General features: G+C 38.6%; 8 protein-coding genes and 1 pseudogene across 14 annotated transcripts; 3 read left to right on the forward strand and 6 right to left on the reverse strand.

Annotated features, from left to right (window-relative positions):
* Nucleotides 1-4,632: 4,632 nt before the first annotated feature.
* On the reverse strand, nt 4,633-7,602 carry LOC103427509 (transcription factor MYBS3-like). Its single transcript, XM_008365564.4, has 3 exons — nt 6,978-7,602; nt 5,678-5,886; nt 4,633-5,329 (listed from the first exon to the last, which is right to left on the reverse strand). The coding sequence occupies exons 1-3, from the start codon at nt 7,570-7,572 to the stop codon at nt 4,829-4,831; spliced, it is 1,305 nt and encodes a 434-aa protein (XP_008363786.2). The 5' UTR covers nt 7,573-7,602; the 3' UTR covers nt 4,633-4,828.
* Nucleotides 7,603-9,929: 2,327 nt separating this feature from the next.
* On the reverse strand, nt 9,930-14,126 carry LOC103427510 (azadirone synthase LFS-like). 2 transcript variants are annotated; one of them, XM_008365565.4, is made up of 11 exons: nt 13,944-14,126; nt 13,604-13,796; nt 13,027-13,104; nt 12,850-12,901; nt 12,397-12,518; nt 12,145-12,245; nt 11,980-12,038; nt 11,547-11,603; nt 11,386-11,431; nt 11,165-11,244; nt 9,930-10,264 (listed from the first exon to the last, which is right to left on the reverse strand). In XM_008365565.4, the coding sequence occupies exons 1-11, from the start codon at nt 14,022-14,024 to the stop codon at nt 10,201-10,203; spliced, it is 933 nt and encodes a 310-aa protein (XP_008363787.2). In that variant the 5' UTR covers nt 14,025-14,126; the 3' UTR covers nt 9,930-10,200. The 2 variants fall into 2 exon arrangements, with proteins under 2 accessions (XP_008363787.2, XP_017185643.2); XM_017330154.3 differs by having other exon boundaries at nt 11,317-11,431.
* Nucleotides 14,127-16,554: 2,428 nt separating this feature from the next.
* LOC103432993 (azadirone synthase LFS-like) lies at nt 16,555-106,426 on the reverse strand. 3 transcript variants are annotated; one of them, XM_029100992.2, is made up of 12 exons: nt 106,417-106,426; nt 19,876-19,979; nt 19,543-19,735; nt 18,986-19,063; nt 18,806-18,857; nt 18,386-18,507; nt 18,132-18,232; nt 17,967-18,025; nt 17,528-17,584; nt 17,366-17,411; nt 17,201-17,280; nt 16,555-16,911 (listed from the first exon to the last, which is right to left on the reverse strand). In XM_029100992.2, exons 2-12 carry the CDS (start codon nt 19,954-19,956, stop codon nt 16,848-16,850), a joined length of 933 nt encoding a protein of 310 aa, XP_028956825.1. In that variant the 5' UTR covers nt 19,957-19,979; nt 106,417-106,426; the 3' UTR covers nt 16,555-16,847. The 3 variants fall into 3 exon arrangements, with proteins under 3 accessions (XP_028956825.1, XP_028956826.1, XP_028956827.1); XM_029100993.2 differs by lacking the exons at nt 18,986-19,063; nt 106,417-106,426 and having other exon boundaries at nt 19,876-20,064; XM_029100994.2 differs by lacking the exons at nt 17,366-17,411; nt 106,417-106,426 and having other exon boundaries at nt 19,876-20,062.
* Nucleotides 35,064-39,110, reverse strand: LOC103433044 (kihadalactone A synthase LFS-like; annotated as a pseudogene). Its single transcript, XR_011579742.1, has 11 exons — nt 39,081-39,110; nt 38,737-38,869; nt 37,591-37,668; nt 37,414-37,465; nt 36,937-37,062; nt 36,683-36,783; nt 36,515-36,576; nt 36,074-36,130; nt 35,918-35,963; nt 35,697-35,776; nt 35,064-35,419 (listed from the first exon to the last, which is right to left on the reverse strand). The product of XR_011579742.1 is annotated as a kihadalactone A synthase LFS-like (transcript).
* On the reverse strand, nt 39,614-46,632 carry LOC103432994 (E3 ubiquitin-protein ligase HOS1). 2 transcript variants are annotated; one of them, XM_008371212.4, is made up of 10 exons: nt 46,346-46,632; nt 45,332-45,722; nt 44,839-44,973; nt 44,551-44,726; nt 43,673-44,077; nt 43,397-43,555; nt 42,331-42,831; nt 41,606-41,743; nt 40,508-41,232; nt 39,614-40,372 (listed from the first exon to the last, which is right to left on the reverse strand). In XM_008371212.4, the coding sequence occupies exons 1-10, from the start codon at nt 46,457-46,459 to the stop codon at nt 40,198-40,200; spliced, it is 2,919 nt and encodes a 972-aa protein (XP_008369434.3). In that variant the 5' UTR covers nt 46,460-46,632; the 3' UTR covers nt 39,614-40,197. The 2 variants fall into 2 exon arrangements, with proteins under 2 accessions (XP_008369434.3, XP_070676559.1); XM_070820458.1 differs by having other exon boundaries at nt 42,331-42,827; nt 43,393-43,555; nt 46,346-46,624.
* On the forward strand, nt 68,286-69,836 carry LOC103419236 (uncharacterized). Of its 2 annotated transcripts, none has more exons than XM_008357353.4 (3): nt 68,286-69,152; nt 69,277-69,343; nt 69,433-69,836. In XM_008357353.4, coding segments are annotated over exons 1-3 (687 nt in total). In that variant the 5' UTR covers nt 68,286-68,534; the 3' UTR covers nt 69,435-69,836. The 2 variants fall into 2 exon arrangements, with proteins under 2 accessions (XP_008355575.1, XP_008355574.1); XM_008357352.4 differs by having other exon boundaries at nt 68,289-69,152; nt 69,277-69,348.
* LOC103427511 (homeobox-leucine zipper protein HAT4) lies at nt 100,595-102,722 on the forward strand. The gene is made up of 4 exons (XM_008365566.4): nt 100,595-101,026; nt 101,386-101,702; nt 101,834-101,913; nt 102,012-102,722. The coding sequence occupies exons 1-4, from the start codon at nt 100,822-100,824 to the stop codon at nt 102,340-102,342; spliced, it is 933 nt and encodes a 310-aa protein (XP_008363788.1). The 5' UTR covers nt 100,595-100,821; the 3' UTR covers nt 102,343-102,722.
* Nucleotides 105,503-107,239, reverse strand: LOC103433045 (suppressor protein SRP40). The gene has a single exon (XM_017331838.2). It carries the CDS (start codon nt 107,237-107,239, stop codon nt 105,503-105,505), a length of 1,737 nt encoding a protein of 578 aa, XP_017187327.2.
* Nucleotides 107,240-113,913: 6,674 nt separating this feature from the next.
* Nucleotides 113,914-116,857, forward strand: LOC103432995 (pentatricopeptide repeat-containing protein At5g47360-like). Its single transcript, XM_008371213.4, has 2 exons — nt 113,914-115,836; nt 116,571-116,857. Exon 1 carries the CDS (start codon nt 114,244-114,246, stop codon nt 115,675-115,677), a length of 1,434 nt encoding a protein of 477 aa, XP_008369435.2. The 5' UTR covers nt 113,914-114,243; the 3' UTR covers nt 115,678-115,836; nt 116,571-116,857.
* The last annotated feature ends 27,322 nt before the right edge of the window (nt 116,858-144,179 follow it).

The following is a 144,179-nucleotide window of genomic DNA, read 5'->3' on the forward strand; positions in this document are numbered from 1 at the left end:
TTTGGGCCAATAAGAGCTCCAAAGCCCAAAGGGCTGGTGCTCACCGAGAACGGGCTAAGCCCAAGTGGGCTAGGATTCGGATCAGACACCTCAGCGCAAGCTGGGTGAATTTGCCGGAGAAGAAGACCGGCGCCAATGCTTTTGACTATCGTGTCATGGTGCAAAAATCACGACAAAGAACCGTGGGTTCGACAACGACCTATAAAAGTAAACAAAGAGTAGAAACTCTCAATGTTTTTAGAAACCCTAGGAAAATTAACTCGAAATTTCAAAGAAAAACCGATGAGATTTAAACGAATCTCGGTAAAAAAAAAACTCATCGTGGGATGATATACAGGTCACCATGGTGATGATTCAATGGCAAGGGTGGACTACATGCCATCTTGCGAAGGAGAAGACGCCATGGGAAACATTAGGTTTTTTGGGTTTCAGGCCAGGAGCTTATGGCTCCGGCTTTGTTGTCTTATGACTCGGGTCATGGGTTCGAAGAACCCAGATTGCGTTTTCAATTTTTTTTTCAATTAATTCAAGCCATATATGATATATAATTTAATGCATGAGCAGTTATTTGATGCAATTCATGGCAATATCAAATTCACATAATTCAACAATTATGAATATAATGCATACACAATTTATGTAGAATCTAAAATTCAAAAAACGTAAAGTTGGGTCGTGCATTATGGTGAATGTTCATGTTATCAGGGTTGTAAAAATATCGAGATAAAAGTGTTGTTTTGGAAGAACCTGATTGCGTGATGATATGGATGAACTTGTTTGATGCAGAAAGCTTCCACGTCATATTCCTAAACGCAGCGGTAGGAGCGTGCTGGTAACGTGTTGTGGCCTATATTTAACTAACAGGGAAAGGGGGCCTGCGGCACAGAGAAAGAATAAAGAGAGAAGTGTTTGTAGAATTGTGTAGAGGAATGTGTGTGTTATTCCCCCTACGTAGTGCCTTTATTTATAGTAATAAGGGAGAGAATAAATCTTTTATCCCTAAGGAAGGAATAAAAGTCCATACAGGAAAGAATAACTAGAATCAAATCTAATCTAGGATTTACACAATCACCTTTAAACTGGAAAGTTTACAACAACTACATGGTTTTCAGTTAAATTCAAAATTTTGAAGCCCTAATCATTAGTTTTTCTTAATTTATATTCAATCTTTAAACTTACATCATGATTTAGATTTGCTCTTTAAACACATATTTAGAATTTAATGTGGGACCTATATGTGCTGCATATCATCAGACTAACATAATTTTTAACAAAAGTTAACCATGGAGACCCAATGTTACACATTTAGTTAAATTTGAGGACCTCAATCAATAAATTTTTAGTTGCAAGTGGCCCTTTACCATAGTAGTATAATAGCATTGAGTCATTGCATGACGACGTGGGTTCAAACTCCGTCAGTGACTAATCTAACATTTAATCTAACAAAATTTATCGTTTGACCCAAAAAAAATTAACAAATTTCTAGTTCAGTGATGAATCATAAATTAAGATGAAGGTTTAGTGTAACCCCGTCAGAAAATTTAAATTGGAAAATAGGGTGCCGCCTCCTTTTCTTAGAAACAAAATCAATTTCCGATCACAAACCAACACAAGCTTAAGAGCAAGTTCACCCATGGGCTTTTACCATGGCTAGATCCCAAATCCAACCTAATAGTCACCTTCATCCATTTCCTCAAGCCATGGTTGATGGAGCCTTGGGAGCAGCCATGTCGAGTCTTAGCCTAAGTCTGATCCATGGCAGTTATTATTCATAATGGATGAAGAGTTGCATAACCACAACAACTTATTCTGAATTAATCTCATCCGTTGAATAATTAGTGAATAGTAACTGTCATGACAGTTAGTATTCACAATTGGTGGAGAGTGGTAAGAGAAGCCGAAATAGTTTACTATTACTTAATAGTAACTACCACAAATCCACTCTTAGGCCCAAATCCTCCACATTGGTGAAAATGCTCAAAAAACAGTGGACTTTATTTTGAATATTATACTCGAATAATAAATAAGAAAATAATTCAAATTAAATGGACAAGCCAAACTTATTAGGAAGTTTCTGAAAATAAAAGTTTCAAATAAAAGGAAGGGGCTAATCTACGACACAAGTGTTGATATGCACAGTGGCTGTCGTGGTGTGGGTGCGGTAGGGATGGGCAATAGTTATGGCAGGTGGGTAACCGCGATTAATTTATCCATAACCGTTTATGCTCATACCCGCATAACCGTTTACCCGTTGGGTAATTGCCTAAACGGTTATACCCATACCCATAACCGTTTATAAACGGTTAACCATATTCATAACTGCATACTCATTTAACCGTAACCGTTTAATACCCGTTTACCCATTTATCCTTTTTAACCAGTTTATCTTCTTTTTTTTACCGTTACCCTTTTTTCACTCGTCCTCATGTTTTTTAACAACTTGAAAATTAAAAAAATTGTCATAATTTTTTTTTTGACAATTAAACACCGTTACAAGTACATTCATCATACATTTCCATATTTTAATTTTTTAAGTCCTTATACCATTCCAATAATTGAAATAATAGTTTACATATGATATTTTTAATTGTTACCAATGAAGGTAAATATAATATTTGCTAAGTATTATTGGGTTACAAAAATTGTTTAGAAGACATTTCTGTCAAAATATTTCTTTCAATTTCACGATTACCTGCACGGAATTTAAATTAATTTGGCCAATTCCTTGATGATGAGAATCATCATTCCTGTAGTAGTGTTATTGAGAGAATGACCGATGAATTCCTTGCTAATTTATTAGGTGCTAAGTATTATTGGATCAAGAACATGGTTTGTGTTAGTTTTACATATATAAAATAAATGGGTAAACGGTTAGCCGTTTATAACAGCGGTTAATACCCATAACCGCCCATTTAAATTTCACGGGTAAACGGTTATACCCATAACCGTTTATTTATCTAAATGGTTAGCCATAACCATAACCGTTTAATTTAAATAGGTGGGGTTACCCATAACCAATGAGTATTTGCCCATCCCTAAGTGCGGTGGTGAGAGACAGTTATGAGAATACGGTGGGTTCATTTGCGATGGAAGCTTCCAAGTCTAATTTCTGTTTTGGCAGCGGAGTTGTACCCAATGAAAGTGGGCCTCGAGTATGCCGTGGATGCTGGTCGTCGGGTGAGTCGCTATAATCTAAATTATCGAGATGTATCTTTTTAAGGCGATGTCAATTCTTTATGATTAATGAGTTGTTTGTCTGATTATTGTATTGTAATTATCTTCTTTTTTTGTAGCATGGGTGGCTGTTTTTCCTCCCTCAGGATTTTTCCTACGTGGTTTACCCGAGACGCGGTTTTGTTAGAGCCACGTTCTTTTCCATGCTCTCTGCACTAGTTCTTTTGGTCTGTTATGAATGAAATTTTTTATTACCTTAAAAAAAAAAATTGTGACACAAGTGTTAGAAGTATGCTCTTAAAGCCATCAATTCGATGTCATAGCTTTTGGAATACTTATTTTGTCAAAACTCTTATTTAGTTTAATGGAAAAGAAATGTTTGCTCTGAATCACTATTTGAAGTACGGTGTGTTTAATCAACAATAGAATACACGGAATAGAATAAACCTAAGAGAGAAGTGATCTAAGTGAGTTAGATTAGCGAGACATTATTCTTATGTTCATTCTTAAAATGTTCCTAGCCATAGAATTATCAACTGGGCATTAACAATCAGCTAAGGTAGTATGTGTCATGTCAACTCAACCAAGAATATGACTAGTCTCAAGTCATTATTGTTAGATACTAAGATAAACACATAAGTGCTCAAAAGGTTGTTGAGTACACTGAATAACGATCAAGGAGAGTTCTCACATACATTTCGTGTAAGAACTCACAAGTTGCAATAATGCAAAGTAATCATTTGACTTGAGACAACACATTTTTTTTGTAAGTACATCTTTGATCATTTGACAATGTAACAAAGTACATGCCTCATCTTGCGCATGTTCCTAGCACTGTTGGGGTCAATGATTTACTCATAGAGACATGTAAGTGTGTAACAAGAGATCTCTATCCTTCCATGGTGAAAGGAAATTACTCTAAGATATGGTTCTAGACTCTTTTGGCCCAAACATATAAATATGACTTAGGAAGAATGTTCCTAATCATGTTCACTAGAATCGTATTGTGTTGTAGTTATAACTTAATAGAAGATATGAAATAAATTTCAACAAAACAATGCGGTCATGAGTATTGAATAGAGGGACCTAATTGTGTTGTAGTTGTAACTGAATATGTTCTCTAATCACTTCTACATAGCTTGAATGACCATGACATACTGTTAAGTGTCACTCATGGTTTGTGCAATATCTTCATCATAGGAAGAATTGAAAGTAAGTTTTAAATTATGATCGACTAGCAAGAGTTACAATTGCTCATTGCCTCACTCATTGGAATCTAATGACCCGTACACCATGTAAGGATGAGATTGAAGAAATGTAAACGAGATGGATATATACAATTAAATAGTTTAATTGGTATGGTTGATATGGTTGCTATTAATTGTGAAACACTATTCTATACGCAAGGGTTAACTTTCGAATGTCTACATAATCAACATTAAGAGGACAAAAACAAAATGTTCCAAAGATTTAATTAATTTTGACAAAAGATAATACAGCCCTAAAACCTAAGACCAAATTATAAATTAAAATTACAAAAAAGATATTATTAAGGTAAATCACAGACAGAGATGGAACTCAAATCCAAACCAGACTGCACATTTCCAGTCTTGTATAAACATTAACCTGTAAAACCCCAAGGCACGGCGGCCCTCTAAACTGCATGGATAGGGCTACTACCTGAATTCATGCTTGAATTGCCGGAACCTGGATTTGCATGGAAAGCAGACTGCCTAGACGACCCTTCAACCATTTTTAGCGTAAGCGAGGACGGACCAGAATGACCTAGAGGCTCCCCTAAACTCAGTTTTGACATGCCTACTAGCTCATCAACATTTATCGGGCTCTTTGAATGTACTGCCGTTGGCTTCAGAACCTCGTGTTTATCCGTCATAGTGGGCTCGGTAGTGTATCCAGACCACAAGGGATAAGGAATCGGGAAAGGTGAGAAATAAGCAGGATATACCATTGGGTAATATGACACTGAGGTATCGGGATTTGGAGCGGCCGGTTCTCCATCTGAGTTGGTGGAATCCATTGATTCGCATTCTTCATCCAAAGGTGGAGGAGCAGGCAATGGATTATTGCTTTGAGTTTCAGCTTCTGGATAGTTACCAGGTAAGAGGTCCAGTGGTTCCATTTGGGTTTCAACTGACTGCAGAAAATTTTTCGAGATAGCAAATGTAAATATCGTATCAACAAAAAAATGAGAGAATTATGCATTGCGATGCAGATTAATTAAAGTATGGACCTTCTAACCAGACAAATACTGCACTCAAATATCAAGAGACTCAAGACAGAAGTATAGGTTCTTTATACACGCAATGGACATGACCTTTTAAGTTTAAAGAATCAAAATAAACAGTCAACACAAATTGGTGAGCACACCATACAGTGTTAACCATAGGACGGAAGAAGCTCAAAATAGTAAATAGTTCATGTTGCGTGCTTGAATGTGAAACACATACACTTACTGGTTATGCAAGACGGAAAAAATACTTACATCGTCTGCTACAATATCAAAGAGGCTGGAACGTCTTTTTCTCCTTGACACATTAGTCTGCCTAATAAAATATTTCTGAGCATGGCTAGCCACTTGAGTAGGTGTTCTTGATATGACGTAATTGCGAGCTATTCCACGCCAATCACCTTTACCAAGCTTCTGCAGTCCAAGCAAAAACATCCTATGTTCCTCTTCAGTCCATGGAGTGCCTACAAGAGAAAAAAGGAAAAACCAAATCAGTCAAGACAAAAAGGAAAACTTCGTTCAACTCCTTACATAAGATCCTTAGGTTTTCTTGAAAACATATAACGTTGATAATGACGTAAATTTAAGAACAACTAACGAAGAATTCTTGTGTAATAAACAGACCATCTTCATACGAAAAAGAACAGATAAATAGTATATAAATAACTGTATGTTTAGTCAAATGCTGGTTCAGACCACATGATCGAACATTCTGGAAAATATATTGCACTAAATCTGAAAGTTTCCAACGCCTCTATTGCATATCAAGTGACCTCTCATACTGAATGAGATGATTAATTAGGCATACTATTAAATGAAGTCCAAAATACCCGCGAAATATCCGCGAGAGGAGGGTCACGTATCTAAAGCCCTTAAGCTTAATGACTATACATTTGGCTATGGTAGCACCCTCGTAGTTGGGAGAACTTCTTAAAAAGATGCCTTTGGTTTCTGTTGCTGTTGCTGTTCGTGTTGCAAACTTGCACAATACTTAACTATTAACTGCCATAGTTCCTTCACCTACCAAAACTAGAATAGCTTCACCGGCGTTTCGCCCCCTCTAGAGAACCAAAATTCAGAGAGCTAATTATGCAGATGACATTTTACCGCCTTGGCGGAAAGCATTAATATCTATGCAACCTGCTGCAGGTTCGACCCCGATCCCCCTCCCACCTAACATTTAACAATTCAACCCCTACTATAATTAGCAAAAAAATTAATCCATTTTTGCTAATTGCAAAGCACCCTACTTTAAGTTAAACAGTAATAATAAAACAGTAAACTCCAAAACTATAATTACAGTGATGCCAAAAATAATCAAACATAATATACAGAATCCAAATCAAATATTTCCCCGAAAAGCATACCGTTTATGTTTAAACTAATTCAATTCCAACTCTAAACCCCATATAATTAACCAAAACATATATCAAATGAGAATCCAAGCATAAAACCACAAACCCAAATGATTTGAATCCAAAACTAAGCAAAATGAAAAAAGAAATTAATTCAAAGATTAAGATCAGAAAATAAAAGTGAAAAGTAAAAAATGAACCTTTTTTGCGTTCGCGGCTCGAAGACGATCCGGGCACGAAGTCCTCAGAGGCATAGCCATCGGCAGTGGCATGGTCGTTGGTGGTGTCGCCGGGAGAATCCGGATTGTTGGGGAGGAGACCCGAACCCGACCCGGCATAGTGAGTCAGATTGCCCATGCTAGCGCTCTTTCTGATGGAGCCGTCGGTCAATCGTACACCGAAGAGCTTGACCCCTCGGTTCGGACACGTCCGCGAGTTGTGGCCATTGTGGCTGCAATGCGAGCACCTCCGAGTCATCGGTAATGCAGAAAATGGAATCGGATGGGGAGAGTTGGGTTGGTCGGATCGGAGGATCCGGATCACTTGATCCGAAAACAGAGAGGTGGGTTGGGGTCTGCGCGAGGATTGGGAGTTGGGTTTTGCGTCGATTTGCTGTTTCGTTTTGTGAATTCGTTTGTTTGTTCTTCTTCTCTTTCGGACCCTCGAGTTTCGCAGAGCAGAGGAGAGAGAGAGGGAGAAGCAGAGAGAGAGAGAGATGGAGAACAAGTAGATTGATTTTTTTTTTTTTTTTTTTGAAACGAGAACAAGTAGATTGATGAGTAAAACACTATCCATATGTATCGTGGCGTGGATAAAGAGGAGACTATATGCTGTGTCGCAGGATGGTTTTGGGAAAAAACATTTCGAAATATCAATGGTTAGAGATCTAACTGATTTTTTAGAACTTCAAATCTTATATAAAATTCGTACCACTGCGTTTTAAAATAATTTCAAGTTTAATTTTTAGTTTATTATTATAATTTATGATATGATGAAATCTTATAATTTTTTTATCATATCATAAACATACAATACTTACATAGAATTAATATAAATTGATGATCAGATGTTATTTATGTCATGATAAATTTCGATTAATACAATATTTTACAAGAAATTGTCCACTCTCACATCTAGAATTAATATAATCACTATTAACGAGTAGATGTTACGTTTGTTATGATAAATTTCGATGTGTTAATACAAGACTACAAGAAATTGTCTACTCACGCATCTACGAGACTTTGAAACGCGAAGTTCACACGTATGTTTTACCACTTTACATTTAAAGTAGGACAAATTAATTGGGAGACTATTTAGGAAAGAAGAACTCCATTGAGAATCCACCAATTCCATACGTCAAATCTTGTTTTTTTTCTTATCTAATCCTTTTTGTCATTGTTGGCAATTTCGATGGCCCACCCAACTTGAGATAAGTTTTTTTCAGACTAGTTTGACTTTTGACACATCAAAATGAAAGGTTCCAATGTTATCAAATCCTTTTAGTTGATTTGATTTTTTTCCCTTTTTTTTTTTAAATAAATGATAATATTTATACTCAAAAAATTAAGTAGAATATTAAATATCATAATGAACTAACCATAATAATGTTATTCAAATTCACTTTTAGTGAGAATCAAATCTAAAATTTCTCACTTATAAATAAAGAACAATACCAAAGATAAAAATCACATATATTTTATTTTATATGTGCTAATAAGAAGCGAAAAGTCAAAAAATAAAATAAATTTTCATGGTTTAATAAATTCAAGAAAACCAATAACAACATTGCACTGGGTTATGTATCAATTCTTTCGTTAGATCCAACTACTTTAAGTATTTTCTTAAGAGTCTCTTCTAACATCTTTCTAGGTCTTTTTCTACCCATTCGGCCTTGAACCTCAGTCCTGTAATCGCATATTCTAACCGAAAAGTCGATAGGCATTCATTTCACATATCCAAACCACCATAACTGATTTTCTCTCATCTTTACTTCAATTTCGACTACTCCTACTTTACCTCGGATATCTTTATTCCTAATATTATCATTTCTTGTGTGCATACACATTCAACGAAGCATTCACATCTCCGCTACATCCATTTTATATACATGTTGATACTTCACCGTCTAACATTCGGTGTCATAAAGCATTGTCGGCCTATAAAAAAATTTCATGAACTTCAGTGATATATAGTACAAATTTGCCATCTTATTAGAGTAAGATACTCTTATTTTTAACCGGATTGAAATCCTAGTAATTTTTTTATTGATGCCTGCAATAATTGGACCCTATCCTCTTATGTACTTTTTTATTTTTCTACTTTATCGATGAATATCGTACCTTTTTTTTTAACTAAAACAAAACATAAAATGAATGAATTAACGTCTTATCCTAACCGTCCTATGAAGCTGGAATCAAGTGTATGCAGATGAAAAAGGACCAAGATCCAAACGCCACGTGGAACGCGAGGGAGTCGGTGTTTGGTGGCATATTCTTCTCTTGCGTGTATCGTACATTAAAATAAAACCTTATCCAAAAACCCATCGTTCACAATTATCTTTGCCCACTTTTAATTTTATATAAAATAAATGGGATCCCCATTGAATCTAAACTTTTAATCAACGGCTCTGATCGATCCCGCCGAAATGGACCATCCGACACCAGATTAATTCCGGCGACCTAGCAGCATGTCATGCTCATTTGCTTTCCAACCAACAAACACCAAAAATAGGTAGACAATTCACAAATTTTCATACTCCCCAACCATGTTCATTACCTCCAAGCTCCAACCCAATATCAGTTGAAATTTTTACTCCTAAATTTAATAATAATATCAATTCTGTACCAATCACTATTGGACACTACATCATATGAATCAGACAAATTGACAATTCATTAACGGTTTTGATTATGACATTTGTCCAGTACAATATTGTGACATAATCATATAAGAAAGACCAAGTATCAGTACTCCTGCTTCTATTAATGAAAAAAATTTTAAGTTCAAATCCCCGTACAACTTCTAAAATGAAAATGAAAATTTTCACGTTTAGCAGAACCCAACTCCTCTTTTACAGGAGATGATGGTTTTAAATTTCATCAACCAGATGGTTGAATTACTCGAAATCACTTAACATGTTGTGACCGAAATTTAGTCTCCAAATTCCTTCGATGTATTCTTCTCAATCCATGAAAAAAAGTATACAGAACTTCAACATGTTAATAATAAAAGCACTTATGCCACAAGCGCTTATGAGCTGAAGTGCTTTTTAGAGATACAATCCCAATACAAACAATAGCAATTTGTTTCCAGTGGAATTATAAAACCAGGATTGGTAATAGACCTATTTGATTATAAGAGCCGTTTATCATCACAAAATAAAATCATCATCACGTACTGCAACTGCAAAAGACAGACCTTTTAAGTTGCATATGTAAGCCGAAAACGCTCTTCCAGGTAGTCCCCACTGCGGACGGGAGGAAATCTGCAAGCGGAATTGGTAAATATCATCTACAGGGTAACTTGATCAAAGCGGAATATGAGAAGGAAAAAACATGAAATTTTGAGGAAAGCTTTACTCATGCTCTAAACAAAATTTCACTCAAACATCCAAATAATACTCGTATTCGATGTTTTATGATTCCGCTCTCTAGAACATTGTTCACTTCACAGGAACATTTGCCTGAATAAGGATGGAGGACATGCCACGAGAAGATATCAGTGAGCCTTCCAACCTTTTCTACGAGGTGTTTTTATGGTATCATGGAACCAACTCGCCCCAACACCTTTCAACCTATCCCACATTTAGTTTTTACACAGTATCATGAAATGAACTTGGTCGATATCCTCACATTTCATTGCAATAGATATTTAGCATACGAAAATAAGGCATGAATTATACTTAACGGTCATACTGAAAAGGTAAAATATTGGTCTAATATATGAGCTTGTGGATACCCTCCCCATGCAAGTCGATCTTGTAAGCGCAAGTGTTTCCCGTGGGACATAACATTGGGAAAGCAGGTTTCACTAAGAAACTGGACTAGATTCCACGGGAGGAGTAAACAACACATTGCGTTAGAAAGCATTAGTAACATGAACTCATCAAAAAGGGAAATGACTACCATCGAGCAACCAAACTAATGTGTATAGAGTGGACCAACAAGGACGTTAGACCACCAATGTTTCTTATGTATAACATACAAAATCTTGCAGTATATGAGCTGTTGGACACCCTTCCCTTTCAAAAAGATTTTCAGTTTTGTAAGGGCAAGTTCTACATCATGACATTTAGCAAAACCAACACTATAACAGAGATAAGCTAAAGCATTGTGTTAGAAATAAAATATGAGACACGAGAGGACAGTCAAATGGGGGTTTATACCTTGGCGGTGATGCTTCACTGCAACAACTTTTCAGACATTCCACCACACAATCGTCATTGGGATCCATGAAGAAAGCCACCTGAAAATATTGAGATGTTGTTATTCAGCACTCTCAATTTGTCTTTTTCAATAGATCGTGAAGTAATAATACCATTGCATTGTGAAGTACAGTCAGTATTATGAAAAGCAAATAAAAATGGACCAATAGGCAAATGATTACAGAGTAGCGTTCTTGTCCTGTTGGCATCACTCTATGCAGTGTTGACCTACAAACAAATGACAGAAGAGCAAATGTCTGCAGTTTCAGAGTCCTAGATTTTAAAACATGTATAACCACTGTAAGAAGAAAACAGACCTTAAAGTTAATAAATTAGAAATTACCTGAACAAACAATTAGTCCACCTCTCCATCATGTCCCCAATGTTAACAATGAATGCCCTAGAGATTCAAATTTGAACACCATCAGACGGACAAAGTTACCATTCGGTTATACACAAATGCACTCTAGTAAACATGTAAGATGCTGGTAGGAAAACCAAAACAAAATACTGTTTCTTATTAATGGTCTAAAAGTAATAAAGCTATAATGATCTCTGAACTTTTAACCGCATGATCTAAATGCTCCCTATCTAACAAAGTGAATGGAACTCCATGTCCATAATTTTTTTTTAGGAAGCATATCCATATTTAAACATCATATGGCATTACATTGTTAAATGGGGTATTCCGCATAAATGATTGAAGAACATAAGGGCACACAAATTATTTAGCAATCATACCATCGTTTCATGAAAATTCAAGATCTTGAACTTACCCATCTATGTGAAGAACATCTTCCCAGATTCGAGGTTGCTTAGATTTGTCCCTACAAACCTGTTGAGTGTTAACAATAAGTCACAGAAAAGAATATCATAATTGAGCTTGAAAGGGAACCACTAGGTGTTTGGTGCTGACAAAATCCAATAAACAAAAAGCATGCCTGAAGTCCAGGAACTCCATTGGATGCAAGGAGTGTGATCATGCCATAATCTGAATGAGCAGAAGCACCATATATTTCTTCATCAGTTGATCCCAGCTCACCTGAAATCATGCATACTGAAATCATGAAAGCGAGAGAAAAAAAAAACAATAAAATACAGAAGACCAAACATACAAAAAATATTATTCAAAATATTACAAAAACAAGAAAAGAAATGGAGTGCTATGTTTTAGCTGAAGAGTGCTACTACACCTGGATAGTGCAAAAGTCGAAGAAAACCCTTTGGTTTATCCATTGCCCCCACTTTCTCGAAAAAGTCCTCATCCAGGTTTAAAGCCAGGGCAATAACAGAGATTAATCTTTTTCCAGCAGACCTGAGACAGCTTATCCAACACCAGAAGTTCATATATGGGTGGTGCTATCCACACCCCCATTTTTACTTCTCACACACCCCTCTCAATTTCCGGCCGTCGGATCGAATGAATTGAAGAAGATCAATGGAGAAAAATTAACAAGGGTATGTGTGAGGTGAAAGAGGGTGTGTGAATAGCACTACCCTTCATATACACACACACACACACACATATACGTTTATAATGAAAAGCTCCTGAACAACTATCAATTATCATTCCTGAACAACAGTTCTTACTTTACTAAGTGCAGAATGCTGGGAAGTAAATTGTTACAAAGGAGAATATAACTTACATTACTTTTCTATAGTACGATTCCACTGCAGGCCTCCAAGATGGAAGGATATCTGTATATTTCCTCAACGAAAAATTAAGAAATTATCACATAATCAAATGAAATACAGTACTCAACATCAAAAACTTCATTTTCAGGCAGGTTACATACTTAAACATTCGAAAATAGCTCCCATACCTTCTGGAGGCCATTGGTTCAAATTACTTTGAGTTGGGTCATCTAAAGGGCCAACATAAAAACTCTCTTTTGAGTCACCTATTTCACAAACGTCCCAAAATAGATAAAATCAACATCCTTTCTCCCTTTTCCATTCAGCATAACTTGAAAACTAAAGTAACGCAACCAAGCACAACAGTTTAATAGATAGTACCTGAAACATTTTTCGAATATCACAAATATATTAACACTATTCAAACTGTTAACAAGAACATTAGCGCAACAAATTGTAACTTCAACCAACATGTTATGTACATTATAATGAATTCATCAATGAACTACATAATTATATTAAAACAAATTTAAAAAAAAAAAAAACCTAGTAAATAAAAATGAAATATCAAACATATTACTTATCCTGATAATTTCAAAACAATTTCAGTAACCAGGCATGATATGATCATTGTATACTAACCCATTTTTTAGTTTAACCTCCATTTGGTTTCTTGTATTTACACTTTAATCACCAAATTTTCAGTTTTTAACTTTGTAAGCAAAGAGATTAAAGAAAAGATGAAATGGTAGGATGATTAGCAACCTTTGGAGCTGGAAGCGAAGTCGAGATTCTCCGAAAATAGTGCGGTGTAGCCTCTGTTATGCTTGCGAGAAAATTTCAACTTATCTTCCAAAGGAAGCGAAAAGAAGTTGCTGCTCCGATCGAACAGCTCTGCAAACAGCTCTTCCTCGACGCCATGATTCACCAGGTAGAAGAAACCACACTCTATGCATGCCTGTGTAAATACAAGTATGCAATAATTATAGGGATATATACATACACACACACAAATATAATTCAAGCTAAATTCAATAAAAGAAAAACTAATTTTCAGAGAAATTTGAGGTTTTGGTGTAATATTGGAAGAAGGGAGAGCGAGAACCTGACGGATTGAATTGGCGGAGGAGATGGAATCTGATGAGGACAAGTCAATGATCGGCAGGTTCACCGCCGCCGTCGTCATCTGCTTCCTTACACTTTTAGTCCTCCTGCTTTTCAAATCTCACGACAAAGAAAATAGCCCCTCGCTCAGTCAGCACTCGACCCTCGCGGGCATTATATATTTTGAAAGAGAAAAATGAGTGAGTATTTGGCTTTTTATTTTGTCTAATGATATTTTAATATAGGTTTTATTATTTTTGAAAATAATATACAATGTTATTTAATTTTTTTTTGGGTTTTATTATTTTTTAAAATAATATACAATATTTTTATGTCAAATCAGAAAACGAGTACATAGAGTGTAATAGTGAGTACTAAGTATTACTCATTCTAAATTACTCTAATTACACTAAGGAAATTCAAATCGGATGCATGATCTATCTGCCACATCTTGTTGGCAGAATAATTGTTCCTTCATACAACTCTGGTACTACATATGGTGACAAACCACTTTTCGCTTACGAATTAACAATATGCAAAAACAAAATCAGAGACCCAAAAATATGTGTGTGTAACTGGTGAGTTCGAAATTGAGTTGAACGTTTCAAATCTTTGCATGCTCTCTATTAAACCAACCACTTCATTTCTTTGTTAAATTCTCATATTTCAATCTTATTGTCATTTTCTCTATTTTGTCGTAAAGAGTAATGTTAGGAAACCGTCTATTTAAATCATATTTTGTAAATTATATGAATACTCAACTATTGATTAAAATGTTTATTTCCGAGTGCTCAAATAATTTACAAATGTGATCTAAATAGTTGGTCCACCTAGCATTACTTTTCCGAGTACAAAATACTCAATCACTGACTGTCATAACCCAGTTCCGTCTTCGTCGTAGCACGATATTGTCCGTTTTGGGCCCGGCCACTTCCTCACGGTTTTGTTTCTAGGAACTCACACGAGAAATGCTGTAGCCCAAACTCGCTTAACTTCGGAGTTCTGATAGAATCCAAAGTTAGTGAGTTCTCAAAAGGTCTTGTGCTATAGGAGGAGCATGTACATATAAGGCACATCACCCCTTCTATATTGGTCGATGTGGTATGTTACACTGATGCCTTGGTATTAGCGTCTATTAAATTAGAGAGATACATCGAGGACAAACTAAAAATTATTTTCTGTCAAGTGAGCATTTATCATTCCGATAAAAGGAACGTATTTAATGTTAAACTTGAGCTCCAAAATGTTGAAACTACAAAGACCTTTCTTTTCTTTTTCTTGAGATGAAGTATGATATTTATTGAATAGTGAAATACATACAAAATCGAGGGTAGAGTGCTTATAGAGGGCCTCAATAAAAACCTTGCGGCAGCTTTCAACCCGATCGAAGGGAAAAAGAGTGTTCCGCACCAAAATTAACGACTAGTACTATCTTTCGTGTTCCGCACCAAAATTAACGACTAGTACTATCTTTCAATAATAAATCTGAAATTACAGCAAGAGGTGCTTCGAACCAAGAAACTGGGTGATTGATAGTTAGACTAAACCCTGCAAGGCGATGGACCGCTTTGTTCATATCTCTTCGACCAAACGAAACCTTCCATTGCTTGAAGCTTTGAAGAACATGCCGTGTATCCGCAAACAGATGGCCATAATGACCATGATGCGCTGCACCTGCATTATGGATTGCAGATATCACCATAAGAGCATCCCCCTCCACCTGCACCTGTTCCGTTCCCCAGTACCGTAAAAATAGAGCTGATGCTCGTGCAGCAGCAGCCTCTACATGCAATATAGACACTGGCTATGTATTTTTTTAGTAATTTTAAAATCGTCATAATATTTTTTCTTCTTATTACGGGGTCAAAATTGGTTACTCACATGTAAACCTGTTATTAACTGACGACCCGATTAGTCATCTCAAAGATGTTACTTAATATTACTTAATATTATAAACATTGATTTGCTCGACAAATCTGGGTGACTGAACGATTTTGAAATTGAAAATGTTTTAAACGTTGATTTGTTCAACACATCTAGGTGACCAAACAATTTTCAAATCGAATGAATATTCTAAAGATGATCTTTAAAATAATGATAAAGATAATGAACAATTCTGATGATAATGTTCATACGGTGAAACATTGTGACATCGCCATATAAAAAGGAACAAGTATTAGTACTCCTATTTCTACTATTGAAGAATGTTGCAAGTTCAAATCCCTGCCAAATTACTAGACAGAAAATTAATATTCATCTTTAAGCAAAAAATAATATTGCTGCTTAGTATTACGGTTTAGTAGTATCCCTCTTCACTTATAAGTGATAGATCTTAAGTTCGATTCTCGCAAAAAAAGAATTTGAACCACATTATTGATAGCCCAGTGTGAGGCTTAATTCATTCCCCTACCCCTTGGTATGGATAATATCATTTATTAAAAATATATATATATATATATATATATATATATATTATTAAATCTGATTGTGTTTCCATTGACCAGTTGATCTAGCATAACCCATCTCCTCTTTGTTAGAGGAGATGATGGTTTTAAATTTCATCTGCCACATGGTTGAATTACTCGATATCACTAAACATGGTGCAACCAAAATTCAGTCTCCAAATTCCTTCGATATTATTCTTCTCAATCCATGAAAAAAAGTACACAGAATTTCAACATGTTTATAATAAAAGCGCTTCTGCCACAAGCGCTTATGAGTTGAAGTGCTTTTTAGAGAGACAATCCCAAATGGGCCCCTTGGTCACCAACTCAATACCAACAATAGCAATTTGTTTCCAGTGGAATTATGAAACCAGGATTTGTGAACTATTTGATTATAAAAGCAGTTTATCACCACACCATAAAAGCATCATCATGTACTGCAACTGCAAAAGACAGACCTTTTAAGTTGCATACGTAAGCCGAAAACGCTCTTCCAGGTAGTCCCCGCTGCGGACGGGAGGAAATCTGCAAGCAGAATTGGTAAATATTATCTACAGGGTAAATTGATCGAGCTACCAAACCAGTGTTTATAGAGTGGACCAACAAGGACGTTGGACACGAAAGCATGGTGATTTTCAGGCCACCAATGTTCTCATGTATAACATACAAAAAGATTTTCGGTTTTGTAAGCACAAGTTCTACGTCATGACATTTAGCAAAGCCTAACTATGACAGAGGTAAGCTAAAGCACTGTGTTAGGGTAACTGGAAATCAAATATGACACCCAAGAGGATAGTCATATTGCGGTTTATACCTTGCCGGTGATTCTTCACTGCAACAACTTTTCAGACATTCCACCACACAATCTTCATTGGGATCCATGAAGAAAGCCACCTGCAAATATTGAGACGTTTTTATTGTGAAGTACAGTCAGTATTATGAAAACCAAATAAAAATGGAACAATTGGTAAATGATTACGGAGTAGCGTTCTTGTCCTGCTGGCATCACTCTATGCAGTGTTGACCTACAAATAAATGACAGATGGGAAAATGTCTGCAGTCCTCAGAGTCCTAAATTTTAAAACATGTATAACCACTGTAAGAAGAAAATAACCTCAAAGTTAATAAAATGAAAAATTACCTGAACAAACAATTAGTCCACCTCTCCATCATGTCCCCAATGTTGACAATGAATGCCCTAGAGATTCAAATTTTTTTAATACCATCAGAAGGACAAAGTTACCGTTCGGTTATTCACAAACGCACTCTAGTAAACATGTAAGATGCCCGTAGGAAAACCAAAACAAAACACTGTTTCTAATGAATGGTATAAAAGTAACACAGCTATAGCGAGCTCTGAACTTTTAACCTCATGACCTAAATGTTCTCTATCTAACAAAGTGAATGGAACTCCATATCCATATTTTTCTTTTTTGAGGAAGCATTTCCATATTTAAACATCATATTGCATTACATTGTTGTATAGGGTCTTCCACATAAATGATTGAAGAATACAAGGGCACAAAATTATTTTAACAATCATATCATTGTTTCATGAAAATTCAAGATCTTGAATTTACCCATCTATGTGAAGAACATCTTCCCAGATTCGAGGTTGCTTAGATTTGTCCCTACAAACCTGTCAATTGTTAACAAGAAGTCACAGAAAAGAATATCATAATTGAGCTTGAAAGGGAACCACTAGGTGTTCGGTGCTAACAAAATCTAACAAACAAAAAGCATGCCTGAAGTCCAGGAACTCCATTGGATGCAAGGAGAGTGACCATGCCATAATCTGAATGAGCAGAAGCACCATATATTTCTTCGTCAGTTGATCCCAGCTCACCTGAAATCATGCATACCAAAACCATGAAAGCGAAGGAAAAAAAAAAAACAATAAAATACAGAAGATCAAACATATAAGAAATATTATTCAATAAATTACGAACACAAGAAAAGAAAAGGAGTGCTATATTTTAGCTGAAGAGTGCTACTACACCTGGATAGTGCAAAAGTCGAAGAAGACCCCTTGGTTTATTCAGTGCCCCCACTTTCTCGAAAAAGTCCTCATCCAGGTTTAAAGCCAGGGCAATCAGAGAGATTAATCTTTTTCCAGCAGACCTGAGACAGCATATCCAACACCAGAAATTCGTAGATGGGTGGTGCTATCCACACACCCCTCTCAATTTCCGGCCATTGGATCGAATGAATTGAAGAAGATCAATGGACAAAAATTGACAAGGGTGTATGGGAGGTAAAAAAGGGTGTGTGAATAGCACTACCCTTCATATGTATACATATACGTTTATAATGAAAAGCTCCTAAAAAACTATCAATTATCATTCCTGAACAACAGTTCTTACTTTACTAAATGCAGAATGCTGGGAAGTAAATTGTTACAACGGAGAATAGAACTTACAGGACTTTTCTATAGTACAATTCCATTGCAGGCCTCCAAGATGGCAGGATATCTGTACATTTTCTCCTCAACGAAAAATTAAGAAATTATGACGTAATCAAATGTAATACGGTACTCAACATCAAAAATTTCATTGTCAGGCAAGCTACCACACTTAACATTTGAAAATAGCTCCCATACCTTCTGGAGGCCATTGGTTCAAATTAATCAGAGTTGGGTCATCTAAAGAGCCAACATAAAAACTCTCTTTCGAGTCACCTATTTCACAGCCGACCCAAAAGAGATAAAATCAACATCCTTTCCCCTTTTCCATTCAGCACAACTTGAAAACTAAAGTAAGGCAACCAAGCACAACAGTTTAATAGATAGTACCTGAAACATTTTTCGAATATCACTATTCAGAATGTTAACAAGAACATTAACGCAACAAATTGTAACTTCGACCAACATGTTATGTACATTATAATGAATTCATCAATGAACTACATATTTTATTTATTAAGAAAAAAAAAACAAGTAAATAACAATGGAATATCCAACTTATTACTTATCCTGATCATTTCAAAACAATTGCAGAAACCAGGCATGGTATGATCATTGTACACTAAGCCATTTTTTAGTTTAACCTCCCTCCATTTGGTTTCTTATATTTACACTTAAATCACCAAATTTTAAGTTTTTAACTTTGTAAGCAAAAAGATTTAAAGAAAAGATGAAATGGTAGGATGATTAGCAACCTTTGGAGCTGGAAGCGAAGTCGAGATTCTCCATAAATAGTGGGGTGTAGCCTCTGTGGTGCTTGCGAGTCAATTTCAACTTATCTTCCAGAGGAAGCGAAAAGAAGTTGCGGCTCCGATCGAACACCTCTGCAAACAGCTCTTCCTCGACGCCATGATTCACCAGGTAGAAGAAACCATATTCTATGCATGCCTGTGCAAATACAAATAAGCAATAACTACAGGGATATATGCACACACAAGTATAATTCAAGCTAAATTAGATGAATGAAAAACAAATTTTCAATGAAATTTGGTGTACTATTGGAAGAAGGAGGACACAGAGAAGAGAACCTGACGGATTGAATTGGCAGAGGAGATGGAATCTGATGAGGACAAGTCAATGATCGGCAGGTTCACCGCCTCCGTCGTCATCTGCTTCCCTTACTTTTAGTCCTCCTGCTTTTCAAAACTCAGTCGACACTCGACCCTTACGGCCATTATATTTTTGAAAGAGAAAAATCAACTTTTAAATCATATTCTAAATGGATAATACTTGGGTGGTTAATAAGTACTCGCTTTTTTATTAAGAAGTGTTATTGACATTCTAAAAATTTCATTCTACATTCTTCACAATTATATTTTTTTCCAAAAAATAGACACGTTTTTTAATATTGTTTTGGGCTTTTGGTGTCATTTTTTTATTGAGACAAATCAGAGAATGAGTATTACACATTTTAAATTACTCTAATTGCTAGGGAAATTCAAATCGGATGCAAGATCTATCCGTCTCATATTGTTGGCTGAATCATTTCTCTCCTCATAAAACTCTTGTACCATATACCATGACAAATGCACTTTTTACTTATGGATTAAACAGTACGCAAAAGCAAAATCAGTTACCCAAAAAATATGTCTGTGTGACCAGAGAGTTCGAATTTGAGTTCAAGGTTTCAAATCTTTGCTAGCTCTCTATTAAATCAACCCTTTGAGTTCTTTTTTTTTTTTTGTTAAATTCTCATATTTCATTCTTATTGTCATTTTTTCATAAACAGTAATGCTAAGGAGACCGTCTATTTAAACTTGTTGATGCACAAAATCAGCGAGGACTTTGGTACAACAGAAAGTGTCAGGTTTGTGACCTTCGCTTGGTTGCTTCGATCACTAGTGAAGATAAGTACGTAAATGAATAGGTACAGGGAAGCAAACACAAAATGTACGTGGTTCACCCAGATCGGCTACGTCCACAGAGTAGAGGAGTTCTAATTAATTGTGAAGGGTTTACACAAATACATAGGTTCAAACTCTCATTTTGTGAGTTATAGTGAATAGTTTAGTACAAAATGACATTAGAGATTATTGTGGGAGAATAATCCCTATTTATAGAAGAGAGTTTCTAGTTTTGTTCTAACATTGACACGTGTCGTGTTGTGATTGGCTTCTGATGTTGACACGTGTCGCGCTGTGATTGGCTTCTGATGTCGACACGTGTCGCATTGTGATTGGCCTTCTGGTTGAAAGGAAGCTCTTCTGGGTCCTTGACGGTATAACGTTGACCGGTGCTCAGTAGTTTCGGGATTGGTCAAGTATGGTACAAACAGTGCTCCCCTAAGTTCCCGAGTGAGGGAAACTCCTCGGTTGGGGACTTGCAAGATCCAAGCCATTGAGTAATCACGAAACTTCTAAGTACCGAAGTGTGGTATCATTTTCACGTGCCTTATCTGTCTCATATGTAGATGTGGCATCTTCTCTGGAAGTACTTTTCCTCCATCCATGGGTGGTATCTTTAACCGATGAAGATGCACAAGGTAATGTATCAATTTCACTTGAAGCTTACTTGTAGTTTTGGGCTTGGTCAAGTGCGATACAAACCCTATAGTAGGAGTCCCCCAAGTCGCCGAGCTAGGAGATCTTCCGAAAGAGATGACAGACAAGGTAAGCAGTCAAACTTCCAAGCAAGCAACCCAGGATCGGAGGTTCGACTTCGGCTTCCGGTTGATTGTTCTCATTCTCCTTGTCTCTCATTCAGCTGCTAGGATAAGGAGAAGCAAATGGAGAAGAGATGATATGAGATACTTTTGCTTTTGAATAAGTAACTTTCCACAGGCTTATTCTTGAACTGTGCTGGAGGGTTTTCTGGTTCCCTTCAGAGTATAAGGCCGACTCAAGAATTTGAGGGTCAAAACAAGTCCATCAAATCTAGAGTACGTTCGACCTTGATGATATGGGATACTTTTGCTGTTGACGGAATAGTGAATGTGGTATGGAAAGGTGTCATGCTGTAGTGATCTGTTTCAGCTCACCGTTGAACCTTTTGCTTCAATCTTTTGCATGGCAGAAGTGGTGTGCAACCTTTGCATTTAAATGGTCCTTTAGAACATTCCTTCATAGTGACTCATCCACGCTTGGCAGCTTCAGTGTAAAGAGCCAATATCTGATCAACTGTCATGAGGTATTTGCCGGTGGAATTCATGACCTTGATAGCAGTTGAGGATGAGTTCTTGAGAGCAATGCTAAGTAAGCAACCAGGCAAAGGTTTCAGGCAGTCAGTTCTAGATTGGAGGTTTGATTTCAGGTTCCGACTGACTACTCTCTTTCTCCTCGTCTTGCAGGTGTGGACAAGGACAAAGACAAGGACATGGAGAAAGCATGATATGGGATACTCTTGCTTTCGACCCTGATGTTATGAGATACTCTTGTTCTTGGCGTGGCTTATTTGCTGAGGTATTATCGGGGGGAAATAAAGCTGAGTATTTCGAGAGGTTATGTTGAGGGTGCCTTCTCGAATGCGAGAAAGGGTTGAGCATTTTTGCAGGTTTGCCTGTTCGTGGAGGAGGGAGGTCGACGTATATAGGGATTTCCCAATAGCAAGTAGTAATGTTATTCCTTTACCCTTATTGGTTACAGCAATGTAGTGGGAGCTGTCAGCTTCACGTGTTTTAACTTTGTCAGAGCATTTTGAAAAAGTGGTATGTGGTATCTGGAAAGCTGATGTTGCGTGTAAAGATTACAGACAAGCTTTATCTAAGGAAATCTGGCTCTCGAAGTTCTGAGAGTTGTGCCTCTTCGGTTTTCGAACAAGCAATCCCGTCGGGGATCTGGCTTTCGAGATTCGGAAAGCGATGCCGCTTCGGTTTTTGAGAAAGTAATTATGTTGGGAGTCATTTCTCGAATGTGAGTAAAGGTTGGACGTTCTTGCCAGCCTATCTTGCCACGGAACACGGAGGTCGACACACATAGGAACTTTCCAGTTGTCAAGCAGTGGTGCTGTTCCTTTATCCTTGTGGGTAATAGTAGGGTAGCTGGAACTTCGAAATTCTTGTGCCTAAACTTTGTCAGAGATCTTTGGCAAAGTTATATGTGGTACCCGAGGAGTTGATGGTGCGTGTGGAGAGTGATGATTGAACAGTAAGATTCACGTGTTTTCTACTTCACTAGAAATCTTCGATAGATTGCCCGTAATTTCCGCAAAGCTGAGTGTGCATGTGATAGGTGCTGACGAGGCTGAAAAAGCAGGTGCTTCTTCGATTTCTGAGATCGGCCCTCGTGGTCTCTGAGCAGCCCAGCTTTTGAGAAAGCAAGCGCTTCTTCGATTTCTGAGATCGGCCCTCGTGGTCTCTGAGCAGCTCAGCTTTTGAGAAAGCAAACGCCTCTTCGATTTCTGAAGCTTCGTCGAATGCAGATTTTTATAGAGGCTGGCATTAAGTTCCACAGCATACTTGAATATCCACCAATAGAAGCTCCCTTCTTGCACTTCTAAGATCTTAATTTGTCTTACCTCTTCCCTCTTCAACACCTTTGAAAATGTCTGGCCCCTCCGACCGTCGTTTTGACTTGAACCTTGGAGAAGAGACAGTCATGCCTTCTCTAGACAACATATGGCGCCCATCCTTCATATCCCCTACTGGTCCTCTTACCGTTGGGGATTCTGTGATGAAGAATGATATGACCGCTGCGGTGGTGGCCAGGAACCTTCTCACTCCCAAAGATAACAGACTACTTTCCAAACGGTCTGATGAGTTGGCTGTTAAGGATTCTCTGGCTCTTAGTATTCAGTGTGCAGGTTCTGTGTCTAATATGGCCCAACGCCTATTTACTAGAACCCGCCAAGTTGAATCATTGGCTGCTGAAGTGATAAGTCTCAAACAGGAGATTAGAGGGCTCAAGCATGAGAATAAACAGTTGCACCGGCTCGCACATGACTATGCTACAAACATGAAGAGGAAGCTTGATCAGATGAAGGAATCTGATGGTCAGGTTTTACTTGATCATCAGCAGTTTGTGGGTTTGTTCCAAAGGCATTTATTGCCGTCGTCTTCTGAGGCTGTACCGCGTAATGAAGCTCCAAATGATCAACCTCCAATGCCTCCTCATTCTGGGGTTCTGTCCAGTACTGAGGCTCCGGATAACCACCCTCCGGTGCTTTCTCTTTCTGGGGCTCTACCGACTGCTAAGACTTCCCCTAAGCGACCTTTGTGAAGGCTCCCTCTTATTTGTTTATTTTGACTCATGTATATGTACATATTTGTAGCTCATCGGAAATATTAATAAATAAGCTTTGCTTCATTTCAACGTATTATGTTAAATACACCAAAGCCTTCTTCAGAAAGTTCTCTGAATTTTTTCTTTTGTTGAAACTTGTATTGTTGAAGCTTTGTGAGTGAAGCATGTAGTTTGAGGTAGTGTTCCCTTAATTTCCCGAGTGAGGAAAACTTCTCGGTTGGAGGCTTGAAAAATCCAAGTCATTGAGTGGTTGTGAGACTTCCGAGTATCAAGGTACAGTAGCGTATGGTGGGATAGCATATGGTGGGAGTCCCCCAAGTCTTCAGACGAGGAGAGTTGCCGAATGAGGTGTCTTGCTTGTTACTAATTTGTCAAAGTAACGAAGCATTGTTTTGATGTCACACCTTCATATATGCCTCATCTAAAAATATTTTCAACTTTTGTGTGTTTGATGCTGCATGCTACTGACTAGACAAGATCAAGTGCAATTAGTAGCTTTTCTCTCTTTTTGATGAGCACCCTGTGTCCTACCCAGCTCCCTTTTCTATGTTATTCTTCTTTTTCGTCTTTTCTTTGGTGTATGGGAGCTTGCCCTTATTGCTGTTTACTTTTTTTTTTGGTGGAATTGCTTTTTGTTTCCACTAATCAGACTCATATAACACCATTCTCTATAGCTCAGATCGCAAAGTCGTCTTCATGAAAGTTGTTCCTTATCTTGTGAACTACAACATATCCAAATTTGAGATCCATCGGAGTAGTACAACTCCAGATATTCAGGTATGATTAGTAACTGTTCATCAATTTTCTGTTAACCCGTCAGACTTGTTGTGAGCTTCGAAACTCCATTTTATCTTGTTCAGCTCAACATACTTTCTTCATAGAAGTTGTTCCTCACCTTGTGAACTACAACATATCCAAATTTGAGATCCGTCGGAGTAGTACAACTCCAGATATTCAGGTATGATGAGTGACTGTTCATCATTTTTCTGTTAACCCGTCAGACTTATTGTGAGCTTCGAAACTTCATTTTCTCTTGTTCAGATCAACATACTTTCTTCATCAAAGTTTCTCCTCATCATCTCTTCCATAACATATCAAAAATTCAAAACAAACTAACGGTTGAATATTTCCAGATCTTCGAAACACCGCAGCAGCTTTGAAGCTTGCAGAAATCTGACCGTCATGTTTGGAGCTTCAACACTCTAACTTCCGTCACTCAAATAGAAACATTTCCTTCGTGAAAGTTGTTCATCTGCTCAAGAACTATAAGATGTCCAAAATTCAGCTCCACTGAGGAAGAGCAAGAGTTGCAGAAATTTGATAGATGGAAAGATGCGGAAAAGGGAGAGGGAGAAAAAGGCTGCTTGGGTTGGATTTTGTATAATTGTATGTCTGTTTATGATAGGGATATTGCGGATGTAAAATAAAAAATGTTTGTGTTTACTCATGTGTTGTTGTACAAGTTCAAGAGAATCTTGGTTTTGTGAACAAAATTTGTTTATTTGCCACAAGGTTTTGTGTTTGGAAAATAATTTAATAGGTAAGGTTTATTGACTATAGATTGTTGTTTGGGTATATAGCGTGACTAGTTGAAGCTATTTTTAGGACACAAAACTTGAATTAGCTTCGCACTATCTTGATGAAGAGTGTGTGAAGCTTTTATATGTTTTGGTGTTGAAATTTTGTATTGTAGGTGAAGCTTTGGGGTTGAAGCTTGATAGGTGAAGCTTTGGTGTTGAAGCTTTATAGGTGAAGCTTTGGTGTTGAAGCTTTATAGGTGAAGCTTTGGGGTTGAAGCTTTATAAGTGAAGCTTTTGTTGGCACCATAAATTAATTTTGCTTCACACTATCTTGATGAAGATAGTGCGAAGCTTTTGAGATTGATATTTGTCCTCAATTGATGAAGCTTTTGTTGAATTTCCCAATTTCCCAATTTCCAATTTCCTCTTTTTTTTTTTTTTTTTTTTTTTTGGGAAAACTAGAAATTTGAAAATGTGGGAGAGACAACTTATACAAATTTTGCTTCCACACTGTTGAGCGAGAGATTGTGATGCAAGCCACATTTTGTAGTAGTCGAAGGTTTGGATGAACCATATAAATTGAATTTGCTTCGAACAGTCTTGATCAAGAGCGTGTGAAGCTTTCTATGAGTTGTAGTGTTTGCATTGTTACAGAGGAGAAATGTCTGAAGCAGATGCAAGAGGGCTGAAGAGCTTGATCTTCGTATACCATGCACTGAAGCCATTGTTGGCTTGCAATAAGACTTTGTTGGTGACTATAGCTCTTGTTAGGCATAAGTGCTCCCCTAGTTAAGTTGTAAAGCTTGAGGGTTTTTTATTATTTGTGAATGCTAGGAGTTCACATGTACAAGTTGTACCACTTGTCTTTTGGTTAGTGGAATGAATGGTGGGTTGCTTTCATCACTTGGTTGGTGGTACGAATGTGAATTCCTTAATCACCTTTCATCACATTTCATCACCTGGTTGGTGACATGAAGGAGAGTACGCGTTGTACATTTCATCACCTGGTTGGTGGCATGAAGATGAGTTCTTTCTTCACCTGATTGGTGATAAAGGTGGCAAGTTTCCAAATAATATTAGAGTACGGGTTGTACATTTCATCACCTAGTTGGTGGCACGAATGTGAGTTCCTGCATCACCTACTTGGTGAGAATAAGGGCAAGGTGTCGAGGCACATTGTGGCAAATGTCGAATGACACAAAGTGTGTTGAACCCTTTCGAAGCACAGTTGGCTTATGTATGGATGTGTTGGAATGTATGATGTTTATGTATGAATGTGTTGGAATGTATGATGTTTATGTATGAATGTATTGGAATGTATGATGTTTATGTATGAATGTGTTGGAATGTATGATGTTTATGTATGAATGTGTTGGAATGTATGATGTAGATCCTTTGTATAGTCTTGTTGACACATACTTAGATTTTGTTTTGTATTGGAAACATTTACGTTGAAGCTTCAACACTTGAGTGTTTCATTGCTCAGAATGTAAAAGAGTTTAGGGCCGAGTTGGCTAAATCACCTCTTTATTGAATTCATACCAAATGGTCTTTGTTACATAGGATGCCGAACGACTGTAGCTTAACACTTGTACAATGTGAGTCTATTTGTAATAGTACTTCAAGTGGTCAGCATTCCATGGATGGCCAAGGGTCTTGCCGTCGGAGCTTCTGAGCTTGTAGGAGCCAGGGCGGCTGATGCCGACGACCTCGAACGGTCCATCCCAGTTAAGACTGAGTGTTCCTTCACTCGGGACTCTATCACAGAGAAATCTTTTCTTCAGTACCCAGTCTCCCACTTTGAAGGATCGAGGTTTGACCCTTGAGTCGTAGTAGTTGGAGATGCGCTGCTTGTAGGCGACATTCCTCAGGTGAGCCTGATTTCTGTGTTCCTCGACTAGATCCAGGTTAAGGGTGAGTTGTTTGTCATTTTCACTCTGCATGTAGTTCTGGATTCGGTATGTTGCTTGCTCAAGCTCAACCGGGACAACTGCTTCTGTACCAAAAGCAAGTGAGAATGGAGTTTCTCCTGTGGAAGTCCGATATGAAGTGCGGTATGACCAAAGAACTTGGGGTACGAATTCTGGCCAACAACCTTTAGCTTTGTCCAAGCTAGTTTTCAGAGTGCGCTTGATTATTTTGTTAACGGCCTCAACTTGTCCATTAGACTGGGGATGGGCTGGAGAGGCAAAACATAAGTTGATGTTGAACTTAGAGCATAACATCCTGAAGTTCTTGTTGTCAAACTGCCGCCCATTGTCCGTGACTATCGCATTGGGAATGCCGAATCTGCAGAGGATGTTCTTCCATACGAAGTCTTCTATTTTTGCCTTAGTAATGGTTGCCAAGGGTTCTACTTCAGCCCACTTTGTGAAGTAGTCAACTGCAACGATTGCATAGCGGACCTTGCCCTTCCCTGCAGGCATTGGGCCGATCAAATCAAGTCCCCATTGGGCGAAGGGCCAAGGGCTGATCATAGGAGTGAGCGGTTCGAGAGGGGAGTGAGGGATAGTTGCGTAGCGTTGACACTTATCACATGAGCGAGATATTCTGATGGCATCTTGGTGGAGTGTTGGCCAATAGTATCCTTGGCGAAAAGTCTTGTGTGCTAGGGATCGAGACCCAGCATGATCTCCGCAGACTCCTTCATGTATTTCCCGAATGACAATTTCCGCCTCCGCAGGTGTAAGGCATCTTAGGTAGGGCAGGGTAAAACCGCGCTTGTAGAGTTGGTCATTAATGATCAGGTAGCGAGCAGACTTGTATCGAATCTGCTTAGCTTGGACTTTGTCATTTGGGAGGGTGCCATGGGCAAGGAATTTATAAATTGGGGTGATCCAACTATCTCCTTGTTGTAAATTGCACACTTCCGCGACCATGGTGCTTGGTGCTGCCAACAATTCGACATGAATTTTTCTCCCAATCTTGTCTTTCACTGCCGAGGCGAGGTGGGCCAAAGCGTCTGCATGACTGTTTGCCGCTTGAGGAACTTGGGTGATCTGGTAGTGGAAGTGCTTGAGCAAAAGTCGTGTTTGCGCAAGATATGCTGCCATGGAGCTATCATTAGCATCAAAGTTCTTCGTGACTTGGTTGACCACTAATTGGGAGTCACTGAAGATATCAATTTGTTTAACTCCAAGATGCTTGGCCAAACGTAAGCCTGCTAGAAGGGCTTCGTATTCGGCCTCGTTGTTCGATGCCTTGAATTTGAAACGAATAGCGTATTCTATCGCCACTTTGTCAGGGGTAGTGAGGACTAATCCTGCTCCGCAGCCCTGTTGGTTGGATGAGCCATCAACATACAGACTCCATGCTGGGGTTGTTGATTCTATCTTCTGAGCTTCCGATGGTAATGAAGCTATTGCTTCAGGTGTAGAAGCAATGTCAACAGGATATGTGAAGTCGGCGATGAAATTTGCTACTGCTTGACCCTTTTCGGCTAGTTTTGGTTGGTAGGAGATGTCAAACTCACCCAATGCTATCGCCCATTTGATCATTCACCCAGACGTGTCAAGACTCTAGAGTATCTGTCGAAGAGGGTGATTGGTAAACACGATGATGGCGTGTGCTTGGAAATAAGGGCGAAGTTTTCGAGCAGACATGACCAATGCTAGAGCTAATTTCTCAATGTTGGAGTATCGTGTCTCCGCATCTTGTAGGGCCTTGCTAGCGTAGTAGACGGGCCGTTTGACACCATTGTCCTTTCGGATAAGAACAGAACTGACTGCTGAAGCCGATACCGATAGATAGATAATGAGAGTATCACCAACTTCTGGTTTGGAGAGCAGAGGGGCTTTACTCATGTACTCTTTGAGGTTCCTGAATGCCTTGTCACATTCCTCCGTCCATGTAATGTACTTCTTATTTCCCTTGAGTGCTTTGAAGAAAGGAGCACATCTGTCTGTGGCCTTAGAGATGAATCTGGTTAAGGCTGCCACATTGCCAGTAAGGCTTTGGATGTCTTTTGAAGTTACTGGCTCTTTCATGTCGAGGATTGCTTTGATCTTTTCAGGGTTAGCTTCAATGCCTCGTTGGCTAATCATGAAGCCTAAGAATTTGCCAGATCCCACGCCGAATGCACATTTGTTGGGGTTCAACCTCATTCGATACCTCTTTAGAATGGTGAAAGTTTCAGATAGGTTGGTGATGTGTTGGTCAGCATGTTTGCTCTTGACTAGCATATCATCAACGTAAACTTCCATGCTCTTCCCAATCTGTTCGGCGAACATTAAATTGACCAGTCTCTGATAAGTTGCTCCTGCATTCTTTAGGCCGAAAGGCATGACTTTGTAGCAATATAGTCCCCTGTCAGTAGTGAAGGCTGTGTGTTCTTGGTCTGAGGGGTTCATGAGGATTTGGTTGTATCCTGAATAAGCGTCCATGAAGGTCAAGAGCTCACACCCTGCCGTAGAGTCTATAAGTCTATCAATGAGAGGAATGGGGAAACTATCCTTCGGGCATCCTTTGTTTAGGTCGGTGTAGTCGACACACATTCTCCACAAGACCTTTTGAAGCAGGAGACTTTCCTTGGTCGGATTTTTCTTAACAAGGACAACATTTGCTACCCATGTTGGGTAATTGACTTCACGGACGAAGCCTATGTCCTTGAGTTTTTCAACTTCTGCTTTCATCGCCTCGTATCGTTCAACATCATAAGATCTTCGCTTCTGTTTTACTGGTTTAGTCTTGGGATCAATACTTAAGTGGTGACAGATGATATCGGGAGAGATGCCCAGCATATCTTTATATGACCAAGCGAAGACCTCGGCGTTCTTTTGCAAAAAGGAGATCAGCGACAACCGAAGGGGTGGTGACAAAGTGGTGCCAATCTTCACCATGCTATCTGGATGGTCTTTGGAGATAGAGACATTCTCTAACTCTTCAGCGGGTTGTGCTTGCTGGGTGAATGAGTCATCTCGAGGGTCGTCGGGTTGACTGTTGCCATCATGAAGATCCGAGTTGGCTTCATCTGGACTGGTCTTTACTACCTGGTTATGTATAGAGAGGGTCTCCTTGGGGACATGCAGGTGTTGTTGCTTAACTGAAGTGTTGTAACATGATCGAGCACTAAGTTGATCTCCCATGATGTATCCATTGTCGAAAGGGGTTGGAAACTTCATCAACAACATATGTGTGGATACCATGGCCTTGAGATCATTGATGCATGTGCGCCCAAAGATGACATTGTATGCCGTCGGGCAATTGACCACTAGGAAGTTAGTGGTAATAGTAGTTGTGTAGGGGCCTGTACCAATGGTGAAGGGTAAGTGTATACTCCCTAAAGGTTGCACGATATCGCCAGAGAAGCTTATCAGAGGAGAAATCGAGCGATCGAGCAAGTGTTCAGCTACATTAAGTGCCTTGAAAGCTTCAGCAAACATGATATTGACTGAAACACCTGTGTCTATCAGGATTCGTTTCACATCAAAATTTGCTATGTGAGCCTCCACGATCAGCGGATCGTTATGAGGGTAGATGATACCTCTTTCTTCCTCAGGGTAGAAACATATTGGATCCCAGTTAGGTTTTTGATACTTGCCTCCCCTGATGTCTTCCACGTGAAACACTTGATGGCCATGTCTCAAAGTTCGTTCACTGTTTTTCATGGCTCTATTGGAAGATTCAGACATGGGTGTGCCGCCGTTTATGGAGTATATCACATTCACCTGGCGTTGGTTACGGTTATCCCTTGGAGGGTGAAGGAGGAACTGATCAATTTTTCCTTCACGTGCTAAAGCTTCGATATGATCACGGAGGATGATGCACTTCTCGCCGTCATGGCCATTATACTCGTGGTAGCAACAAAACACACATGTGTTCTTCGTGGACTTGTAATCTGGCTACCTTGGCTTTGGCTTTGGTATCAGGTAAGCTATACTGGGGTAGATGGCCGCGCATGTAGCGTTCAAATGTGTGTATGTCTCATACCTCGGGGTAGGGCTTGTCTTGACACGCGATTGGCCCACTGCGTTGACTGCCTGGGGATGGGTGTTATTGTGACGATATACTGAGTTATCGCGATAGTGCCCCTTATTCTTTTTATTAAAATGAGATTGGTGAGGATGGAAATCTTTCCTTTTGCCCTGGGATTGATATGTCTGCTGACTTGGCGAAGCATTAAATGAGGCCGGGGGGTGTGCTGCTACCGTTTGGAAGGTTGAGGTCTTTTCATTCGGTTGGATCTGGCCTCCACTCCCTACTTGCTGATAAGGGGTGACTGTAGGGGGTTTCCCTTGATATGTCCTTGCCTCGGCAGAGGCATGGTTGTAAGCTTGTGCCATCACCTCAGAGTAAGTCTTCCAAGTGTTGGCATTGATCATGTACTTGAAGAAACAGTCACGTAAGCCTGCCGTGAAGTAGGAAAGTTTGATCAAGATAGCATGATTTTTCCTTGGACTCGTCACACTGACTCCTAGAGTGAGTATGTCGGAACATTTCCGAGTCCCCTGTACCTTCATGTTCTTCTGGGACTTGTTGCCCATTCCCTAGATTAACTGCTGGCCTGGGTCGTGGGAGAGGACCGAGTCTTTCAGAAACTCTTGGGTCATTGATCTTCGAGCTTATGTGGATGGGATTCTCTCGACGTTACTTTAGGAAGTCTCGACAATCGCGATAGACGGCTTTTGATCCTTCCACTCCTTCTGTGAGGAGGTGTTTTCCTCTACTCCTTCTGCTTCGGGTTGAAGCAGCTGGGTTGAGAGAAGTCTCATGTTGATTATCACATTGATGTGTAGCTCGATCCCTATCAGGGATGTCCGTGTTGGATATCGGTGACCCTCCGTGTTGGGGGGCATTCAGATGATTGTTGACCTCAGCAAGGGCGACGAGCTTGTGTGCTTGAGCATGCCTAGCCTCGTGAATTATCTCGAAAAGTTTTTCATACTGCTCCTGGAGGACCTCGTTCCTCATCACTATCTTGTTGTTCTGAGCTTCTAACTCATCGACTTTAGCTTGAAGAGTAACTTTATTTCCTTCCTACTTTCGTTGCTTCATACTAGATCCAATGGGGGTGTCATTCTGTGTGCTATGGCTTCTTTCACTCCCCATGTTGGAAAGAGATGTTTGGCCAAAAGAAAGTGTACGAGCGGTGGAAACCAGCTTAACAAAGCTGAAGAGAGTGGAAGTAAGTGTCTTTCCCACATACGGCGCCAAATGTTGATGCACAAAATCAGCGAGGACTTTGGTACAACAGAAAGTGTCAGGTTTGTGACCTTCGCTTGGTTGCTTCGATCACTAGTGAAGATAAGTACGTAAATGAATAGGTACAGGGAAGCAAACACAAGATGTACGTGGTTCACCCATATCGGCTACGTCCACAGAGTAGAGGAGTTCTCATTAATTGTGAAGGGTTTACACAAATACATAGGTTCAAGCTCTCATTTTGTGAGTTCTAGTGAATAGTTTAGTACAAAATGACATTAGAGATTATTGTGGGAGAATGATCCCTATTTATAGAAGAGAGTTTCTAGTTTTGTTCTAACATTGACACGTGTCGTGTTGTGATTGGCTTCTGATGTTGACACGTGTCGCGCTGTGATTGGCTTCTAATGTCGACACGTGTCGCATTGTGATTGGCCTTCTGGTTGAAGGGAAGCTCTTCTGGGTCCTTGACGGTATAACGTTGACCGGTGCTTAGTAGTTTCGGGATTGGTCAAGTATGGTACAAACAAAACTATATTAAATGATCATCTGCTGATGCATTGGTATTAACATCTATTAAACTAGAGATAATACACATCAAGGACAAACTACACATTATCTCTTCTGTCGAGTGAGCATTATCATTCTGATAAAACAAACGTATTTAATGTTAAACTAGAGCTCCAAAATGTTGAAACTACAAAGCCTTTTTTGCCTCAACCTCTCAGCATTCAAGGTACGTCGACAAGGATTCAAAAATTCTCCCCACCCGTGCACAATTTTTTGAACTTATATAGAATAATAATACAATAATACATATTTAACATACAATATAGACACTATGGCTATTGTAATTTATAGTAAGTTTTTTTTAGTAGTTTAACTTTAAAATCGTGAATTTTTTTTCCTTACAGGTTTAAAACGGATTACGCGTGTGTAAACTTGTTAAGGATCCGTTATCGACGAATTTTTAAGGGCGACCTGATTAGTTATCGTGTTGACCCGAAACCTATTGTTTTTGTGTCGTATAACAAACTGCTAGGTCTATTTATTACCTCCAACTGAATATCAATTGAATTTTTAGTATTAAATATAAGAAGTTTAATCATAAGCAATGGTGAAGTCACTTAGTACTACGGTCTAGTGATATTCTTTTTCACTTGTAAGTGAAAGATTTTAGATTCGATTATCGTTAAAGGCGAGTTTGAACTACATTATTATTAGCCCATTGTAAGGCTTAGCCCACTCCCCGACCCTCTTAGTGTAAATAACATAAAAAAATCCATACAAATCAACATTAAACAATGCATCATATGAATCAAATAAATTGATGATTCATTGCAAAGATGTTACTTAATATTGTAAACGTTGATTTGCTCGACACATCTGGGTGACCAAATGATTTTTAAATTGAAAATATTTTAAATGTTGATTTGTTCAACACATCTAGATGACTAAACAATTTTCAAATCGAATGCATTTTCTAAAGATGGTCTTTAAAATAATGATAAAGATAATGAGCAATTATGATGATAATGTTCATATGGTGAAACATTGTGACATCGCCATATAAGAAGGAACAAGTATTAGTACTCCTGTTGTAGAAGGTTGCAAGTTCAAATCCCTGTTAAACCACTAAACAGAAAATTAATATTCATGTTTAAGTAAAATATATTGCCACTTAGTACTACGGTCTAGTGATATTTCTCTTCACTTGTAAGTGAGAGGTCTTCGATTCGATTTTTGCCAAAAGAAAAATTGAACCACATTATTGCTAGCTCATTATAAGGTTTAGCTCATTCCCGTATACCTTAATATAGATAATATCGTTCGTTCTTTCAAAAAAAAAGTAAAATATATTATTAAATCTGATTGTGTTTTCAATGACCATTTGATCTAGCAGAACCCATCTCCTCTTTGTTAGAGGAGATGATGGTTTTAAGGCCCCGTTTGGGATTGAGGTGATTTTAAAAAAAGCCACTGTGAAAAAAAGCTGAGGGTCATTTTTGTGTTTGGTAAACTGAAAAAAAAGGGCTTATTTTGGAAGCTGCTGTGAGAATAAGCTGAAAATCAAAGGAAAAGCTGAAGCTGCTATTTGCTGCTTTGAAAAAAAACCAGTTTTTTCAAAGCACACAGAGCTACAGTGCTCCTTTAATGAAAAGACACACTATCATCCTGCTTTTTTTTCCAAAAGCACTTTCACAAAAAAGTTTACCAAACACTCTACTGGCTTTATTTCACAGCCGCTTATTCTCACAGCACAGCCGCTTATTCTCACAGCAGCTTTTTTTCAAAGCACAGCAATACCAAACCAGCCCTAAATTTCATCTGCCACATGGTTGAATTACTCGAAATCACTTAACATGTTGCAACCAAAACTCAGTCTCCAAATTCCTTCACTATATTCATCTCAATCCACGAAAAAGTATGCAGAACTTCAACATGTTTATAATAAAAGCAGTTCTGCCACAAGCACTTATGAGCTAATGTGTTCTCTAGAGAATCAATCCCAAACGGCGCCTTAGTCACCAGCTCAATACAAACAATAGCAATTTGTTTCCAGTGGAATTATGAGACCAGGATTTATAATAGAGATATTTGATTACAAAAGCCGTTTATCACCAAACAATAAAATCATAACCATGTACTGCAACTGCAAAAGACAGACCTTTTGAGTTGCATGTGTAAGCCGAAAACGCTCTTCCAGGTAGTCCCCGCTGCGGACGGGAGGAAATCTGCAAGCAGAATTGGTCAATATTATCTACAGGATAACTTGATCGAGCTACCAAACCAGTGTTTATAGAGTGGACCAACAAGGACTTTGGGCACGAAAGCATGGTGCTGACCACCAATGTTTCTTATATATAACATACAAAATATTGTAGTATATGAGCTGTTGGGCACCCTTCCCTTCCAAGAAGATTTTCGGTTTTGTAGGCATAAGTTCTACGTCATGACATTTAGCAAAACTGAACCTCTAACAGAGGAAAGCTAAAGCATTGGGGTTTATACCTTGGCGGTGATTCTTCACTGCAACAACTTTTCAGACATTCCACCACACAATCTTCACTGGGACTCATGAAGAGAGCCACCTGAAAATATTGAGACGTGTTTATACAGCACTCTCAGTTTGTCTTTTTCAATAGATCGGGAAGTAGTAATACCATTTCATTGTGAAGTACAGTCAGTATTATGAAAAGCAAATAAAAATGGACCAAGAGGTAAATGATTACGGAGTAGCGTTCTTGTCCTGCTGGCATCACTCTATGCAGTGTTGACCTACAAATAAATGATAGAAGAGAAAATGTCTGCAGTCCTCAGAGTCCTAGATTTCAAAACATGTATAATAAGAAGAAAATATACCTTAAAGTTAATAAATTAAAAATTACCTGACCAAATAATTAGTCCACCTCTCCATCATGTCCCCAATGTTAACAATGAATGCCCTGGAGATTCAAATTTAGAACACCATCAGACGGACAAAGTTACAATTCGGCTACTCACAGATGCACTCTAGTAGACATGAAAGATGCTGGTAGGAAAACCAAAACACAATACTGTTTCTTATGAATGGTCTAACAAAGCTATAACGGGCTTTGAACTTTTAACCACATGATCCAAATGTTCCCTATCTAACAAAGTGAATGTAACTCCATATCCATATCCATATATTTTTTTTTTTTTTTTTGAGGAAGCATATCCATATTTAAACATCATATTGCATTACATTATTGTATGGGGTATTCCGCATAAATGATTGAAGAATATAAGGGCACAAAATTATTTTAGCAATCATATCATCGTTTTCATGAAAATTCAAGATCTTGAACTTACCATCTATGTGAAGAACATCTTCCTAGATTCGAGGTAGCTTAGATTTGTCCCTACAAACCTGCCAAGTGTTCACAAGAAGTCACAGAAAAGAATATCATAATTGAGCTTGAAAGGGGACCACTAGGTGTTCGATGCTGAGAAAATCCAACAAACAGAAAGCATGCCTGAAGTCCAGGAACTCCATTGGATGCAAGGAGTGTGACCAGGCCATAATCTGAATGAGCAGAAGCACCATAAATTTCTTCATCCGTTGATCCCAGATCACCTGAAATCATGCATACAGAAACCATGAAAGTGAAAGAAAGAAAAAAAACAATGAAATACAGAAGACTTAACATACAAGAAATATTTTTCAAAAAATTACAAAAACAAGAAAAGAAATGGAGTGATATATTTTAGCTGAAGAGTGCTACTACACCTGGATAGCACAAAAGTAGAAGAAAAAAACCCTTGGTTTATTCATTGCCCCCACTTTCTCGACAAAGTCCTCATCCAGGTTTAAAGCCAGGGCGCAATCGGAGAGATTAATCTTTTTCCAGCAGACCTGAGACAGCATATCCAACATCAGAAATTCATATATGGGTGGTGCTATCCACCCACCCATTTTTACATCTCACACACCCCTCTCAATTTCTGGCCGTTGGATCGAATGAATTGAAGAAGATCAATGGAGAAAAAATAAGAAGGGTGTGTGGGAGATAAAAGAGGGCATGTGAATAGCACTACCCTTCATGTATATATGTATATGTATGTATGTATATATATATACATACATATACGTTTATGATGAAAAGCTCCTAAAAAACTATCAATTATCATTCCTGAACAACAGTTCTTACTTTACTTAGTGCAGAATGCTGGGAAGTAAATTGTTTCAAAGGAGAATAGAACTTACATTACTTTTCTATAGTACGATTCCACTGCAGGCCTCCAAGATGGAAGGATATCTGTATATTTCCTCAACGAAAAATTAAGAAATTATCACGTAATCAAATGTAATACAGTTCTCAACATCAAAAACTTCATTGTGAGGCAGGCTACCACACTTCAAATTTGAAAATAGCTCCCATACCTTCTGAAGCCCATTGGTTCAAATTACTCAGAGTTGGGTCATCTAATGGGCCGACATAAAAACTCTCTTTCGAGTCACCTATTTCACAAAGAGTAAATTGAAGCTATAGTCCGTTAACTTTAACTCAATTGGAGCAATGGTCGCTGAACTAAAAATTCATTACCATTGGTCCCTCAACTCATCAAAACGTGCAGCTATGATCCCTCAACTAAAAATCCATTACCATTGGTCCCTCAACTTTAATTCAACTGGAGCAATGGTCGCTTAACTTTAACCCAATTGTAGCAATGGTCCTTCCAACATAACTCGTTTTGACAAAAATTTTGACGTAGTTGACAAAAAGGACCATAATTACACACTTTGATAAGTTGAGGGACCTTAATTATATAAATGGTTATTCCAACATAACTTATTTTGACAAAATTTTGATGAAATTTTGACGAAATTGATGAAAATGACTATAGCTACACATTTTGATTAGTTGAGGGATCAATAGTAATGGATTTTTAGTTAAGGGATCATTGCTCCAATTTGATTAAACTTGAGGGACCATTGCTACATTTTACTCTTTCACAAACGGCCCAAAAGAGATAAAATCAACATCCTTTCCTTTTCCATTCAGCACAACTTGAAAACTAAAGTAAGGCAACCCAGCATAACAGTTTAACAGATAGTACCTGAAACATTTTTCGAATATCACAATTGAATTAACACTAATCAAAATGTTAACAAGAACATTAGCGCAACAAATTGTAACTTCGACCAATATGTTATGCACATTATAATGAATTCATCAATGACTACATAAATTTATTTAAAAATAAAAAAAAAACGCAGTAAAATAAAAATGGAATATCCAACTTATAACCTATCCTGATCATTTCAAAACAATTTCAGTAACCAGACATGGTATGATCATTGTATGGTATACCAACCCATTTTTTAGTCTAACGTCCCTCCATTTGGTTTTTATAATTACACTTTAATCACCGAATTTTCAGTTTTTAACTTTGTAAGCAAAAAAATTTAAAGAAACCTCTGCAAACAGCTCTTACTCGACGCCCAGATTCACCAGAGTTATAGGGACGTACAGAGAGAGAGAGAGAGAGAGAGAGAGAGAGAGAGAGAGAGAGCGAGAGAGAGTACCTGGCGGATTGAATTGGCGGAGGAGATGGAATCCGATCAGGACAAGTCTATGATCTGCAGCTTCACCGCCGCCGTCGTCATCTGCTTCCTTACTTTTTAGTCCTGCTTTTAAAAACTCAGTCGACACTCGACCCTAACCATATTTTAACACATGTTTTAAATCATGTTCTAAATTGATAATACTTGGGTGGTCACTGATCACTCGTCTTTTTATTTTGTCCGAATCATATTTTAACACATGTTTTATTGTTTTGAAAAACAATAGATATATTATTTAATTTTTTTTAGATTTTTGGTGTCATTTTTTTTATTTGGACAAATCAGAAAACGAATATATAAAATACATTAGTGAGTAGTATTATACATTCTACCATTACTCTAATTACGTTGTCCGAATCATATTTTAACACATGTTTTATTGTTTTGAAAAACAATAGATATATTATTTAATTTTTTTTAGATTTTTGGTGTCATTTTTTTTATTTGGACAAATCAGAAAACGAATATATAAAATACATTAGTGAGTAGTATTATACATTCTACCATTACTCTAATTACGCTAACATAATTCAAATTGAATGCGAGGATCTATCCATCACATGTTGACGGAATAATCTCTCTCCTCATACAACTCCAATACCACATGTATGTGGTGATAGACACACTTTTACCTACGAATTAAAAAGTACACAAAAGCAACGCTAGTGATTCCAGAAATACGTCTATATGACTAGTGAGTTCGAATTTGAGTTCAAGGTTTCAAATCTTTGCTAGCTATCTATTAAACCAACCCGTTGAGTTCATTTCTTTGTTAAATTCTCATATTTCATTCTTATTGTCATTTTTTCATAAACAATAATGCTAAGAAGACCGTCTATTTAAACCATACCGAATGCTCATTTGCTGATGCATTGGTATTATTAGCATCTATTAAACTAGAGATAATACACATCAAGGACAAACTAAACATTATTTCTTCTGTCGAGTGAGCATTTATCATTCACATAAAACAAACGTATTTAATGTTAAACTAGAGCTCCAAAATGTTGCAACTACAAAGCCCTTTTTGCCTCAACCTCTCAGCAATCAAACTACTTCAACAAGGATTCAAAAATCTCCCCACTCCTGCACAATTCGTAGCCGCTAAAAAACCACAACTTCATCTCTGATAAACTTAGATGCACACAATTGCAGGAAGGAAGAGGAAATGGCCCGTCAAATTAGACAATCCGATTAAATGCAACTTAGCCGCACGGCACAGCTATAAAACAGTTTTGTCTACACTATAATTACTTGCCCTCCGAAGGGAACCCCTTCAACTCATCCGGCATGTACAAGAAAGCCGCTCTCGTTTCTCTATATCCCTTCGAGGTTACCTCCTACCCAGACCATACTGAGGAAGGACCATGGCTGGACAAGAGTTCATTTTAAGTTAAGAGAAAAAGTGCATGTGGAATATCGTCATCGCTTGGAAAATCTAGTTCTTCGTAATGCCCTCGCAGTAGAAGCATGACGAGTGATCCCAATAGCTTTCTGTGGACTCTGCTCCTCTTCCTCGTCACTAGCTTCGTCAGACCTCCATCTCGGTCCATTGTTTAAGTTTTCGTCCTCAATCACATGACTCTTTTCTCCATAGCTGAAGATTAGAAAAATCATTTGTATTAAATGGAGATTAACAAAACCTCCTCCAACAGTGGTTAACCACACAGGCAACAAAGCAAGAAAAGCAACTTTAGTGGGGCAAGAGGTGATAAAATTGTTGAATTCTCACCTCAAAGAAATGTCCATTGGGTCATCCTTGGAAGCCATATTCCAAGTCCTATTGTCCCTATCTCGTTGGAACCCCTTACTGTTCACACTCCGATGCAGGTCTGTTGCGGAATCTTTAAACAGGCCATGGTTGCTGCTGGGTGTAGTTACTGGATTAGAATCAGCGCTGTAAAAGTTCGAAGGACTTGTATTTTGGAATGGGTTGAACCGCTTGTTCCGTTCCGTTTCGGGTGACATTTTAGCATATTGATTGTCTTGGAGACGGCTATTTGAAAGTATTCTTGATGAACTCTTTTTCCTGTCCTTAACGGATGAGGGGGGAGTCGCCCAATGAATTCCAGGAGTTGATGCATCTTCAAAGTTGAAAGCCTTGTTTATGCTATCATCAGGCTTCCATTGTGTTTCAGAATTGCTAAGTAACTTCTCATGAAGAACTGAACCATTGTTACCAAGTTCAGAGCGATAACTGTCAACCAACCCAACTCTTTTTTTCGGTGTTTCAGATATTGACGGTTTCCAGGAAGGATTCACACAATCCGACCATAAACCAAGAGAAGAATCAATGGATGAAGGAATCAGCATACTAATTGATTGTGACTTTTGCACTTCAGGAAGTGATGCTGCTGCCGTTTCAACTTCACTAGAGGTGGTAACAGCTACCTCAGGAAACTTTCCCGACTTTATTTCTTGTCGTTGGACTTCTGGTAGCAACTCCATGCATTTATCCTGTCCATCAAAAGCAAAGCATTACAAAAGAAAAACAAGGTGAGCACCATGCACCCACAAATAGAACTCCACCATGCTTCAAGCAATGGAAACACGTTTTCCCTAGAAAGACAATCAGTATCAACCCAAATGCAGAAATGTTTAACCACAAAAAGACTAGTAGGCTTCTGATTGTCATATAGATTGCTAACATTGGCTCGAATAAACTACTTTGTTTAGCTCGATCATACATTGCATTACAAGATACCGCTAAGTATCAAAATAAGAATATAAGCAAAGGAATTCACAAAACTGACGACCATATACTCCACCAATTAGGGTATACTCAGAGACCAAAATGTCCTCATACAGTCTTAACACTTAAACCACTTACAATTAATCCAGCTCTCCATCTGCTCATTGATCTCATTCGAGATAAAACTTCTTCACTGACAGAATTCTTTGAAATGAACTCCTCCTCCAGGTTTTTAAGTATTTGATCAACTTGGTAAGCTTCAGAGTACCGGTACCGCTTAGAAGGGGGGGAAATGGGCAACTTATGTCAGCACATCTGATCACAAAGCTTGCTTTTTCAACAGAATTAAGTACTGAAATATAGCTTGGATAAATAAGTAAATAAAATAATCTACAAACTAATAATATAAGAAGGGTGCTGATTTTCACATGCCCTTTTTAGTCTCTCACACACCCCTCTTTATTTCAGGCAATCGGGTTAAATAAATCATACAAAAACAATGAACATGATCAATCAGGGGTGTGTTAGAGAAGAAAAGGGAGTGTGTTTATCATTTCCCTATAAGAAAACCAGATGAATACTTTTGAAAATAGTAAGTGAGACTCCTGCTAAAATGCCACATAGCTAATAAAAAAGGCCTGTGATCCCTTCATTTGCAGGTCATCTTCAACTCTCACATCATCACAGGCCCCAGAGGAAATAAGCTACTAATCTCAAGCTTCGGATGCATTATGAGCTACAGAACTACCAACAAATTCACGATGACTTCCCTCAAGATGCACATGAACATAGCAATAGCAAGATGCTTACCACAACTACTCCAATTTGAACCGAAGTCAACAATAAACATAGACAATAATTACCTGAATGTAGAATACGACAAGAAGGCTTCCAATAGTTGAGGAAGGATCATCAATAGTATAATCTAACAGGCACTTGTGGAGATGTTTCTCTTCATCAGAGTTCCAAGGCAACTCTATCACTCGGTCTACCATGTTCCGTCGTATACAGAGGACACAAATTTCAGTGATCAATATCTCCACCCAGTCTTCCCAACTCCCATACTTGCTTTTTGAATCATCAGTTGCATCCCCCAATTCTCCAAGCTTCAACATCTTCTCCTTGACTTTGGTACACAGCATTCTTTGATGTATAAATGCTTCGGTGAAAAGTCCACACTCTACCCTCACCCGAACTGCAGTAACAGCCTCACCAAGTGAAATTGACGACTTTGATGTACCATCACGCCCGGACCACCGTATAACCAAAAGAGCTGTATCAGAATTACCCCTTTCTAATAGTACTTGTGCAATCTTAGGATGAGTTGCTGGACCAGAGATCTCTGGAAGAAGGTGACAAGCTTCCTGAGAAATTTATTATGAAGAATAATTATTTAAAATGATATTTTGAGACTAAATAATCAAATACCAATATAACAAAATGCAAAACTAAATATTTCATAGTTTTTCCCCAGTCAAGATGCAAATAGTTTCACATATAATCTACTACTATTTCAAAGTTTTCATATATTCTTGGATCATAAACATCATACCATGAACCAATTCATCTAATTATCCTAACGACAAAATTAAAAAGTGGTTTACTTGGAACTTGAACAAGCAGTGCAACAACAGCTATAGTCAAATAAATCCGTTTTTTATTTTATTTTTAAACAAGTCGATTCATTTGACACAAAGCTTATTGAGATTCTCAAGTTGAAACCTGGCCTTCTAGAGTAGCAAGGACCGGAGAGAACCCTTTTTTTAGAAGCCAGTCTTACCATAGACATGTGAACCATGCCTAAAATATAAAAATAAATAGCATTAAGAACCTTGATACAATTGGTTAAACAAGAAACTAATGGCACTAAATAAAAGAAAAATAGGCATCAAAAGCATCAACCATCTGAAAAAATTGAAATGAACTTGCCTGCAGAGCTTTATCTGTGTGATCATCCAAAAGATAAAAGATTAAGGATTCCAGTAGTAATTGCCTGGGTATGCCAAAAGTAGCTCCAAAATCATCTAGAAGGTGCCTCCATTGCTCATCAGGCATTGTCCAATGCCGATCAAATAGGTAATATAGAAACTGTTATCAATAAAGGAAATACAGGTATCCCTGGAGGTAGGGGAGGCAGAATTTATGCCCAGTTCAGGATATGCAGAATTAAGAAATATCCAAAATTTAAAGAAAAACAAAGGATACAATAGCTTGCTTCGCAACCACCAAATCTGAACTACCACATAGAAAAAGTATATCAACAGCAGCTCGAACATTTTCAAATGGATAGCATCCTGCAACCCCTTCTATCTTAGACCTGAGAACTGATGAAACTCCATCCTTCTGCAAAGATCCTAGTTTTAATCCCTCCACCAATTTCTCTGTATTTCCCTGCCCAACCTCCAGATTTACCAGGGCATCTTCAATAAATAGGGTACCTTCCTGTCCACTGGACTCTTCAGAGTTATTTACTGAATCAGGCCAAGAACGCTTAATTGCAGCATATTTCCTTTCGCGGACAAGAGAATGCCATGATGAGAAATCAGTATAACGAGGCCTCACTTTCTCAAGGAACTCATGTCTTACACACCATATCATAACCTCCATATGCTAAAATCAAAAACCAAATTTCAAAGACCAATTAGAAATTATTTGCAGACACATGAAAAAATTTATTGGAAACCCATTCTCTTTGAAAATCCTTAATTGAGAACAGTTCAGAAGAAACATGTAAAACTTGACCAAACTGATAAGGTAGTAGTGTCATATTACTGGTAGTGATTTTGCTGCAAGAAAGTTTTAGGCACGAGTGAAAAGATGCACAAAGGAAACAGTTAAAGTTCCATGAAAAGTCCAAAAGAATGTCACTTCTTGTGTTTCCAAAGCTTCAGAATTTCAGGCCTTTAAAATAGTAGGTAAATAAATTATTAGTTCTTTGAGAGTTTAAGTATAGAATACAAACTATTAGTTCTTTAGAGAACTAAAGCATGTATAATATGTTATCAGTCACAGAAAATATTCACAAATAAAAATCAGGCAACACTTTTATGATAAACCAAAAATTAAACCATCATAGCAACAACCTGCTTTGTCTTTAATATGCTCTCTTGAAGCTGGTGAAAGTCATGAAGCTGAGCTGAAAAAGACCCTTTAAAAGATGAATCCAAAACTTCAATCACACTGGATATGCCAGCCAACTGTACTGAGAACTTAAGAAGTAAACTCAACATAGACTTCATCGGTTCTGCTTCAAGATTATCTTAGGATGGTAGATTAGGAAATAAAATTATTCAAATAATGCAAAGTACAAATGAACAGAAAATAACTACGGGATTTATATTTGAAAATATCTGAGAAAGAAAAAAGGATACAAATGCCTTGAAGTTCTGTGATGATGTTCTGGAATGTTCGCTTGCACCAATCCTTCACAACCACTTCATCCAACAAAAAAGCAATAACGGGATCACTGGATACTGCACTTTCATCCAAACAAACATCTGTAACATCTGTTTATTCTATGTCAAAGAAAACATGAAATGATCAACATAAATATGAACAATTAACAGAAGTTGCAGTTAAGTTTCAAGAAAGACAAAAGGTCCTATAACGCATGAGTGGCACTATCAAGAGGACATTAATCCTAGTTATCTGTTTAGCAGTTGATTCAAATTACTCCCTAGAATAATATGAGTTTTTACCCTGAGGAACAAGAATTTTTATCTTTTTTTACGTACTCCCCTTTCCATATAATTGGAAGATATTAAAAGTTATGGTCATTTTCAAAAACTGAACTCTCTATCACGTGAACAAATAATACAAAACAAAAACGAAAAGGTAAAGAATCGAAAGATCATTAAAGGATACAGTGGCATATCAAAGAAACTAAGTTATTCTCCAGGGCAATATCAAATAAAGAATAAAGGCGTTGGACATCAGCAGATATTTGCTCCTCCCCATCTTCTTTCTCTTGAAAACTCTTATCACATCTTTTGGGTATAAGATGAGCTTCTAGACACTGATCATAAAGGCGTCGGCATAATTTTGCGCCATTCTTTGGTATTTGAATTCTACAAATGGGACACACATCACAGCGCTGGCTACACTCTGCACATAATGAAGCATGTCCACATGAGATGAGCACATCCTTTACTTGTCGTCCACAACTCCTCAAGTCTCGTGTTGCCCGACAGCACTCAACTTTAGATTCATTGCATAAGTCAATCAGATCAATCGATGCCAACTGTTCCAATGCTTCCTGAAATTAAAATTATAAAGCAAAATACAAATGACTTCTGATCTTCTTTAACTACAAAGTACTACATATAACTCCAGATATTAGAGATTGTTCGATAAGGTGAATATTAAGAACAACCAAACCTAGTACACCAAATATTTGTCTGAAATTGAAGTAAATAAGTGCTTTAAACATAACACCTTTACTTCACCTCCCAATTTTGTGCTAAGTTGCTAGCCTAAAACCGAACATTTCCGGTACACCGCGCCTCAATCCACTTCTCCACACACTCTCTTTTAACATTTCTAAAACCCTATATACTAACTTTGAATGCACAAGTTCATATGATGCAGCTACATGCATCAGGGTGTACCTTTCAAAACAATTTTCCCATTGCACTCAGTAGTAAAACAACATAAACAATAATTACCAAAATCTGCCTACCCAAACTCCCAGTACAATTCACAAATAAAATTCTCCAAAACCCACCAAAACCTCACCGTAATAGCCCTAAACAACTACCTCTACGGATTTTGAACAAAAACGCAGACAACGGGAACCAAACCGTGGCTATTGAGACAGCTAGGGTTTTAGGCAGTATCTATTTTAAAGGAAACGGAAAACGAAAATAAATAGAGATGAACCTGAACAGCTCGACTATTGTAGTTAGGTTGCGGAGCATGAGAACCAGATCTTGTCGCTGGGCCGCCATTGACGGAGCTCGAAGGTCCAGTTGGTCCATTTAATCTCCTATCCATTTCTCCGAGAGTGCGAGAGGTGATTCCCTACGAAACGCTGCAGAGATGAATTGCTGAAGTGAGGTTGAAGCGGGTGGGTTTTAGGGAAGCTTCAGAGGTAGAGGAGAGAGAGTGAGAGAGAAGGGGAGAGAGCGAGGGTTGTTTGGGAAAAGGATAAAAAAAAAATTGGGAACAAGAGAAAAATTGACCCAAAGTAGGCCCACATATTCACGAGATTCGGCCGCATAAGACTATCCCAGAGCAACTCCACCTTTGGAGCTCTTCTGGCAATCCATTATTGAATCCACCCTATTGAACAGTAACTGCCTTTAATAAATAGTAACTACCATTAATAAACCGTAATTACCTTTTGCATCTCCACCCTTAGAGCCCTCCCCCTATCAATAGGTAATAAAATAGTAGTTTTTTTTGTTTGTTTAAATAATATAAAATAAAAAAAATAGGGAAATGAGGCTGTAGGGCCTCGGGCTGACACAAAAAACAATAAAAAAATGCCTTGGCCCTCGGGCTGCAGGCCTGTCAACTCTCCACCCCCTTATGCTCAGGCTCCCACCCTCACTCGGGCCCTCCATGGCTGGAGAAGAATCAACCGGCCCTCGGGCCCCTTCCTGCAGCCCGTCCCCCGAGCAAAGTAGAAGGCTGGAGTTGCTCTAAAGGAGATGTCAAATTTACTTAAACTTAAACTTAGCTTTCACTTTTATAAAGAAAATTGTATTTACATACAAAAATGTACACATCAATCCTTTTCGTTATCAATTTTGTATAGTAAAAAAATCAAATAAAATTACTTCATACTGATTTATTATGACTAATAATACTATCTATGATAAATTGTAAAATTCTAAATTTTAATCTATTTGTAATAGGATAAAGACATAGGAAAATGATTAACATACATCTTATTTAGTTTCTTACACACACTTGTTTAATTATGATCAAATTAAAAAATTAACAGTATGGTGCAAATTGACTAATTATGAGAGTTGAGGGGGGGAATTGGCCAAATTAAAGTTGAGGGGGGAAATTGACTAATTATGAGAGTTGAGGGGGGAAATTGGCCAAAATTAAAGTTGAGGGGGGAAATTGGCCAATAGTCACAAGTTCAGGGGGGAAATTGATGAATACCTCATATAAATAATTCATGATAAAAAAAATCATATTAATTGCATTGAAACCCAGCAAAAATTTTACATTATAATTCATGATAAAAATTCTTAATAATTCATTGTGGCAAATAACCCAACAAAATAGTTCACTGTATGAAGTTTTGAGAGCACAGCATGTTAAATTGAAAGGAATATCGTTGATTAAATTGAAAGAGGCATTATACAAACAGAAAGAGGCATGCGTTGATTAAATTGAAAGGAATCGTGTATTTAAAAAAAAAATTAAAGACGCAACATACAAACAGATTGCACTGTTCAATAACATTTATTATAATAAATGACTAAACTATTAAAAATTAATAAAAGACATTTAATAATTAATTAAAAAATATTTGAAACTACTGTCAAATTTGATAGCAACCCCCTTTGTTGCCATTTCATGTCATGTCACATAGGATTTGACATTTTAGTTAGAAACAATTAGTAGCTGTCTTTTTTTACTGTTATAGCTTATGTGGAGATGCTCCAAGCATAACATATATGCTTTAGTCAATTGACTATGTTCAAGTTTATATACTTTTCCTTTCTTTTCAAAACCAAGGTCATGTGTGCAAGAGGTTTATATCTCAAATGCTTAAACATTTGTGTTTGATTACTCGGTACTCATATGATTTAAAAGCATTTTTACGAAGCGTTTGTTTACCCTCACTAAAGTTCAATGGATTGGACATGACTAAGGGTTAACCAATCCTGTGTTTGTTCCTTGTAGGGATTAAAGTTCCTAAACCCTAATGAGACTAGCTCTCAGCCCCTCACTCGCCTCGACTAAAGCAAAGGTTAGTTGGTCCTAGCAAAACCCCTAAACAACCATGAGATTGCTAATCCCGTCTCCAAACCTATGTACGACGTCTACATGCTGCAAGTCTGTAAGCATGCTTCTAGGCAACTCCGTTTGCCAACCCCATGCCCATATCTGAAACCCAGGGCCACCCACAGCCTAAACCTCAACACCAAAATTCAATAAAAAAAATGCAAATCGATAACAACAACAATCCCAATAGAAAATTTTGTCCTATTCCCAAAAGTTCCCATAAAGTTTTTCCCTTTTTCCCATAAAATTGTAGAGAGAGAACGGGAAAGAATAGCTTTGGTTGAAGAGAGATGGAGGAACGAAGAGAGAGGAGAGAGAGTAGCTTTGGGGACAATTTTGCAAGAAAAATGGTTTTGAAGGATGTTGGTTTGCAAGAAAAAGATGGGAAGAGATAATGGGAGCCGGAAACAAAGAGGAAGAAAATGAAAGAATTCTCCAAAGTGAGGTTGAATGTTCTAGGTATTTTAGAGAAAAAAAAAAGAAGAAGAAAAAGCTTGAATTATTAATAAAATATTATTAGATGTGTATTAAATAATATAATATTATAGTTGTTAATTATTATTTTTTTAATCCAATACTGCACCAAATGCTTTACTAAGTTAGTCTACCTTAGTCTATTCTAAGATAGTCTAACTTGAAGCTAGTCTAGTCCGATGCAACAAACGCACCCTTAAAGTCCATTTAATAGGCTGGAGAGATTGGGCTTTAAGGATAAAAGTGGATTGGCAGGGATTGGCTAGGCTAGGCTTTGAATCCAATCCATTGTTTGGTGTTCGGGATGATAGATATCATCATTTCACCACCCCTACTCCCTTGCCCATCAGTGATTGCTCGTTGCCTCTTTCAACTAAATTTTTTTCTTGTTCGCGTCATTTAGCTAGTCCCCTCCATAATTCTATCATCTATTTCTATTCTAATTTCTTCATCCTTTCACAATTCTATTTGTTGAAACTCCACCATTTTGGCATACTCCTCATATTTTTTTTGTTCTTCCTTAACTTTGCCTCTTGTAAGTTTTGCATTACAGTTGTCTCCATTGCATAAGTCAATTATTTTCAGGAATTCATCTTCGCTCTTCTCTTAGCTTCTTTGGCCATTTCTTTCCTTTGGCCTTGTAGATGACCTTGGTATTGATTGGTTTGGCGAAGGTTTATCTTTGTATCGATTCAAAACAATGTGCCATAAACGAGGGGCCGATTGAATTGACAAAAGGTCATATTTGTCTTTGTTTGGTGGATCTTTGAACTTCTTAGAATGCTTGAGACTAAAGAATCTCACCTCATCCTTGAGATTAGTGCCACTTTCATGATACCTAGCTGCTTTTATCAAAAACCCGTGCCGCATGTTGAGAACATATCTACACTAGTAGGTGGAATATGTCAGTTTGATGTGATTTTGTTATTTGACCTTTTTCAATTTTACCATCATTTATCTTTCTTCCTTTGATGCACAACTTATGGAGAAAAATTTGACAACTTATATATGTGTCATCTTTCAATTGGCTTACAAGGAGTTGTTATGCTCATGTTTGTTTCTTTTTTTGCTTAATTTTAAGCCGGTCTCACATTGTTTAAGGCTTGGGTTAGGGCCACTTTGCCTCATAATTCAATTGATTAGGCTAAATTGTTGGGCTAGAAGGGTTTTTCTTTTTCTCATATTTTGAGGCTCACACTTCACATTTAGCTTGAATAAATAAAAAATAAAAATTAAAGTTGTATATTCCATATAAAAGGGCCTAATTTTATTTTGGGAAATTCGCCACTTTAAACATGTTTTGACAATTGGTTGTACTATTGATCACACTTTTACAAAATTACCCTTTTGAACAATTTTGCTATGAAAGTCGAAACTGACCTTCATTAATCGGAAACCACCCAAAAACGTAGCAACACCATAACGACACACAATGACTGTAACAACCCGTCCTGGAGTTTTTTTTAAAACAAAAAGGCATTTATGTAATTTCACAAAAAAATGGGATATTTTGAAATAGATTTACTTTTGGGTCTTGTTTGGTGTTCCCAAGGGACCTACCTTCAGTTTTTGTCCCCCCGACCCAAAGCAACTCAGCTCTCTCTCTCTCTCTCCCTCACTTTTCTCTCTTTCTCTCATCTCCCCCAAAACTATCTCTGTGCTCTCCTCCCCCTAGCAATCCACACACACCCATACCACGACGGCGACGACACCACCACCACCCACCGGCGAGCCTCTTGACCTCCCGATGTGGGAAGGAAACCAAACCCAGGTTCCCGGTGTGAGCCGTGGGTTTCAGATGACAATCCCAGCCAGCTCTGACCACCACTTGGGAAACAAATGGTATATTCATAAAATACTCTTGGTGGTATTCAATTTGGTGGGTAAATCATAGGTTAGGGTGGAGAATCGGAGTTGAATGGAGCTCGAAAAGCTCCAGCCTCCTTTTCCATCGAAACTAATCTGAAACCGGGTCGACCCGACCCAGTAAGTCAAAACCCAAGACCCTCTAGGCCAAGCCCAGATCTATAGAACCCAAGCCTTTGGGCAATGAAAACCTGGGCCTTCAGCCCACTAAACCCAGCCCAAATCTAATAACCCTAAAGTCTAAACCCAAGGCCTTCAGCCCTATCTGAACCAAAACCCAAACATAGGCCCAAGCCCAAGCCCAACCTTGTAGCCCAGACCCATTTAACCCTTGGCCCAAAACCCTCAACCCAACCCAACTAGGGCCAACCTAGATCATAGGCCCCACGTAGGCGTCTATCTTGGCTAGTTCGTGGAGTACACACGACTTTTTCGACAACCCAAAATGGCACGTGAAGGCTTCTATGGCGACGCGTGGGGGTACTCGAGGTGCCCCCTCATGTTTTTCGACGTCCTGAATCCGTTTATGATGTCCCTTTTCTGAAATTCAATAGTTATGGTAGAGTCATATTAATTGGACCTTTTATGAGCTTAGGTGTGATTATTAGCAGTTGTTGATGCACAAAATCAGTGGGGATTTTGGTACAACAGAAAGTGTTAAGTTTGTGACCTTCGCTAGATTGCTCCGGTCACTATTGTGGATAAGTATGTAAATTGATAGAGACAGGGAAGCAAACACAAGATGTACATGGTTCACCCAGATTGGCTATGTCCATGGAGTAGAGGAGTTCTCATTAATTGTGAAGGGTTTACACAAGTACATAGGTTCAAGCTCTCCTTTAGTGAGTACTAGTGAATGATTTAGTACAAATGACATTAGGAAATATTGTGAGAGAATGATCTCTATTTATAGAAGAGTGTCTCTAGTTTCATTCTGACATTGACACGTGTCATGTTGTGATTGACTTCTAATGTTAACACGTGTCGCACTATGATTGGCTTCTGATGTCGACACGTGTCGCGCTGTGATTGGCCTTCTGGTTTGAGGGAAACTCTTCTGGCTCATTGACAGTATAACGTTGACCAGTGCTCAGTAGTTTTGGGATTGGTCCAAGTATGGTACAAACAGTGCTCCCCTAAGTTCCCGAGTGAGGGAAGTTCCTCGGTTGGGGACTTGCAAGATCCAAGCTATTGAGTAATCACGAAACTTCTAAGTACCGAAGTGTGGTATCATTTTCACTTGTCTTATATGTCTCATATGTAGATATGACATCTTCTCTGGAAGTACTTTTCCTCCATCCAGGGGTGGTATCTTTAACCGATGGAGATGCACAAGGTAATGTATCAATTTCATTTGAAGCTTACTTGTAGTTTCGAGCTTGGCCAAGTGTGATACAAACCCTATAGTAGGAGTCCCCCAAGTCGCCGAGCTAGGAGATTTGCCGAATGAGGTAACAGATAAGGTAAGCAATCAGATTTCCAAGCAAGCAACCTGGATCGGAGGTTCGACTTCGGCTTCCGGTTGATTGTTCTCATTCTCCTTGTGTCGTAAATAGCACACAGGATAAGGAGAAGCAAATGGAGAAGAGATGATATGAGATACTTTTGCTTTTGAAGAAGTAACTTTCCACAGGCTTATTCTTGAACTAGGCTGGAGGGTTTTCTGGTTTCCTCCAGAGTATAAGGCCGACTCAAGAATTTGAGGGTCAAAACAAGTCTATCAAATCTAGAGTATGTTCGACCCTGATGATATGGGATACTTTTGCTTTTGACAAAGTAGTGGATGTATCGGCACATGTTCTACTACGCTTGTCTCCACATGTTTCCTTGTATCTTTTTCACTTGCCCTATCTGTTCCTCAAGCAGATGTGGTATCTTCTCTGGAAGCATAAGATGTTGAAGATGAGTACTCGAGATCAATGCCAGGTAAGTAATCAGGCAAATGGTTCCAGGCAGTCAGTTCCTGACTGGAAGCTTGATTCCAAGTGCTGACTAACTGCTCTCTTTCTCCTTGTCTTGCAGGTAAGAACAATGCCAAAAGAAAAGACAAGGAAAAAGCATGATATGGGATGCTCTTTTAACCCTGATGATATGAGATACTCTTGCTCTGGTGTGGCTTGTTTGCAGAGGTATTATCAAGAGGAAAAGAAGCTGAGTATTTTGAGAGACTCTGCTGAGAGTGCCCTCTCGGATGTGAAGAAAAGTTGAGCATTTTTTTTTGCAGGTTTGACTGGCTGTGGAGGATGGAGGTCGACATATATATGAGTCTCCCTAACAACAAGTAGTAGTGATATTCCTTTACCCTTCTTGGTCATAGCAATGTAGTGGGAGTTGCAAGCTTCACATGTTTTAACTTGGTCAGAGCACTTTGAAAAAGTGGTCTATGATATCTGGAAAGCTGATGTTGCGTGTGAAGATTGCAGATAAGCTTTATCTAAGGAAATCTAGCTCTCGAAGTTCGGAGAGCGATGCCTCTTCGATTTTCGAACAAGCAATCCTGTCGGGGATCTGGCTCTCGAGATTCAGAGAACTGTGCCTCTTCGATTTTTGAGAAAGCAATCTTGTTGGGAGTCTAGCTCTCGAGATTCGGAGAGCAGTGTCTCTTCGATTTTTGAAAAAATAATCCTGTTAGGAGTCTGGCTCTCGAGATTCGGAGAGCGGTGCCTCTTCGATTTTTGAGCACGTAATCCTGTTGGGAGTCTGGCTCTCGAGATTCGGAGAGCGGTGCCTCTTCGATTTTTGAGAAAGCAATCATGTTGGGAGTCTGACTCTTGAGATTCGGATAGTAGTGTCTCTTCGATTTTTGAGAAAGTAATCCTGTTGGAAGTCTGGCTTTCGAGATTCGGAGGGCGGTACCTCTTCGATTTTTTAGCAAGCAATCTTGTTGAGAGTGTTTTCTCAAATGTGAGTAAAGGTTGGGCATTTTTGCCAGTCTGCCTTACGACGGAGCACGGAGGTTGACACACATTGAGACTTTCTAGTTATCAAGCAGTGGTGTTGTTCCTTTACCCTTGTGAGTAATAGTAGGGTAGCTGGACCTTCAAAATTTATGTGTCTAAACTTTGTCAGAGATCTTTGGCAAAGTTATATGTGGTACCCGTGGAGCTAATGTTGCGTGTGGAAAGTGGTGCCTCTTCGGAATCCGGAGAGTGGTGTCTCTTCGATTTTTGAACCAACGACCATGTTGCCCTTTCTTTTATAAGGGTACCAATTGTGTGCAAGAAGTACATTCAGAGAGTTATTGCTTATAGGAATTTTCCCTTTACTTCAGAGATTTATTGCACTTCATTTCTCCTTCATCATTTCTGAGAATGTCTGGCCCATCCGACTGTCATTTTGACTTGAACTTTGGTGAAGAGGCAGTCATGCCTTCTCAAGACAACATATGGCGTCCATCCTTCTTATCCCCTACTGGTCTTCTTACCGTTGAGGACTCTATGATGAAGAATGATATGACCGCTGCGGTGGTGGCCAGGAACATTTTCACTCCCAAAGATAACAGACTACTTTCCAAACGGTCTGATGAGTTGTCTGTTAAGGATTCTCTAGCTCTCAGTGTTCAGTGTGCAGGTTCTGTGTCTAATATGGCCCAACGCCTATTTACTCGAACCCGCCAAGTTGAATCATTGGCGGCTGAAGTAATAAGTCTCAAACAGGAAATCAGAGGGCTCAAGCATAAGAATAAACAGTTGCACAGACTCGCACATGACTATGCTACAAACATGAAGAGGAAGCTTGACCAGCTGCAGGAATCTGATGGTCAGATTTTGCTTGATCATCAGAGGTTTGTGGGTTTGTTCCAAAAGCATTTATTGCCTTCGTCTTCTGGGGCTATACCGCGTAATGAAACTCCGAATGATTAACCTTCGGTGCCTCCTCCTTCTAGGGTTCTGCCCAGTACTGAGGCTCCGAATGATCACCCTCTGGTGCTTACTCTTTTTAGGGCTCTGCCGACTGCTGAGACTTCTCATGAGCAACTTTTGTGAAGGCTCCCTCTTGTTTGTTTATTTTGATTCAAGTATATGTACATATTTGTAACTTATCGGAGATATCAATAAACAAGATTTGCTTCATTTCAACGTATTGTGTTAAATACACTAAGGCCTTCTCCACTAAGTTCTTTGAATTTTTTCTTTTGTTAAAGCTTGTATGTTGAACCTTTGAGAGTGAAAAATGTATGTTGAGGTAGTGCTCCCTTAATTTCCTGAGTGAGGAAAACTTCTCAATTGGAGACTTGAAAAATCCAAGTCACTGAGTGGTCGTGAGACTTCTGAGTATCATGGTGCAGTAGCATATGGTAGGTGTCCCCTAAGTCTCCGGTCGAGGGAGTTGACAAATAAGACATTTCCTTTCTAAGTGGTAGCCCAAAACTCCTCCGTCATATATATTTATTATGAAAGTTGTTAGGCCCAAAGAAAAGGAGGCCTAGGCAATTTTTTTTTTTTCAAATTTTCAATTTTTTTTTTTTAATTTTCGAATTTCCGAAAATATATATATTTTAAGCTTTGTAGGTGAAGCTTTGGTGTTGAAGCTTTGTAAGTGAAGCTTTAAGGTTGAAGCTTTGTTGGGCACCATGAATTGATTTTGCTTCACACTATCTTGATCAAGATAGTGTGAAGCTTTTGAGATTTTGCAGTTGTCCTCCATTGATGAAGCTTTGTTGAATTTCCCTTTTTTTTTTTTTTTTTTGGGAAACTAGAAATTTGAAAATGTGGGAGAGACAACATATACAAATTTTGTTTCGACATTGTTGAGCAAGAGATTGTGATGCAAGCCACACTTTATAGTAGTCGAAGGTTTGGATGAACCATATAAATTGATTTTGCTTCGAACAGTCTTGAATTTGCTTCGAAGGTTTGAGAATTGTAGTTGCCCTCCATTGATGAAGCTTTTGTTGGCACCATAAATTGGTTTTGCTTCACACTGTCTTGATCAAGAGTGTGTGAAGCTTTTGAGAATTGTGGTTGAACTCCTTTGATGAAGCTTTTGTTGGCACCATAAATTGGTTTTGCTTCACACTGTCTTGATCAAGAGTGTGTGAAGCTTTTGAGAATTGTGGTTGCCCTCCATTGATGAAGCTCTTGTTGGCACCATAAATTGATTTTGCTTCACACTGTCTTGATTAAGAGTGTGTGAAGCTTTTGAGAATTGTGGTTGAACTCCTTTGATGAAGCTCTTGTTGGCACCATAAATTGGTTTTGCTTCACACTGTCTTGATCAAGAGTGTGAAGCTTTTGAGAATTATGGTTGCCCTCTATTGATGAAGCTCTTGTTGGCATCATAAATTGGTTTTGCTTCACAATGTCTTGATCAAAAGTGTGAAGCTTTTGAGAATTGTGGTTGAACTCCTTTAATGAAGCTCTTGTTGGCACCATAAATTGGTTTTGCTTCACATTGTCTTGATCAAAAGTGTGTGAAGCTTTTAAGAATTGTGGTTGCTCTCCATTGATGAAGCTCTTGTTGGCACCATAAATTGGTTTTGCTTCACATTGGCTTGATCAATGGTGTGTGAAGCTTTTGAGAATTGTGGTTGAACTCCTTTGATGAAGCTCTTGTTGACACTATAAATTGGTTTTGCTTCACACTGTCTTAATCAATAGTGTGTGAAGCTTTCTACGAGTTGTAGTGTTTGCATTGTTACAAAGGGGAAATGTTTGAAGTAGATGCAAGAGGGCTGAATAGCTTGATCTTCGTATGCATACACTGAAGTTGTTGTTGGCTTGCAATAAGACTTTGTTGGTGACTATAACTCTTGTTGGGCATAAGTGCTCTTCTAGTTGAGTTGTCAAGCTTGAGGGTTTTTTATTATTTGTGAATGCTAGGAGTTCATATGTACAAGTGGTACCGCTCGTCTTCTGGTAGATGGAATGAATGGTGAGTTGCTTTCTTCACTTGGTTGGTGGTACGAATGTGAGTTCATTCATCACCTTTCATCACATTTCAGCACCTGGTTGATGGCACGAGGATGAGTTCCTTCTTCCCCTGGTTGGTGGCATGAATGGCAAGTTGCCAAATGATATTAGAGTACGGGTTGTACATTTCATCACCTGGTTGGTGGCATGAAGATGAGTTCCTTCTTCACCTGGTTGGTGGCATGAGTGGCAAGTTACCAAATGATATTAGAGTACGGGTTGTACATTTCATCACCTAGTTTGTGGCATGAAGGAGAGTACGGGTTATACATTTCATCACCTGGTTGGTGGCATGAAGATGAGTTCCTTCTTCACCTGGTTGGTGGCATGAGTGGCAAGTTGCCAAATGATATTAGAGTAAGGTTGTACATTTCATCACCTGGTTGGTGGCATGAAGATGAGTTCCTTCTTCACATTTCATCACTTGGTTGGTGAGAATAAGGGCAAGGTGTCTAGGCACATTGTAGCAAGTGTTGAATGACATAAAGTATGTTGAACCCTTTCAAAGCATAGTTGGCTTATGTATAAATGTGTTGGAATGTATGATTGAACGAATATACTATGAAGCTGTTCGTTTATTTGTATAGTCTTGTTGACATATACTTAGACTTTGTTTCATGTTGGAAGCATTCATGTTGAAGCTTTGAACCTGAGTGTTTCATTGCTAGGAATGTAAGAGGATTAGGACCGAGTTGTCTAAATCACCTCTTTATTGAATTCATGCCAAATAGTCTTCGTTACATAGGATGCCGAACGGCTGAAGCTTAACACTTGTACAATGTAAGTTTACTTGTAATAGTACTTCAAGTGATCAGCGTTCCATGGATGGCCAAGGGTCTTGCCATCAGAGCTTCTAAGCTTGTAGGAGCCAGGACGACTGATGCCAACAACTTCAAACGGTCCATCCCAATTTGGACTAAGTGTTCCTTCACTCAGGACTCTGTCGCAGAGTAATCTTTTCTTTAATACATAGTCCCCTACTTTGAAAGAACGAGGTTTGACCCTTGAGTCATAGTAGTTGGAGATGTGCTGCTTGTAAGCGACATTCCTCAAGTGAGCCTGGTTTCTGTGTTCCTTGACTAGATCTAAGTTGAGGGTAAGTTGTTTGTCATTTTCGCTTTGCACGTAGTTCTGAACTCGGAACGTTGCTTGCTCAAGCTTAACTGGGACAATTGCCTCTGTACCAAAGGCAAGTGAAAATGAGGTTTCTCCTGTTAATGTCCGATACGAAGTGCGGTATGACCAAAGAACTTGGGGTACAAATTCTGGCCAACAACATTTAACCTTGTTCAAGCTGGTTTTCAAAGTTCGCTTGATTATTTTATTGTTAGCTTCAACTTGTCCATTAGACTGGGGATGAGCTGGGAAGGCAAAACATAAGTTGATGTTGAACTTAGAGTAGAACATCTTGAACTTATTGTTGTTGAACTGTCGCCCATTGTCAGTGACTATCGCATTAGGAATGCCGAATCTGCAAAAGATGTTCTTCCATACGAAGTCTTCTATTTTTGCCTTAGTAATGGTTGCCAAGGGTTCTACTTCGGCCCACTTTGTGAAGTAGTCAACTGCAACGATTGCATAGCGAACTTTGCCCTTCCCTGCAGGCATTGGGCCGATCAAATCAAGTCCCCATTGGGCGAAGGGCCAATGGTTGATCATAGGAGTGAGCGGCTCGGGAGGGGAGTGAGGAATAGTTGCGTAGCGTTGACACTTATCACATGAGCAGGATATTCTGATGGCATCTTGGTGGAGTGTTGGCCAGTAATATCCTTGGCGAAAAGCCTTGTATGCTAGGGATCGAGATCCAGCATGATCTCCGCAGACTCCTTCATGTATTTTCAGAAGGACAGTTTCCGCTTCTGCCCGCTTCTGCGGGCGTAAGGCATCTTAGGTATGGTAGGTTAAAACCTCGCTTGTAGAGTTGGTCATTAATGATCAAGTAACGTGTAGCCTTGTATCGAATTTGCTTAGCTTGGACTTTGTCATTTGGAAGGGTGCCATGAGTAAGGAATCTATAAATCGGGGTAATCCAACTATCCCCCTGTTGTAAGTTGCACACTTCTGCAGCCATGGTGCTTGGTGCTGCCTACAATTCGACCTGAATTTTTCTCCCAATCTTGTCTTCCACCGCTGAGGCGAGGCGAGCCAAAGCATTTGCATGACTGTTTACCGCTCCAGGAATTTGGGTGATTTGGTAGTGGAAGTGCTTGAGCAATAATTCTGTTTGTGTCAGATATGCTGCCATGGAGCTATCCTTAGCGTCAAAGTTGTTGGTGACCTGGTTAACCACCAATTAGGAGTCACTGAAGATATCAATTCGTTTAACCCCAAGGTGTTTGGCCAAACGTAAGCCTGCTAGGAGGGCTTCATATTCAGCTTCATTGTTCGACGCCTTGAATTTTAAACGAAGAGTATACTCTATTGCCACTTTGTCAGGGGTCGTAAAGACTAGTCCTGCTCTACAACCCTGTTGATTGGACGAGCCATCAACATATAGGCTCCATGCTGGGGCTGTTGGTTCTGTTTTCTGAGCTTCCGATGGTAATGAAACCACTTCTTTAGGCGTAGAAACAATGTCAACAGGATATGTGAAGTCGGCGATGAAGTCTGCCATTGCTTGGCCTTTCTCAGCTGGCTTTGGTTGGTAGGAGATGTCAAACTCACCCAATGCTATCGCCCATTTGATCATTCACCCGGAAGTGTCAAGACTTTGGAATATCTGTCGAAGAGGATGATTGGTAAGCACGATGATGCAGTGTGCTTGGAAGCAAGGTTCTAAAAGTCGCTAGACGCTAGTCGGGCGGCGGGCTGGGGCCTAGCGCCTAGGCGGCTAGGCGGGCGCCTAGGCGGACTAGGCGGATTTAAGTAAATCTATCATATTTCATGTAAATAAGTGTCTGCTTCTACTTGAAATATATATAATTTCATCATAAACTACAAAATAGAATGCATATATATCATGAAGTATTGGAACATAATGAAAACATGTGAAATAAGGATATAATGTTTGTTCATTCAAGTATGCAACAAGTCTCTTACAATTTATTGGAAAAAAACAAAATGCAAAATGAAAGTTATGTATTTTCTGTCTAAGTGAGTTGCAACCTAGGCGGGTCTAGGCGGGTGCCTAGGTGGTCTAGGCGGTGGGCTGGGGCCTAGGCATTAATCGGGGCGGTGGGCTGGGGCCTAGCGCTTAGGCGGGGATTTTTAGAACAGTGTTTGGAAGTAAGGGCGAAGTTTTCGAGCAGACATGACCAATGCTATAGCCAATTTCTCAATGTTGGAGTATCGTGTCTTCGCATCTTGTAAGGCCTTACTAGCGTAGTAGACAGACCGTTCAACATTACCATCATTTCGAATGAGAACGGAACTTACTGCTGAAGCCGATACCGACAAATAGATAATGAAAGTGTCACCAACCTCAGGTTTGGAGAGCAGATGGGCTTTACTCATGTAGTCTTTGAGGTTCTTGAATGCCTCAACATATTCATCAGTCCATGTAATGTATTTCTTACTTCCCTTAAGTGCTTTGAAGAAAGGAGCACATCTATCTATGGCCTTAGAGATGAACCTAGTTAAGGCTGCCACCTTGCCAGTAAGGCTTTGGATGTCTTTTGAAGTTACTGGTTCCTTCATGTCGAGGATTACTTTGATCTTCTCAGGATTAGCCTCAATGCCTCGTTGGCTTATCATGAAGCCTAAGAATTTGCCAAAGCCTACGCCGAAGGCACATTTGTTGAGGTTCAACCTCATTCGATACCTCTTCGGAATGGTGAAAGTTTCAGATAAGTTGGTGATGTGTTGGTCAGCATGTTTGCTCTTGACTAGCATATCATCAACGTAAACTTTCATGCTCTTCCCAATCTGTTCGGCAAACATTGAATTGACCAGTCTCTGATAAGTCGCTCATGCATTCTTTAGGCCGAATGACATGACTTTATAGCAATATAGTCCCCTGTCAGTAGTAAAGGCTGTGTGTTCTTGGTCCGGAGCGTTCATGTGGATTTGGTTATATCCTGAGTAAGCCTCCATGAAGCTCAGGAGTTCACACCCTGCTGTAGAGTCTATAAGTCTGTCTATGAGAGTAAGAGGAAGCTATCATTTGGGCATCCTTCGTTTAGGTTGGTGTAATCGACACATATTCTCCACAAGACTTTTTGGAGCATAAGATTTTCCTTGGTCGGATTCTTCTTAACAAGGACAACATTTGCTACCCACGTTGGATAATTGACTTCGCGAACGAAGCCTATGCCTTTGAGTTTTTCAACTTCTGCCTTCATTGCCTCGTACCGTTCAGTGTCATAGGATTTTCGCTTCTGTCTCACTGGCTTGGTCTTGGGGTCAATACTTAAGCGATGACAGATGCTATCAGGAGAGATGCTTGGCATGTCCTCGTATAACCAGGCGAAGACCTCAATGTTCTCTTGCAAAAAAAAGATCAATGACAACCAAATTGGTGGTAACAATGTGGTGTCAATCTTCACCATGCGATCCGGATAATCTTTTGAGATAGAGACCTTCTCCAACTCTTCAGCGGGTTGTGCTTGCTGGATGAAAGAGTCATCTCGAGGATCGTCGAGTTGACTATTGCCACCGTGAAGATCCAAGTTGGCTTCGTCTAGGCTGGTCTTTATGACTTGGTCATGTATAGAAAGGATTTCCTTGGGCACAGGCAGTTGTTGTTGCTTGACCGAAGTGTTGTAACATGATCGTGCACTAAGTTGATCTCCTCTGATGTAACCATTGTCATAGAAGGTTGGAAATTTCATCAACAACATATGTGTGGATACCATGGCATTGAGATCATTGATGCATGTGCGTCCCAAGATGACATTGTATGCCGTTAGGCAATTAACCACTAGGAAGTTAGTGGTAATAGTAGCTGTGTAATGGCCTATACCAATGGTGAAAGGTAAGTGTATGCTCCCCAAAGGTTGCACGATATCACCGAAAAAGCTTATCAGAGGGGAAATCGAGCGATCGAGCAAATGTTTAGCTACATTAAGTGCCCTGAAAGCTTCGGCAAACATGATATTGACCGAAGCCCCCGTGTCTACCAGGATTCGTCGTACTTCAAAGTTGGCTATGTGAGCTTCCACAACCAGTGGGTCGTTGTGAGGGTAGATAATATCTCTTTCTTCCTTAAGGTAGAAACATATTGGATCCCAGTTAGGCTTTTGATGCTTGCCTCCCCTGATATCCTTCACATGAAACACTTGGTGGCCAGACTTTAGAGCTCGTTCACTATTTTTCATAGCCCTGTTGGAAGATTTAGATATGGGTGTGCCACCACTTATGAAATATATCACATTCACTTGGCGTTGGTTACGGTTACCCCTTGTAGGGTGAAGGAGGAATTGATCAATTTTTCCTTCACGTGCCAAAGCTTCAATATGATCACGAAAGGTGATACACTTCTCGCCGTCATGGCCGTTATACTCGTGGTAGCAGCAAAACATGCCCGTGCTCTTCGTGAACTTGTAATCCGGGTGCCTCGGCTTTGGCTTCGGTATCAGGTGTGCTATGTCGGGGTAAATGGCTACGCATGTGGCGTTCAAAGGTGTGTATGCCTCGTACCTCAGGGTAGGGGCTGTCCTGATACGTGCTTGACCCATTATGTTGACTGTCTGGGGTTAGGGATTATCGTGGTGATACCCTTGGTTATCGCGGTAGTGTCCCTTACTCCTTTTACTAAAATGAGACTGGTGAGGATGGAAATCTTTCATTTTGCCATGAGATTGATATGTTTGTTGACTTGGCAAAGTATTAAGTAAGGCAGGGGGAAGCACCGCTGCCGTTTGGAAGGTCGAGGTCTTCTCATTTAGTTGGATCTGGCTTCTACTACCTACTTGCTGATAAGGAGTGGCTGTGAGGGGTTTCCATTGATATGTCCTTGCCTCGGCGGAGGCATGGTTATAAGCATGTACCATCACCTCAGAGTAAGTCTTCCAAGTGCTGGCATTGATCATGTACTTGAAGAAACAATCACATAGGCATGCCGTGAAAGCCTTGAGGGCGGTCTTGTCATCTGCCTCAGCACAGCGAGAATACTCATGGCTGAAACGACCGGCATACTCTCGTAGTGACTCGTTCGGCTTCTGGCGAATAGTGTACAAGTCATTTGCAGAACGCAAGCGATCGATCTGGAAAATGCGTTGAGAAACAAACAGTTTCCTCAATTCCTCAAATGAGTCTATCGTCTCGGGTGGAAGACGGCAATACTAGTTTAGAGCTCCGCCAGAGAGGGTGGAGGGGAAGAGAAGACATCGTTCTTCGTCGGTATGCATCCGGTATGCCATGGTGGACTCAAAGAGGTTAAGGTGTTCAATCGGGTCCTCCTTTTCAGTATAGAGTTGTAAACCAAGCTTTTGTTTTGTCTTTGCTTGAAGGGGGTGTCGAGGATCCTCCTTGTGAGAGGGTCAGGCCTGGGTTGGTTCCAATCAGGTATCTCGGTCTAACGTTCGGCCTTCAACTTGTTTACTTCCTCAATGAGCTGTAGGACAAGGGGGTCCTGAGTGGAGTCATGTATCACTGGGATTTTCTTTCGTAAGTCTCCATCGCCTCTTGAAAGTAGGAAAGTTTGAGCAAAAGCGTGTGATTTTTCCTTGGACTCGCCGTACTGACTTCTAGGGTGAGTCTGTCGGAATACCTCAAAGTCTCATGTACCTTCATGTTCCTCTGGGACCTGTCGTTCCTTCCTTAGATTGGCAGCTGGTCTAGGTCGTGGGAGTGGACCGAGTCTTTCAGAAACCCTTGGGTCATTGATCTTCGAGCATATGTGAAGGGGATTCTCTCGACATTGCTTTAAGAAGTCTCGGCAATCACGATAAACGGCTTTCGATCCTTCCAACCCTTCTCCTAGGAGGTGTCTTCCTCCACTTCTCCTGCTTCGGGTCGAAGCAGCTGGGTTGAGAAATGTCTCATGTTGATCAATGTTTTGATGATTAGCTCGCTCTTCATCAAGGATACTCATGTCAAAGGAAGGTGACTTTCCGTGTTTGAGGGCACCCAGATGATGGTTGATGTCCACATGGGCAACAAGCTCGCGTGTTTGAGTATGCCTAGTTTCGTGGAGCGTCTTAAATAGCTTATCATACTGCTCCTGAAGGACCTCATTCTTCATTGCTATCTTGTTGTTCTGAGCTTCTAGCTCATCGACTTTAGCTTGAAGAGCAAACCTATTTCCTTCATTCTTTCGTTGCTTCGCACTAGGTGCAAGAGGGGTATTTTTCTGTGTGTTGTGGCTTCCTTCGCTCCCCATGTAGGAGAGGGATGCCTGGTCAAAAGAGAGTGTACGAATGGTGGAAACTAGCTTAACAAAGCTGAAGAGAGTGAGAATAAGTGTCGTTCCCACAGATAGGGCCAAATGTTGATGCACAAAATTAGTGGGGATTTTGGTACAACAGAAAGTGTTAAGTTTGTGACCTTCGCTAGATTGCTTCGGTCACTAGTATGGATAAGTATATAAATGGATAGGGACAGGGAAGCAAACACAAAATGTACGTGGTTCACCCAGATTGGCTATGTCCACGGAGTAGAGGAGTTCTCATTAATTATGAATGGTTTACACAAGTACATAGGTTCAAGCTCTCCTTTAGTGAGTACTAATGAATGATTTAGTACAAATGACATTAGGAAATATTGTGAGAGAATGATAATCTATTTATAGAATAGAGTTTCTAGTTTCATTCTGATATTGACACGTGTCGTGTTGTGATTGACTTTTGATGTTGACACTTGTCGCGCTATGATTGGCTTCTGATGTCGACATGTGTCGCGCTGTGATTGGTCTCCTGGTTTGAGGGAAACTCTTCTGGGTCATTGACGGTATAACGTTGACCGGTGCTCAGTAGTTTCGGAATTAGTCAAGTATGGTACAAACATCAGCATTTCCGTCCCTCCTATTTCGCACGGCTATTCGACTGCGAAGTATATATGAATGGACCCCTTCTAAAATGCATGTTTTAATTGCTAGAAATGCATACATGAAAAACATGATTTAATGGGAAAAAAAAAACATGATTTAATGGTTACGTTTTATAAAATGTTTATGAGTAAATTGGTTTTACGCTTATTGTTTTTTAATGCTTTACTAGATTTCACTGAGATATTTATGAACATCATTTATGATTTGTTGTTTAAGATATTGAACTTCGATGAGATATATTTTGGAAAGATTATGTGCAATGAGTTTTGTGCTTATCTGATGGTCACTATATATGCCTACGGGCAAATGTTATCTATATATGACTTCGGTCGGGTGATGTAGGGGCGTACGGGTCGAATGAAGGCCTTCGGGCGAATGAAATGTTCTATATGCCTTCGGGCAATACTGATACCACTACTTAGCACACTATATATAATATATGTTTACGAAGGATTTATGGCATGCTAGGATTTTCAAAAAACCTATTACATATTATGCTATTGAGTTTTCATAAACTTTGGGGGTTAGTATGTTGAGAAATAACTATTTTAGTATTACTTATATATCAACTCGGTCCACTCATGTTTTGTTTTGCGCCCCCTCAGAACTTAGAATCTAGACGTACAATCCCAAAGTCAAGGCATTTCCGCATCGGTATCTTCGAGTCCTCTCGGTGTATGATCCATCCTTTTTTTCATTCAGTTTTATATTATTCATTTTTAGTGTCTCGGTTTAGTTGTATGCTTTGAACATGTTCCATAAATGCATATTTATTATAATTAAATTTACAAGTTTTATTTATGTCGGTTAATTGTTCTTAGTTCTCATGCATCCTAATATGGCTTTGTCACCTTCGGGTGTCGGCCAGCACGTGCCTACCTTGGTGTTGAGTGAATATCAGGGTCGGGCGTGTCAATGACACTCTCCTTTTTCGATGTTGAACCACCACAAAGGCACTTTAACGACACTACAAAGACATTGAGTTCTTGGCAAGGTTGATTTCAACAGTGTGAAAGTCAGGTGAGAATTAGAGTAAGTGCGGTTTTGCCTTGGTTCGGCGTTAAGCTCTAGTTTTGTTTTTCCTTATGCACAACATCCAATCCATTTTTATTAATATCAATAGCCACTATACAGTCTAACTAATTATAGCAAACAATAGCAGTTAAATTTTTTAAGAATCGAACCCGCTCTTATACTAAATTGGAAAACATAGTATGTAGAACAAATGAATCTACGGAATACCAAACTAGGTACTGGTTTAGTACTGAGGCGCCTTTATAAAAAGTGGGTACCAATAAAAACTGAGCTCAAAAAGGTGTTTGGTAAACACTTAAAAACATCTTATTTTCACAGTTTTGGATGAAAAAAAAAATTGAAAACGTGAAGCAGCATAAATGTTGGATTATGATTTCATGTTAAACGTTGGATTATATGTTTAAGATAAAGTTTATAAATATTTTTCTTTTAAAAATAAAGCATATTTAGTAATTCACATACACAGCTGTTTTACATAAAAGTTTACCAAACATTATAATACTTTTTTTTTTTCAAAAGCACTTTTACAAAAAAGTTTACCAAACACTCTGCAGCTTTATTTCACAGCTGCTTATTCTCATAACACAGCAGAAATAATTTTTTTTCAAAGCACAGTAATACCAAACCAACTCTAGGAGTACCCTTTTATTATCTAAAAGCAACAAAAACTAAAAAATTGTCAATAAAGCTACATAACTCAAATAAGCTAAATCTTGCCACAAAAATTATCCTAACCAAGTTACAAACATTCTATTTATAAAGATTTAACTTAATTCTAGGGGTGTGATATCCACACACCCCATTTTACTTCTCACACACCCTTCTAATTTTCGACCGTCGGATCGGATGAATTGAAGAAAATCAACGGACAAAAATTAACAAGGAGTGTGTGAGAAGTAATTTGGAGTGTGTGTATAGCACACCCCTAATTCTAATAGGCAGGAACCTAAATCCCCATCTTACAAGAAAACACAGAGACATGAATGCTAAAAATACCATTACACATTAATAAACTAAATTAGTAACTAAGAGTATGTTTAGAAGTGCTTTTAAAATGATCCAAAGCGCTATTGGAACCAATCTTTAGTAAAAATGCAAGTGGATCCTAGAAAAACACTTGAAGTGTTTCCTGCAAAAAACATATAAATCGTAACCGGTGCTTTTTCCAAAATACACATTGCCCAAGTAAGTTTTTAGTCATTTTAAAATAATTCAAAGTTGACTTTTTAAATAAACCTCAATAAGACGGACTAAGATTGTCTCCTCTCCTCTTTTCTTCCCCTTCCCTCCCCTCATCTCAAATAAGATAAAAGGAGAGAGGAAAAGAAAAAAGAGGGAGATAATCCTATTCCCAATAAGACACGGGGGCGTTTGTTTGCTCTCACTAAGTGGGATTGGACTGGACTGGACTAGCTGTTAGTCCAATACTGTGTTTGTTTCATGCTGGGACTAACATTAATGAGACTAAAGGGGACTAGCATGAACAAAACCCTTCACTAAGAGGTCTTAGCGAGACCCCCCAATAACCATGGGACTAGCTAAGACTATCCTCTCTCGTCCTCATCATGCTCAACAACCACTCCCGATAGACTCCTCGTCATTTCCGATCATCTAGATCATAATAAAATATTAATAATTTATATATTAAATAATATAATATTAGAATTTGTTATTATCCAGCTTCTTAGTCCAACACTACACCAAACATTTCACTAAGTTAGTCCAGCTTAATCTAGTCTAAGCCAATCCAGCTTAGTCTAGTCTAAGCCAATCCAGCTTAATCCTTGAAGCCAGTTCAGTCCGAGATACTCTAGCGCAACAAACGCCTCCATCATCACGTTACTACGAAAGCCCAACATGAACGGGAGCAAAATATATAACTCGCAGACAGATAGTGACCCATCATCACCTTCAATTATATTCTCATATGATCACATACACCGTCCGATTAACCGTCGACCTTTTTACGCTTAAAGATGTTGTACACTGACTGCGAAACCCACCTCCCCAAGGACCCCAACCCAATAGGTCAAAACGTACAACAAAAAGAAGCAGGATATTAAACGGTCCAACCTGGTCCATAATCAGAAACAAAAGAAATAAAAGAAATAAAGAATATTTGTCAGCCATCAATTTCTCTTATTACTTTAATTTTAATTAATTACTTTACTGAAATTTGTAATTAGTCAATTTTCCTTTAAAATTAACTTTAGCTGATTATCTTTTTAAAAATTTATAAATACCCAATTATCCTCTAGTGTTAGATTTAAAATTTTCATCCATCTAATTTTTATTCTTTTTGACCCCCAAAATTTATTATGCGTTATTCATGTGATAAAAATGGATGAGAAATTAGATAAAAAAATTTAAAGTCTAGCAACAGAAGAAAATTGGTTATTTATAAAAGCTTAAAGGGGGTAATTAGGTAAAATTAAAATTGAAAGAAAATATTAGCTAATAAAAAAGTTCGAAAGATATTCGGCTAAAGTTAAAGTTCACGAGAAAATGACAGCTTTCCGAAACAAAGAAACAAATATGCCATAAATAAATAAATTAAAAAGCAAGGGTAAAATAGTAAATAAAAAACCGTAACGCCGTAGAGGGTAGAAAGACCACAGCCCCTTGGTTTTCCGTCTCCGTACTGTATTTGTAGTAGTCCGACCATTAAGAGGAAAGCCTCCCACCTCTCCTCTCCTCACATCACAAATAACCTACTCTCGCTCACTGTCTCCTCCTCCTTCACTTTCTCTCTCTAAAAACTTGAAGCACAAGCATAAACTGATAAAGGATTGATGGATAGATAGATACAGTTTGGTGTGTATGTATAGCCGGCTTGTTGGTTTGAAACTCTGAAGGCTTTAGCTCTGCGTGTTGATCAGGAATAATGGCGACAGCGCCAGTGAAGCCGCCGCTGCACAACTTCCCGCTCACATTCTTGAAATGGGGGACTAAGAACGCCACCGCCAACAACCACAACCGCTACCGCCGACCCGCCTCCGCTGAACCAGCCTCCGAGCCCGACTCCGAATCCGACCGCCACAACCGGGTCGGGTCCTCCCGGGCCGATCGCCGCCGATTATCGCTGATCTCGTGCTCGGAAAACAAGCGCCGCAGGAGCGAGGAGAGGGAGAGCGATCAAGAGGAGGAGGAAGCTGAGGTGCTACTTCAGAAGCCCTGGAATTTGAGGCCCAGGAGACCTCCCGCGACGGCGTCGTTTCAAAAGGCGAGTGGCCCTAACGCCGCGGTTGGTGCGAACCGGGAAGGGCAGGAACCTGAAGGGCCGAACAGAAGTCAGAGCGAGATGATGCAGCAGCAGCAGCCGAAGTCGATGAGGTTGAGGGGTTTGGCGGAGGGGCAAAGTGTGGAGAAGAAGAAGGAGAAGAGCAAGTTCTGGATCGCTTTGTCGAAGGAGGAGATTGAAGAGGACGTGTTCGTGATGACCGGGTCGAGGCCCTCCAGAAGGCCCAAGAAGCGACCCAAGAATGTTCAGAAGCAGCTCGATGTACGTCCACTTTGCTCTTTCCTCCTTATATTTTATTGTTCCGTGTTTTTTTTTTAATTTAACATGAATTTTGTTTTATTTTATGAAATTTTGTAATTTATTTGTGGGATGCATGAATTTGCAGAGTATCTTTCCTGGGTTGTGGCTGGTTGGTGTTACTGCTGATGCTTATAAGTCTGCTGATTCTCCATGTAAGGTTATCTCTTTCTCTCTGAGTTTCTGCAAATTCATGTTTTTGTGAGGTTTTTGTTGCTAATGGATAGTTGGGTTTTTGTTGCAGAGGTAGATTTGTATGGTGACCTGAAGATTATGATTGTCTCGAAACTTCGTAAATGGAAATTGCTGCTGCAGCTGTAGAGTGGAAGCCTCAATTTTTGAGGTATAATGCGCTCAACTTTTACAGAAGAAGAATTGGCATTTACCCTATACAAGGCAGAACAAAAATCTATGAGAGGGGAAAAAGGAGAGAGGATATCTAATTTCCCTTTTTTAATGTCTAGTTTGATTTTTTTCTGGCCTTATTGTATTGCTCATTAGGAACAGGATGCAGGGTAAATCTAGTTGCTTTATATGGAAGTAGGTCTAATATGTAAAAATATATGGAGTTTCTATATATGTACATGATATAGCGTCAAGTTCAGACCTTTCTCTTGTTAATGGTATTAATCGATTAGGCTTGTCGGAGATTCGTTGTGCTTTCGTTCATTTTTTGAATGATTCTGATTGTTTGATTTGTAAAGTTTGACAGGCTTCCCTACATCGTTGTTGGGGGGGGGGGGGGAGGTTTTGCATTGTCTTGCACAAACTGTTTTTCAATACAGGGTTTATTGACTGCATGCTTCCTTGTTCTGGAAGAGCTCATCAGTTCAACTGAGTGAGGAGTGGTTTGGGAGTGAGGTGCTTAAAAAAAAAGCACCCATGAAAAAAAGCTGTGAGAGTTTTAGGTGTTTGGTAAACTAAAAAAAAAAAAAGGGCTTATTTTGGAAGCTGCTGTAAGAATAATCTGAAATCAAAGGAAAAAGCTGAAGCTGCCATTTGCAACTTTGGAAAAATGGCTTTTTTTTCAAAGCACACGGAACTATAGTGCTCCTTTAATGAAAAGATCCATTATCAGACTGCTTTTTTTTCCAAAAGCACTTTTACAAAAATGTTTACCAAACACCCTGCTGATTTATTTCCCAACCGCTTATTCTCACAGCAGCTTTTTTTCAAAGCACAGCAATACCAAACCAGCCCTGACAAGGTGAACCTTTTCTAAGGTTGAATGTAGTGTTTCCTTGCATCTGCATGTTTCATACTTTTAACTTGACTGCATGCTTCCTTGTTCTGGAAGAGCTCATCAGTTCAACTGATTGACAAGGCGAACCTTTTCTGAGGTTGAATGTAGTGTTTCCCTGCATCTGCATGTTTCATCCTTTTAACTTTTCTTTTTCATGTTAATCATATTGATGCTTGTGCCCGTGGTAAGTTTTGCATAAGGCATGTAAATAGGTTATACATATAGGTTTGTGCATTTAATATTGAGGCATGTGGGATACTATAGATGTTCCTATTGTGCATGAATATATATTTTGCGCGTGTATGGGTAATTTGATAATTCGATTCCTTCTTTAATGGTATTAATGAATTTAAAGATATATCTTATTTTGCTTCAAGGTTAGGATACTTTTTAGTATATCCAAACCAGCGTAATTAGTGAATGCTAATCATTCTCAACTTCCTGTCAGTCTCACATTTTCTGTCTGATGGTAAATCTCTGGTGTTCATGATTTATGCCACTTTTCTTAGCCATAATCTGTTCTCTCTAGCTTCCTGGCTGTTAATAGGTCAGAATAGTCAAAGTGTTAACGTCCATGTTATTCCTTCCCTCCTCCAAGTACAAAAGGAATTTAGGGGAATTTGATCGGTTGCACATAAAAGCGGTGTTTAAATAGGCTTTGGGTTCAACTGTTTGACATAATAATGTTGCCTTTATGCTTCTTTTATGTAGCTTGTCTTCTATCCTTTGTTATATTCTCATGTTATAAAAGCATTGCCTTTTAGTTGCTGCTCTTTCATAATTTCAGTCTGGTTGGTGCTTGAAGTCCAATTTTGTATTTTCTCTTTTATTTTTCCTTGTGCTATTTTCAATTTGTTCTTAAAGTTCCTCTGTCATAAAGACTGTTGGTAAAACCAATTTCTGAACGGTAAAGGCACTTGTGTTTTATTTACTTGTTTTCTGTCATTTGATATGCTATTCCTACTGATTAGCAACGGCTTGGTATTAATACTTCTTCTATGACTACAAAGTGTTTGACATTTATTTTCTGCTTCACAGTCAGGATGGAAGTCAGCTTAGCTGCTTCTTCAAGTTGAAATTGGTACAAATTGTTTTGCTGTCTGTGACAGGTTTCACATCATAACAATTCCATCAAACCTTCGGAATCAAATGTTTTCCTTTGCTGTTGTTCTTTGTGGCTGAAGCCTCACAGGGTGTTTGTCTATTGTTAAAATAGTTGAACAAGTGTTCTTATTCCTGTGCCAGCTCTGGTAAGCTTGCCTTCATTTCAAAGGTAGTATGATCGAAAAGTTAATCAGGTAGCAGATTATGCAAATCGTTTAAGCACCATGCTGTTTATTGTGTGAATTGTTGGCTTGAGCTCTGTTCTGGAATAGCAGGAGTTGTTCTTCGAGGAAGATAATAGATCTCGAAACTCCACGATCTTGGATAACTTGATCTTTTGTTTCCTTTTCCTTTTCAACTACTCCTTTATGTGTCAAACTGTGATTTGCATATAAAGAGAGTATAATTCGGTTTTATTGGGTGTTTTCTTCGGTTCGTTTTTGAGACAAATATGAACATTGAATTCCTGGTTGCTATTTTCTGAGTTTCTCTTGGTTATTGATGGCCCAATAGAGGAAGAGGTTGCTTGCTTGCCTATCTATGGCTGTGCCTGAAACGTGACGATACCAACTTGAATGGAACAAAAGGATGCATGATGATATACATGTCTGAGTAGAGGCATAATTTTTTTTATATTCACCAAATGATGTGTTGGCAAGTGCCTTCGCCCATAAGCGGTAGGTCTCGGGTTCGAGACTTGGGAGCAGCCTCTCCATAAATGGGGGTAAGGCTAGCCGACATTCACCTCTCCCAGACCCTGCGTAAAGCGGGAGCCTTGTGCACTGGGTACGACCAAATGATGTGTCCGAGTCTTGTTAAAAGTAAACGAGGTCTAAGGATGCCCCAGATATTAATAAATGATACGGTGTGACGTTATTTGGTGAACAAATTTGGTGTGCGTAGTATTACTCCGAGAGATATTTTGGGCCATTGCTAGATGAAAATCAAGTTGCGGCTTTAAACGGTACAACTTGAAGTGGCACTTTAGAGTTTAGACGTTTCAAATTGGAGGAACAAGTCACCAGGAGTTCATTGCAAGCAATGCAACTTGACCACGGCCCTAACAGGTTTACCTCCCATACATTGATTTGACTCGTACCATTCCCTAGCAAATTGTAGAATAATATACTTACATGTATTTAATATAATTACCATTTTGACAGTCATATGCTAATTATATTAATACATATATTTAACTTGTATTATATTTGACCGGTATATTGTAACTGTAGTAAATATATGTAAGTATGGTAGCCAATCCTGAAATTGATATTAGGAAGCTCAAAACTAGGATTAAACACACGATTGAGTTGTAGAATGCAATACCACCTCGGCAACTTGACATAATATATTACTACTTGTTCCCTATAAATAAATGGTTCCATTATTAATAACATTAATATCTTTTGTAAAAGAAGCCAACATAATATTGAGGTAGTTAAGTTGAGACGATATTGAAGTGATTCGTGTGGTGCGCTAATCCGACCGTGAAATCTTGAGAGATTGTACCTCCATTTCCAACATTCCAAGGCAATTTATGGAGGAAAATACGCTTTAAAGAAAGAGCATAGGAAAATAGTGCGCAATGCCGCGTAGAGGTAGGGGTCTACGGCAAGACCTCTAGAGGATTTGCTTGACATTCCAATGTTTCAGACTTGGAGGACGGGACAACAACGATTAGGGGCCTTTTGTGGAATAGATGGGATTGGGCTTTAGAGATATGATTGGATCGGTCAGGATTTGTAAGATAAAATCTGTAACTCATATATAAAGGTAAGTTAGATAACTCATTATATTGTGGATTCATAACTCATCATGTCCATCTCACAGTCTGACGCTATTGGCCTCAAGTCCATTTTAATTGGTCATAACCTATCCCAACCAGCCCACTAAGTGGTAGTAATATTTTGATTCATGAAGAAACAACTCATTAAGGCCTTGTTTAATAGAGAGGACTATATAGACAGGACTATCCACTATATTGAAGGCATTTTGAAATAAGAAGTGGAAGAGAATTGCTGGCGAATTCGATAGCAAACTAAGTTGCCCATTGTGTGGTTTAGCTGAACTCCTCCCCTTAGTGTAAAAATATCGATGTACTAAAAAAAGAAGTGGAAGAGAACTTCCATATTTTGTCTAAGTTAAAGGTTACTCACGAAGAAAAGATACTAGACCCCACCAAAATAATAGGATTAAAAGAGACAACTTTTCTTCATAAATAATCTTCAACTTGAACAAAATAAAAAATTTGTCAACCACTGCTCCCTTTAAAATGTTTTCAATACAATGAATAGTATCCAAACTAATCCTCTTTATGGGACGAAGTTTAAGGATTCGTAATTTTGAAGTTTGCATAGAAAATAACTTATTTTGAACAACTTGTGAAAATATAATGATTCTGACTCCCATAACAATTCCTTCTTAGTCATTATAGATTCATAACACATCTTCCTGCATTTCAAGTTTGTGTTAGCACTTGGTTGATCACTTCTTTCTTTTTTTTTATCAATAATAATAATTATAATAATAAGCGGAGGAAGTGGATTCGAAACTATTATAATAATTTAGGAGAGGTGAGAGTTCCGAACCCATAATGCATAAGTGAAAACTTAACACCCTACCCACTAAGATATTAAATCACATGCGTTTGTGGTTGATAACTTGATGCTCTTATTATATTTTCAAGTGTGGTTTCAATATATCAAGTGCCCTCATAACATAATAAATTTGTAAATTAAAATTTTTCACTATACATAAAAGGTTTATGTGCTCAATTTTTTTTTTCCTCCAGTATCACTTATATATAAAATAAAATAAAAGTGCATTTGAAATAATTCCTTGACTTGTCTTGCACTCAATCAAAAATGAATATTGAAAAGTTCTAATGAAAGACTTTGGGTTTTTAAAAAAGAACAAATAACTTCATAAATTAAGAAGAAGAAGAGCAACACATCAATATGATTAGGCAAAATAGTTAACCAATTGAAACATTACTCATAACCCTAATCCTAATATTTAAGCACGACCTAGTTAAGTGACCTCACCTAATACCGGCCTAAAATTTTGGCCAGAAGTTAAAACTTCCCCTAAAATCTCTTCCAAACGTAACCTAACTCTTTCTTCGGCATGGGAGAGTTCAAGTTAGGACTCCACACTTGTGTGGATGACGCCCAAATACAAAACCATCGTTATATTTTACATGTAATGGATAAGTACAATTCTTCTAGATAAATTATCGTAAATTTCACTAATGTAGAACTAACATTTCACTCGAAACTTGGCGTTTTCTTTATTTTGGTTCTACTTCTACCACAGAAAATTCACGATTTTCCTGACCAAATTAATAATAAATGACATGAGAATTAAGATAAATATTGAAAGCAAATCGGCAAAAGTCGCACAGTTGCAAGTTCAAGAGGAAAGTGAGATTTTCATCCAAACGCGTGCCACATAAACGAAAAAAAATCAAATTTTCTTTACACTCGGGCCAAAAAGTAAATTTACAAGGTCCCGAAGGCCAAAAAATATGCACAGATGAATAGCCATAGGCCTACCCATTCCGGCCCAGTTACATTGGATCTTCAACAGAATTATGGCTAATTGGCTATAGCTCATAAGAAAATAGCAACCATTTTTCTCTACATAAAGCGTGTCTGACACAAAAGCGCTTCCATAAGCAAAAGTGCTTTTCTTATTTTTAGGGTTATAAACGTAATCCTCTCAATTTTCACTCGTGGATTGAATTAATTCTTTTAACTCTTAATCATACATTTAGCATCCATAAAATGTATTACGATTTTTGTATAATCAAACACAATCTTCTGTTTTAGGTTTGAAGGCTCGATAATACCTCTATACTAAAATGATTCTAGGATTTATCATGATAAGTTTAACGGAGTAAGAATTTTATGCATAGGAAGGCGGATAGGTAGACCATAAAAGGAGTAATGAATAACGTAAATCTTAGGTAAACCAAGAAATAATCATGCAAGAGAAATGCTAATGAAACTCTCTCAAAGGAAACTCTCCATGGACTCTCCGCCGACTCATGTGTTTTTGCATAATGTTTTATAATGTTGGTACAAGAAGTATGCCAAAAATATGAGGTGGTGGAGAGAGTTTATAGATGATCCCACTTTGAAGAGTCTCCATAGACTTCTCATCATACAATGCAAGGAGTAGAAGGCTTGGTGATCAACGTTAAATTATGCTACTTTTTTCAAATGAGAAAAGCTCATCATACCAGCTTAAGATTGATTAATTAGTTATAATAATGCAAGTAGACCACGTTTATGCTGAGATTAAAGCTCATTATCTCAACGTTTTAGGAAGCATGCTTACAAGGACGGAGGAACCCTAGAATTTATAAAAAGGGCCAAATTCCATTTGTTTATTCCACTTGGTCGCTCTCATGCTTCCAACCAAGCAAAATTAGGTTGCTTCCTAATCATTATTACCATTTTTTAACTAAATCTAATCCCTTTAATAATTAACTTCGATGTGGGACTTCTTCCAGAGATTTTCAATCTCTCTTATATATTAATAATATAATTCTCTAATTAAAAATGCTAAGCAGATTGTTTTAGAAGTGAAATTCTTCGTAGACTTTTTGTCATTTCATGTTTTTAGCATAATATCTATGTTAATATTATAAAATATTTTGCCAAAAATACGATATGACGAAAAGTGTATGGAAATGCCACTTTGAGAAAGTCTTCTCGGCGTCTCTCTTCTTTGATTGAACACTTTCATCATTTGAAGTATTGACATAATTGAGTTGGAGAGCAAATTATAATTCATCAAAAGATTAATTAGTCTCAACTCAATCTAGTACCAAAAATAAAATAAAATAGATATAAATTTCAAATGATTAAACTACGATAGCCTAATATCCTCTGTAATACCCAATTATCATATAAACCCCACCAACAAAACATGCTTTTCCAAACACAATCTTGATAAAATCATACCCACTTTTCACTTTTCCAAAAGTGGCCCTTATTTATGCACCGGGACCACCACTCAATCAAATTAAACATGGGTATATTAGTCAATGCATCTCTGTAGTAGCACTTCAGATTATGAAATTTGGATGCACGTGCAGCCCGAACCGAATCATTGATAAACGGAAAAACTGAATTAAGCAACGATTCGTCCAACAGCTTAATCACATGGTGACCAGCTTAGCAGGCCAGAGAACCAGACACGTAGGACCCACCCTAAAATGCCCAACAAAGTTAGGCCACCTTTATCGGCCGCGGTCGCACGTGCAACATCCGACGGCTTCAAGAAGGTGAGGGGAAGGCATGAAGGGCATAGTTGGGATATTAAAAAATTTGAGGCCAAATCATTTGAAGGGTGATAAGGTATTTGACCGTTGACTAGATCAGCAAAGACATGGTAAGTTTGACCGGAAGTACACGTGTGGGTTGGCCAGTATACATGTGTGCTTTGCTATCCGTCGGCTTCATAGAAAACGGTGCACCACAGAAGATCCACATAAGAGGTAATAATGGAAGAGCAAATTGGTTAGAAAGGAATAAGGATTAGGAAACTCCAAGCCTCCAAATGAAATAGTGTCATCCAATCGTGAGGTGTGCTCTATTATATTCCATTGTGCCTTTTTTTTATAGTAGTAAGGAATGTTAATTCCTTACCCTAATAGGATTACAACTCTAATAGGATAATATCTAGTCTAAAGGTGCATCGTTAAAACCTAGTTAGGTAGCAAAAACCTAGTGGGAAAAATGCTCCTAATCATAGGAAAAAAGAGTACATTAAGATCAAGTGAGTATACTTCTGGATACTCTCCCTGAGTTTGACAGAAATTCTAAATCAGAACTACAAGCATTGCATACCAATAGTTAGGCATACCAATTTCTCATACAAGTTTCTGGAAGGTTGACTTCGGCAGTAACGTCATGTTGAGGTCGACAAGGTTGTCTGGGATCGGCTTGAATGCCTTTAAATCTTCTGATGCTTTATTGAAGTGATGTAGACGCAATATGTCTTGGCGTTGACTTCGTTGATGTATCATGTCTTGGTTGGGTTGATACATGCGACATAGTTGTCACATCCCAAATCGACTTCGCCGTAGCACGATATTGTCCGTTTTAGGTCCCGGCCACACCCTCACGGTTTTGTTTCTGGGAACTCATGAGCAAGTTCCCAGTGGGTCACCCATCATGGGATTGCTCTCGTCCGAACTCGCTTAACTTCGAAGATCCAATGGAATCTGAAGCCAGTAAGTCCCTAAAAGGGCTCGGGCTATATGAAAGTGGGCATGTACATATAAGGCACATCAGTCCCTCTCCGTTGGTCGATGTGGGATCTTACAATCCACCCTTCTTTGGGGCCCGACGTCCTCGTCGGCACACTCGCACCACACGGTAGAGTGGCTTTGATACCATTTTTTCATATCCTGGACCGACGATTTTGTTTCTAGGAACTCAGACGAGAACTTCCCAATGGGTCACCCATCATAGGATTGGCCTTGCCCGAACTCGCTTAACTTCAGAGTTCCGATGGAATCTGAAGCCAGTTAGTTCCCAAAAGGCCTCGTGCTATATGAAGGTGGGCATGTACATATAAGGCACATCACCCCATATCCGTTGGTCGATGTGGGATGTTACAATAGTCTTCATGGATCGTTGTTGAGACTCAATGATGAATGAAAATAACAAGCACTTTGAATATGCTCAACAAGAACTCCTAACCATGTCTCATGCGTGGCATAATGAAGTGAAGTGAGTCTTGGAATGTTTTCGAAGATTTCGCAACTAAGGTCATATTGTGGACCTCCAAGATATTGCGATATCCCTAACAGTAAAGACATAACCATTCGGGGATTTGCCTTATGCGGGTCTGATAAGTAACCAGCGCCAACATAACAAATAAGGGAAACATCATTCCGAGAATCAAGGGGTCGTATCTGCTCGAGATGCGTTGGGATTAGCCTAAATCCGTAGTACCTATCAGGGTAACGGAAAAACGTCTTTAATACCAATTCAGTGGTTGCATATAGGCACAGTGCTGCATCTTTACCAATAGATCAACAGCGAATGAGATCTTCTGTCTAATACAATAAGCTAAGTACAACAAAGTGCAAAGTTGAACTCAGATATGGAATTTCAGATTCCATAACCTCTTCAAGGTTTTCATTTGCATATAGTGTATGGAAGATCATAGACATACTCAAATGTAACACCTTCAAGGTGTAGTTTGACTAGTAGACCAAAGTACCCTCAGAACAACACTTGAACTTCATGTCAAAGAATAAACGAGTTTTCCTAAGATCCTTCATCTTAAATTCTATCTTCAGGTACGAGGTAATTTTCTCAAGCTCTTCTAGAGTCTTAGTGAGATTCATGTCATTGACATAAACTGCAACTTTAAAAATTAGGAATAAGACTTCATAGTTTAACACGCAAGGACATAATTCATATATATTACTGATCAAATACTTAGATGAGTATACCACATCAGCCAATTGCTTCAATCCGTAAGTAAACGCCTCAAACAAGTTGAGAAGGTATTTCGTGGTTTATAACTATTTGAGTCAGTCTATGTAATTCTTCGGGAACTTACATGTAAATCTCCGTATCAATATCCTCATGGAGAAACACTAAACACATTCATAATGTTGTAGTCAATCATAGGGCATTTGAAAGAAACCTTGCGCCGTAAGGCGTGCATCATATTGCACTGTTTCATTCATCTCATTACGCTTCCTTTCTCACTTGTAACACAACAGGGTTACATTGGGCACTGTAGAAATGATAGGTCCAAACACACTTTGGTAAGTAATTTAACCTGGATTGTAATTTCAGTTATCCAATCAGTTCTACATTGACATTAATCAACAGAACACAGTTCGATATCGTCGCTTTTCATTTATGTCGGTAGCTACCATATAAGTGAAAATTTCATTGATGATAATCTCATTCCAATTCTATTATCTCATCCAAACTAGTACACTGGACCAAGAACTTCAAGTCTCGGGAGTAATCCAGATTAATCTCATGAGATGGAAATGATTTGAGACAGCGATCGAGTATGGATTCATTGTTGTGCTGTGATTTTTAGGGAAATGAATCTTATGAATCGAGTGGTATGTCGTGCTTCAGGCCAAGACAGATTAATTGGCTATCTGCCGGTGGACCAGATCGTCCAACAGGGGCGGCATACCTTTTAGGGATGTTGACTCGACATTCCTTAAGTACGTCTATCCTTGCAGGCATGTTTGTAGCTGGGATATAATCTCGTCACTTTAGGTACATCAGACGAATGTTTCTGGAGCAACATTTGCGGTATGGGGATCGAGATGAGACATAGTGGGTAACGTCCACGTAAATTCGTGATGTTTTACATGAGCGTTTGAAGTTCTTATCTCCCGCTAACGGCTGGAAGACCGTCTCATTGAAGTGACAATCTACAAATGAGCGGTAAATAGATCACATGAAAGGGCTCTAAGAGAGCTATTACGAAAGACAATCATAATCGACAAGGATTCACAACCTTAGGTGAGGACTCATATTGGTACGTTGCGGCGGCGCAACTTAGCACATGGAATGCACACCCAAATGCGTAAATACGAAGCATCAGGTTCGTACCCAATAACTAATTGTAACATCAAATAAGTTGGGTGGCAACGGGCCTCAATGCGGACCAACATAGTTACGTACAGGATTGCATAACCTTAGGTAGAAACCAAAAACTTGGTGCGTTCACCAAGGTCCAGGCGATCATTTAAATTGCTCTTGATGATCACTATGCAAGGCTGTTTTAGCGTGAACTTGGGAATTTGATGTCGAATTATAAACCCAAAAGATATGCAATACTTATCGAAAACTGTCGATATAAACTTTCCGACATTATCCAATCTTCCAACCTTTATGGGATAAGTAGGGTGGTGAACCCATAAAATCGGCCATGAGGTTTAGCAGCAATGTATGTGGACAAATATGTGACCAGTTTGTCTATTCATCAACCAAAACCATATGTATTTATATGGTCCGCATTTTGGTTAGATTAGTCCACATATATTCCCTTGAATCCATTATGAAAAAGGGTGATTTCATATCTTTGTGAGGGATGATTTAGAAATCAAATCTCCCAAACGAGCGGGCTTGGCAAAGTCTGCTTGTAACCACATGATTATTAGACCTAAGTGTCCCAAAAGGTCATGCCAAAGCAAGTAAATTGCTCGAATCACCGGCTCCAGGCCGGCCACATATGGTGTGTTCCTAGTTGGGAGGCAGCCGATTAGCCCCAAATTTTGGAGGTGGTGCAAAGATATTCCACTATATTTTCTTCAGTGGTTTCATTCATGATCATTGTTCTCTCGAATATCCTTAAAACTTAACGACCTTCTTCCGGAACGGGGAGAATATAAAGCCTCTTAAATGGTAATTTAGTACCATTCATACAACGATGAGCGTGCCATTGTTGTTAATCAAGTTGGATAGATCTGAAGTCGTTGCTAGAGATGTGATTTAGGTGTAAAGTTAGTGTGCGTAGTATCGCATTCATCCAGACAACTAACTTTCCCACATTTCTACCTAATCACGTGTTTAATTGAATTCAGTCACATGTATACAAGAAACATAATTCAATGAACTCATATTCGAGGACAATATCGATAAGATTATCCATAACTAAAACGAACACCAAATGTGAATTCAAGAACATAAAAAATGTTCATAAAGTAAACGGTTTACTTAGGGGATTCGGCCAACAAGGCCATCCATGTCAAAATTTTGCTCTTCCAACGATGTTTGGTGGAGCAAAATTAGACTCATATATTGACTACGAGAATGGTACTCCTCAACGACATTGGTAGGGGCACGAGCATGTGCATAACCAATGATCTATTCCATCAAGATGAAAATAGATTATGTAGGGTTAAGGTTTGGAAATATTATCTCTTATTCTTGAAGTTTGAGGTCTTAGGTGCTAAGGATCACGCTTCGGGTATGATGCCACACCTTGGCAGGCCCTGATTTTACCATATGTTGTAAAAACAAACTCGAAATTGGATTGTGAGATAGACAGATGCAAAATTGGGTTCGGTAGGTTCTAGTCGAAGCTGGATGAGTTTACTCGGTAGGCCTCTGCCAAAGCAGAGCAATACCATTCGGTGTGCCCCAAATGAAACTGGGAATCACCATTTGGTAGGCCTTAACTGAACTGGGTCGAGCCATTCGTTAAACTCCATTCGAGTTGGGTCTATAACGTTTGGTAGACTCTAGCCGAAGCTAAGTCTGTACCTTTCTCTCACAAGTGTGGTAGTAATCAGATTCGAGAATTTAGTAAACTTCTGTTCTCTACACTGCTGCTTCAAGAGCAAGTTAGAAACAAGGAATGACGAGAAAAGTATTCTCCAATCAAAGTTCGATAGGATTTATAAACTTCAGAATCGTACTCATTCATGGACGTAATCATGGTGTGCTTCAGGCAATATCGTTCATGATTAAACAGGTCGTTGAAGTGAGCCAAAGAGCCATGGAATCTTCGTTCGGGAGGTACTTCTGTTTGTAATGCTTCAGGCATAAGTCTTCGAATAAAGATCATGATGAAGGTGTATTCAACTCTTCTATAGCATTGTTGGCTTCAATGGTTTCTCAGCTTCTTGATAGTCAAGTGGAGATTCACGTCTTGTAGCCACATAAAGTGGTTTCTGTTAAGAAACGTCCAAATCAGTGAAGTCGAACTTGTTACGGTTTGATAATCCACTGAATGGATGGAACAATATTGTAATTGGTGTTATGGAAATAAGATCTCTATAAACATCAAAGTTAAAACATTCGGGTTCTAAGACATGGTTTACATGAAAAACGTCGGGTTTTCATGGGTGTATTATTTTATGAAAGTTTCGGGTTTCAAAGGCACTAAGTTTGAAACTACAAGTTCGATTTAGTTTATGAACGGTTAGTTCATAAAAAAGAGGTTCCTGCTTCAGGAACTCAAGTGTGAGTGTTTCGGGACTACGAAAGGTAGCCAATGGTTCAAAGAAAAGAAATAAAATATTGAATCGTTAATGTCCAAAAGTGGGCTTCAGGCTAATAATTTTGGATGTCTTGTCAGATGAATGGACTTGATGGTCACTTTGATTAATTCAATAGATTGGGATCATTCGGCGTTGATCGTAAAAGCAAAATTATATAAAATTTCAGGTGATATTTTGGGCTAGATGCTTGCAAGCCATGCAAAAGAAAACCCCTAAAAATTAGTTAAGGCCGTGAAATTGGGTACCAAAATAATATGGGTGCGGGTTGAAAAAAAAAAAGACAAGCCAAAAATGGTTTTTGGCCGAGAACAAAAGGAAGAACAACAAATGATTGATGGCTGATGTTTAGAATAGGGCCTTACAACAAAGGCTGCAGACTTGGGCTTAGGCCAGGCTGCACGAGGCAGCCCATGCAAGTAAGCAAGCTGCAATTGCAGCAGGGAAGTGGGCCAAAGGAAAGAGACGAGCCCATCAACATAGAAGGCCATTGGAGGCGGGCCAAAACGTGGGAGCAGAACCAAGAAGCTCAAAGGTTGCTGGTTGGTGGGTTGAGGCTCAGGATAAGCCTAGCGTATGCTGGCTTTGGTTTTGCGCGAGAAGCCCAACGACGCGCTTTCTTCTTGGGATGAGATGCGAGCATGAAGCCCAACATGAAATACTTAGGCAATCAGGCATGGTCCAATACAAGAGCAGCAAGCTCAAACAAAGGTTGCTAATGCAGGACTGAAGTCGTCCGTGTCAATATCCCCCAAGTGATAGAATGCTTGCACCATTCGGACAGTATCCCCTCCCCACCACCTCCCAATGATCCTGGAAGAACCCAACTGTAAAACCATTTGGTCTAGGTGATTTAGTTGCCAGAATTTGAAACATTGATTCCTGAATTTCGTCATCCGAAAACGGTCTAATAAGCTCCTAATTATCCTGATCATTCACCTTTATCCCCACACAATTTGCCATTTCCCCTCCATGCCGCAAGTCTCCCGACTGGAATAAGTCCGCAAAATAATTAACAACTATTTGTTGCATGTTTCTTGGATCATTCTGCCATACTCCATGGCCATCTTCCACCCCATGAAGTTGATTACTTCTCCTACGTTGAATCGTTTGAGCGTGAAAGAATTTGGTATTTTTGTCACCCTCTCAAAGCCATGTATTATGTGACTTCACCTTCCAATAATACTCTTCCTCCTTAATAGCCACCATGAGCTATTGTTCCTTGGTCCTTATATGCTCTTGCCGAACACAAGGGTCCTCAATCCCCTTCCAAATCTCATCCCGAAGCTTATCAATACGCCTCTTGGAGTTCGGTTTCACCACTCTCTTCCATCCCCATAGTCTTTGCATGGTACCCTTCAATTTCTCACTTATAATAAAAGCATGTGATATATCCGCTCGTTCTTTCCAAGCTTCAGCTATGATAGTACGACATTCCAGAATTTTCCCTACTGAGCATCATAAATAAACCGACACGACCTTTTCATAATAGTTTAATCAGGAGAGAGGACCAACATTGAATAGTCTGAACCCTCCAGTGTCACATGATTAATTTTCACCTGAGAGAACATCTCCATCCACCCCGAGGTCACAACTCCTCTATCAAACCATTGTTGAATCAACCTGTCATCCTGCTTATTCCTCCATGTGTAAGGATACCCTTCAAACCCCAAATCCAATAGCTCATTATCTGCCAAAAAATCCCGAAAATCACTCTTGCTCTCCATAGAATGGTAATTACTGCCTTCCTTCTCCGCATCGTCTACTATATCATTAAAGTGGCCGATCACAATGCATTTCCCACGTGAGTCACTAATTCTCTTGCCAAGTTCTGTCCACTGAGCTCTCATCCGCTTATCATTCGTACTAGCATAAACCGCCAACATCCTTTAATCCGAATAAATCAGATCCCCCCCCAAAACCCAGTTCAATGAAAAAGTTCTTCCAAACAATACTAGAGATAGCCACCACATCTTTCAAAAAAAAAAACACATAAACCTCCACTAATACCTTTTGGTTCAATCGATTGCATATAATCGATCTGTAATAATTTCAGTAAATACCTGTAGCGATCACTTTTGTTTTTAGTTTCAAGTAAGATCACTATCCCTGGGTTGTGAAGCCTCACCTGCTCAACCAAGGCATCAACTGTCAAGGACCCCCCAATTCCTTGACAGTTCTAGCATAATGTTTTCATGGTTCCCGTGGAGACCCCTCACGGATGAGACTCACGGCTAGTCTCATCCGCCTCAGAAAAAAAATAAAAGCTCGCTTATTACTCATAGTACTCCTCTCTCCGCTCACCCCCAACTCGACATCCTCATCGACATACATAATTCTTCTTTTTCGTCTCCTACTCTCCCCACTCACAGCAGCAATAATAGGACCCAACTCAAACGGGTCTGAATCCTGTGTTCCACCTACGTTACTCACGAACAGCACCTCATCAGTCTCCTCTCCAACCCGTTCCTTCACACAATTCTGATCACTTTGCTGCTCAACCGCCGAGTGTACTCTCTCCTCCATGCTAACTGGATCGTTCAAATTGACTTGTATTCCCCTTTTGCATTCCTCTTCGTTCCCACCCAAACTTCCTTCAGGTTCGACAAAATCCAAGAGCTCAACATTCACTGCATTCGAGGCAATGGTACCTCCACGTCCAATCAGCCCAGCATCAAAAGCTTTTTCTCTAGCCTGTCGAGCCAATTCTTCCGCTTCCCGATGTGCCTTCATCATGTCCTTCATATTCCTACTTCCCTCTTTACCCTTACAAGCATAAGTTTGTTTTTTCATTGGTGACGAGGCAGTGTCCTCCAAATCCCCTCCCCTGCAATTTCTGTTCCTGGACTCTCATGCCCATCCCTACGTCCCCTCTACTTACCCGTACCCCTCCCCCCATTCGACCCCTCCCCACACCACCCAGCATCTTTCCGTGACCCCATGGTCTTCCCACTGCCCTCTCCCGTACTTTGGCTCTTCAATCTTCTTGACGGCAATAATAGTACATACCTAGCAAATCTGTCCGAGCCTCCAGTCCCTCATATAGTAACCTGCCCCTAGTGACTGTTGTCTTCCCTCTTCCTCCATGTTGTACTTCCCATGTCTTTGCACACCCGGCTCACATGTCCCAATTTACCACAATATAGGCAATAGTTTGGCAATCTTTCATAGTTAAATTGAACCCACACCCTTCCTTCATCCGGGAATGTGACCAACATACCACGCATCAGAGGTTTCCGTAAATTGCATCGAATACGGACTCGCAGAAATCTTCCAATGCATTCTCGGCTTGCCGATTTGTCCACCCTGATTACTGAGCCAATCTTTCCACCAATCGCATTTGCAACCGCAACGGTCATGCTAAACGGTGGTACTTTATGAATCTGTATCCATAATTCCCCCATCTCCAAGGCTTTCCACCTCGCCTTTCTCCGATTTATGCAATCACCTACCATGATGAAATCATCCCAAAAAGTCCAAGGGAATTCAGAGTCCAAACCCGCTGCATGTCCCTCTTAGCCACAAACCGAACTAAGAACCTGCGATCTCCAATGTCTCTAATCGAAACACCTTCTTTCCCCCGCCACAAAGAGGTAAAACGATCAATGAATGCTTCACCATTCCTTTCTCCATGAACACCTTTGCCAATAACATGTAGTGGAAACTAATCAGCGCCTCCTCCACATCTTTCCTATCAATAATCACTTTGACTTTCTCCTTGTCAATAAGGTGAAGTTTGTCCCCCAAACTCTACCTAAACTCTTCCATTATCCCATCCGCTTCAGGGTCCTCTATTGAAACCCTTCACCGCTCCCAAGCCCTGTATTAGCAATGTATCTCGTGCAGAAAACCAGTCCAAACCGCCTCAAGCACTGACTATTTACAGTTTCCGCCGCCACAACCTAGGGTTCCGTGAGAAAATCGCCTAAAACTTTTGCTCCGACTTTCTCGGACTTAAACTCCTTGCGAGGACAATAGCAAACTTTTCGTCAAATATGTTAACGTGGGTTAAAATATATAATGGACTAAATGACAACGCAACATGAGGGGACTGAGTGCAATTGTTGGATTTTTTTTCAACAATCAAGATTATAAGATCCGAATGCTCTGGATAGAGTTGATTGGTAGGATCTTGGTCAAGATTGACGGGCTTTTCTAATGGCACATGTCACATATGCTTTTTGAGTGGTAGATCCTACGCATATTCAAAGAAATATAAGCAAATTTAACTAGTGTCTAACGAATTAATGAAAACAAGGTAATGTTGAGCGTATTTTGAGTTTTAAAGAGTAAGGTAACGATTTTTTAATTTCATGTGACAAAGTGGAATCAAAATCGAGTTCTCCGTTTATTTGGATGTTACTTCTTTTGGTCATTTTTTTCTTATTATTGAAAAGAGTCATAATAATCGTTCTTCCCTCATGCAAATCACATTTTTACACGTATATCTCATAAAACTAGCGATTATTTTTTTATTTTTTTTTAAGTAGAGGTTTCAAATCATTGAAGGGCAATATGGTCATCTTGCAGATATTAAATTATTACTCAAGCAGATAAAACCAAAGGGGAAATGGAGATGGGATAATTTTAAGCGTCCAATTATTTAAGGGCTCATTTGACTACTACTTTGGTTTTAGTATTTAATTTTTTTCATCTGAAATATGCAAAAAGTATACGAGATAAATTAAGAGATAAAAAAGGACGGTGAAAGGAAGAAAAAGAATAAAGAATGAATAAAATAAAATAAAATCTAAACAAACTTCAAAGGGTAAACACGAAATGATTGGTCATGGCTTTTGCAACGTTAGAAAATGAAGATGTGTAAATTTTTCCTTGGATGGTGGCTCCCTCATCAGAACTCAGAAACTTGTATTTGCAATACAAAGTTGCAAAAGGTTTTTCCAAATTCATGCATACAAAAAAGTTCGTTTGACAAGTTTCCCACGTCAAGATAGACTATTGCCCCAAAAAAGGTTTATCCATTACCTGTCGTTATACACCGTCCAGACGTACCAACTTAGTCATGTTGGGGTTGTATGGTTTAATACAGGTCATGATGGACTTAATTTCACATTGAAAAATGTCACAACAACCTATAATATAAAAGTGGTTCAAAGCAGCGAAAACTTTTAAGATAAAACTTCACACTTCAACAATTAAGTTAGGTATAGTATTGAGCCTGGCCGATTCATGTTGGACTCGAGTAGTTAAGTTGGGATAATATTAGCACCGGATTGAGTGCATAACAAGTTAGACATAAGTCTTTAGTCAAGAATTTGATTCACAAACCCAGCGTCCGGTGCACCAATAAAAATCAAATAAAAATGAATAAACGAAGTACGTGAAGAAGTTGGAAGGCTATAGAGTTCCCTCTGTTTCATTTTTCCTTCTTTTTCGTAGTCTGAATCGAATATATGTCTTTAGTCATGTGTTTGACTTCATGAGGCATGTAAAACCCTTTGGACAGAAATATAATTATGGTTTATTATTGGAATTAGGGATTCGGGAGATGTACGTGAATTTGAGTGGTGATTATTAATTTACGAACTAATAGGATTTTTACTATCTGTAAAAGTATAGATACAAATATTTAAAAATACTTACAAGAGAACAAGATAGTTGTAGTATACCACAGAGATTAAATGAATAATTTGTATTTAAACTAATTCTTCACTAATTCATTAGTAGGAGCATGACTGATTAAACCAAAAAAGAAAATGATAGCTAGGAATCCATGAAGAAAGGGCTTGCAAGTTGTACATCATTGTTTATGTTAATTCCGTCTAAAAACCGTCAAATATGTTGAGGTGGATTAAAATATATAATGGACTGAATGACAATGCAACATGAGGGGACTGAGTGCAATTGTTGGATTTTCTTCAACAATCACGATTATAAGATCCGGATGCTCCGGAGAGACTTGATTGGTAGGATCTTGGTCAGGGTTGACGGGCCTTTTTAATGGCACATGTGACATATGGGTATTGAGTGGTGGATCCTACTCATATCTCCACATACACATATTCAAAGAAATATAAGCAAATTTAACAAATGTCTAACGAATTTAATGAAGGGGTGTGACATCCACACATCATTTTTTACTTCTTCCACATTCTTTTAGTTTTCGGCCGTCGGATTGAATGAATTAAAGAAGATCAACCGACAGAAATTAACAAGGGTGTGTGAGAAGTAAAATGAGTGTTTAGATAGCACACCCCTTTAATGAAAACAAGGTAATGCGAAGCGTATATTGAGTTTTAAAGAGTAAAATAACAATTTCTTAATTAGATGACAAAGTGGAATCAAAATCGAATTCTCTATTTATTTAGATGTTACATATTTTAATCATTGTTTTTCTCATTACTGAAGGGAATAGTAATAGTCGTTATTCCTTCATGCATATCACATTTTTACACGTATATCTCATAAAACAAACCATTATTATTATTATTATTTTGAAGTAGAGGCATCAAATCATTGAAGAGGCAGATGGGTCCAGACTCCAGACCCCGGTTGCATTGCATCATAAACATTAGAAGGACAATATGGTCATCTTGCAGATATTAAATTATTAATCAAGGGAAGCAACTCAAAGGAAGGAGGGGTCTTGCTTCACGTGCCATTCACATGGGGGGTGGGGAGGGGGATAGAACCTTGTACGGGCAAAAGTTGGGTGGACCGTGGATGAAGGAAGTAGGCTCCATCATGCGTGTCGCATAATATGAACAAAATTAACCAGACGTAACCCACCTAAGATTCTTCCATCATTTCCCAACCTCATAACACTTTTTCCTAAACATAATTTAACAAATGACAAACATTTCTTATTTATTTTGGTAATTGTATTTTGTTACATTTCTCTTTCATGGTAATTTTTTAAGATAAAACGATAGTAATTTTATCGAAATATTTAAAAGTTCGCATCATTAATTAAATTCGGAAGCTTCTATGAGCTAACAAAAAATTAAGATTATAAACTAAGGCCAACTTGACCATTCTATATGTTACCATATTAGCATATCGACATACATGACAAATTCTAGATGCATCAAAGCTGCAAGGTTCGAATTGGATGTCATTAACTATTAAATCATGCGGGGAAGAGTCGTCCCGTAAGATGTAAAAAATTCCACTGCATCAGGGCATTTTGTATGAAATAATTTTTGGAATTGAGTGAGAGCGTTAATAAATTAAATGTTAGATTAGCCACCGATGGAGTTCGAACATGTGCCGTCACACAAAGACACAACATATTTCCATCACTATGATAAAGGCCCACTTGTTGCATGAAATATTTTGCAAACAAAATCTCCAGCATAGTCGGACCCCCCCCTTTTTATTTTGTTATTGTATTTTATTTATATTCTTAAAAACTGAAGCAATCCAATACTTCATAATAACCACGAGTTGGTGTTCCAGTGGTAAATGACGGATTACGGATCTTCATTCAAATTAAAAACTAGAGGTCTTGGGTTTGAAACTTGCTACTGGTGTGGAAGCCAAACTTGTGGCCAGAGAGAGGTTGAAATGTCTTTGTAAGTCTTTTCGGCCCCCGGAATGGGTGGATAATTGTGACTTGCCACCAGTTGTCCCCTTAAAAAAAATAAAAAATTTCATAATATTGTTTTGGTGGATAATGATTTCTAGAATATTTCTAAAGCTAATTAAGCATATTAGTATGTGCTCATACACAAAATGTGTGAATTTTTTTTTATTTTTGTTTTTAAAATTGAAGGAGAGATGGTGGATAATGATTTCTAGAATATTTCTAAAGCTAATTAAGCATATTAGTATGTGCTCATACACAAAATGTGTGAATTTTTTTTTATTTTTGTTTTTAAAATTGAAGGAGAGAGAAAGAAAGTGAGAAAGAACGTGAGAGTGGAGAGAGCAGGAGACAAGTTTAATTTTTTTTTTAAAAAATATTAAAATTAGAAATGTTAAAATTATATGTAGGTGATGCTTAAACAAAAAAAAAATGTTTTGTAATTATGTTATTGCCCTTAACTTTTTTATTGTGATAGAAGACTAAATAGTATTTTCACTCTTTTTTGGTTGACAAAGATGGATATATTAATATGTATTAATATGTAATTTAGATTATTTGGTAGAGTAACAAAATGATTATTTATCCTATAGTTGATTTACCAATTAATAAAATATAAAATAATGTGTACATACTCCAAATTGAAATTACACACGTTTATTTTGCGTATTGCAATTGTATTTTTTTTAAAGCAGTCTTTACAAATGTATTTTTTTTTTTAAATAGAAAGTTTGTAATGCATAATGAATTTTTTTTTAGAGTTTATAAGAATTCCCAAAGTAATTGGCGAGGATGAAGGTTTATGCAGTAATCAAAGCATGACAGAAGTATGGTGAAGATGATTAGTGATACGAATTTAGTCACATCATCTGAAGAACATGTGCAACTTTTTGATTCACTGTTTTCAGCATTTTATTTTTTCTTCCAATAGATGAAATAAAAGTAAATTGAAATGAAAAAAAAACATATAACAAAAATAGGAATTTTCAAATTCCTCTGGTCCTGGAGTCTTTGTTTTTTGTATATTCCAATTTCGTCTAAAAAAGATAGGCTTTTAAAAGTAAAAAAAATAAATGATTATTTTGATGGAACAAGAGGGAGGGAGTCGAGGGACCTAGTTCACGTGAGTATCACATGCAGAAGAGTGAGGGCCCTCGTACGGGCAAAGACTCCCAATCCACACCCGAAAGGATATGGTGGGGATTTTGTCGGCTAGTGGGCAATGCCAAATTAAATAAATCAAAATCATGAGGTCCGTTGGCTTTTTAGGCTCAGCGGAGATGATGATGAGGAGGAAGATGATCATGGGTGTGGGGCCCCACATTGGGAAGTATCGTGCGTGGTGTAGGGGACACGTGGGACAGCTAGCACGCACCCGTGGGGACAGTTAATCATCACCCGACATGTTGTCGGTCTCCAATTATTATATTATCCTCCCCTATTTATTACCCTTCACTTCACACGCCCTACTCATTTGCTGTCTACTCACTCTACTCAATCACCTTCTTCTCAAATTCACCACTTTTTATTTTTATTTTTTTTAAATAAAAAATTAAATGCCAAATTATTTTTGTAGGATTGAGAGTGCGTGCGTTCGTTTAGATGTTGACTCAGATGCAACAGTATGGAATTTTCCACAATGGGCGAAAGTCTCATGAAGCAATCTTATTTGTATAAAAATTAGGAATTTCTCTTTCAACTTGTTCCGGAATGGACGTTATGGCAAAGAATAACTGTTAAGAAACAAAACTAGGAGAAATTTGTCCAATTAAATGTTTAATTGTAAAGAGAGAAAAACTGGTAAGAATCAAAATCACATTATAGTGCATGCACATAATTAATTTTTGTCAACCAGTTGACTCTATTAATTCGAAAAGTTATAACATGGTCAATAAGCCTTGTCATAACTTATTCAATTTCAATTTTTGCGTTTATTTATAAAAATGATTTTTACACAATGATTTTAATTTTTTTTAGTAATCAGATTAAGTAAATCAAACGAAATAAAAAAAATAGAATTTATCGTATAATAAATATACGAGAATAAAAATGTTGAGTAGAATGCCATTGTGAAACCATGATAGCATAAGTAGCTAGTTGTGCATATGTCAGCCTTCCATGAGAAAACTGGCAAATATGACAGCAAAAATAAATAATATTTTAACTCAAAAATCATTTGGTGTCACATGATATTATTCGTTCATTAATGAATAATGAATAATGAATGATTGAATTGAAGGCAAGAAAGTGACTTTCCTGGGAAACATAATCTGATTATTTGCACAAACACTCAGTTATTTTTATTTGATTCGTTCGTGCATATATTTATAGATTTTATTTTATTTTATTTATAGAGCACAATCATTTCAGACTGCCACAGTATTTACTTCTATTTTAACAAAATTGAGGTGGTTGAATTCAAACCCTCTTCCAATATTAAAAAGAAAAAAAAAACCACCGAGACCAAAGTCTTTACAAGCGTGAAGAGATCTTCTAATATTCAAAATTCTTACAAGTTCTTTAGTACTATGATTTAGTGATATTTCTTTTTACTTGTAAGTGAGAAGTGTTATATTCGATTTTCGCTAAAGGTGAATTTGAACCACGTATTACTAGCTTATTTGAGGCTTAACCCACTTGCCACCTCTTGGGGTAGATAATATCGTTGGTTCAGAAGAGATAGCCTTGGTCCCTCCCCTTTAAACCCTTTAAAATACAAATTGGAAAGGAATCCCCAAAAAATCTCTCCCAAGTTGACTGGGAATTTTTATTTATTAATTATGCTGAATTATGTATTTACACTAAAGATGAGGAGTTAGGCTAGCCTTAGAACTAACCAATTATAATAAAGAGACTTTTAGATCCAGGTCAAAAAACATAGAGTATTTTTAGGAGTGAGTCTAGTTATCTAATTATATGTTTTTATTTCTTTTATACTCATTTTATATTTTCTAACAATATTAAAAATCAAATAAAATCTTCTAATATTATGCATTTTCCAACTCCAAAAAATCTAATTAATATCTTATAACAAAAAAACTAATATACTAATATAAATCTATCTACAAAACATTATACCCTAACTCAAGTAACAAATATATTAATGTATATTATATCTATACGTGAGATATGAAACCTAACTAAAAGGTAGAAACAACACCTACAAGCAAGACATATTAATTTGTGACAGGTTGATTATATAAAAAAAAAAAGTCATATAGGTAGATAAATGTTTAACCTGTGATATAGGTTGATTATAAAAAATAAAAATAAAATCTATAAATGGGGTTTAAAGTAGGAGGAAGGACATGAAATAACAAAAAAAATAAAAATAAAAATAATTAATTAAAAAGAAATTTGATTTTTATAATATATCTTATCATTGAAGAGATAATTATTTATACTAGCATCTGCTTTTTACATGGTATAAGTTTGAGTGAGCTTGTTGGTTCTATTCAAGTTGACATTGAAGTTTCCAAATAAAAAAGTGGATTAAAATTGGGTGTGTGTATTGTCATGCTCATGATTAGATTAATCGATCCAGCTATCTCACATTTTTAAATTACAAGAATATAGAAATAATGATTGGCTCATTATCTTGGGACTGTTTTGTCATTTCATGAGCTTGAAGTTAAAAACAGCTCTCATCTCGTCAGGACCAAGTTGCATGAGAGATGTGATGTGTGGGAGAACCTGGAGATGGAGATTTGACCAAACACAGCCCCACGCTCGACTGTATCCCACGACCCCTCGTAGTGGCGAAGCCACAACAGAGGAAGAGATTCGCCCCTCTGGTCGTTAGAAATTTCATAAGAGCAATTCCACCCATAAAGTCCTCTCCCGGCAATTCACTATTGAATCCACCTTATTGAACAGTAACTGCCATCAATGAATAGTAATTGTCATTAATGAACAGTAATTACCATTTGCATCTCCACCCTTGGAGCCCTCTCCCCTGGCAATAGGCAATTAAAATAATAATTTTTTTTGTTTGTTTAAATAATAGTTTATACATTAAAAATATTATAATATTAATCCAATTAAAAAAAATTAAAAAACCCGAACCCATTTCTTCCACCTCTCCTCCCACCCCCGAGAACCCCCTGCAAAAACCAGAACCTAGCTACCTCCTCCCCCACCCTGCCTTCCCCCCCCTGCGACGACCCACTTCCCTTCCGCACCCACTTCCCCTGCAACGACCCCAGCTCCCACCCCCCCCCCCCCCCGGCGACAACCCACCCTGCCTTCCCCCCTACGATGACCCATTTCCCTTCCGCACCCACTTCCCCTGCGACGAACCCAGCTCCGGTCCCCCCTTCTCTCTCTCTCTCTCTCTCTCTCTCTCTCTCTCTGACACAAAAAAAATAAAAAATTACAAAGCCCTCGGGCCACAGGCCCGTCGACTCCCCACCCCCCCTCGCTCGGGCTCCCACCCTCACTCGGGCCTTTCATGGCTGGACCCATTTCGACCGGCCCTCAGGCCCTTGGAAGGAGGCTGTCCCCCGAGCAACATGCAAGGGTGGACTTGCTCTAACGAGCGGGGATCTGTCCATCTAAATTTGTATGGGAGGTGTGCGACGAAATACTTGAATGAAACTCAAGCCTGAAGTTGCTTACTTGTGGTGTTAACATCGATAATGGTGTCGCTGCATAAGAACAAAACCGATCTTTATTGAATATAAACGATATTAATATCGTCTACTATTTAAAAGAGACAAGATGGCACACACGATTTTTGGTAGCCTAAACTTTTTTGAATTTTTACCCTAATTTTTTTTACCTGTTTCTCGGATAATTCTTTGTTTCGTCACTGACTCTAATAATTGGAAAATGGTTATTTAGTACTATGGTCTGATGGTAATCCTCTTTATTTGGAAGTGAGAGGTTTTAGGTTCAAATCTTGTTGATGGTGAATTCAATACTAAATTAGGTTGTCCATTGAATAGTTTAGCCAAACTTGTCTTCTTCCTACTGATGGCGGAACTCCCCCTCCTCAACTAAAATATATATATATATATATTATATATATATATATATATATATATATAGGGATTTGTTCTGCACGCGCGAAGGATAGTAATGGGTAAAAGGAAGGAGGGGTGTGGAGTGATGAGTTCAAATGATTGTGATGAGGAGGGTGTCGGGAAGTGGAGAGACAAGATGACACGCACGATTGTGTGAAGTTGTGTGGGTGGGGCGGCCCACAGGTTGTAACAGAAAAAGAGAGAAGCGTGTGAGAGCACGTGTCCCGAATGGGCCAGGCAGGACATGTTGGTCCACGTGAGTTTGGGGGAGGCAATGCTCATTACTTCCACGCTTCCCTTAATTTTGCAAGCCCCTCCGTGACCCTTCCCACGTGAACTCCTCTCTCCTCTGTCCCCATCTGCTGCTCTCTCTTGTTCAACTTTGGCTTGCCTACATGCCTATTCGGCTCAATCAGCTTCAAACTCTCTTCAACTTGAACGTTCCATTTGTTTAGGGTCATGTAGGTTGAAGAAGGACAATAAATCTTTGAGTAATGTTAAAGAAATTAAATTATTAAACCAAATTTCGTAAATTAAATGACTGAATATTGATGATTGGATTATTACTTAAGTGTTGATTAACGTGTGCATTTTTTTATTGGTGACACATCATTTAGTTTACAATTTGCTCATTGTCTCACATGTTCATCTTAGTTAGATACAGTAATTTCAATGATGACATGGAAAGAAAAAGTAGTAAATTGTGTATTCAGTTGAAAATTTAAGAGATTTTAATAAATTTATAAATTCGTAGATTTTGATGAAATTTAATTGATTTATAAAGATTTTATGTAAAGTTTTGAGTAAATATTCTCAATTTCTTAAGATAAAGGTGAGATTTAAGAATGCTTATAATGCATTATGAAATTTCTTTAATTTTCTCGAATTCCTCAACTTTTTTAATTGAATACACCTAAAATGTTATAAATTCTTTTAAAATCCTGATTAAATACACTTAAACTTTCAGAAACTCACTTAAAATCTTAATTGAATACATCTGAAAATTCAGAACTAGTACATGCAAGTGCAAGTAGGAATGTCAAAACCCACATTAAATTGCACATACATTACGAAACTTAATATTCACGAGGTGGCATTTACAATTGCATTTAAAACATTTTTTACTCATATTCCCACTGCATGTTTATCTCATGGCCAAGTTAAAAGTCAAATACGCAACCTCATGTAATTAGTGGTGGTGAATCTGGTGAAGGAAATTGGCCAAGTTAATGCACTTTGACCCCAATAAACAAAAATTTCATAGGTAAATTAGTGGCGGTGAATCTGGTAAAGTAGCCGCAAGCCGCCCTCTATTACGATGGTGTCCAAGAGTTATGCTCTTGTACCACGACATGAGTTTGAATTCTGTTAACTTTCTAATCTAACAAATTTATAGTTTAAAAAAAAATATCTGATAATGCAGCCACAAGATCCTAGCCGTCCGTAAAGGCTCGGCGCTCAGCCATCTGAGAAGTTTAGTCACACAATTATTAGTCCTCTTTGAAACGCAGCGTATTGATCAAAGTAAAAAGGGTGAGAAAGCGACGTTTTTGGGTGAAAGCAGAGACCCCGTGCCCCCACTCCCCTCGTGGGAATCGAATGGGGATGTTACGAAAAAGGATTTTCCACAAAGGGAGGCTTATCTGTTGGGTATCCAATCAAGGCCGTCCGTTCCAAATTTTTTATGGTTGATGGTTGTTCAGCTTCGTTATAAAGCGTACCGGATCTCATACGGGCTCATCAATCAATGGGAGATTCATCTCAACCGTCCTTCTTACCAGTATTCCTCTCGTCCTCAAGAGTATATTGTCGTGTGACGACTCAGTATTATCATCCTAATTGAAATTGAATCCCTAAATTATATTTTTGTTAAATTAAGACCTAACTTTTGAGTAGCGGCCAATTAACACTTTACTGTTAGATTTCATCGCATTTTCGTCAAATTTTTGAGCGAGTTGGTTTTTTCATCATTTATTCTTACATGTCATCTAGGACAACCAATAACAATAGGACACATAAACTAGACTAATTAAAAACTTGTGAACACATAATTATAATTCCTAAATTCCAAATTAATAAAATTATGAAACTTATAATATTTGTCTTCATTATAAAAATGTTAAAAAAACAAAACAAATACCTAATAACTTGTTGCCCAACTGTAATGGATAGGATTATCACATCCTATCAATTCATCGTATATTGTACGCTCAAAAAATTATTATAAATTTTTTTATTTAAATTTAAATATAAGTAATATCTAACAAAAACTAAATGTATGATATACAATAAATGAATCCTTACAAAAAGAATACGAGAGAATCCTGACCACAAATGGCCCCCCTTACTCTCCCTCGCCAATGGTGGGATGTGTGGCCCCCGATAATGGTCAAGATTCGGTGTGATTTTGCATCTGGATTTGATGGTTTTGCTTGCGAATGCCTATTTGCATGGTAGATATGAGTGCCACCAAAACTTGCATTAATTTTGTTCGGAGCACAAAAGTAAAAAATTGCATTAACTTTGGGTTGGTATTTCCTCATTTATCTTCTCAACATCTGCTTCCTTCACTTCTTTACAGCAATGTAGGTTGTTTTTTTTCTTAAAAATAAAATATTTCAAAAGTTTTCAAGTCTTTTATCATCTATTGAATAAAATTGGAATAATATTAACCAAAAAAAATGTGTTCAGAAATACGGGATCAATTACCCCTGTTAATCAATTAAAATTTAATTTAGTATCACGAAGTGTAATGTGAGACATAGATTTTGTTACTATGTACGTAAGTTCCCATTAGTAAAAGCATTGGAAGTCAAAATTCATACTGTTGTTATGCTCATGCATCAACTTACTCATGAAAACTTAGAAGTCAAAATAAAAACAAGAGAAGTTAAGAATTAGAATAATTCAAAGATGTCTTTAATTTGAGTTACTAAACTCACCCCTCTCTTGACAAAGAGATTGTAAAATGGACTTATTTTATTTTTCGATAATTACCTGATGAAAATGAAATATAATTGAGTCCAAGTGACAAATATAAGTTGGCTAAAATTGGTAAATATTGTCAAACAAATTTTTGTTTTTTTTTTCCCAAATGATAGCGCTTTTATTAAATATGCAAGAAAAATTTTACATGCCTAACGAGGGTATTAAAAAGCCATTTAGAAAATTTTGTCTAGGGTTCGATGCTCCGAGCTGGTGAGTCTATTTGACTGTGGCTACAGACTGGGTAAAAAGTGGATAATCGTGGCTTACCATCAATTGACTTTTTTTTTTAAATAAAAAAAGGTAAATTACATTTTAGGGGTCAATTGCAACCTTATATAACATCTTTAAAACATTTCAATTTCATACATTTATTTATCATTTTATTTCAATTTCATACATCCGTTAAGTGCTGACGTGGCAAATATGGAATCCACATTTATGCACGTGGCTACAAAATTTGTACCATATAGCAAATTATTTATTTATTTATTTATTTTTATGCATTTATAAGACAATAATTTACCCTATTTAAATAATATAAAAAAAAAACTCTAAAACTCATATTCCCCAACCCACCTTCTCTCTTCCCTCCACTCTCTTCACCTCCCTTCCCATCCAAAAAACCCACCCGCAACCTCAGATCCAATCCAGAATCCAAAACCCAAAACCTTTTGTCTCTCTCGGCATCTCCGCCATGGCGACCAATGGAGTCATACATCCTCCAAACCGCACCACCATAGCACTGACCCACCGCTGTTCTTCTACACCAGCATTCCTTCGATTGTCAAATACCAAAATCCCCTTCTGATGTTGTTGCTGACTGCATTTTGTGGGTCTGATCGACTCCAATTCGAGGTTAGAATGAGAGAATGAGGAAGAGAAAGAGATGAAGGAGGTCGTCGGAAATAGGTGGGAGGGTGGCAGAGGGGGCAATAGGTTTCGACCTTTCCTCTATTTTTTTCTTATGGGTAATCTGTTTTAGAACACACACACAAACACACACATATTTTTTGGTTGATTACAAATCTGAGTTTTTTGGTTGATTACAAATAATCTGGGTTTTTTTGATTTTGGGTGGGGGGGGGGGGGGTGGGGTGGGATGCAGGGGTTTAGGTTGTGGGGAAGGGGTCGGTTAGGGGAGGGGAGTGTTTTTGAGTTACGGGTGGGTTTTTTGGATGGGAGGGGAGGTGAAGAGAGTGGAGGAAAGGGAGAAGGTGGGTCGGGGGAAGATGGGTTTTAGGGTTTTTTTTTTTTTTAAATTTTTAAAGGGTAAATTATTGTCTTTTAGATGCATTTTTTTGCCACGTGGCACAAATTTGGCAACCACGTCAGCGTAAATGTTGAACCCATATTTGTCACGTCATCACTTAACGGATTTTCTAACGGATATATGAAATTGAAATAAAATGATAAGTAAATGTATGAAATTAAAATGTTTTAAAGATGTTGTATGAGGTTGCAATCGACCCCAAATCTAAGGGGGTTAAATGTAATTTACCAAAAAAAAAAAACTGCACAACATTTAAACATTTCAAATTCTTCTTCAAAACAATAAAAATATCACAAAAAAGAAAAAAAAAATTGGCAGATATGAATCTCCAAACGAAATTAATTATATGTCAAAAAATAAACAAATAATGAACGAATTAGTAAAGATGTATTTGTTGATTTGCCCTTTCAACTTGTATGCTGCTGTCAATTTCCTTCATGAACTTTAATTTTAGCCAATTACCCCCTTAAACTTTTTAAATTAGTCAATTTCCCTCTTGAACTTTTATTTTAGTCGGTTGCCTCCCTGAACTTTTATAAATAGCCAATTCATCCCTTGGCATTAGATTCTAAAAACTTTCATTCAATTTTTCATCATTTTTCCTCTCATATGGTTGTCATGTGTTGTTTTTGTGATCAAGATGGATGAAAAATTGGATGTGAACTTTTAAAATCTAACGTAGGAGGGAAATTGGCTATTTATAAAAGTTCAGGAGGTAATCAGCTAAAATTAAAGTTCAAGGAAGAAATTTTTTTTGTCAAAGATAGAGTATATTAAATTCTGTTAAAGTTCAAGAAAGAAATTTGTTAATTATAAAAGTTCAAGAAAATAGTAAATAAAAATTAAAGTTTACAAGGAAAATTAACAGTTTTATACAATCTTAAAAGGGTAAATCGACGAATATGCCTTTAGTAAAAGCTCTGATATTCTTCTTCTGCTTCCGTTTCTGTTTCTGTTTGTGTGTGTCTGGCATGGTCAAAGTTCAAAACACCACAATTATTAGAGCTTACCAAGACCATAACAGCAAAGAGTATAAAAATTTACAATTAAAGTTATTTTTTTATTGGCAAGGTACAAAAAGAGTTGGGCAAAACGCAGTTAAAATGCGGGCCCCGTCCTCCATTTACCATGGTTAAAAAAGTAGAGAGAGAGAGTGGGGCACATTATTTTGGGGAACAAGAACCATGATTGAGATTATGGGGGGCTTCCCTTCCTGACATTTTATTAGTCATGATTGAGCTTACACACTAACCCCCCCACCCATTTCTTTTTCTCCCTCTATAAAACCCCCCACACCCTCCCCACCACTCTTCTCCAGAACATCCCCCTTCCCCTCCCTCCTCTTCTCCCTCCCTCCCTCCCTCCCTCTACCTACAAGCTCTCTCTCAACTCTTTTGTTCTGGAACTGAACCAGGACTCAGAGTGAAATTCCCACAAAAGGAAGGAGGTAAGCATGATGGTTGAAAGAGAAGATTTGGGCCTGAGTCTCAGCTTGAATTTTCCTCAGACCCATAACAATCACAGCAACACCACCACCACCACCAGCAGCAGCAGCTTTCGGCTCAATCTGATGCCTTCTCTGCTCCCAACTTCTGCTTCTTCTACTTCTGGCTTTCTTCCCCAAAAGCCCCTCTGGAATGACTCCTTGCCTTCTTCAGGTTTGTGCTTTTTTGTCTTCCTGTCTTGCATGTGGGTTTCTAGTTTCAGATCTGGCTTTCCCACCCCTTTTCAACCATTTTCTCACCTCTTTTTCCCGAGAAACAAACGCCCTGGAAATTCCCCTTTTCTTATTTCTTTCCTCCTTTTTTTGTTTTTACTTTTGGTTGCCCCTCTATTAATTTTTGACATTTTTGCAAAAAAAAAAACAGAGCTTTTTTGCTTTCTCAATGTCTGTCTTTCAGATCTGTAACTCTACAACAAACTTTTCACCAATTTCAAGCCAAACCCACTAACCTTTTTTCCTTTTACAAATTGGTTGGATTTTTGTTTTCTAATTTCATCGCGATCCGATATGCAGATCTAAACTCCAACTCCGAGACTTACCGGGCCGGACCCCGATCGTTCCTTCGGGGCATCGACGTGAACCGGCTTCCTTCGACGGTCGACTGCGAAGACGAAGCGGGCGTTTCCTCCCCCAACAGCACCGTGTCGAGCGTGAGCGGCAAGCGGAGCGAGAGAGACGCCAACGGCGAGGATCTCGACCTCGAGAGGGACGGCTCTCGAGGCATCAGCGACGAAGAGGATGGCGAGGCGTGCAGGAAGAAGCTCAGGCTCTCCAAGGATCAGTCCGCCATTCTCGAGGAGAGCTTCAAGGAGCACAACACTCTCAACCCTGTAAGTGTTACTTGTCTTCCTAGGCAATCCCTGCGACTAGTTCTGTTTGGATGCCGAGAAAATAGACAAATTTCCGTTTGGTTGCTGAGAAAGTCCACTGACACGTACGGTTTCATTTGTTTTGGGTGCAGAAGCAAAAATTGGCGTTGGCCAAACAGCTTGGGCTTCGGCCTAGACAAGTGGAAGTCTGGTTTCAGAACAGAAGAGCAAGGTGGGTATTTTCGGGAAACCAAAAAACATATACCCAATTTGCAGTCACACCCCAGCGGTGCAGGCTTATTTACAGATTTGTTCTTGTGTGATTTGCAGAACAAAGTTGAAGCAAACAGAGGTGGACTGTGAGTTCTTGAAGAGATGCTGTGAGAATCTGACAGAGGAGAACAGGCGGTTGCAAAAGGAGGTTCAGGAGCTGAGAGCACTGAAACTTTCCCCGCAGTTCTACATGCAGATGACCCCACCCACAACACTCACCATGTGCCCTTCGTGTGAGCGTGTCGGGGTCCCACCCAACTCATCATCATCCGCTGCTGATCCCCGGCCCCATCTGCAGCCACGGCCTGGGCCCATCAACCCTTGGGCCTCCGCCACCACCATCCCCCACCGGCCGTCGCCGTTCGACGCCTTTCACGCCCGGTCGTAGTTTTAAACGATGGAGGGCATTTTGGAGAAAATATGCAAAAACCTTTTTAGAATCTCCTTATATTTTAGAATGCGTACGGAGGATGAGCAAAAAAGAAGCGGTTGTAAATTTTTCCAAAACCTTATTATGTTGGTCACTCTTTGAGATATGGTGGTTGGGAATATGTGATTTGGTGGGCCTGCATGTTTTATAGTATCTGGCCCATCACTTTCATGATCTTCTTGCTTTTGTAGATTAGGGTTTGGTGGTGGCACCAATATTTCTTCCCTAATTCACTTGTTAGACCCAACAATTTGTTGGTGGGGAAAGGGAAGGAGGACTACGAATGTAAAGTGTAATGCCTAATTAAAATTTTCATTTTAACATCTCTTTACATTGGATTGGAGGATCGTGCAATTGAGCAATATTCTAATGTAATCAAAAAGTGACGAGGAGGTGCCCGACGTCATATCACCCTTATAAGTCTTTGAGTTCACTTACGAGATATGTTAGTTGGACCAATTTTTTAGACCGTTTAATCAAGTTATCAATCACGTCAGATGGTTTAAATAGATGGTCGTGCTAGCTAGAGCATTACCCTTTTACCCATAGACTTGTCATTAGAACAACCAATTTCCCTTTAATTAATTATGATTAATAAACCCTTCATTGTCTACCTTTTGTTCAATATTTAATAATCTAAGTTACTAGGACGTGATTCCAACTTTTGAGTGCGGAGGAGAATGAACACACAACTCTAATTAATATGACTATACTCAAATCACTTAAAATTAGGAGATATGTATCTATACTATAAAGAGAACTCTCATTGTCAACTTTTTTTTTTACCTTTTTTCCTATTTTGCCCTCACTTTTGATACACACTATTCACAAAAGGAGGTCAAAATAGTAATTTTGTACATTTTGGCAAAATGACAATCATATCCCTATTTTCCTATTTTACCCTCCTTTTTTTTTTTTAGAAAATGACAATTATATACTTATTTTTTCAATTTTACCTTCATTTTTGATACACAATATTTACATAAGGAGAACAAAACAGTAATTATGTAATATTAAAAAAAACACACTTATTAAGAGAAATTATTCACACACACAAAATGTGTGCTCTCTGCTAGTATTTAATTAAGATTACATAAGAACCCCTCCTTGTCTCCCCCTCAGTTGTTTAATATTTAAAGATCCTTAATTTATGGGGAACGAATGCCTGATTCTAAGTGGGGATTATGATCTTGATTAGGATTTAAGGGGATTTGGTTTTGAATGGTGACCGGTGGTGGGTGTGAATATGTAGAAAATTCTGAGGGGATTTCGCAGTTGAATATTAAGATTTGTGATGGACCCAGAGAAATGTAAGGTTTAGTCACGGAGACCGGTTCCTAATTCGTGGGGTTTTTCAAGTGTTTTGACAACAAAAAAATGTGTTCCTCAATTGTGGCTAATCTTTTCTTTTTTAAAGTCAGGGCATATATATTATAATCAATGACTTTGATGATTGCTAATCACAAAGGAAGCTGGAGTGGTTCATACTTCATACATAGTTTGTTCACTCGTCCACTCATTTCGAATGTTTATACGTTTTTAGTATATTTTTTCTCTAAAAAAAAAAAACGATGATGGTTTTATTATAATAATAAAATAAAAAAAGCTGTTACAAATATCAAAGAGGACATTCTAGATAACATCCAACAAATTCTTAATCTTAAAAAGACTTGAAAAAACATAAAAGGTTAATTTAGCCAAACTAGTTGTTACCGTACTAATGCATTTAAGAGTAAAACGTGTACGATAATAAGTAGAAGAACGCATCCAAGTTTGAATCATTCACACTCAAACTCAAAGGACTGATATGACACTCCTAGTCAGAACGCATCCAAGTTTGTGAAGGTAGACAATTTTGTTGAGAACTCTTGATGCAAAACTCAATTTCTGCTTAAAGATGAAGAGTTTTGAATTTTAAAGCCCGATATTATTTTCGTCCAGAATAGCCCAATATCCTAAGTTTCCTCTTGCAAAGCCCTACTTTCTTCCTTGCTTGAGTTTTCTCCGATGCACATTTAAGTTACAAAGCAGAACAAAAATGGTTAGATCCCGTTAAATTAAACAATCTATTGAATTTTGTTATGTTGTTAACGTAAATGATGTGCATTGGAAAAATCCTTGCATAAAGCATTAACCCAAATTGATTCCCATGGATAGTCAAAGTGGTGTCACCAGTCCCTTAAATATGTACTTGTATCAGACAAATAAAAACCGTTAGATCTCGTTAGCTTTGTCACATAATTTTTAAGAGAAAAACAAGAACGGAAAAAATATGTACTTGTATTATGTATTCTAAACTATATTTTAGTTTGTATACAACAATATGCTAAAAGAGTGCAAAGAATAAATTGGTATTGAACTTGTTACAAATTAAGTATGTTATATGTTGTGTTTAAGATATTGGAGACAACTAAAAGGATGGTCTTGGTGGTAAATGTGGAATTTTATGCTTGTGTTTTGATTTCAAATATGCTGTGCTTAAGACATTTATTATGATTAAGGCTTAGGAAAACTGCAATGCAGCGTCTGGATCTGTCGAACTATAGAATGGAAACTGCGATGCATAACTTGAAGCTATTGACTTGTTCCAAAATAACAAAAATTTGAGAAAAGGGCTATGTAAGTAATCCGATTTGGTTGCACCAATGTTCATTGACCTCATGTTAATTAGAATAAATATGATTGATGTATTGTCAATATTGTAAGTTTTGATTCATCTAAAATCAAACATTCCCATGTCGCACTTGATGGTAATTGTATAACGAGGTTCAATATGATTGATATATTGTCAATATTACAAGTTTTGATTAAATTTTTTTTCTTCTCGCCTCTAGTTTCTTGGCTAGTTTCTTCTCAACCAAGAACCTAAGTTCAATAAGCACATCTACATAAAATTTCTTGAACAAAACTTTGCTTTTGTAGCTTTTGTGAGTGTAAAGTTTAACAAGATGAATACTTGTCCGCTGCATGCAATTGGTGTACTGTCCATACAAAAACATGTAAAATCTTTGTATACCAATGATCATAATATTGGAACAGAAGCTACAATACCAACTCAATTACAACATAAACCCCAAGGAAGGGAAACTTAAAAACACCAACCTTAATTCATTCGGCATTACCTTGACAAGTTTCTACTAATTTGAGCACTCGATCGCTTGATCGAATCTATTCTCTGAAGCCTAATCTGCTCCCTGAATTTCGCTATGAATTCATCAGCCTTCTTATCCACATCAGGCCCTTCATCACTCACACTGCCTGAAACAGACACATAACTGTTTGGAGTTGGCTTTGGTGTCTCCCCAATGTCTTTTCGGATCAAACTTTCTTCGAAGCTCTCATCTTCACTTTCGGTTTCTTCATCCGATTCCATCACTACCTTGTCGTGAAAATCTTCTTTCTCTTCCTCCGAAAATTCATCGAAAGAAGCTGAGTTTGGCTTTCTGTGGATGCTTTCATGTCCCATTTTCTCAGCCCTGAAAGAAGTTTCATCATACCCTACTCTCTTTCGTGCCGCTTTCTCCACCAAGCTTGTTTCAACTTCCTTAGAGCTTTTCTCCATTACCTTCCAAGGCCCTGCCACGCTCTCACCAGCTCTGGTTGTTCTGACTGGCCCCCCCATTGATGAACCATCAACGTAGCTTCTTCGCTTGGTTTCGGTCCCTGAATTCACTCTGCCCATCACAAATTCTCCGTTGCTCCTGTTCACGTTGTTTGTTTCACTACTGAAACTTCTCCTCATATCCTTCTCATACGAAACCCCATCTCTAATCGGCCTCATTGATGATGACTTGTAAAACATTGGTGGGGGCGGTGGAGGTGGGGGAGGAGAAGACTTGTACAGGCTCTTCTTCCTCCCCAAATCCTCTGCATTCTTCGTTTGAGATTCCGATGATGACAATGACGTTAAAGGAGAAGACTTCTTTGGAGATGAAATTGATGGCGAAGGAGAGAGTTTTGGGGACGAAGAAATGGAATTCGATCGAGAAGAACGAGAACCTTGAGACCTCGAACCCCACGCCTCTTGGCGGCTAAACTCAGATTCCTCCATAGGAGTACTATTGTCAACTTCTTCCTTCACATCCAACCTTCCTGATCTTGATCTCCATGGAATTGGAGAAGGAAGCACAACACTTTCCTTCAATTTCTCCTCCAATTCTAGATAATCCAACCCTCCAAATTCACCACCTCTAGCCTTATTCGATTTGCTTGAAAACCTTCTTGAACCTGACCTTGAATTAGACCTGCTTAATGAGCCAGAATCCCCACTAGACTCTTTAACAGACTCTATGCTATCCGGGTTTTCGGGAACACGTTGTTTCAAGCTCCTAACCGGCAAAAGCAATGGTTTTTCAACGATTGGTGAAGCGGTACCTCTCTGTTCATCAACAGCAGAGTGCTCCTGAGCCACAATCACCGCCGGCTCGTTACGATAATACTGACTGCTCCATGTTTGGACCTTGTTCCCATCAGAACCAGGTGCGGGTTCAGTCTCATCATCAAAAACTGAGGACACCTGAAGAAATCTAGAGACATATGAATGAGCATTATCAAATTTTGTGTGATTGTTGTTGCTGTTGTCCTCGTCTGTTTTCTCATTTCGTTTGCTAAAAAGGCCATAAGAGACTGCTATGCCAACAAGGAGAAGGTGCAGAAGCTCCCAGCTTCTGGTGACTACACTTTGGTTGAAGAACTCAGGAGCTTGTGATGGAAAAAGTGGGAGAATAACAAAGAAAACTACAACTAGAGCAATTTTGTAAAGAAAATGATTGTAAAACGGCCTTTCATGGTTTTGTTGTTCTTGGACCAACTTTTGGTGTTTGGTGTAATTAGACTCTGGTTCACTCTCTGCCATTGAAGAACACATGGAGAGAGAGAGAGAGAGAGAGAGAGTGAAAGAGAGAATGAAACCCTAGCAATGTTGTATTGGGGTTTACAGAAGAAGATGGAAGGAAGGAAGGAAGGAAGGAAGAAGAAGAAGAAGAAGAAGAAGAAGAAGAAGAAGAAGAAGAAGAAGAAGAAGAAGAAGAAGAAGAAGAAGACTTAAGGATTAAGGAAAAGTGTAGAGAGAGGAAAGTAGAGGGGCAGTGGAGAGGAAAGTTACGGAGAGAGGCGTGAGAGGAATTTTGAGTCTTTTTTGCCTTTAACCTTTCTTTCCATTGACATATATAGCCTTTTTTTAATTCAATTTCCCCTAAATTTTTGTTTTTACACAAATATTTTCTCCACAATTTTAGAAGAGGGTTTTGTTCAAATGGTGTACAACTCAGATACCTATCTAACGAAAGAATTCTTCAAGAACTAACCAGTTAAAAAGGAGTCAAGCTTAAGCCTACATTTGGCTATGGAACTATATAATATATGGATTCCCATTATTCCCTTTTCTTCAAGAACAAGATGCTTCTTAACCTTCTAGTGAGAACATAATACCACTTAGTCTACTTGGAATCCACAATTTGTTGAATATAATTGTGAAAAAAGCAGTCCTTGCACATTATGCTGGGGAAAAGTGATAATGGTTTTCTTTTTCTTGTCTAGTTATTGTTATTCTCAATTCCAAATTACGCTCTGAAATGACAAACTGAGAGTGTGAATAACATGTCCCCTTCTCGTTTTTCAGTTAACTGAATTACCGAGGGACGGGGGAGTCAAGCTAATAGTAATATTAATACTAGTTGGTCTCTTTGCAGTTTACCTCATGCATTAGGAAATAACAGAAAAAAACTTCTGCGGTGCATCCAACTTTTTGTTGTGTGCATGCATGCAGCCGCTTCTTAATTTGTTTAGAGAAAAGGAAAACAAAGGTCAAAAGAATTGAGTCAGATAATCGTAATACTAGCGTGAAGATTGAAGATAAGGTTTTGCTCAGCTGGAAGTCGCTCTTTGTACATCAAAAACTTGTTTTTTTTTAAGAATTGGATAAAGGAATGAAGTGGAAAGGTAACCACTGCGAGTCACTGTAAGTATATTAGGGTTTGTTAATATGATAACCATTCGATATAAGAGAGCACAAGGGCATTTTGGGCATGAGGTAAAAATGGAGGGGGGAAATAGGTTGCGTGGATGTGGTGGGATTCTTCTTTTGGAGTGCCTACGCTAGCTTTTTTGTGGGGGTAATAATATATTCAGCAAAATATTTGTATTTATCTGCAACTTTTGGTGGGAATGCTTTTCTTGTATATTTTGCTTCTGTATTCTCCTTCCAACTGCTATACTCGGATGAAGATGTTCCTAGATGCTCTTAAGACGCACGCAGTCGGACTTCAGTTGGGTTATTCTCTAATTTAAAGGAAAACTAGCGTTTGCTAGGGTTTTTTGTGTCGATGTAGAGGTGGAAGAGTGATATTCTGATCCAAGAAAAAAAGAAACATTGATTCACTGAGAAAGTTTCTAGATGTTGTGCAATGCGTGGAGTTTGTTGGGAATATTTACTTAGAAAATTGGACTTCTGTGCATGATTTTGTTCCATAACAAAGGGACTTTTCAAATCAAACTACGTAACTGACTTACATTGACCAGCATTCACCATTCAGCTCAGTGTTCTAGACTTCTAGTCACCAAATCTAGAGAGAGAGAGAGAGAGAGAGAGAGAGAGAGAGAGAGAGAGAGAGAGAGAGAGAGAGAGAGAGAGAGAGAGTAGATATTGTCAATGATTTAGTTTTGCGTTGTTGTTGAAAGATTTAGGAAACAGAACAGATTATGAAAAATACAAAATAAAAACGAGAAGTTTTGAGGTGGGAAAATGCTTAAGATGATGTACATTTCGTCTAGATTTTAGAGACATGTTAGCAACCTGCTACTAATGATATGTTATTATTTTCCAATGTGTGTATTATCACCTGCACAACACAACAAGTGTAAAGAATTGTATCGTAAGAGATCTCAGGGTAATTAGATGTAAACTCACTCAATATAAGTCATATTTGATTCTGTCAGTTTTTCAAATTGTATTCTTCAACACATTTTGTTTTATCTAACAGTTAGAAGATTATGTAAATACTAAATCTATTTACTTTATTTTAATTCACCATGGATAATCTCATGAATATATCTCTAATGTGGATGCAAATATCGTACATGACTAGTTTGACAAAATTTCACATACAAGAGAACAAATAATGTTAGCCTAATTGACGAACACCCTGAAAAAGGGGCAGGGTGTTTCCCAAAGGGCCTCAAATGCCTAAGTCAAAAAAATAGTGAGAAGGCAAAGAATTTGAGAGAGTTCGAGTAATAAGTAACAAAGAATTTGAGAGAGTTCGAGTAATAAGTAACAATTATTGTTTCCTCTGTTTGATAGGATTGTTTATAGAGACTAGACCCTAGCAAGCAGCTAGGGGTGGAGGCTGCAGAACATACTAGGCAATCCTTAATGGTGCAGACCAGTCTCTATTGTCCTTCCATCTAGTATTCCTGAAGGGAGACTCTGAAAATTAGCTTCTTGCCACCATTGAGCCTGGTATGGCCTAGTGGCAGGCATGGACCAAAATATCGATATTATCGGTGATATTTCGCCAATAATATCGTTTTTGTGAGAGGGCGATATTTTCACGAGTATCCACTTAATTATCGTCAATATATCGTGATATTATCGGAGAAATTCGTCGTTGTCGTCTGGAACCCTACTCCCCCATTGACGACGACCTCTTCGATCGCCTCCTGGACTCCCTCCTCCTCCTCGTCTTCAACAAGATTGGTGACTTGAAGACCCTCGGCCGCCGCTGCGTCGTTCTCTGTGGCGGTGAACGACTCTCGACGATGTGGCAGTCATCGGATCCCATTCGTTCGACGGCGGGACCCACTTGAACCATTTTCGTTTGCCGTGAAACGACCTGTGGTGGTTGGAACACCTCTAGACACCCACGACCTTGCCGGAAATGGGTGTGCCTATTCCCGAGCCGATTTCGTCCCAAAAACCTTGGAAAAACACGAGATAGAACTTAAAAATGCACATCTAAGCTTCAATCTAGAACAGAAAGAGGTAAACTCGAAACTTACCTAATCGGAGAAGATTAAGAAGCTTGCTGAAGAGTTCTTGCGTTCGCCGAGTTGCAGAGACAAGAAGGAGAGGGAGAAATACGAGGTTTGATGACGATGATGATGATGGTAATGATGTTTACACGATGGTGCTGCCGTGTGTGTGTCTCGGCGACATAAAGGGAAGAGATAGAGGGTTTCGAGAGAGAGAGAGAGATAGAGTGCAGAGAAAGAAGAAGAAGAAAGAGAAAGGAAAGAGGGTCACGAGGTAGGGGACGGAAAAAGAGAAGAGTGAGGAATGATATGGTGCTACCACGTGGCTGTTTGGGAATGTTTAGGAATCTAGATAAAGGGTCCAGATTTAATCAAAATTAGGGGGGGGGGCAAAATGAAATCTCAATAAAACTTTAAGGGACTTAGGAAATTATACATATAATTGGAGGTTAGGGTGTTACACGCCGCACCCACTACCTGCAACCCAGAAAAAAATAAAAAAAATAAAACCCTAATAGTTGAGGTAGTTTTGTGTAATTTACCCTAATATTTATTATCTAGGATAAATTTTTATATTTAAAAAAACACCAAGGGATTCGAACCCCTCCCATTTTACTCCTTCAACACATTGACCACCATATCACTTATGTTTTTGTGAAAATATGCTAAAATATTTATATATATGGTTTTGTTTTGAATTCTTTTTGCAAGCAACAAATCTACACATAGAGATGATGAAGATAGTGAAAATTTTGAACCTCATAGGAACTCTATGTGGTACTAAGTCACACATGTATCTTACCATGCAATGTATAAAGTGTAAAATATTGTACTAATTCATTATATATAAATGATTATGGTGTGTTTAAACTTCTTTCATTAATTACTACATATTTTCTACACTCACAATGTTTGCCAGCTCGCTATATAATCAACTTAAATTAGTTAAATCCATCATGCAATGCATTTCCTTCCAATTTTTTTGTGATAAACTAATAGATGATTGACTAAATAAACATCCTACAAAGTTTCAATAAAAATTTCCAAGTTTTTCTTACAATTTTCGTGGTTCTTATTCAATTTTTATCGATATCGATAATATCCCGATATTGCCATTGAAATTTCTGTGTTTTTGGACTACTGATATTTCCGATATTATCGATATTTTATACCTTGGTGACAGGAAATATGTGAGCTGTCTAGAGAGTACATAATATATGTGATGCGCGGCCTGGACAGCCCATGATTTGTTGGTGGCTCAAAGGCCCATTAATGTAGGTCAGACTAACGTCTTTTTCCCTTAATGTAATTTGTGGTTCGCTCACGAAGTTAAGGGTAAAATCGTCATATTGAGCATATAATCCACGTGTCCCTATCCAATTGGATGCAGTTAATTTATATCTCCACATCTAGTACATGCCAATCAAGCATGGAAGTAGCGCTTATTGCAGTAATCATACATGGCAGCAGGAAGCTTTAGGAATGTAAAAGCGAAACTAAGAAGATAACCTCATAAAATGATTAAGAAGGATGGGGAAGGGTGATAAGGTATCCTTCTCCGTCTTCAATTCGCTTCTCCCTTTTCACATTTGTGGCCGAAAGTACATTGGAAGGAGCCGTAGACAATGCATCTGATTCCTCATGCTTTGGAATGTCCAAAATTCAAAATTTGTGTTTGTGCGTAATTTTTTAACCTAAAACAACATAGGACCATCTTAAGAAAAGTTAGCATGTACACAATGCTCTCTTATTTTCTACACACATTCGATATTTTCGGATATGGGAACGGCTCTCCGCTATTCAAAATTTCAAAGTAATGGGAAAGGTGAGAGTCGAACTTTCCCATGCCTTCGACGGAGGTTGACGGAGGCACTTCATTTGCTCATTAGAGTTATAAAACCTTGGTTGGGATACCGTCAACGGAGGTATTATAATCCATTAGGTACTAAGTTAGAGCTAAATGGATGACTGAAACTTTTTATTTTATTTTATTAAGTCTTGTCTTGTGCAAATGAGTAGATTGATTTTGGGAGGAATTGATTCGTCCATTGTTAGTTTAGCACTTTATTATTTACCAGTTGAACCAATTTTGTAACATTCCTTTATTTTTCTAGTCTCAAATGTCTTCAGATTAAACGCCAAAAAGATACAAGTTATATTACTTTATGTATTTTCAAGAAGGGTGGACATGTGAAACGAAGATCTACAAACGCTTCGGTTAGAAGATGCGAGTACGGACATAGCCCAATGCCAAATGGGTAGTGGAAGACCTAGGAAAACTTGGAAAAAGACTCCGAGAAAAGATTTGGACTACTTGGATTTAACAGAAGACATGACACATAATCGAGCACTTTGACGTTCTATAATTCATATAGCCGACCCTATTTAATGGGATACGTCTTCTTCCCATGCCCTCTTTCCCCTGCATCCCCTTCCTCTCCCTTTCTGAGAATTATTATTATTATTTTTCATATGAAAAAGGAGAAAGCGACATGATTCAGATTTCTTGCAGTCCTCTGAAAATTCGAATTCTCTTTCAAGATTTGTAATCAAATTGTGCCATAATGGCTCTGTAATCATAAGAGGGAGAGGATGATGTATATCAACTCAACGCAATCATCCTTTTGGCCATTTGAATTAGATCAAAGAGGCACAAAAAACATGGTGGTGGTCACTGTTTGAAGTGAAGTGGCCATTTGAATTAGATCAAAGAGGCACAACAAACATGGTGGTGGTCACTGTTTGAAGTGAAGTGCAAATGGTTGCAAAATACGGGATTGCCTCCTAATTAATTTACGGCTTTTGGTAATGTCTGCTAGGCCTCTTGTTCGGACCCGTTGGCAATGGCGGTTCGAAATCTGAGGAAAGACCTCTTTGCCAACTGGAAGGGATTTCACGCTTGAACTTTTTTTTTGTTCTTTAATTATTTAGTTTGCTGGATATATTTTGTTTAGGTATAACAAAGATAGTTTAAGCGTATAGACTAATCTACCCTTAGATCAATCAAATGATTAATTTGAAAGAGGAACTTTTTTTTTTTTTTTTGTGTCCATCGATGTTTTTACACTAGGAGATGAGGAGTTCGGTTAAGCCACACACTGGGCAACCTAATTTGATATCGATTTCGTTATCCATGAGATTTGAACTTAAAAGCTCTTACTTCTAAACGAAGAAGAATACTATCAGATCGTAGTACTGAGTGACTATTGTTTGTTAAAAGCCCTCAATTTTATGTATGAGGTGAGAGGTTTGTAAATGAACACCTACAACGAAGGGTGGGCATGGGCTGGGCTAAAGCTAAAATTAGAGAAACCGGACCAAAGACGTGGCCGAGTCTAGCTACTTTTAAAATGAAACCGGATATAATCCGATCCGTTTAAGGAACCAATGACAAGGGCAATGGCAAGAGAATTGTCATACCTTTGGGGAGGATAATGCAAGCGTAAGACAAAAAAAAAAAAAAAAAAAAAAATATTAAAGAACGCGACTGACGTCATGCTGACTTCAACCTTGCCTGCTGGCTCAAGATTTGGGTGAACATTACTTGGCCCACCACTTGCCCACCGAAGGTGTTATTCTGGGTTGAAGGGCACGTTTCAAGCCCTTGCCCTTGCCATCCCTTCATGGTGGAACAGCTCTGAGCCACCATTCCCCCCCACCGACCATTAAGAACACACGCATATGCCTCCCCACGACTCTCTCAGCCAATTTCCCAAACACAAACCTGTAATTCGACGACGTAACTCAAATTGGAGCTTGAACCATTTGGGCATAAATTAGTTTCTGATCCACCTGAACCAAGTTCGATCATTGCAGGTCTTCATTTCTCCTTTTCAGCATTAGGGTTTAATCTTATTTGGATCAAAACCCTAAAAAATTTTCATCGAAATGATGAACCTTTCTTCAATACATCGGTTCTTCTCCTCCTCAGTCGGCCTGAAAAATCACAAATTATCAATCCTGAACTTCTCTACGGCGTCGGCGGCGGCCGAAACAGTGTACAATCACCTGCAGAAAAATGGTAGCAACGTAGAGGAAATCCTTGCCTCGGTTCAGGTGAAATTGGACTCCAAATATGTAAGTCAGGTTTTACAGAGATGCTATGGTAGCCGTTCCCAAATGGGTCTTAGGTTTTTCATATGGGCAGGTCTTCAATCCACTTATAGGCACAGCTATTTTATGTATAGCAAAGCTTGTGAATTGTGTGAGATTAGGATAAAACCGAGTGTGATTTTCGATGTTTTGGAGGCTTATAGAATTGAAGGGTGCTCTGTTAATCTGAAGACGTTTAAGGTTGTTTTTAATTTGTGTAAAGAAGCTAAGCTTGCTGATGAAGCATTAAGGGTATTAAGGAAAATGCCGGAATTTGGTTTGCGTCCGGATACTACGGTGTATAATGTCGTTATAAGATTGTTTTGTGATAATGGTGATATGGATATGGCTGAAAGTTTGGTGAAGGAGATGCGGTTGGTGGATCTTTATCCCGATTTGATCACGTACATGGTACTGATCAAGGGGTTTTGTAATGTGGGTCGGTTAGATAATGCTTGTGGCTTGTTTAAGGTTATGAAGGAACATGGTTGTTTGCCGAATGCTGTGGTGTACTCGGCACTTCTTGATGGATTTTGTAGGTGTGATAATATGGAGAGAGCTTTGGAGTTATTGAAGGAAATGGAGAAGGAAGGTGGGGATTGTAGTCCTAATGTAGTAACATATACATCTGTGATTCAAAAGCTTTGTGACAAGGGACGGTCCACGAATGCCTTGGTTATTTTGGACCGAATGGAAGCTTGTGGATGTGCCCCAAGTCGCGTTACAGTTAGTTCTCTGATTAAGGGTTTGTGCGTTGAGGATCGAGTTGAAGAGGCTTGTAAGTTGATTGATAGAGTTGTTGCTGGACGTAGTGTCACATATAGTGATTGCTATAGCTCTCTTGTTGTGTCGTTGGCAAGAGGTGGGAAAAGTGAGGAGGCAGAGAAGGTCTTTAGGATGATGGTTGATGGCAGGGTCAAACCAAATAGTTTGGCCTCTAGCATTATTTTGAAAAAACTTTGTTTGGAGGGTCAGGTGGTAGAAGCGTTGTGCTTGTTTGATGAACTTGAGAAAATGCAATGCTTGTCTTCCATCGACTCTGATGTGTATTCTATCCTCTTAGTGGGGCTTTGTCAACAAAAGCATTTAGTGGAGGCTGCAAAGCTGGCAAGAGCAATGCTCAATAAAGGAATTAAACTGAAAGCTCCTTATGTTGACACAATAGCTGAGATATTGAAGAAATCCGGAGATGAGGAGTTAATTAAGAATTTGACTAGAATTGCAAGGTGAAGTTGAGCAAAAGAAAACCTTCATCTGTCTTGGAGGTTCTCATGTGTTTATCTGGAATTGTGTTCTACTAAGATCAATATCTCCGACCAAGAAGAAAACAATTCTTGAGTTGAGTTGGTAGTATCTAACACAATAGTTGAGATACTGAAGAAAGTCCTGGTAAATTACTAATTACTTTGGCTTTATGTTATTCTGAATGTATCAAGCTGCTACCTGAAATATTTGCGAATGTTATATTGAATGGTGTTCATATTTTCTAGGATTGGTTACATAATTCTAGTTGGAGATATCAGTCTTTAGGGCACAGGAAAGCATGTCAATAAGCAAACTGCACTGCTCCTTTTCTTTTTTGGCTCTTTTAATAGCTTTCGATTTGCATGTCTGTATTAAGGGAGGCTTTCCTTATGCCATGCATGTAAGAACATAGGTTTTTGGCTAACATAGATAAGGGAAGTATAATTTTTGGAGGTCTTTGATTGTATGTCTGTTCTCGGTTACATGCATTCTTGAATATGTGGATTTCAGGTAGGAAAATTCTGTTCCTTTCAACAATTGAAAGCAAGGTCAAGAATTTTTTGTACCTCTTGGTGTTGAATGCCTTATTGGCGTTTCTAACGTTCACTTCATGTACACATTTATCTCTCTCCTTGTGGTTACAACTGGTTAAAAGGAAACAATTATATGGTATTGTTTAGACTCGAATGTTTCCTAAATCGGTGTTCCCTTATTTAAGGTTGAGCAAGTTAGAATTCAGCTACTCCTTCTCATCCCTCTCTTAAATAATCCTCAGGGGGCACACAAACATAGCATGTAACTATGTTATCTAGTCATCATTGACTGTTTTTATGGTTAGCATAAAGCGGCTCATGGTTCTTGCACTTGTTTCTTGGCAGATCAACCTTTATACTGAGGACAGGATAAGTTGGAAACCTTGAAAGAAACGAAAATGGTTGACAAGGGCGACAACAGAGGTAAGTCAAGTTCGTGATAGGACGACGAGGATCGAGTTCTACATCAATTTGATAGCAAAGCATCAACAGTTGTACTTGATGTTCATCCTATACAATATCAAGTGCCTGTAGTCAACCAGAAAGCTTTACTGATTAGCTTTCTGGGTTCACAGGGGAATTGTAATTACCTTAAGATTATTATTGGAACTTGTCTATGGCCATTGGGAATCCGGGATCATTGTTTCCGATAATTGGTATTTAATATTTTTTCTTTCAAATGATGTAGTCTGCGGCTAATCATACTTGAGTGTTTGCATTAGAGCTTTAAGTCAATAATTAAATTATTAATCACCTAAACATTTACAAATCTGGCAGTTGACATGACAGGTGAGTTGTTTGGAAATAGTGAGGAATCCTCGCCGGATCCTCTTTGTGAGATCCCGGAATCCTCAAATCACATCTGTTCATTGTACATCGTGTGGTAAGAAATTATTGTAAATTCTTTTATTTAAAATTAAATATAAAAAGTACCTGACGAAAACTGACTGCATGATGTATGAGAACATGTGATTGGAGGATCTTCGGGATCTTCACAAAGAGCATTCGGCGAGGATCCTCATTCGTTTGGAAATGCGTTTTTGGAAAACACTAAAGCTCATAAGCAATAATAAAATGGGAGCTTTACTTATAGAGACACAAATATTTATCATATTTCACACAACTTCATACCTTTTATAACATTACAAGGAGGGACAAAAAACCCAATAACAGAAAACCAAGCCCAACCTAAAAAGAAATGGACTGACTAAGTTACGGTCCATGCCACTCGACTATAATCGTTAATAAACGGCCACATTAACCACTACACGACAAAAATCATAAAAACTAACCAGTTCCTTTCCATTTTCCCTTATTCAATACCCGCATTCCTCTTCCTCAAACGTATCATTTCAAAATCCTATCACGCAAAAGATACTTCCCCAGAAAAAACCCCCTAAAATCTCTATAGTTTCCGACACTTTCAAGCCGGATTTTCAGTAAAGTGATTCACAAAGTTCAGCCGGATTTCCATAAAGATCAATGTTTCAAAGGTTTTCCTACTACTCAAAATCGTCCTTTTGTATGATGATATTTCGAACTCTATAAAAAACGAATGCATTATCAAAGTTTTGGATGCATTATCAAGTGTTTTTGCAAAAGAAAACTGTAAAAAAGGCATGCATTATCAAGTTTTTTTTTGCACTTGATTTTACAAAAAATTCAATATTCCAGTTTGTGAAAAAACAATTTCAGTGTTTTATATGTTTCAATTTCTCTTTTTTAGTTTATATGTATACTGATTCTTAAACATCTGAAAAAGAAAATGAATATGCGTCTAACTTTTGTGAGTAAAAACATTAACCGTCTAGCTTCAATGCTGTACTTTGTACTAATACTACACTTTGTAAATTAATTTTGGTTCTACTTTCTATTTGTAAATTGATTCTTAAACATTTGAAAAAGAACCGTTTAACTTCGATGCTGCACTTTGAACTGATGCTGCACTTTGTAAATTAATTCTGGTTCTACTTTCTATTTATAAATTGGTTCTGCACAATTATGCATTTACATTGTGCATTAACAACCAATTCTGCATCTATCTTGTTTGCTAAGTGATGCTGCATCTACTTGTGCACTAAGTGATGCTGCATTTACTTGTTTACTAAGTGATGCTGCATATAGCTTGTGTGCTAAGCAGCTGCCATTTGTATCTACTTTGTCATTTATATAACTTCTTATTATTTGATAATTTATTATACTCATGATCGTTTCAATTTTTTTTTTTTATGAAGATAACGACAAAAGTAAAACATTTTGTAATCAAACAGAAATCATCTCCAAAATCTTATGCTGTAAAACGTCAGGCATCTACATTGTGCGTTAACAACCAATTTTGCATCTACCTTATTTGCTAAGTGATGCTTCATCTACTTGTTTGCTAAGTGATGCTGCATATAGCTTGCGCGTTAAGTGATGCTGCATCTAGCTTGTGTGCTAAGCATTTGCCCTTTGCATCTACTTTGTCATTTATATGACTTCTTATTATTTGATAATTTATTATTCTCATGATCATTTCATTTTTTTTTTGAAGATGACGACAAAAGTAAAACATTTTGCAATTAAACAGAAATCAGCTCCAAAATCTTTTGCCTTAAAGCATCGAGCAACAGATGAGAATTATGCTCAAATAAGACTAAATCTCTAGGCCTTTGCAGAACTAATACAAGAGCTCAAGCCAAAACTTGTAGAAAAATCAGAAGTCTTGGCATTCATATATAAGTCACATTTTGGCAGACTAGTGAACGCGTACATAAAAGGTGAACTACAAATAAAGAAATCAGACTGATATGTCATACATATAGTGAATTGGTATAACACTGAAAAAGGAATGTTCAAAATCAGAAATGGATATTGTAACGTAAATACTGATGATGTTCAACGCATAGTTGGGATCCTAAATCGAGGCAGAGAAGCACGTCAACAAGAGACTTAAGAATCCCAAAGCCAAAAGAAAACAGATTTGTTGATAAATACTTATCGGAAAAGACAAGAATTGGTAGATGAGAAATTGCACAAGCAATTCAAGTTGCATTTGATATTGCGACAACAGAAGGGGATCAAGATGCAGCCTGCCTTATAATTCTATATTTGCTTAACACAAATCTGCTTGGGAGCTTAGCGAGGAAACTCCCTTGGAGTTTGGCCAAGAATTGCAACTCCACCAATAACATAAATCAGTACAATTGGGCCGAGGAAATAGCAATATATTTGATGGAATCAATCGATAGGATACATAAGAGAAAAAGAGACAAACAACCAACTGTTAGTGGCACTGTTGTACTTTTACTGGTAAGTAAACAAAAACTAATAAAATAAAAAATCAGTTTTTGTCTCATTTTACAAAAAATATACAAATCTCTAACTTTTATTTTGTCTATAGTATTGGATTTGTGATCACACTACAATCATCAACCCAATAGAAAGAAATGAGAAATGCTCTCCAATAGCAGTGAAGTGGGATTTGGCAAATCTAGATGAAAAAAATTTATAAGGAAGCAAATAAAAATTTGAAGGTAAAACTGATATTGCATATACTTTTATGTAAAACATGATTCTACATGTGCATGTGCCTGTTGTGTGTTGTTTTCAAACAAAGTATTAAAAAACATAACTCTTTAACCTTTCACAGATGGACAATGCAAAACAAATTTTGGAGTCAGTTGAACATTGCCCAGAAGATGATGATGACGACTTTGTTGAACCTCCACCTGCATCAAAAAAGAGGAAAATGGAAAAGCAAGTAGCTAAGAATGGACTAAAAGCCAAGAAAGCTAAAGCGTTAAAAAAATTAGTGCTTCAACTTGAAGATCTTGAAGAAGTTGAAACGGTAGTGGGACCTGAGCAAGTAGCCAATAAGGATGAAACCGTAGTAGCACCTAAACTTCTAAAAGGTGATGCTGATGACGAGATGATTGACATTCAACAGCAAGAAGAGGGTAATGATGAAAGAACTGTTTTAGATGTATCGGAAAAAGGCAATGATCAAACAGATGATGAAGAATTTGAAATGACACTATCTGCGTGGATGATGAAAACACAAATCCAATATAAGCTAAAAAATCAAGACGATGACCTAGCAGACAAAATGGTAAATCCAAAAACAAGCTAATTCTGCTCAAATTTTGTATTTAAATTTTATATAAAATCATGAGTTTGCCATAAAAAAAATTAAAATGTCATCAACTGAATGATTATGGTATAATTGATGATGCATACTAAGTATGATATAATTGATGTTGCATATTAAGTCTGTTATAACTGATGTTGCATATTAAGTCTAGTATAATTGATGCTGCATACTAATTTTTTATCACTGATGTTGGATACTAATTCTTGTATAATTAATAATGCATGCTAAAAACTTATACTAATTCTGGTATAACTGATCATGCATACAAAGTTGGGTATAACTGATACTGCATACTAAGTCTGGTATAATTGATGTTGCATACTAATTCTGGTATAACTTGTGAAGCCAAAAATAATCAAGAGGCGACACGTGGATTTTTGGGAAAAAATAACAAAATTACCCTTGAGGAACATCGAAGCTCCTACGAGTGAGCAGTGGGCAATCATCCCTCAATCAAGTTAAAAGTGCCTAAAATAGATATTTATTTATAACATATTTAATTCTTCCTCATCATGTCTTCTCCACAAAGTAAATCTCAAATCATTCCTTTTTATTATATTAATTACCTAATTAATTAATTAATTATTCCATTAATTAGCTAATTAACCACAAATAAAAAACCTAACCCACAAAAACATCCAAGTGGCCGGTCCTTCCTCTCCCAAGGGGGCTAGCCACACCCCTATATAAACCCTTACATTCTCTCCAAAGCTCAATTCCAATTCTCTTGCTAAATTCTTTAAATTCTCCAAATTCTCCAAATATTTTTTCCTCAAAATTCTAACTTTGGCATCGAAGGTTCTTCAAAGCCTTCTATTCATTATGGGCACGTAAGGCTCTTGGCCTTGACCTAAAGTGTTGTTTGTTTTGTAGGTGCAATTTTGTCCAAGAATAAGGAGGAAGAACTTTGCATCCACGAATTGGTGCTCTCGTTGAAAGTCTTGATCAAACGCTCATAGAAGATTCTCACATCTAAGGTTTTTGTATCCTTGCTTATTTGCAGATTTTTCGCATGTTCTTATTCTAGGAATTTTTATTTCTAAAAATTCTTCGATAAAACGTAAAAGAAAAGTACAATGGCAAGAGATTCGGAAACCTTGACGAATGAAAATTCCAACATTCAAAGATTAGGACCGCGACTATCTACAAAGCTCAACGTAGCAGTAAGCAAGGTTTTAAAAAACGCTAAGCGCTAGTCGGGCGGCGGGCGCCTAGGCAGCCTAGGCGGATTTGGGTAAATTTCTTATATATTTTATGATTTAATTAAATTTACTATATCAAATGTAAATAATTATTAACTAATATTCTATTTCTTATAGAAGAACATACATATGTAAATGTTTTATACATATATGATATGCTTGCTTAAGAAAAAAAAAACAAAATATTATCTAAATAATTTATATACACACACACACACACAATATATATATATATGTATGTATGTATTCCACTTTTTAAAACCGTCCACCTCACCTCTCTCTTTCCCATCACCCATCCAATCTTATATATATATGTATATGTGTGTTCCACTTTTTAAAACCGTCCACCTCACCTCTCTCTTTCCCATCACCCATCCACCTTGGGTGGCTTTCATGATTAAAACCATCTTAGAGTCCATGGTTTTCAATTTTAAAACCACCCAAAATGTCAACCTCATCTCTGCTCTTTCACACTACCCAATCTTTTTGAGTCATCAACTTGCACAACCACCACATACTGAAATGTTTAAGTCTATCTCTCTCTCTCTCTTCGCACTATTTCTTCTCTGCTCTCACTCTCTCTTCTATGTTCTTATCTTCACACTCTTCTCTGCTCTTATCTTCACAGACGAGCTGCAGAAATTATCTGGCAGCAATTTTTCTTCCCTCATCTTCACCGGCAGTCTCTCTCTCTCTCTTCGCACCCTCTCTTCCCTTATCTTCACAGAGACGAGCTATAGAAATTTTCCTGAGCTATGTTGTTATATACGAGATCGGAAGTTGTAGATCATTTACGAAAATGACAGCAAGTTTGGGATTTGCAGTGAGATTCAAACCGCCTAGATTGCTGCCTAGTGCTGCCTAGCCTGCCTTAGGCGCTTAGTAAGCGCCTTGGCGGCTGCTTATTTCCTCATCGCCTAACTGAGCGTTTTAGTCTAAATCGGGTCGGAGCTCCGCCGCCTAGCGCCTAGGCCGATTTTTAGAACATTGACAGTAAGTGAAGTGGCACTGCCATGAGGCACCACAATGGCAACCACTATGGTGGCCACCTATTGCAAGGTTCATGGCCCCATAACCACAGCCCAAGCCCTGCCACTTCAACCCTCTAAGGCCCAAGCCCTAACTGAGCCGACCCGCGCCGCCCAAACCCAGCACGAGCCCAATGCGTTGCTAAGCCGAGCCCAAACATCACACCCGCGTGCGGCACACGCCAAGCAACCTGCTCCCGTGGCTTCTTAAGCAGCCAAAGTTGGCCCAAGATTTGCTCAACCATCCCGGCTTCAAATTTCAAGACCTCGATCAAACTGGGGGCATTTTCACCACATTTCTTCCTCGGATTTGACATTTCCCAACTCAAATCTCTCGCTCGGAGTCTACCACCCTTTCACTGCTCAATGAGGCTCATTCTTTCCAAGCTCTTCCAACCCAAATGGCGAACAATACTTGTCCCGATAAGTCATGGAGTTGATGAGCGCCCTTGCACAACAGACGACGTTGGTGACTCAATTCTTGAAGCGCACTGAGATCCAATGTGCCCCAGACGAGGTGTCTCGAAGTAGGATAAGGGCAGACGAAGAACCTCTCCAGCAGTGTCCTGGCAAATAGCCACTCGACCAATCACGAACCGGTGTTCGGGCAACATACACTCCTGATTGGGCCCCGAGATAACGTATACTCCCATCTTAGCGCGCGGATGAGTTTGTACTTTCAATTAGGCCAATGGACAAGCATACACTCACAGTTAGGGCCACACTTTGATAATCAACATGAGCAGCCTTCCAGACGAAGCATTCATTCAGCGCTAGGCCCACAAGGAGCATCATCCACATCACATCAGAGTAGGTAGCATGATGGATGGAGAGAAACAGTTACTCAATCCGGCTCAAGTTCAACCTGCAGCCTGTGAAGAATTCCCTTACCTACCAGGAACAGACCACATGCATTGCTGCCGCGACATAGACGAGCCGAACATGTAAAAGAGCAGCCCAGACCAGCAGGACAAGACTAGGGGCAGCCGAGAGCTCCGCTACCCCAATAAAGGTAAATTCAGGAAAAGGTAGAGAGGCTCTTCAACCAGCGATTGCATGATTTCCAACATAACAAAGTGGCTGATGAAGCACTACGGCGGGATATGACCAACATAAGCACGTCACCCACGGATGAGATCGAGCAATCAGAGCTTGCAAAATATTCGCCACCACTTTGCAAGGCAAGGCGCAAGATTGGTTTCACATCTTGCAACCACGATCAATCCGGAGTTTTGATGATCTATCCTTCGTTTTCACCAAAGCATACTAATCCTACCGCTCGATCAAGAAAAAGTCCGACCACTTGTTCAATGTGAAAAAGAACCTAAAGGAGTCATTCCGCAACTACGTGAAGAGGTTCAACGCAGAGAAGGTGAAAATCGTTGGATGCGATGACTCGATAGCAAGCGCAGCCTTCCAAAAAGGACTCATAATAGACCACCCATTGTTCGGAGAAATGATCATGAGAGAAGATTTAACTCTAGCAGACTCATTTGCTCTAGCTGAGAAACATGCACTTTGAGATGAGGCTCGACGAGCAGACAAAGTGCCCGAGTAGCCTTGGAAAGAGTCGGCAGTGGCTCAAAAGAAGGAGGATGGGAAGCAGCCCAGCAAAAGCAGGCAGGAGGCCATCAAAAGATGGCCTGACGACCAAGAACTATTTTAGTTCTCAATCCCGATCCACCAAATCCTTCGCTACATCAAGAACGAGCCATGGTTCAAGTTGCCGAAACAATCAAATGGAGATACTTCCAAGTTAGATCACTCCAAATACTATGTATTCCACTGAGATTCCGATCACACAACCGACAATTGCTACACTTGGAAGAATTACCTAGAAAAGCTCGTGAAAGAAGGTAAGGTTGACAAATACTTAGACAAGCCAGTTGCGCAACCTAAAAGGAACGCAGACGACGACGAAGAGCCGCCAACCAAGACGATTCAAATCAATGGTTTTTTCGCTGAATCAGAGCACTTGGGGGCCACCAACAACTCAAAAAAAGAAAGATATTGCAAGCTCTACTAGTCTCACAGGTCTAAGCAGTCGACACTCAACTTGGACCCATCATTGGCTTCACCGAGCAAGATGCAGAAGGCGTCGATTTTCCACACGACGACAACTTAGTAGTATCTGTCCAACTAGCCCATGCCATAATCGACATAATGATGATCGACAATAGAGTGCAGTCAACCTACTTCAACTCTCAATCATTCAGAATATGGGCCTGGAAAGCACGATCATACTCTGAGCAGAGGTACTTACCGGATTCAACGAGCACACCTTGACTACCATCGGTCCCATCATACTTGACGTGAAAACACCACTAATTGTCTTAAAGCAGATGTTCACGATCATAAGCGACCCATCTCCTTACAACGAGATTCTTGGGAAACATTGGTTGATCAAGTTGGATGCCATCATTCCGTCAAGTATCAAATGATCTGATTCCGCATCTCGGGAGGAGGAGTCAGAGAAATCAAGTTTGACCAAGCCGCATCTCGACAATGCATTGTGCAGGTGTTGAAGGAATCAAAGAAAAAGACCTTTAACCCCGTAGAGGATACCGAGGTCTAAAATGACGAAGCTACCAAATAGCAATTACAGCAAGCGGATCAAGAAGATGGCGCTCAAACTGATGAGATAGGATGGAAACCCAAAGAGGACGTCGAAGATATGATTCTTGATCCCCAGCAGCCAGAAAAGACGACTAGAATCAGCTTACATCTAAGCCCAACTAAGAAGGAAGAACCCACGACTTTCTTTAGGGAAAACCGATACGTCTTTTCATGGTCACCTTTCGACATGCTTGGCATCGATCCTGAGATAGCTTGCCACAAGCTGCACGTCGACCCTGCTGCCAAACAGGTGATCCAAAAGAGAAAACATTTCACACCCAAGCAAGTAGTGATCATCGAGGCAGAAATTGACCAGCTACTGGAGGCCAGATTCATAAAAGAGGTAGCACACTCAGCATGGCTTGCCAATGTCGTGCTAGTCGTGAAGAAAGAGAAGGGCAAATTGAGGGTATGCGTAGACTACACTAACATGAACAAAACATGCCCAAAAGATCCTATCTGCTTCCCATGATCGATCTATTGCTAGCTTCAACTTCTGGAAACCAGCTGCTTAGCTTCTTGGCCGTATACTCTGGCTACAACCAAATAGTTATGTACAAGCTCGACAAGAAGAAAATCACGTTCATGATCGAACGAGGCACCTACTGCTACAAGGTCATGCCTTTTGGCCTCAATAACGCAAAAACCATTTACCAAAGGTTAGTAAACATGATGGTGAAAGGCAAGCAGTGGTCAAACCACATCGGCAACTTGACAGAAACTTTCGACATTCTTAGAAAGTACAAGATGAAGCTCAACCCCACCAAATGCATATTCGGAGTATCTTTAGGCAGATTCTTAGGGTACTTAGTAACCCAATGAGGAATCGAAGCACATCCCAAGAAAATCTAAGTGATCCTAGAGATGAAATCTCCCACTACCTTGAAGGAGATCCAAAGTTTGACAGGACGAGCTGCTGCCCTCAACCGCTTTTTTTTCACAGTTTACTGATCGATACAAGCCCTTTTTCAAGGCCATCAAGAAGGCATAACGAGACAAATGGGTAGAAGAGTGCGAAAAAGCTTTCCATATACTTGGTATTATCTGAAGTAGCAGTGAGCTTTGCTCTCATACGAGAAGAGTTGGGGGCCCAACAACCAGTATTATACACTTCTAAAGCTCTTCTTAATGTGGAAACTAGATACCCAAAGATCAAAAAAATAATTTTGGCGCTAGCTGTTACTGCTCGGAAGCTTAGACCATACTTTCAAGCTCATACAGTCATCATCATGACTCAATATCCACTACGATCAATACTACATGGTCCAGACGCTTCTCAACGAGTGATGAAATAGACGTTGGAACTTAGCCAATACGGTTTAGTTTTTCGACCCCGCACGGTAATAAAGGCCCAAGCCTTGGCATACTTCATATCAGAATTTATGCCTAGCTTAGGCAATGCAATAGAGCGGCCTAACGACACCCCAGAAGCAGTCGAGCACACCTTAGCCGCGCCTGTTCCCCCAACAAAGACTTTTGGCATTTGCATGTCAACGATGCATTCAACTACAAATGCTCAGGAACAACAGTGGTCCTTGTCACTCCAGACGGTTCAATGCTCGAGCAGGCGATCACTATAGGTTTCAAAGCATCCAACAACGAAGCAGAGTACGAGGCCCTACTAACAAGCTTCTGAATGGAAAAATACTTGGCAGTGAAGAAGCTTGCAATTCATTCCGATTCCCAGCTAATCACCAACCAGGCTATTGGGGAGTACATGGCGAAACATCTGAAGATGGCGCAATACATAGAGAAGGTACACAAGCAAATAACGCTCACACGGATGAGCTAGCCGGCTTAGGCTCTGCCCTCAATCACCAACTTAAACGCTTGATTTTGATGGAGTATCTAGACAAGCTAAGCATAGAGGCAGAGCTGGCAGCTGAGGTGTCACAGGTTAGTATAACTCCCAACTGGAAAAGTTCTACTATAGATTACATGATCAACGACACACTCCCCAAGGAAAAGTTGGAGTCTAGGAAGCTCCAAATAAAGGTAGCACACTACTACATATAGAACGACATTCTTATCTGAAGATCTTACACCGAACCACATCTCCACTGCCTAGCGCCTCCCGATGACTTGAAGGTTCTAAGCTCAATCCACGAAGGCATTTCTTGAAACCACTTTGGGGGTTGATCCTTAGCATAGAAGGCTTTTAACGCATGCTACTACTGGCCTACCATGCACTAAGATGCAAAGGAGTTAGTACAAAAGTATGACCACTGCCAACGTTACAAACCGGTACCAGCACTGCCTGCCAGCGAACTACACCCTCAGACGAGTCATTGGTTGTTCATGTAGTGGGCAATCAACCTAGTATGACTTATGCCACCTACTACTAGGGGCAGAGGCATGATGATCGTGGCAACCGATTACTTCACCAAATGGGTAGAAGTTGAGCCCATGATGACCACGACTTAGACATACATAGAACGCTTCATATGGAGGAACATCATTTGTTGATTTGGCATCCCTCAATCCATCGTTATCGACAATGGCCCGCAATTCGTGGGCAAAGACTTAGTGAAGTTTTTCTAAAAATATGGCATTAAGTAGCAAATGTCCACGCTGAGATATCCTGAAGGCAATAGGCAGGCCGAAGCATCCAACAAGACAATCATCGACTGCCTTAAGAAATCCCTCATTGACAAGAAGGGAAAATGACCAGACGAACTCCTCGGATGTCTATGGGCATATCGCACCACCGAAATACAAGTATTCGGTGAAACTCCTTTCTCTTTAGCATATGGTTCAGAAGCAATCATTCATCCCAACATCATCGTGCCAAGCATCAGCACTCTACTCCCAAGCATTGTGCAGAATAGAAAAGAGATGGCCACAAGCTTAGATCTAGCAGATGAGAAACACGAGCAGACCATCACTCGCATCACAGCCTACCAGTAGCAGTTCCTCTCCAACTATAATAAGAGGGCCAAGATTTGGCAATTCCAACCCGGAGATCTGGTTCTAAGAAAAGTCTTCATCACTGGTCATAGAGAAGGCTCCAAGAAGATGGATCCCATATGGGAAGGTCCATACAAGATTAGCAGAGTAGGCGGCAAAGGTAATTACACCCTCGCCACCATGAACGATAAAGAGATCGAGAAACAATGGAACGCCTACAACCTGAGGAAGTACCATGTTGACCTCCCACCATATCAAGACCCGAAGACTCAAACAGCTTAACTGGCACCACCTCACAAGCCAAGGACTATCCAATTGTTATGCAGTCTTTTACAGCTAAGTTATTTGTTCGTTTCACTCGTTTTTCAATGAAGAATTCAGAATTAATTTACAAATTGGCTTAACTACATGTCTACAACAACTTATCTCTCCTGCACTTCAAAAGAAGATCATGCCCTTCTTAGGGACTCACCGTATGAATTACACCCTCGAGGGACCAACCTGCTCTCTAGTGCGAAATGGTAAACTAATTCCCTAACACCCACATGGGTCTGCTCTCCAAAGCGGGAGGATAAACTATACACTCCGAATATCCAGACGTGGATAAGCCGGGCTGCCCTAGTATAACTAGATGCACGATGGCTTGCGTAGGGATTCCTAGAAGTAACCACAACAGTCTTTTTCAAGGCTTAGCTACCTGAAGGATTTTGGGTCTCTTAGCCTAATCCGCGGGGAACTGGGCCTTAAAGATGGAGGGGCACATTATGCAGTACGCCCTATGAATGGCTGCCTTGGAAACCTAAAGTTGCTACCAAGTGCACTAAGGCAGCTTACGGTTTTCGAAAATTGCATATGGCTTGCCTTTCAAGCAGTAAAGCCGCGCTTGACTTATACAACTACACATTCTTGTGAAATGTTAAACAAGCTAGCGTCCATATACGAAGCCTTATCCACTACTAACATGCTACGTAGTCGATAAGCTTCACCACTGCCAAGTGCGGAACAACCTACACCAAGTCCTAAAGTGTTGTGGTACTTGCTACGCAACCTATAGAATTGGAGAAAGCCAAGGTTGTCAACCTAGTGGTTACGCGGACTTGGCTGCTTCTGTAAGTAAGGCATCTGGCTGCTAACCCTATGGCTAACAACTTTGCAAAGTTCTAGACCAACACCTACGGATACGTAGGCTATGTAGGCTTATCTGCTTATAGAAAAGTAGCACGTCTGCGACTGGTCTATAAAGTCTAAAGGTTAGGACATTAACAAAAGAAGCGAAGATGGAGAAAAACGAAGGAAACAAGTTTATTAAATTTTCTAGCAAAATTTATAAACAACTAGCAAAGACCGAAGAAGTTCAAACAAAGCAAAAACAATAAGGAAAATAAAGAAAATCCTAAAGGTTACTTAGATGACTATTATTTAGCAGCTTAGACATCCCATAATTACTCAGTCGCTATACCTTCAACAGCCGTGATGCCCTCAGCAGCGGCATCATCCGACGCTTCATCCCCAGCTGCCCCAACTTGGGCACCAACCTCTTCGACTACCTCACCAATATAAGACTCAAAAGTAAAGGCGAGCAAGTCTTCTGGGAGATAGAGAATGTCTCGAAGTCTCTACTAGAAAACTCAAAGTCAAACAGCCATCCAAAGAGATGATCTACATAACCCAGCTTGTAGAAGTCGACTTGACTCTGAGTAAGCAAAGTCTCGAACCCAGCCTTCTCACCCTTCAACTGCTCATTCTCCTCAAGCAGACAAGCATGAACTCCCTGTAGCTCATCCACTTCTCTCTTCAGATTGTCGTTGATCTTCAAAGAACCTTGAAGTTCCAACAGTTGAGCCTCAAGCCTATTAACAACCTTCTTGAAGTGGATCACTTGGTTGTAAGCAGCGATCAGTTTTTCATCCTTTGCATAAGCAGCGGAGCAGAATTCAGAGATGGCATGCTCAAGATCTTGAATCTGAGGTATGTAACATTCGATCTCCTTCTCTGCACTTTCATACTTCACTTGGATCGCGTCAAGGCTAGTCTTCAAATCCACGATCTCTTGGTGAGTGGTCTTAAGCTGCAAAGAAGTGGGGCAAGAGATATTAGACCCCTTCAAAGCAACAAGCTTAGATTCCAATTTTTTGACTTTCTCGGCCGATGAGTAAGCATTGGCTGCCATAGTTTTTGCCACATCCTTTGCAGCCTTGGTATCCTCTTGATCAAGAAGCATAGACTTGGCTGCCATAATCGCCATTTTCTGCATCATGGCCAGCAGAGCGGTCCTCATATACTTGGTCGTATACTTTACAAAGGAACTTGGGCTAATAACTCCTTTAACGCCATCAACAAACTTGGCACATACAACAATGTCTTCAAGCAAATTTGGTTTCAAAAGCTCACAAATCTCAGCAGCTTCCCCAGAAACAGACTTGGTGGATTTCTTATAACTGCCTGCACGAGCAGTCTTCTTCTTCTCAGTAGACGAGTTAGTCTCAATAGTAGAGGAGCAGATTTTGGCGCCACTTTAGCAGGCAGGGGCACCTTGTCATTCTTCATAGTAGCAAGCCTCTCCAAAGGTGAACCAGACTTTAGCTCCAGGTGGACGTTTTGGCACTGAAGGCACGGAGGAACTTATACGCTGGGTAATCTTATCAGCAATCGAACTAGTAGCCTTCAGAACGGTTGGCGCCACCAGCACAGATCTAGCATCCTCATTTTTCTCGCCCTTGGAGGAAGGCAAGTCAATCATAAGCTTGGGAGCAGCCGGTGAATCCTTGCGAGTAGAGGAAGAGGTCTTCGGCTTCTTCTCAGCAGGCGTCTCTTGAGCAGTCGATGAACCCCCATGAGCAGCAGAAGAAGTCTTTGGCTTCTTCTCAGCGGGCATCTCTTGAGCAGACGGGGAATTCCTCTTTTTCCCACCTTCATTTGTAGCAGGCTCCACCACAGTGATAGGACGAGCCAATGCCTTAGCCTTGATTCGTTCTATCTCTTCTCTTGAGGGCAGCCCACCTTTTTCCCTACGAAGAGGACTAAGCAGCCAATACCACTCACGGTACTCGGAGGGGATACCCAAAGAAACATGCACTTTCTTCATGTCTAGAGAAATCTTAGAAGTTGAGCCAAACTCTGAATCTACAAAAGTAGCGGGAGATAATAAAAAAATTAAAGAGCAACTAAGCACAAATACTAAGCAATCGAAAGATTAAGCAACTTACTTACCAGACATATATGAAGACCGTTGAAACACGCAACTCAGAGAAAGAATCAAACTCTCATTCTTCACTTATCTCCAAAGTCTCATTGGCTCAATCATGATCTCCCTTGCTTGAATTATCAAAAAGCCTATGGCGAGATTGTAGCTACCCAACTCCCTCAATGTGGCCTATGTCAAAGAAGTACCAAAATTTGTTAACGGTCAAATCTAAGTCAAAAAATTGGTTTAGATTGTGGAATCTCACCATCACACAAACCACATTTGGATAACATTAAGCGGGGGCACATCTCATGAAGCATAGCACTTCTTGGAAAAAAGTGGCATATGAAAAGTAAACCCTAACACAAAATAGTAAGGATGGAACTTGATGTCTTTCTAAGCCCCATCATATGGCTTACGACTATTACCATCTTTAACACGCCTCACACGCACTCCCGACGAAATAGCTTGCCAATATGTCTTGAGGAAGTCTCTAAACAAGTCATCGGAGCCAATTTTGAAGTGAGAAGCCTTGAAGCAAACAACCTTGCTCAAAGATCCACTTTGATGAAACAATGGTGGCACAATATCATTATTCTTGTGGCTTGAGAAATAAGGGGAAAATTCCTGCAAGCAATAACTCTTTAAACGTACTTTTTTCACACAATTGGTGCCCCTATAAAAGAAAGGGCAATAGGGTCGTTGGTTCAAAAATCGAAGAGGCATCACTCTCCAGATTTTGAGAAGCAGATTTTCCTGAGTAAAATATGTCGACAATCCCCACACGCAACATCAGCTCCTCGAGTACCACAAATAACTTTGCCACAGATCTCTGACAAAATTTAGACACGCACCACTGCTTGATAACTGGAAAGTCCCTATGTATGTCAACCTCCGTGCTCCGTGATAAGGCAGACTGGCAAAAATGCCCAACCTTTACTCACATTGAGAAAACACTCCTAACAGGATTACTTGCTTAAAAATCAAAGAGGCACCGCTCCTCGAATCTCGAGAGCCAAACTGTCACTAGGATTGCTTTCTAAAAAATCGAAGAGGCACCGCTATCCGACTCTCGAGAGCCAGACTCACAACAAGATTGCTTTCTCAAAAATCGAAGAGGCACCGCTCTCCAAATCTCGAGAACCAGACTCCCAACAGGATTGCTTTCTCAAAAATCGAAGAGGCACCGCTCTTTGAATCTCGAAAGCCAGACTCCCAACAGGATTGCTTTCTAAAAAATCGAAGAGGCACCATTCTCCGAATCTCGAAAGCCAGGTCCCCGACAAGATTGCTTGTTCGAAAATCGAAGAGGCACCGCTCTCTGAACTTCGAGAGCCAGATTTCCTTGGATAAAGCTTATCTGCAATCTTCACATGCAACATCAGCTTTCCAAATACCACATACCACTTTTTCAAAGTGCTCTAACAAAGTTAAAACACATGAATCTTACAGCTCCCACTACATTGCAATGATCGAGAAAGGTAAAGGAACAACGTTACTACTTGCTATTAGGACAATTCCTATATATGTCGACCTTTATCCTTCATAGCCAGGCAAACCTGCAAATAAAAAAAAAATGCTCAACTTTTCTTACATCCGAGACGGCACTCTCAACAGAGTCTCTCGAAATACTCAGCTTATTTTCCCCCCGATAATACCTCTGCAAACAAGCCACACCAGAGCCAGAGTATCTCATATCATCAGGGTTAAAAGCAAGAGTATCCCATATCATGCTTTTTCCCTGTCTTTTCCTTTGGCCTTGTTCTTACCTGCAAGACAAGGAGAAAGAAAGCAATCGATCAACACTTGGAATCAAGCTTCCAGTCAGGAACTGACTACCTGGAACTTTTTGCCGGATTACTTACTTGGCATTGCTCTTGAGTACTCATCTTTAACATCTTATGCTTCCAGAAAAGATACCACATCTGCCTGAGGAACAGATAGGGCAAGTGAGAAGGATACAAGAAAGCATGTGAAGACAAGAGCAACAGAACACGTGCCAATTTATCTATTACTTTGTCAACAGCAAAAGTATCCCATATCATCAAGGTCGAACGCACACTTGATTTGATGGACTTATTTTGACCCTCAAATTCTTGAGTCGACCTTATACTCTGCAGGAAACCAGAAAACCCTCCAACCCAGTTCAAGAATAAGCCTGTGGAAAGTTACTTATTCAAAAGCAAAAGTATCTCATATCATCTCTTCTCCTTTTTCTTCTCTTTATCCTTCATGTTACCTGCAAGATGGGGAGAATGAGAATAATTAGCTGGAACTCGAAATCAAACTTCTGATCTAGGATTGATTTCTGGGAGCTCTGATTGCTTACCTTGTCTGTCACCTCTTTCGACGGATCTCCTAGCTCGGCGACTTGGGGACTTCTACTACATGGTTTGTATCGCGCTTGATCAAGCCTGAAACTACAAGTAAGCTTCAAGTGAAATTGATACATTACCTTGTGCATTCTCCACCGGTTAAGGATACCACCTCTGGATGAAGGAAAAGTACTTTCAGAGAAGATGCCACATCTACCTATGAGACAGATAAGGCAAGTGAAAACGATACCACACTTTAGTACTTAGAAGTTTCTTGATTACTTAGCGGCTTGGATCTTGCAAGTCCCCAACCGAAGAGCTTCCCTCACTCGGGAACTTAGGGGAGCACTGTTTGTACCATACTTGACCAATCCCAAAACTACTGAGCACTGGTCAACGTTATACCGTCAAGGACCTAGAAGAGTTTCCCTCCAACCAAGAGGCTAATCACAGTGCGACACGTGTCGACATCAGAAGCCAATCACAGCGCGACACGTGTCAACATCAGAAGCCAATCACAACACGACATGTGTTAATGTCAGAACAAAGCTAGAAACTCTTCTATAAAAGGAGATCATTCTCCCACAATATTTCCTAATGTCATTTGTACCAATCATTCATTTGTGCTCACTAGAGGAGAGCTTGAACCTATGTACTTGTGTAAACCTTTCACAATTAATGAGAACTCTTCTATTCCGTGGACGTAGCCAATCTGGGTGAACCATGTACATCTTGCGTTTGCTTCCCTGTCTCTATCCATTTACATACTTATCCACACTAGTAACCGGAGCAATCTAGCGAAGGTCACAAACTTAACATTTTCTGTTGTACCAAAGTCCCCATTGATTTTGTGCATCAACAACGTTGATTAAATGAAACTGATGCTGCATAAGTATTACGTTGAAAAATATTATGTCTCCTATCCATAAAAAAATGAGCTCAATTGCTAAAAAATGATTCTTCATAAATTGGGGTACCAAAAATTGCAAAATACGAAAACAACTTATGGTGCATAAAAAACTTGATTCTGCATAAAATCAAAAACTTATTTTGAATGAAAAATAACAAAAAACTGATCTAATAACAAACTTTCATAATACAAAAAAAAATCCAACACTCAAAAAATAAAAATAAAAATCAAATTAAAGTCTTACATGTTTGCTTGTTATGGTGTTAAATCTAAGGACAACGACTACATCATACACCTCTTGTCTCATTTTTAGACTTGTAATGATGAATACGTGGTTTACTACCTTGTCTCCTTGTAAGAGGGGGATTAACATGAGCATTTAGTAGATCAAAAGTCGGCTTGTTCAAGTTAGAAACTGGGACAATAGGAAATTGATAGCTTAGCTAATAAGAAGAAACTTTCCAGTAATCATCCACAAAAGCCTCAATAATACGTTGATCATGCAAAATAACTTGCAAAGCATGAGCACAAGAAAATCCTTTATGCTTCCATTAAACACATGAACATTGGCGTTGATCCATCATAATAACAAAAGAGTTCCTATTCCCCATACCTTAAACACATCATCAGATTACCTACTAACAATCCAATGACTACCTTCTTGAACAAAACCTCTAAGATCTTTTTTTTTTGTTTTTTTTTTTGACATAACAAAGAAACCACTTTTGCGAAACATGCCTCTTGTCGGACATCATGACCATCAACCTCCCCCTAGTTGATTCAATCAAATCAAGAATAGGCATAAGACACTCTTCAGAAATCATTGCGTTAATTATTTTGAAGTTGCATTACTCATTTCGCCCTACTCATTTCCTCGAAAATGTATAATAGAATAATGCTCTTTTGGAAGATCATCTAAAAATGAATCGGAAATATCTCTACCAACACTTCACATTTTCTCAATATTCCTATCAAAATCTTCGACACTACATGCATATGCACAATTTTTGAAATATTCACACAACTGATCCTTCAAAAACTTATTATCTGCACATTGCCTTTATAAATTTTCTCGAAAATGTATAATGCAAAAACAATGAGAAACAATACGGAAGTACTTTCGAATAGCATTTAAAAGCCCATGATGTCGGTCGGTAATAAATGTGATTTTCCTTCTTTGGTAATTTAATATTCGAGCCAAATGTTCAACAAACCACGTTCAATTCTCTTCATTTTCTATGTCAACAATACCATAACACACATGAAAAATCTCTGTATAGAAAGAAAAAAATTAATAATTATATCAAAAACAGGTTCTGCACATAACATTACTGATGCTGCACATTATTAAACTGATGTCGCACTTTAATAAACTGACGATGCACATTACTAAACTGATGCTGCACTTTACACAGAAAGTTGCACATTAATAAACTGATGCTGCACTTTTGCTGCACATTAATAAATAGATGTTGCACATTATTAAACTGATGTTGCATTTTAATAAATAGATGATGCACATTATTAAACTGATGCTGCACTTTAATAAACTTAAAAAAACTTACCACTATTTGCATTTTTAGCACAACAACCAAGAAGAGTACCAATATATCTTCCATTAAAAAAACGTACAATCAAGGAACAACATTGGTCTACACTATATGAATCCTTTAACACAAGCTCCAAAATATATGAATATGTTGTAAAATCGATTGTGGGTGCAGTGGAATAAATGAAACAAGACACAAAATTTACGAGGTTCCTCTACAGTCAGTGTGACTGGAGTAAGTCCTCGGGGTAGCAGTGGTGCTTTCATTATAATCTGAAATAATAAGAGTACAAAGATAACTCTCTCTATTATCTCCTCTCTTCTTCCTCTCTTTTCTCTCTTCCTCTTCCTTCCTCTCTTTTCTTTCTTTCTTTTCCTTCCTCTCTCACCCGTGAACCTCACCACCTTTTTTGATGTTGTGTGGGATTGTATTTATAGAAAATGAGAATCGTATAAGGCAAGCTTTGGCAAACATTATTCCTACTTGTAGCTTAGTGGATTAGTGGCAAGTGTGGACATCCACCATATTTACAACACTCCCCCTTGGATGGCCACAAGTCTTTGATTGTCTTGTTAAAATCTTGATCTGTCTTGGATGTTCCCCCTGATGAGTATCTCCATTTGATTTCAAATCATTTAGGCTGATCGTTGATCATTCTGCTTCAATCTCTTAGCGAGAAGAGTTGCTGAAAGAGGTGTTTTACTTGTTGTTAACTTTCCACAAGCTTGTCCTTGAACTGGGCTGGAGGACCTTTTGCTAGACTTGATCCAAAGGTCTGAATTTACTCCTTTTATCTGGAGCTGAATTTGATTCAAGGGTGGTGAACACTTGATCTTGAATCGGACATGTGATTTCTTTAAGGGCTTTTGGGACTTGTTCTTGAATGAAATGGAACTATGAGCAGCCCCACGTAACAAGTGATCTTCAGCTCCGGTGGGATGAATCGGCACATGTTTTCTTGTGCTTGTCTCCACATGCTTCAATTTATTATTTTCACTTGCCTTACTTGCTCCCCTTGCATAAGTGGTATTTTCCTTGGTTTTCCCCCCATGCTTGTGTGGCATTCTCTCTTGTAGTATTTGTCCACTGATACATGAGTGAAATGCAACCCTTGCCCTGAAGATGAGTACTCGAGGGCAATGCAAGGTAAGTAACTAGGCAAAGGTTCCAGGCAGTCGGTTCCTGACTGGAAGTTTGAGTAGAGGTTCCGACATATTGCTTTCTTTATCCTTGTTTTTGTAGGTAAGAACAAGGACAAAGGAAAGGACAGGGAGATTGCATGATATGAGATAGTTTTGCTCTCGTCCCTGATGTTATGAGGTACTCTTACTTTGGTATGACTTGTTTTGAAGAGGTATTCTCAGAGAGGAAGAAAACTGAGTATTTCGAGATGCTTTGTTGATGATGCATTCTTGGAGATGAGGAAGAATTTGGTATTCTTGCAGGTCTCCCTTGTTATAGAGAACTGAGATCGACATCTATAGAGATTTCCCAGTAGTAGGTAGTGATGATGTGTCTTTACTCTTGTCAGTTACTGTTGTGTAATTAGAACAGTAAGATTTACGCGTTTTCAACTTTGTCAGAGATTTTTGACAAAGTTGCACGCGATATCCGAAAAGCTGAGATTGCATCTGAAAAATGCCAACAAACTTTATTAAAGAAAATCTGGCTTTTGAAATTCGGAAAGCGGTGCCTCTTTGATCTCTGAACAAATAGCTATGTTGCCTCTTCTTTTATAAAGACATCAATTGTGTTCAAGAGTAGGCTCAGAAAATTACTGCCTATAGAAATTTCCCCTTTTTTTGCACTTTTGAGATTTCAATTTATTTGACCTCCTTCTCCTTCATCATTTTCTAAAAATGGCTTGCCCATCTAACATTTGCTTAGATTTGAATCATAGGAGTGATACAGACAAGCAGCGTCAGAATAATATATGGCGCCCGTCCTTCTTATCTTCTAATGGTCTTCTTACTGTTGGGGACTTTGTGATGAAGAATAACATAACCACTACTGTGGTAGCTAGGAATCTTCTCACTCCAAAAGATAACAGGATCCTTTCAAAACGGTCTGATGAGTTGGCCGTTCTAGACTCATTGGCTCTCAGTGTTTAATGTGCTGGCTCTGTTTCCAATATGGGCCAATGCCTACTTGCTCAAACTCGCCAAGTTGAATCATTGATGGCTGAGGTGGCAAGTCTTAAACAAGAGATCAGAGAGCTCAAGCACGAGAATAGAGTGTTACACGTGCTTGCAAATAATTACTCTACGAGCATGAAAAGAAAGCTCGACCAGCTGCAGGAATTCGAAAGTCGGATTCAAATTGATCACCAAAGGTTCATTGCTAGATTCCGAAAGCAACTGATGCCTTCCCTTTCTAGTGTTTTGCCAAGTACTAGGGTGCCACGTGATCAATCTCCAAAGCCTTCCCCTTCTAGGGTATTTCTGAGTACTGAGGCTTCACATGAGCAACCTTTATGAAGGCTCCATCTTGTTTGTTTGTTTTAACTCATGTGTATGTACATATCTATAATTTCTTGGAGATATTAATAGATAAGCTTTATTTCATTCAATGTATTGTGCCAAATACAATAATGCATATACTTCACTAAGATGTGGTACTTCTGGACCAAATATTAATTTATCTTTACCCTCACGAAGATAAATGATTATTCTTAGTGTCTACATCATTTGAGTATTCAACTCATAATCTTCAATCCATATGGTTCTTTTAATATCATAAACATCATGGATAACATTCGTGTTGGTAGATTGTTCGATCTGCAGCTCGAGACAATAACTCTCTGAACACTTTATAATCTTTCTTAACTCATCAGAAGTCTCAATTTAATATCATCAACTCTTCAGGAGTTCTAATTTAATGTCATTGACTCTTGCAAGAGATTTTAGTATGTTGCAACAATATCATAATGATAGTACTCACTAAGGCAATTTATATCATCCATTGGTATTGAGTACATAATTTATATTTTACCTTTCGAGGGCTTACTTCAAGCAATTTGAATCCTTCAAGGATTTTCTACACTTCATGACACATTTTCCTTTGGAATTTATATAGAGCAATTTGTTCCCATGTATACTTGAGGGATTTACTTATTGAGATATGATGTGGGCAACTCACAACCCTTGGTATATAATTCTCCATTTATATGAACTTGTTTACAAGAGTATAATTTCAAGTTTCAATTAGTAACCTTGTGTCATATCATGTGAGTGTATTACACTATATTACAAATGCCCATATGTAACCTCCTTGGTTCAACATCTTTTGGCTATTTGTATTGTATTCAAATATATAGGTCCATTTTTCCACGTTTTTACAAAATTGTAATGCAATTGTCTTTCTCCATTTTTGCCAATAATTTTCCTTTTGTTGATGAACAAAAGAACATGACTCAATATTAACACAGCTCATTGATGAATTTAGTAGCTGCTTGTAAAATCCAAAATTACCATTGGTTATCATCAATCGGTGATCCCATATTCTCATGTGCATGTGCATGCATAAAAGTTTTTCATTTCTTTGGATATCCATTGCCTCTTCAAGGGCATGACACTATCTCTTCCAGGATAGTCATAATTTAGAGAATGTGGATCATAACCTCCTCTTGAGTGGTATAGAGCTTGAATTTTAATCTCCACTTCTGGGAGTTGAGTCATTTGAACCTATATGTCTATTATGCTCCATACATGAGACATCAACATTCCCATGTCTGGGGATTGTCTTTTCTGGGACGTATATCCATGCGGCGACTGTCATGCTTCTGGCATGCAATAGTTATGCTTCGGAAATGCAATAGTTCAGTAATGCAATATTCTTCTTATTTCAAAGGATTGAACCTTTTGAGTCTGAGGGTCTGCCACGCTTCAAGCGTGCAATAGATAAATCATTTGCTGCCATATTATTTTGTCCAATAGGGACATCAATTCTTGTAGGCATATTTGCAGCAAGTATATATGATTTCATCACTTTCGTTGCATCATTCAATTATTCTTACTTCATTTTCATATTGATAGCTTTGTGAATCAAAATAAGACAACTTCTCTTCATTCTTCTGGAACGGTATTTTCTCATCATTCTTCTAGAGCGATATTTTCTCCCCCTAACAGAGGGAAAATTGTCTTATCAAAATACCAGTCCGCAAACCATGCAGTAAACATATCCCCAATCAAGGGTTCTAAATATTGAATGATAGATGGTGTTCAACTTTAATGCCTAATCCACGATGATGCCTTATTTTAGTACGTTGTGGCAGTGTAATAGGCACATAAATAACATAACCAAAAACTCATAAATGTATAATGTTTGGCTGGTTCCCAAACCCGAGTTGTACTGAGAAGTATTAATGGTTGATAACATGTCTCAACCGAATTAATAATGCATCATGTAAAGTTTACATGTCCCCATGTAGAAAACTGGCAATTTCGTTTTCATGAAGAGCACGGGAAATCAATTTCATCCTCTTAATAAAGGCTTATGCTAAACCATTTTAAGTATGGACATAAGGAACTTCTGGTCCTTATTTAATAGTCTGTAAACTGAGACTCTTATGGATTTTATTACAATTAAGTTAAGGCACTGCGGCACTTCAAACTTAAGGTACTCATCTAGGAACTTCATGTCCTGATCTTCATGATCAAGGGACTTCATACTTGATATTTTTTGCGTGATGGAACTTCAGGTCCAATCATTTTTATATGATATGGATCAAGGAACTGTAGGTTCTTATCTGATCAATGAACTTTAGGTCCTATATATACTCATTGTAACAAAAGATAAGTGCAATAAATAAATTAAAGCAATAGGCGGTAATTCCAGCTATAATGAATAAATTGCATTTAAGTAAATAAAGCTTGTGACAAAGGTTTTAATTCAACACCATCAAAACTTAAAGCAATAGGCGGTAAAACCGTCCATGGTAAATAAATTACTTTAAAGTAAATAAAGCTTGTGACAAGGGCTTTGATTCAGCACCATTCACATAAATATCAAAGCTTTAAAGCAAAAGGTAATAATTCTACCTACTGTAAATAAACTGCTTTAAATAAATAGAACTTGTGACATGGGATTTAAACCAACACCATGCACATAAATATGCCAAAACAGAAAATGCAATGATTAAGTCCTCATCTTTTGCTTTTTCTTTTTCTTGGTCTGCCACTTCTTTTGTTTGATTCCTTTTATTTTTATTTTTATTTCATAGTTCTGAAGTCATTTTGGTTACTCAGGAAATAATAGTAACAATAGGTTCCAATTGGTGTTCCTCCTCCGGTGAGCTTCGAAAAAGTTGAAACGGTTCCCATAAGTTTTGGAGTCAAGAGTGTCTGTAACTTATGAGAAGATCAAACCATTAGATTTAGTTCCAATTTTAGTATGATATGGATAAGAAGATACCAAATAACTTTCGTGAAGAAACAATTTCGATTTGAGCTACTGAAATGGAGTTTTAGTACTCATAAGGTGGCTGTCCAGTTTTCTGTGGAAAATTGGAAACTGGTTTGGGATTTCAGATATCTGCAACGATCGCACTGTTAAAGTTTTCTGAAATTTTGATATGTTGTAGATACTGAGCAGACGAACAACTTTCAAGAAGAAAATATTTCAATCCGAGGTTCGCAAGTTGGAGTTCCGAGGCTGTTTACATGGTTGCCAAATTCTCTACAAATTTTGAGTCTGTACTCTTTTGCTTCTGCAAAGGATGATATACAGTCATACAACAATATATATAGTTGCTTCAAGAAAATCAATTGTACTGAGATTTGAAGATGAAATGAAAAAGTTTTCTTATCTGTGAGATTCCAGCTGAATGAGGTGAACAGGATTTGTGGCGTTGTGTTTTCCACTGACATGAGAGTTTCTCGTGCTGATAACGTGTTGTAAAATCGACGGTGGGTGCAGTGGAATAAATGAAACAAGACAAAAAATTTACAAGGTTCCTCTATAGTCAGTGTGACTAGAGTACGTCCTCGGGGCAGCAGTGGTGCTTTCATTATAATCTGAAATAATAAGAGTACAAAGATAATTCTCTCAATTATCTCCTCTCCTCTTCCTCTCTTTTCTCTCTTCCTCTTCCTTCCTCTCTTTTCTTTCTTTCTTTTCCTTCCTCTCTCACCCGTGAACCTTACCACTTTTTTTTTATGTTGTGTGGGATTGTATTTATAGAAAATGAGAATCGTATGAGGCAAGCTTTGGCAAACATTATTCCCACTTGTAGCTTAGTGGATTAGTGGCAAGTGTGGACATCCACCATATTTACAACAGAATAACCTTTAAAATCGATTACTATCATTATCAAGTTCTAGTGCACAAAATGATTCATCATTGGCATGCACAAACTCATCAATGTACCAAGACAAAAATTCAAATGAGAGAGCCTCATCACCATTAACCTCATTATATGCAATCTCCTTGTCATGCCAAGCTGCATGGTATTTAACATTAAGACCATAACTCTCATTCATTTCTTTCATAATATCATTTGCCTTAATAGACGGATTCGAACGAACTTTGGCAACAAAAAAAAAAGGACAAAACAAAGGGGCCAAACCTTTTATTCTCCTTTTGACGAATAAGCTCAGTGCAAGTATAAATATTATTTAATTTTTTTAATTATAAAACAACCACTAGGCTGTTGCACAACAGCATGAACATGTTATTGACATCCTCTGACAGTTTCCTTGAGCAAACAGCAGTAACACGCTTCCAATCATTCCTAGTGAACTTGAAAATAAAACCAACCTCAATAAAGTATTTTGTAAGTTTTCTACGAAACTCAACTGCACCATCTTCATAACTTTGACCATCATAAGAAATATAACCATGTCACTCATTTGTTGCATAATGGGTCGTCCATAAGAGCCATATTTACTCAAAAATTGGTTCTCATCTCCAATATTAGTAGCTTCACTTAGGCAAGACAACACACTACTAGTAGAAACAATAGACATCTCATTCTTAGCTTGAACATAAACATCAATAACTGGATTTGAAATCAAGTTTTTCACCAATAGAAGGGTCTGAATATCTTTATTGCACTCTAATAAACAGTTTGGTTTACCTCCGTATAATGAGTATTTCAACAGAAAACCTCCTGATGACAAACTTGGAAACCTCAAAGTTAATTGCTCGCATAAATCCTCATAACTAGTATGCGGATAAAGAGCCACAACTACTGCACAATTTTCATATACACAATTCAACACTTTAACAATATACATGATCTACACCAAAAAAAAAACATAAAGTTAAACTGATGCTGCACAAAAATAATTGGATATATATATATATATATATATATATATATATATATATATATATATATATGCATTTTAAAATGTAAATCTAATAATAAAAAAAAAGTGATGCTGGCCAAATATATGAAGCACAGATGCAACACAAAACGTCAAAAAGGATTAAATAATCCATTAACTAGTTTCTAGTCCATTGTCCTTTAAATAAATATTTACATAAAATTGATATTGCATAAGTATTACGCTGAAAATTATTAAATGCTTATTGAGGGGGTTCCCCCAACCCCTACCACCACCCCAAAACTTATGTCAACTATTTTTGCAAGATTCCATGAGCTGATGCTGCACAAGTATTACGTTGAAAATAATTGTTTAAATAAAACTGATGTTGCACATTGATGATGAACAAGTATTATGTTGAAAAACTCATGCCAATTGATTCTACACAATTCTATGAACTGATGCTATATAAATATTAATAACCTTCGCCAAATACTAAACTAACTCATAATACATTTTAATTCTAACAAATATATATGATAACTATACTGCAAAAAAAACAAAAGGAACTTCAATGAAAAACAAAAGCAGCACAACAAAAAATCATCTTCGCCAAACACTCGATCAAATAAGGTCAAACCAAATCAAAATCTTCAAAACTAAAAAACTGTGACTGAAAAAAACAAGAACAATCCAAAAAAACTCAATGCAACTAATAAAAAACTAAAAAAATCAGAGACTCTTTCAAAATTTAAACCGAAATAAATTCAAAAACACACGACACTTGGAAATTCTAAATCGGAACACATAAAATTCAGAGAGAAAAACTTGAGAGAAACACT

The sequence above is a fragment of the Malus domestica genome, chromosome 04 (genome assembly GCF_042453785.1).
Source record: "Malus domestica chromosome 04, GDT2T_hap1".
Classification (NCBI taxonomy): domain Eukaryota; kingdom Viridiplantae; phylum Streptophyta; class Magnoliopsida; order Rosales; family Rosaceae; genus Malus; species Malus domestica.

Excerpts from the sequence above, each read along its gene's own strand:
- LOC103427509 (XM_008365564.4), bottom strand. The coding sequence starts at position 7,572 with ATGGATAGTGTTTTACTCATCAATCTACTTGTTCTCGTTTCAAAAAAA. Across the intron at positions 5,887-6,977 it reads GAGCCGCGAACGCAAAAAAG|GCACTCCATGGACTGAAGAG; the intron begins GTTCATTTTTTA and ends TTTCTCTTGTAG. Across the intron at positions 5,330-5,677 it reads TTGATATTGTAGCAGACGAT|TCAGTTGAAACCCAAATGGA; the intron begins GTAAGTATTTTT and ends AATTTTCTGCAG.
- LOC103427510 (XM_017330154.3), bottom strand. The coding sequence starts at position 14,024 with ATGACGACGGCGGCGGTGAACCTGCCGATCATTGACTTGTCCTCATCA. Across the intron at positions 12,039-12,144 it reads ATGGAGTTCCTGGACTTCAG|GTTTGTAGGGACAAATCTAA; the intron begins GCATGCTTTTTG and ends AACACTCAACAG. Across the intron at positions 11,432-11,546 it reads TGGACTAATTGTTTGTTCAG|GTCAACACTGCATAGAGTGA; the intron begins GTAATTTCTAAT and ends ATTTGTTTGTAG.
- LOC103432993 (XM_029100992.2), bottom strand. The coding sequence starts at position 19,956 with ATGACGACGGAGGCGGTGAACCTGCCGATCATTGACTTGTCCTCATCA. Across the intron at positions 19,736-19,875 it reads CTGCCAATTCAATCCGTCAG|GCATGCATAGAATATGGTTT; the intron begins GTTCTCTTCTCT and ends GTATTTGCACAG. Across the intron at positions 18,858-18,985 it reads GAACCAATGGCCTCCAGAAG|ATATCCTGCCATCTTGGAGG; the intron begins GTATGGGAGCTA and ends GAAAATGTACAG.
- LOC103432994 (XM_008371212.4), bottom strand. The coding sequence starts at position 46,459 with ATGGATAGGAGATTAAATGGACCAACTGGACCTTCGAGCTCCGTCAAT. Across the intron at positions 45,723-46,345 it reads ACAATAGTCGAGCTGTTCAG|GAAGCATTGGAACAGTTGGC; the intron begins GTTCATCTCTAT and ends TTTTAATTTCAG. Across the intron at positions 44,078-44,550 it reads GCATATTAAAGACAAAGCAG|CATATGGAGGTTATGATATG; the intron begins GTTGTTGCTATG and ends TTTTGATTTTAG.
- LOC103419236 (XM_008357352.4), top strand. The coding sequence starts at position 68,535 with ATGGCGACAGCGCCAGTGAAGCCGCCGCTGCACAACTTCCCGCTCACA. Across the intron at positions 69,153-69,276 it reads ATGTTCAGAAGCAGCTCGAT|AGTATCTTTCCTGGGTTGTG; the intron begins GTACGTCCACTT and ends ATGAATTTGCAG.
- LOC103427511 (XM_008365566.4), top strand. The coding sequence starts at position 100,822 with ATGATGGTTGAAAGAGAAGATTTGGGCCTGAGTCTCAGCTTGAATTTT. Across the intron at positions 101,703-101,833 it reads AGCACAACACTCTCAACCCT|AAGCAAAAATTGGCGTTGGC; the intron begins GTAAGTGTTACT and ends TTTTGGGTGCAG. Across the intron at positions 101,914-102,011 it reads TTTCAGAACAGAAGAGCAAG|AACAAAGTTGAAGCAAACAG; the intron begins GTGGGTATTTTC and ends TGTGATTTGCAG.
- LOC103433045 (XM_017331838.2), bottom strand. The coding sequence starts at position 107,239 with ATGGCAGAGAGTGAACCAGAGTCTAATTACACCAAACACCAAAAGTTG.
- LOC103432995 (XM_008371213.4), top strand. The coding sequence starts at position 114,244 with ATGATGAACCTTTCTTCAATACATCGGTTCTTCTCCTCCTCAGTCGGC.